The sequence below is a fragment of the Molossus molossus genome, unplaced genomic scaffold (genome assembly GCF_014108415.1).
Source record: "Molossus molossus isolate mMolMol1 unplaced genomic scaffold, mMolMol1.p scaffold_m16_p_17, whole genome shotgun sequence".
NCBI classification, from domain to species: domain Eukaryota; kingdom Metazoa; phylum Chordata; class Mammalia; order Chiroptera; family Molossidae; genus Molossus; species Molossus molossus.
Genome location: NW_023425352.1, coordinates 44,351,282 through 44,495,460, shown reverse-complemented (window position 1 = coordinate 44,495,460; position 144,179 = coordinate 44,351,282). Strand labels below are relative to the sequence as shown.

The following is a 144,179-nucleotide window of genomic DNA, read 5'->3' as shown; positions in this document are numbered from 1 at the left end:
CATAAAAGTAATCAAGTTAAAATGAAGTCATGAGGGCAGGCCTTAATCCAATATGACTAACGTGTTCTTGAAAACAGAGAAAATGTGCAGTCAAAGAGACATGCACAGAGGGAAAATAATGCAAAGACACCTAGAGAGAAGTCGGCTGTGATGTGTCTACCAGCCAAAGAATGCCAATGTCTGTCAAACACCAGAAACCCCAAAAAGAAAGGAAGGATTTCCCCTCAGAGGAACCAGAGAGATTATGGCTCTGTTGTCACCTTAGGACTTCTGCCTCCAGAACCTTGAGACAGTAAAATTTCTACTATTTTGAGTTGCCCAGTTTGTGTCCCTTTGTTGTGGCAGCCCTAGGAAACTAGCAAATGGCCTTTAAAACCCACGATTTGGCAATGGTTTCTCAGGTGATAAGAAAATCACAAGAAACAAAGGAAAAATAAATGAGTTAGGCTTTATCAAAATTTAAAACTTTTATGCATCAAAGACACTCTCAAAAGAATGAAAATTTAGCCCTGGCCAGTTTGGCTCAGCTGTTAGAGCATCGGCCTGTGGTCCAGAGAGACCTGGGTTCGGTTCCCGCTAAGGGCATGTACCTCAGTTGCAGTTTGTCCCCGGCCCTGGTTGGTCATGCGGGTGGCAGCCACTCGATGTGTCCCTTTCACGTCGATGTTTCTCTCTCTCTCTTCCTCTCTCTCCCTCCCACTCTGTCTGAACAAAAAATGGAAAAATGTCCTTGGGTGAGGATAAAAAAAAAAAAAGAATGAAAATTTAAACAAAAGAAAAATAAATAAATTAGACTTTATCAAAATTAAAAACTTTCATGCATCAAAAGACACTCTCAAAAGAGTGAAAATCTAACTCATAGAAAAAGAGAAAATATTGGAAACTACTGTCTCCAATAAGGATCTATTACCTAGAATACATAAAAAGCTCTTATAATTCAACAATAAAAAGACAAACCAATTAAAAATGGATAAAGGACTGAAAAAGACATTTCTCTAGACAATCTATACAAATGGTCAAGAAACATGAAAAGATCCTTATATCACTAGTCATTAGGGAAATGTATATCAAAACCACAATGAGATATCACTTCATACATATTGGAATGACTATAATCTAAAAATAAAACAAAACAAAAATAAATGCTGGTGAGGTTGTATAGAAATTGGAGTTTTTATACATTGCCAGTAGAAATGTAAAATGGTGTAGCAATTGTGGAAAATAGTTTGGTGGTTTTAAATAATTTAAATGTAGAATTACCATATGACTCAGCAAGTACCATCGGATTCCACTCCTAGGTATGTACCAAAAAGAATTGAAAACAAATGAAAATTTGAAGACAAATGAAACAAATGAAAATTTGTACAAAAATGTGCATAGCAGCACTATTGATAATAGTCAAAAGGTGGAAGCAACCCAGCAACTAATGACAAAGTCTGATACACACTACAACATGAATGAACGTTAAAATGTTATGCTAACTGAAATAAGCCAGACACAAAAGGCAACATACTGTATGATTCCATTCATAAGAAATATCCAGAATATCGAAATTCACAGAAACAGAAAGCAGATTGCCGGTTTCCAGGAACTGGAGAGAAAGGAAAATGAGGCTTAATTACTCAATAGGTTTGGGGTTTCTTTTTGGGGTGACAAAAATGTTCTGGTGATAATGATGATTGGTGAACTAGTACAATGAACTAAGTGCCACTGAACTGTGCACTTTAAAATGTTTAAAATGATAATGTTTATGTTATTTTATAACATAAAAAATAGGTGGCAAAATAGTCTGGGCTCATTTTAGGTCATTGCTGCTCCATAAAAAATTTTACATGATGATTCTTCGAAGATGGCAATGGGCAGGACCGGAGGGAGGGTGAGTGTGAGAGAGTGAACTAGTGTGTGAGAGAGTGTGAGAGGATGTGAAGATGGACGACCAAACCCCAGTAGTGCAGAAACGTGGAGCAGAGGTTCCTGTGCTGTGGACTGGAGCAGCCAGCTACCACGGTAAGCGGCCCTTCAGGGTGCTTCTCCCTGCACCCCAGGGAGGCCCCACCATTTTGGAAGATCCCGGGTCTTCCCTGGGAGGAGGCAGTGGGAGTGGCTAGGGCCCAGCAACCTGAGCCCACCAGCGCACCTGGCACCATTGGACCAGTGGACACTCTGTGTCAACATAGACCCGTGCACAGTAGTGGAGCTGCCAAGGTGCTGGTCAGGGAAGCCGCAGACAGCCTGAAGCCCAGCACCATCCCCCATAGTAGCAGCCCTATCAGAGTCCAGATATACCCCCACCAACAGAGGCTGGGGAGCAGACCCATCCCCAGGCAACAGAAGCACAGACCAGCAGCTGAGACCCATCCCCAAAAACTGAAGCAAAAGCTGAGCAGGAGTTGAGCCCCACGGGGAAGCAGCACTCCCCCGTCACCAGCAGTGGGACCTGGGGCTCCACAGAGGCCTGTGCAGTCCAGCAGCCCATAAGAGCAGTGGGAATACAGAGCCCAAGAGAGACTGGTGCATTCCACCTGCCCACCCGTGGGAACTGCAGGGTGCAAGGGCACTGGAGACGCCTGTGTGACCCAGCAGGGACTGTGCAGTCTAGTTACCCTTAGGACCTGCCAGGTGCTGAAGCACCAGAGAGGCCTGTGTGACCCAGCAGCCCATAACATAGGCATAGAGCAGGGTCCTCAAAGGGACTGTGTGATCCAGTTACCCATAGGACCTGCAGGGTGTGGGGACACCAGAGAGGCCTGTGCAACCCAGCTGCACACAAGATAGGCTTATAGGATATGAAAATGGAGGTGGAATGAATGGAAGCCACACAGATGATCTCCCAGGACCAAACAGGAATTACAACTAAAATAAAGACAAATCCTCAGAGAAAAGCAAGAGAAAAGCAGCAGAACAGGACCATATAACCAGGGCACTGGTAGGACCAGCAAAGGCATGAGAGGGTGGTGGGCTGGGAGCCCACAGACAGCAGCAGTCTTAGCTGTGAGCAGCGTCCTTGGGGAATGAAAACCAAGCCCACCCCACAGCACAGAGAACAGGGACAGAGCACTAAAATAGCCACAGCCACCCACCTGGGGGCTATGGCAGAGGGAGGGCAGAGTGGGCTGGAACTCTGTGGGGACAACCAGGATTTGGAGGGCACTCAGACTTTTTGCTTAGTTGCGGCCACAGAGGACAGTGGCCAGTGTGCTCCTTCCCAGAGCAGTGGGGAAAATCAGCAGTCCCCACCCCCCTTGGAAATTCAGCCTTTTCCAGGTGAGGCAAAGAAATGCAAATTAGGCTCATTAACAACCAGCATCTATCCCACCCTCTGGAAATCCTCTTATGCAGAACACCAGGGCTACATTTCAAGGCACTGAGTAACTGAGACTACTAGCCTCCAGGAAAAAGCTACAGGATAACTGAACCTTTCCTGGGCTTGCAAATCTACCCAGGAAAGGAAGACTTGACAGTGGTGTTTAACATGGGCCCACCCAGGCCCATCCAAACCCAGTAGAGGGAGCCACAAACAGCAGAACACCAACACACACAGGGAAAATTTGGCAGGCTCCAAAACCCACTGAGATAGCCAAAATGGTGAAACAAAGAAACAAATCCCAAATGAAAGAATAAGAAAACTCTATCAAAAATGAGCTAAATGAAATGCAGTTAAGCAAATTATCAGAGGTAGAGTTCAGAGCCATGATCTTGAGGAAGCTCAACAGCATGAGTAAGGACATCAGCACCATGAGTAAAGATATAGAAACATTGAAAACCAACCAAGTGGAAATGAAGAATGACAGAGCAGAAATTAAGAACACATTGGAAGGACCAACCAGCAGAGTAGAGGAAGCTGAGGACCAGATCAGTGAATTAGAAGACAAGTAGAAAAAATCAACCAATCAGAAAACCAAAAGGAAAAAACAATGAAAAAAACGGGAAGATAGCTTAAGAGGACTGTGTGACAACTGAAAACATAATAATATTCACATCATAGGAGTCCCCAAAGAGGAAAAAAATGGGGAAGGGTAAGAGAATATATCTGAAGAAATAGTGGCAGAAAACGTTTCTAACTTGGTGAAGGAAGAAGGCATTCAAGTTCAAGAAGCACAGAGAACCCCAAGTAAGAAGAACCCAAACAGGCCCACACCAAGACACATAGTTATTAAAATACCAAAAATTAAAAACAAAGAGAGAATCCTAAAGGCAGCAAGAGATAAGCAACAGGTTACCTACATTGGAAACCCTATAAAGCTCTCAGCTGATTTCTCGACAGAAACACTACGGGCCAGAAGGGTGAGGCATGAAGTAATCAAGGTCATGAAAAACGAGGATCTGAGTCCAAGACTATTCTATCCAGCAAGGCTATCATTCAAAATAGAAGGTCAAATAAAGAGCTTCCCATACAAAAAAAAAAGGATAAGGGAATATATTACCACCAAACCAGCACTGCAAGATATGCCAAAAGGACTGCTATAATTGGTAGAAGAAATAGGAAGAAAAATATAACCACACTAAACAAAAATGGCAATAAATAAGTACATATCAATTATCACCTTAAATGTGAATGGTTTAAATGCTTTGATCAAAAGACACAGAGTAGCTGACTGGATAAGAAAGCATGACTCACATATATGTTGTTTACAAGAGACCCACCTCACAACAAAAGACTCGCAAAGGTTGAAAGTAAAGGCATGGAAAAAAAATCTTTCAAGCAAACAGAAAGCAAAAAATAAAAAAGCTGGAGTAGCAATACTCATATCTGATAAAGTAGATTTCAAAATGAAGACCATAACTAGAGACAAAGAAGGCCATTACATAATATTGAAAGGATCTACCCAACAGGAAGATATAATCTTGGTAAACATATATGTACCCAATATAGGAGCACCAACATATATTATAAATGTATATTAAAAATCTTTTGGAGGACTTCAAAGGAGAAATCAATGGCAATACAATCATAGCAGGGGACTTCAACACCCCACTGACATCACTGGATAGATCATCTAGACAAAAAATTGACAAGGAAACAGAGACCCTAAATGAAACACTAGACCAAATGGATTTAATAGATAGCTCCAGAGAATTACACCCCAAAACTGCAGAATTCACATTCTTCTCAAGTGCACATGGAACATTCTCAAAGATAGACCACATGTTAGGGCACAAACTAAGTCTCTACAAGTTCAAGAAGATTGAAATCATATCAAGCATCTTCTCAGATCAAAATGGCATGAAACTAGAAAACAATTGCAACAAGAACATGCAAAGACATTTGAAAACATGGAGGCTAAATAGCATGTTATTGAACAATGAGTGGGTTACCATGGAGATCAAGGAAGAAATTAAAAACTTCCTGGAAACCAATGAAAATGAACACACAACAACATAAAATTTATGAGATGCAGCTAAAGCAGTTCTGAGAGGGAAGTGCTAGCACTACAGGCCTACTTCAAGAAGCTAGAAAAATTTCTAACAGACTATCTAACCTCACAACTTAAAGAACTAGAAAGCAAACAATAAGAAAACCCCAGAGCAAGTAGAAGGAAGGAAATAGTAAAGATCAGAGCAGAGGTAAATGACATGGAGACCAAAAAAATAATTCAAAGGATCAATAAAACAAAGAGCTGGTTCTTTGAAAAGATAAACAAGATTGATGGACCCTTAGCTAGACTCACCATGAAACAGAGAGAGAATCCAAATACACAAAAGCAGAAATGAAAGAGGAGAAATAATAACTGACACCATAGAAATACAAAGGATCGTTAACAAATATTATAAACAATTATATGGCAACAAATTTGACAATCTAAGTGAAATGGACAAATTTCTAGAAACATGTAGTGTCCCAAAACTGGACCAGAAAGAGATAGAAAACTTGAACAGACCAATAACAACTAAGGAAATTGAAGATGTAATCCAGACTCTCCCAGCAAACAAAAGCCCAGACCGGATGGCTTCACAGGGGAATTTTACTGAACCTTCAAAGCAGAACTAATACCCATTCTCCTCAAACTATTTCAAAAAATTCAAGAAGAAGGAAGACTTCCAAACCCATTTTATAAAACCAGCATAATTCAAATTCCAAAACCAGAAAAAGACACTACAAAGAAAGAAAACTAAGGCCAATATCCCTGATAAACATAGATGCCAATATCCTGAACAAAATACTAGCAAATTGAATCCAGCAATACATCAAAAAAGTTATTCACCATAACCAAGTGGGATTTATCCAGGGATGTAGGGCTGGTACAATATTCGCAAATCAATAAATGTGATACACCACATAAACAAAATGAAAGATAAAAATCATATGATCATATCAGTAGTCACTGAAAAAGCATTTGACAAAATCTAGCACCCATTTCTGATAAAAACGCTCAGCACTCTGGGAATAGAGAGATCATATCTCGACATAATAAAGGCCATATATGAAAGACCTACAGCCAACATCATACTCAATGGGCAAAAAAACTAAAAGCATTTCCCTTAAGAACAGGAACAAGACAAGGATGCCCACTTTCGCCACTCTTATTTAACATAGTACTGGAAGTCTTAGCCACAGCAATCAGACAGGAAGAAAAAATAAAAGGGATCCAAATTGGAAAGGAGGAAATGAAGCTGTCATTATTCACAGATGACATGATACTGTACGTAGAAAACCCCTGCTCTGGCAGGTTTGGCTCAGCAGTTGGAGCATCAGCCTGCGGACCAGAGAGTCCCAGGTTCGGTTCCCACTAAGGGCACGTACCAAAAAGAAAAAGAAAAGAAAAGAAAACCCCCAAAGACTCCATCAAAAATCTACTAGACTTAATAAATGAATTTGGCAAAGTAGCAGGATACAAAATTAACGTCAAGAAATTGACAGCATTCTTATACACCAATAATGAAGTCACAGAAAGAGAAATTAAAAAGACAATCCCATGTACTATCATAGCAAAAATATTAAGATACCTAGGAATAAACTTAACCAAAGAAATAAAGGACCTATTCGCAGAAAACTACAGGTCATTAAAAAAAGAAATAGAGGAAGATATAAAGAAGTGGAAGCACATACCTTGTTCATGGATTGGAAGAATTAACATCATTAAAATGTCCATACTACCCAAAGCAATCTATAGATTCAGTGCAATCCCCACGAAAACACCAATGACATACTTCACAGAACTAGAACAAATACTTCAAAACTTCACATGGAACCAAAAAAAACCTCGAATAGCCACAGCAATCTTGAGAAAGTAGAACAAAGTTGGAGGGATCACATTACCAGATTTTAGGTTATACTACAAAGCCACTGTAATGAAAACAGCCTGGTACTGGCACAAGAACAGGCATATAGACCAGTTGAACAGAACAGAACAGAACAGAGAACCCAGAAATGGACCCAAGGCAATATACTCAATATTTGACAAAGGTGGCAAGAGCATACGGTGGAGTAAGGACAGCCTGTTTAAAAAATGGTGTTGGGAGAATTGGATAGCTACATGCAAAAAAATGAAACTAGACCATCATCTTACACCATACACAAGAATAAACTCAAAATGGAGAAAAGACTTAATTGTGACTCATGAATCCATAAAAACCCTAGAAGAAACTGTAGGCAACAAAATTTCAGACATCATACGCAGCAGAATTTTCACTGATACATCACCTAAGGCAACAGAAACAAAGGAGAAAATGAACACCTGGGACTACATCAAACTCAAAAGCTTCTGCACAGCAAAAGATACAATCATCCAAATGGAAAGGCAACCCACTGTATGGGGGAGAATAATTGCCAAAAATATATCAGATAAGGGGTTAATTTCCAATATATATAGAGTGCTCATCCAACTCAAGAAAAGGAAGACAAAGAACCCAATTAAAAAATGGGCAGAGGAACTAAATAAACACCTCTCCAAACAGGACATACAAATGGCTAAGAGACATATGAAGCAATGTTCATCATCACTAATCATCAGAGAGATCCAAATTAAAACAACAATGAGGTATCACCTCACTCCTGTCAGAATGGCCGCCATCAACAAATCAGCAAACAACAAGTGTTGGTGAGGGTGTGGAGAAAAGGGGACTCTATTACACTGCTGGTGGGAATGCAGACTGGTGCAGCCACTATGGAAAACAATAGGGTGTTACATCAAAAAATTAAAAATTGAACTTCCATTTGACCCAGTGATCCCACTTCTAGGAATACACCCTAAGAACCTTGAAACACCAATCAGAAAGAATATATGTACCCCCATGTTTGTAGCAGCACTATTTACAATAGCTAAGATCTGGAAACAGCCCAAATGTCCATCAGTAGACGAATGGATAAAAAAGCAGTGGAAATGGGGTATAGACTGACAATCCCCAGAAGAGGGGGTGGGGAGGAGAGATAAACCACAGAACTATATGCATGAATGCATGAACAATGGACATGGACAACAAAGCCGGGGACAGGGCGGGGAGGGATGCCAAGGGGGAATCAGTTGGGGAAAAAGGAGAAACATCTGTAACAAAAATAAATAAATTGATTAATTAAAAAAAATTTTAGATGAGCCTGTCAATATTCTTGACATCACATTATTGAACCTGTCAATCTATTAACATAGTGTGAGTCTCTAGGTCTTCTTTCTATCTTTTATTTAGTTTTTGTTTTAATTTTTTCTGTTGAAATGAATTGCTTATTTTTATTAAATTGTTTTATAGATACCATATTTTATAATTTTTTTAGTAAAATTTCATATGCATACAAAAAAGAGTATAAATCATAAATGTATGGCTTGATGCATTAACAGAAAGTGAATAAACTCATGTTAGTAACCAAATCAAGAAATGGAACATACCAGCCCCTCAGCAGAAGTTTCCTTTGTATTCCTTTTAAGTCACTAACTCTGCTTTTTCACTTCTAATTTCAGTGTAGTTCAATTTTTCAATGCTTCCAATGTAATTAGTGCTTTTTGTGTGCAGTTCAAGAAATCTCCCCTTCAAGTTTATTAAACTATTCCCCCATGTCATTATATTTCAAATGCTTCCATAATGACGTCTTTGCATCTTAAGTTATGTAAATGTATTTGCTTAATCTCCAAAACATTTGGAATATTTTCTAGTTTTCTTTTTACTATTGATTTCCAGTTTAATCCCACCAAAGTGTATATTCTGTGTTTTATCAGAGTATATTCTATATGTTTTCAGTTCTGTCGAATTTGTAGAGATTGCTTTGTGGCCTAGCATGTGGTCAACTAAGATTTGTTCTGTGTACACTTGAAAATACATGAATTCTACCACTACTGGGCAGAGTGTTCTGCTTATGTCATTTAGGTCAAATCTATTCACCCTATTACTCGAATTTTCTTTATTGTTAATGATTTTTTTCTTTTTTCTTACTGTCTTAGCAAATTTCAAGCATACAATACAGAGTTGGTAACTATAGTCAAGTCACCATGCTGTGTATTAGATCCTCAGAACTCATCTATCTTATAAAAGCAAGTTTGTATCCTTTGACCAACATCTCTACATTTCCCCTATTCCAGCTCCTGTAAAATTTCATATGCATACAAAAAATTCTTCCATTCTACTCTCTGTTCCATGAGTTTGACTTTTTTAGATTCCACATATAAGTGATACTATACGGTATTTGTCTTATTTTATTTGACATATTACCCTCCAGGTTTATCCATGTTGTCACAAATGGCAGAGTTTTCTTCTTTTTTATGGCCAAATAATATTCCATTGCATATATACACCTCATTTTCTTTATCCATTTACCCACTGAAGACATTGAGGTTGTTTTCATATCTTGTCATTGTGAATAACACTGCAATGAATATGGAAGTGCTGAAATTTTTTCCAGATACTAATTTTGTTTCTTTCGAATATATACCCAGAAGTGGGATTGCTGGATCATATGGTCGTTCTATTTTTAACTTTTTGAGGAACTCTTTTCCATAATGGCTGTACCAATTTACTTTCCCACCAAAAGTGTACGCAGATGAATATTTCCTGCTTGCTTTACCACTGAGTAAAAGAAGCATATAAATTCTCCCACTATCCTTGTGGACTTGGATATTCCTCTTTTTAGGTTTGTAAATTTTGTTTTAAATATTTAAGATATATATATATCCAAATATAATATGCGGATCTTATTTGGACTCTGATTCAAACGTTTATTTTAAGATACCAGAAAAATGTGAACATAAGCTGTGTATTGGATGATATTAAGGAATCATTGTTAAATTTGTTGGGTGTGGTGATATCTACCAGAGATACAGACAGAAGAGTTTATGAGTAAAATTTTTAAACATTTTATAAAATTTGTTCATAGAGTAAATTGAGAATACTGAAGAATCTATTTAAAATTTTTACACTAGATACACTAAAAAAGATATACATGATAAGTAAATTAACCTACTTGGCTTCACATAGAAAGCTGGCCTGGTCTTAGTCAAGCATAGACAAAACCAGCATTTTTATTTTCTATTTCTATACATGAGCCAACAAATATTTTGGGGGAAAATAATCCAGTATATACAGTTGTAGATGGATGGGAATATTTTAAGAGTGAAATCAGAAAAGTTATGTGATGGTTAATTTTTTGTATTAACTGGACTGGGTGAAGAGATGCCCAGATAGCTGGTAAAACATTACTGAGTATGGCCCGGCCAGTGTGGCTCAGTGGTTGAGCATCAACCCATGCACCAAGAGGTTGCCAGTTCGGTTCCCAGTCAGGGCACATACCCAGGTTGTGGGCCCAATCCCCAGTGCGGGGCATGCAGGAGGCAGCCAGTTGATGTTCTCTCTCATTGATGTTCCCATCTCTCTCTCCTTCCCCCTTCTTCTCTCTCTAAAAATCAATAAAGGGGAAAAAAATAAAAAATAAAAAAACATTTCTGAGTATGTCTGTGAAGGTGTTTCTGGAGGAGATTAGCACTTGATTCAGCAGATGCATTAAAGAAGAACCACCCTCACCAGTGTGAGTGGGCATCATCCACTCCCTGTAGCCAGAAAGGAACAAAGAGGGGAAGTCTCTCCCTGGCCGCCCTGGCAGGTTTGGCTCAGCGGTTAGAGTGTGGGCCCGTGGACCAGAGACACCCAGCTTCGGTTCGCTGAGGGCACGTACCTCGGTTGCAGCCGGAGCTGTGCAGGTGGCAGCCACTTGATATGTCTTTCTCTCTTCCTCCCTCTCTCCCTCCCACTTTATCTGAAGATAAATGCAAAAAAAAAAAACTGTCCTCAGGTGAAGACAAAAAAAAAAAGGAGGAAGTCTTGAGCTTGGACATCCCTATTTCCTGCTCCCAGATGTTGGAGCTCCTGGTTCTCAGGCCTTCACACTCTGGGACTTACACCAGCGGTCCTCTGCTTCTCAGTCCTAGTAACTTCGATTGAATGACACCACCAGATGTGCTGGTTCTTTAGCTGATAGACAATAGGTTATGGGGCTTCTCAGCCTCCACAACTGCATGAGCCAATTCCTATAATAAAGCTCTTCTGTACATATCCATATAATACCAAATGGTTCTAGCTCTCTGGAGAACCCTGACTAATGCAAAATGTAAACTGGCTAAATTGCTAAAATGTAAACTGTCATTTGTGCCCAGAAATATAATCCAGCAGTCTTCAACATAGAAATCAACTAACAAGGCTGTGAACAACAAGATGTGAACCGAGAATGCCACGGAGGACATTCAATTAGCATTGTCTTTTGCAGGCTGCTCATGGAGTGGATTTAAGGCAAAATAATACTTTCCCTGGATTCCATGAGTTTAAAACAACCCCCCAAATAAAGCTCTTAGGACATGTATGTAAAGATATTAAAAATACCATTTGCCAATTGCCTGAGCTAACCTCTTTATACACAGGATAATGAGTACTAATATTTCCTGTTTTTGGATGTAGTGACAGTATCAACCCTATTAAGCAAGTACTATGAGACAGGTAGCATACCATGAATTTTACTGATATAACTGTCCTCACAATTAGCCTGTAAGGAAGGCATGATTATATCCATTTGACAGATGTGAAAACTCAATTTCTTTTTTTTTTTTATCCTCACCCAAGGACATTTTTCCATTTTTTTTGTTCAGGTAGAGTGGGAGGGAGAGAGAGGAACAGAGAGAGAGAGAGAGAAACATCGATGTGAAAGGAACACATCGAGTGGCTGCCACCTGCACAACCAACCAGGGCCGGGGACAAACTGCAACCGAGGTATGTGCCCTTAGCGGGAACCGAACCCGGGTCTCTCAGGACCGCAAGCTGACGCTCTAACCGCTGAGCCAAACCGGCCAGGGCTGAAAACTCAATTTCTGAAAGCTTAAATGACCTGCCCATAGCTGTACTGTAAGAGCTGAGTGGCTGAGACTTATTCCTGGCTCTGTCTGGCTCAAACCCCATGTTCGTTCTTGTGTATCACAAAACCATCAACTGCCGTGGACTTTAGCTTAAAATGATCATTTAACTACATTCATATGGGATTGTTCTAGAACACATTACCAATATAATTTTTTCTCCTTTTTTGTCAATTGTTTTATTTGTCATTTAATTAGCTTTTTAAATCATAAAAGTAATGCTTGCTTGCTTTTTTTTAAAAAAAGATCAAATAAAAAAGGTATAGTTAAAAGTAAAACGTCCCCCATCCTCATCCCATACTTTTCCTAGAGATGACCACTAAATTCTTACAGTCCTTTGCAGAAAACTTCTGTCTATATTTGAACATACACACATTTTTTACTTAGATAAATACATATTTTGCATAATGTTCTGCATCTTTCTTTTTTCACTTAACATATCTCACACATCTTTTGACACAAGCAAATATAGTTCTGCATTTTCATTTTAATAGCTACAGATATTGGCATTCCATTATATGAATGTACATCATCCAAGTAATGAATCCCTCCTAGGATGTTTTCTTTCTTTCTTTTTTTATTACAAACAATACTGCAATGATCAGTTCTGTATGGAAATTTTTGCATACTTGTGTGAGTTTATCTGTCAGATTGAATTAGGTGCTTGAAAATCTAGGATTACCCTCTAAGCAAGTCCTAACTTTGGTTATAATAAGTAATGGGGCATACATTTCAGGGCCCCAAGAGACCCGGAAGCCAGTTAAAAAGAGTTATTGTATAGCATCTTTATTCTCTACTCAAAGCAACATGATTCAATATTTACATTTTGCCACATCAGTAATATCAGTCTGCTGCTGGTGGGAAGAATTGTTTAAAATATCTGAGCTGTCTGGATTCACCATGTTTTATCAAAATGATAATAGAGCCCTAGCCGGTTTCGCTCAGTGGTTAGAGCGTCGGCCTGTGGTCCAGAGAGACCCGGGTTCGGTTCCCGCTAAGGGCACGTACCTCGGTTGCAATTTGTCCCCGGCCCTGGTTGGGTCGTGCGGGTGGCAGCCACTCGATGTGTCCCTTTCGCATCGATGTTTCTCTCTCTCTCTCTCTCTCTCTCTCTCTCTCTCTCCCTCCCACTCTATTTGAACAAAAAATGGAAAAATGTCCTCGGGTGAGGATAAAAAAAAAAAAATGATAATAGAGGGTTTTGCCTACAGGTCAGTGACATCTTCAAAGGGACAGTAGGTTCTGTTTTTGTTGTTGTTGTTTGATTACCTTCTTTAATGGAAAAATCATTGGGGTATCCCAAATCCTTCATACTAATTTGCTAAAGTAATATTAAATAGCATGCTTGATCAGTTTCTTTAACAAAGATTTTCCATAAACTCTGCAATTGTCCATGTTTCATTTGTGGCAATAATATGACGGTGTTCTGTCTAAGAAAGGCACATGCTAATCCTATAGGACTTAGTTGTGAACAATATTTATCTCACAATTTGATGTTTCTCTTTTATCTCAAGAGACAAAAAGATTGTTAACTAGATGCAGTGTTTGGGTTTGAATTTCAATACCTTAATTAAAGTTATTAGTGAAGGAAGATTTTACTAAGGGTTTACTAGAATGAGGGTACATTCCTATAAGTAGAAATGCTGACTTAAATGATATGCCTTTTAAATTTTGATAAATATTGTCAAAATGCCCTCTAAAAAGTTGTTTAAGTGTACATTCCTACAAGCTTCATTTCCTGAGTCTCATCCCTTTCTTCACACACATTCTCATCCCGTAAGTTACTAATGTTCTAATTATGGAAAACATAATTTGTAAAATATGATATCTTTTTTTTAAATTGCATCCTTAGATTATGAATGAGTTTTAGTATCACGTAGTTCTTTTACTTATGAATTGCCCATCTAAGAATTTCCTTTAAGCATCTCAGTTTATGATGACTCCACCTCTAGTTCCTAGATGCTGTGGAAACATAATTTATGAGTATATATTACTGCATATAAAAGCTGTAAAGTTCTTGGTTATTCATTATACAGTTATGCGATATATTTATCTTTCAGAACTGTCTTATGTGATGATCAAAAAGGGGATTAGATAGCATGATAGATCGTCTGCAGTGATAACTGTTCCTCCCATCGAGCAGTGACTCCAGCTGGTCTTGTAACTTGCTGTAATCTATAGAATGTGATGGGACCCAGGGTGGGCATGTTCTAAGCCCATTTCTTGATTGGTAATGGCAGCTTCTGCTTTCACTTGTTTATAGGGTGAAACAAGAGTTGAACTATAATGTGAGAAGGAGAGAGATCCACCAACTCCAGCCATTCCAGTGCCCCCACGGAGGTGCCCAGAATGTGGGTGTCGCCACCTTGGGCATCCCAGGGCATGTGAAGCTCCCAGCTGTCTGCAGTCACACGAAGGATCCTAGTCAGCACCATGTGAAAAGGAAGAACCAGCTGAGCCCAGCTAACTCTCAGAATCATGGAAATAAAATAGGCAACTGAACACTGAGATAGGAACTAAACAGTAGCTGGAGAGAAAATCATGTGACCTATAAAACAAAAACCAGTTGTCAAGACAGGGAAGCCCAGTGTCAATGGATGGGGAAGGCCCCAGACCAATGGGGAATACAGAAAACTCTTTTAAGTTAGGGTTCTAAACTTGTGTTTCCATAGAGTTTTCTGCAAGGGTGGAAATGTTCACTTGTGGCTATTGAGCACTTGAAATGTGGCCTGTGCATCTGTGGAGCTGACTTTTAGATTTGATTTAATTTTAATTAATTATATTTAATTTAAATAGCCCCATGTGGCTAGTGACTACCATATTAGACAGTGCACCTACTATATCACATGTCAGACTTCATCCTGATAAAGGAATAAAAATTAATAACTCACCCCAAAATTATGTCTTTTCATCTGCTTCCTCCTCTGAATTCTGAGAGAAACCTCATTACTCAAACCCTGATCTGCTGAAGAGTCCCAGAGAGCTGCTTAGAATGACTATATACTGTGTTAACACCTGCATTTGGAGAACCAAGAATCAGAATAGGTGGGTTTCCCCTTTATGTGGTCTTTGAGTAAATAGAGATGGAGCTTTTAAAAAATCTGTCTCTGCCTTTCATTCTATGTCTATAAATAGTCTCGAGGTTAAAAAAACAATATCACCACCTATAGTACAGGACATTTCTAACAACTTTAATTAGGCTATTGAAATTCATACCCAAACTTATATATAGGTATGCTGTGTTTCCCAAACTTCTTCCAATATAGAAGTGTGTGTGTGTGTGTGTGTGTGTGTGTGATCTCTATTAACCTCTTGCAACAATAGGATAATTTTGGGAATGCTCTTTTAGAAAACTGCAGAAGAATTTGTATTAAACTGGGCTAAATGTCATAATGAAATATTGAACACTCCAACCATGAATACTACATGATAATTTTCCAAAATCAATTCCATTTCTTAATTAGAAAATTAATCATTTGAGATTATTAAACAAATATGAGGTAAGATTAAAATGATCATTTACATTTCCTTATAGGTTAATTTTTAAACATTTAGTAAAAATAGAATAATATTCTTTTCAGAGAAGGCAAAACTGTAGCTGGAATTTAATTTAATTATATGGTAACTAACCCCTAAAATTTTCAAATGCTGTTTTTAACATTCCTACCTCCCGAAGGCAATGTTGATATTCACATGAATAAAACCATCTTCCATACCTACCTGGCAAGGAGCCATGATTTTCCAAGGAGCCAAATAATTACTTCAAGGACATTTTGCTAGAGAGAAATCCTTGCTTTCTTAGGAGAATAGAATTTGTTCTGCTTCACTGTCTGATTTAACACCAATGAAATTGAAAACGTATTATTTCTACTTCCTATGAATCCTCAAAGGATTCTCCTACCCTCTAGAGTTTGTTCCAGGTGGATTGTCAAATTAAGGTAAACCAGCAAATTATTCCAATCACTTAAAGGTTTGTTTAAAATATGATGTGTCTTCTTCCCAAATTCTTATTCATAAAATTTTATTGTTGATAGCAGTTCTCAAAGATCATCTTCCTCTGCAGTTCTCATGGTAGCTACATACTAGAATTGTGGGAGGTGGAAGGGGGTAGTTAAATATATACTGTCCTGACTAATCTCAGCGGGGGCAGGGGGAGCCGGCATAGATATCCATAAAACCACTTGGGAGAGTCTAATGATTATTACTCCATTGAGCTGGTTCATCTTATTCATGTAGCAGACATGGCCTCTGAGAACCAGCGGCTAAGGACAATGACACCATTCGTTTCTTACTTGCGAGGCAGTCTGAAGTAGTGATTTTCCAGCTTTTGCATGAGTCAGAGTGACAAGGGTTGTTTCCAGGGCCACCTCAGGGGTGAAAGGGGCCAGTGAGAGTGGGGGAGACTGATCTCCCACCAGAACACCCTTCTGTTACCTACTTGTATACTGAGGTTCTTCATAGAAGGGTGGGGAAGAGGTTAAAGAACTCTGGGCCAAAGTGTGCTTGAGTATAGCAAGTAGACTGGGGGGCGGGTGCAGAAGGCAGCCAATCGATGTTCTCTCTCATGAATGTTACTATCTCTCTCTCCCTCTCCCTTCCTCTCTCTCTCAAATTAAAAAAATATATAATAATGTGCAAATAACAAAGGCCAGCCATTTGAGCACTTATGAGATTATACCTAAGTGCACTGTGACATTCTTTTGGGTTTACAAAGCTATTGTAATAATCATAACCTGCATGTCTTTTTTCCATACAAACCACTGTAAACCTACTTTCGTCCACCCTGGTATTTTGTTTTAAGAGAGGGCTCCACTGCTAAGGTACGCCAAGTCTGAAAAATCACTCCTCTAAAAATGTGAACATCGCGTGTCCACTTCTGAGATGTTTATTAAAGTATCTGAGGAGCCAGACAAGAGTTCAACTATTAATGAAATGTAAAAGCACTTAAAAGAACAAAGGAGTGTTTATTCTTAAGTCACTTTTTTTCTCAGGTGTTTGATGAGCTCTAAGGAATCTAAGCTCAAATATTTGTGCCCATGGAAAATATGTGGGTGGTAAGAATCTCAAGCCACAAGAGCAAGTTTTTAAAATGTATTTCATTTTTCTGCAACAGACTTAATTTCTATTTTTACATCCTATTTCCCTGGCCCATGGTTATGTCTAATCCAGAGATCCAGGCAATTCCAAGGCATCAGGTAAGGACTCTGGTCCCTGGTCCCCATCGGTCCTTGATGGCATCCTCTGAAATATCCTCTTTCCTGCCTACCCTCGGTTAGGGGTACACAAGGATCATGTGTACTCCAGACCATGAAGTCTCGTAGGTCCAGTTCTTCCAATAGCCTTTCCCATCACTTGGTCTCTCAGGAAAACTTTCTGCAGCCCTCCCAGCATCCTGGGTGTGGAGGGTCATGTGAGGGTGTATCTGGCTCCTCTATGCAGACACCCCTCCACCCTCTCTGCTCTACTGCTCCCCCACTGCGCTGCCTCTCCCAGCTCCACACCAAAAGGGAGGCACAGCTCCTCTCTGCTGCTGATCCCCTCCCAAAGCTTTCTCCAGGACCAGCTGCAGCAGTGGGGACCAAGGACAGGGTCCCTCTCTAGACGACATCAGTGTTTGTGTCCTTTGATTCTTCTTTCTTCCTGATATGGTAGTTGAGAGGGTGGGAAAACTGTCTTGAACTGAGAACATTTTCTTTCCAAACCATTATTCTGTTCTGAAGCCTTCAGGATCCAGGTTCTTGCGACTCAAAGCAAGACAATTGTTTCGCCTTTGATTCCAAAGGCCTGTTCTAAAACTCAGCGTTGAAGAATTGCCTCCCGTGTTCTTCCTTTTCCCTTGTGTTATCTCTGCCACAGCGGAGGTGAGGAGAGTCACAGGAGACAAAGGGGGAAAACATCAGTGAATACATCAGTATTATCTCTTTCTACACATGCATACAGGGGAAATATTGGTCAAGTGCTGATCCATTTCTTGACCTCCCTTCAACATTCGTCACTGCTTCATCCCTTCCTCCTTGTGGCGTGTATTATCTAACCAGGATCAGCTACACAATTTGAGGGACTTGGCACAAAATAAACATGCAAGCCCCCTTGTTGAAAAATCACGACTCATTTCGAGAAGGCTACAGCAGAACACTAAATCAAGCACAGGGCCCGTCTGAACACAGTGGCCCAGAGCAATCATGAAGCAAACAGGTGATACTCATGAAGCTGGCCCTGTTCCTAACCCTGAAAGACTCTCTTTCCTTGATTTTTATTGGAGTGTTGTTTCTGTTGTCAAAAGGACATTCAGGTAGCTTTACATGGTACGAATATTTTTTGAGTGAGAAACAGGCTGTTTGAGAACAGGCAGTCTTCGAGTCCAGAACTTGTACGAAGCTCAAGGCAGGACATTGCAGGAGGGCCTTTCACGTAAAAATGAGGGAGTTGTGGAGCCTAATTTCTGATGATGGGTTATTATAATGGAGGGTTTCCAGGTGGCAGGAAATGGGTGAAAAATAATTATCTGATACGATTTCAGGAAGATGACTTCGTTTTGTTTATGATTATGGGAGGCATTGACAAGAAATAACCTAAGTTTCACTTGTGTTTATGGAATTTGCTAGATTTATTTCTGCTTACGTGGCTTAAATTGCTTTGTCTGCTTGGGGGATTTTCAAGCCTGCTTTTCATTTCATTTTAACAGGATTATCAAAATAACTTAAGAAAATCTAAATGTCTAACAATAGGAATCCATAATGTAAAATGACAATTTCCATGTGATAGACAACTATGCGATTGTTTATAATTATGTGGGGATATTACACATGGGAAAATGTTATCGTGATTGGTTATATTGGAAAAGTTGATGTGCCTGTCCTTACCACTCCTGGTGGTAAAGGAAACAGCCCCCATCACCCTCTTATGGCAGGGAATTGTTTAAACCTTGTTGTACATTTGGCTCCTTTCTCCACAATGATTGGCTCAGAAGTGAGTGACAGATCAAGACTCACCAATCAGTAGACTTGCCAGCAACCTGTTATCTGCATGGGCCTGAAGGAAAATGCGAGATCTAAGTTTGAAGTCTGTGCTGAAAACCTAGAAAGTACGTATGATACAATTAAGAGTGAGAGCTCAGTTAAAAGGTCATAAGAACTGAAGCTAGAGGAGCCACAGTAAGAAGCAGTAAGCTGAAAAGGGAGGGCAGAAATTAAGAATCAATAGAAAAAGCCATTGGAAACAGGCAAAAAGATAGATGGAGGGCAGGCAGCCATAATGACAGCACAGCTCTGCAGTGAGGATTCCAGCTGCTGATGCCCAGGTCTTGGCTGTTGGGACCAAGACCCACACGCTAGCATGTTCCACAAGACACCCACCTTCACTCAGTCCCAGCTCTGAGATCCCCAAGACAATTTCCATGTCATTCTTTGTATATCCTTTCAGTACTCCCTTTACATGGACCGGCCTTAGTGGGTCTTTATCTTGCAACTGTTACAAGAGGATGTAGCCTATGAGCCCAATTTTGTACTTTTAATGTGTGTGTATGGATATAAAGTAGTCACAAACTTACTAACAATATTCTGAAATATACCAAAATTATGTGGCTTCTTTATTTCTCTCTTAATTTATTTGATCGCCAAAAGGATACTTCTCACTGGGTGCCTGGGACAATTAGGCTTGGCAATGTTCCAGTTTTCTTTGGCATAACCGTCTCCATCCAGTTTATACCTTCATTTAAAGTTCACCCCCCCTAGGTTTTTGTTAAAGATACCTGCATGTAGACAAAATAACATATTTATAAGGCTATCCATTGCAGTATTGATTTGCAGTTTGTTACAACAAAATTTTTTCTATGTCTATCAACAAAGAAAGAGTTAAATAAGTTATAAAGCATTCTTCCAGTGAAATATTCTCAAGGAGAGAGAGAGAGAGAGAGAGAGAGAGAGAGAGAGAGAGAGAGAGAGAGATACTATGGCCCTGGTCAGTTTGGCTAAGTGGTTAGAGTGTCAGCCAGTGGTCCAGAGAGACCCAGGTTTGGTTCCCGCTAAGGGCATGTACGCAGTTGCAGTTTGTCCCCGGCCCTGGTTGGGTCATGTGGGTGGCAACCCCTTGATGTGTCCCTTTCACGTCGATATTTCTCTCTCTCTCTCCCTCCCACTCTGTCTGAACAAAAAATGGAAAAAAGTCCTCAGGTGAGGATAAAAAAAAAAAAAAGAGTATACTATGTACTTACTGATACAAAAATCCTAGTGATATATTTTCAATGGGAAAACAAGGTTCAAAAACTATCATGCTACCTTTGACTTAAGAAAAGAAAAAAATATACACAAAGAAATCAATTTTAAAATGGTGTCCTTTGGGAGGAGGGCTAAACCTCTGTATATTGTTTCAACTTGTGGACCATGTGACTATAGTACTATAAAAATGGAGCACATTCTTAAAAACCAAGGACATTAACCACCTATGAGAGTGTTTTAAATAATATCTTTTCCATAACTGTGGGTAAAAATATTGCCCCATCAGATGTATCTTCGTTCTCACTAAACAGTATCTGGTTAGGGGTAGATTAGGTCGTCTCACAGTGGCGGAGTGAGGAGAACTAGGATTTGTGTTGGTGGTCTCTCTTTCTGCCGAGTCATGCTTCCCCTGCTGGCATCTGCAGCTGAAGTTAGTAACTGGTGTCCTTTTCACTATCTGGTCTTTCTTAACGTGCTCAGGCAGAGTAATGCTACCAACTGACTTGGCTTTACCTTGCTGCTGCCATGACTTCCCGGGTCTCTCCCATATCCTTCCCTGGCTTTGCTCTGAGCCTGATCCCACAGCCTCCGCTAGATCGTTCTGACCAGGCCTAGTGACTTCCACCGAACAATCTTCTGATTTGGCCCCCCTCCCCTATCCCATTTCCCACCTCCACTTTCAGACACCCATTGGTCCAATCCATGGCACACAGGAATTAGAAGAGCTCTGGATAGCTACACTTTAGTCCTCCCTATATCTAGCATGGAGGGAACTCCCAGATTCACACTGATGTGGCCAACTCCTCGGTTGGTATGGAAACTTTCAAGGCTGTCTTTGCCAGAGACCCAGCGGTGAGTCTAGGCAAAAGCCCCTACCCTTAGCATCACCCCCCCCCCACACACACACACACACACACACAAATACACAACTTTTCTTACGCACTTGGTTTTGGCCAGAGAGGGGGATAAAGACCCCCTTCCACTACCTTAGCCATTCCTTTTTCCCCTACTATCCAGATAACTGTCTCAGACGACAGTTTGTCTGTTCAGACCTGGTCTGAGAGACAGATGCTTGCCCATAGCTATATTTTCCCCTCAGATCTCAAAATTCTGTCTTTGCTGTCCATCCTATTTGGTCAAGAGAATGCCAACCTTCTTTCTTTGTAATAGCAGATTTTATTTAATGTAGAAATGCACTCGGGAAAATACACCTTTTCCTCTCTCCCCTGAACCACAAGCTCTCAGAACACTTCCCTCCCTTCCCTTCAGTGATGGCATGTCACCTGGGTAATAATACTGAGTTCTACGGCACTTACTGATACATTTTAATTATTACCTCTCTGAGGGGGAGCAAGAACTCTAGTTGATCCATTACCTTAATTTAAACAAAGGGCTCAACCTGTTCTGGTAGCTTAGAGACTGCTGTGATGATTAAAATAGACACTTTGGTGGTTATGTGCCTATTGACTCCAGACCCACTTGGTATAGAGTGATCTTGTGCAAGACATTAAAAAAAGTCTCCTATTTAGTTTTGTGAAAAAATTCTGTGGCAATTCTCCAACAAAGTAATTGGGTTCCTGAAATTGTTTTCCCTTATGTGTCGTTAAAAATTCTGAATTATATGTTCCACATAGGAAAGAAATTCTCCAGGCAACTTTTCAGCAGAGGTAAAAAGAAAATCATTTTTGGTGGTGGAACAAGACTCCCTGTTACCTTTCATTGGTGTAGAAAAAGCCCAGCCAAGTCCATTAATCATTATCAAGGACAATAAGTAATTTAGTCTCCTAAACACGTCCACATTCTCTTTCCACATTGTAATACATTTTTCAAAAACAGCTGTGTCCAAAACCACATTCAATGTTTCCCTACACAACATACCTTCTATAGTTTCAACTTATTTATTTCTAATCTAGTATTCCTAGAAGGCAGGAAAAAATATCCAAATGGTTCTAGTTACATAACAAAACCTGCATGCCAGGAGCTCTGAGAGTCACACATCCAAAAGCAGCCTCCCCAGAGAACATATACACATATGTGCCTAACCAGTGGACACAGACAATAGTGTGGTGAAAGGGGGTAGCGGGAAGGAGGTAGTCGATGGGGGAAAAAGAGGGGACATCTGTAATACTTTCAACAATAAAGATTAAACAAAAAACAAACAAAAAAAAGAGCAGCCCTCCAAATGTGTTGTCCTGTGTCTATTACTCTAACAATGCTTGGGTGGCTTAGCATATCCCCACTAGAGAAGCTTTGTGTATATTAAATGATAGTGATGGCAAAGAATTCTGTAGCACAGGTATGAGGGTCGCCTAAAGCATAGAACTCAAGAAACCCAGTACTCATTTCTTTGACTTGGTACATTTAATCCCAACATAAACATTTTAAGAAAGTGTGAAATCACTTGTAATATTCTCCTCCTGTGACAGTGGACAGAAATGTATTACAAACTCTTAACAATTTTCCTTGACTTCTGCAATAATACATCAGGTCCTGAAGTGGCTGTTTTTATTTATTTATTTCAGTTCAAACTCTTTTTTTTTTTTAAGTTCAAGTTACCATAGTTTGGTACTCAATAAAGGAAAACTTGTTCAAATAAGGTAATCTGTAATAATCAGTATTTCCAGGTGATTGTTTACACTCAAGTAGCATTATCAGTAAATCCTTGGGAAGCCTGTCGCTGGGGTTTATATTTTGTCAAGGCCCAGTTCCTCTGGAGTGGAGATTCCCAGTTCATTTAAAAGTTGGTCTAAGTTCCTGGATGACATAAGGGTAGATTTCCTTATGAGGGCCTGCTTTGTCCTTAACCTCTAGGATGCGAACCGCACTAGCAAAATCATTGAACCGTCTGCATGCCCGCAAAGCGGCGTCAATGATTTTGGGTTCTGGGACCAGATCCGAGCCAACAAGGGTGTTCATCCCTTTATGCAATTCCCAGGCATCAATATCTGGCTTGTTGAAGTATGTCACCCAGCGAGCATCAGACTCCGCATCTGTCTCATGTGAGCCATGGGAGCAGCAGAGAACTGACTGGAGGGCCGCGGCGGGGGCGGGGGCGGGGGCGGGGGCGGGGGCGCGGTGCAGCAGGCCTCGAGGGCTGGCTCGGGCGGGCGGCTGTGGACACCGGGCAGCGGCAGAAAGCGGCACCCAGCCTGCCCGCGATGGCGGAACACCTCAAGTGGCTGTTTTAAAACATAGGTCCAGCCCTGGCCTGTTTGGAGGTTGGAGTGTCAGCCCATGGACCAGAGAGTCCTGGGTTCGGTTCCCGCTAAGGGCACGTACCATGGTTGTGGTTTGTCCCCAGCCCCGGTTGGGGTCGTGTGGGTGGCAACCAGTCCATGTGTCTCTTTCACATCATGTTTCTCTCTCTTCCTCCCCCTCCCCCTGCCACACTATCTGAAGATAAATGCAAAAATGTCCTCCAGTGAGGATAAAAAAGTAAAACGTTGGTCCAAGGTGGGAACTAGACTCATCGGGCGATCACTTCATAAGTTATACAAATGTCTAACCACTATTCTGTACACTTGAAATTAATATAATAGTGAAAGTCAACTATAACTGAAAACATTTAAAAATAAATAAATAAAACAGGGCTGCCAATTCTTTGACACTCAGCCCCTCCCCTTGAATCTTTATTTATTTATTTATATTTTGGTAAGTGCCCCTAGTGGGAACTGAACCTGGGGCCTCTCTGGTTCGCAGGCTGATGCTCCAACCGCTGAGCCAAACCGGCCAGGGCCTTCCCCTTGAAGCTTGACAAGCTTGTGACAGCTTCCATGAATAGAGTATGGCAGAAGGGACTATGTGATTTCCGAGGCTGGGTTATGGAGGGCCACACAGCTTTTGCCTTGTTCTCTGGAGCATACTTCTTAAAGCCTTGAGCCACTATTTAAGAATCTGACTGCCTTAAGTCTACTATGCTAGAAAGGCCTGGGCCAGGCACCCTAGTTGACAGCTGCCAGCCACCCACACCTGCCAAGGAGGCAGATATGTGAATGAAACTGACTTGGACCCTCCACGTCAGACCATTTTCCAGCTGAAGACTATTAAGCAAACAGAACAACCCCCAGACAAACTCTGCCTGGTCCTGACCCACAACATCATGAGATGCTGTTTTAACCACCAACTTTTGCGGGGTTACTATTATAGCAATAGGTAACCAGAACAGTGACCTCCTAAGTTACGTTGTCATTGATCAGTAGGCCACCGCTCAGTGACAATATAAGCAGCATAGTTCTGTCTGATAGACAGGGCTAGAGCCTGACTCCAGCTGTTACGAAGAACTGTGTGTCCTTTCTTCACTATGACATCTTTCCATGTTGGTCATAGAATTTACACACTAGAACATCCACAATAACTAAGTCCATTGGCTTCCAAGGTGTGTTCTTTCGGGCGTTAGGATTCCACAGACGGTGACCGAAAGCTCATCCTGGGAGAGGAAGCAATGAAGGTGGTATTGCCAAGCGGAGCAGGAGTGGCCTTGTTTCAAATCAAATTCGTTCTGCTTTGGGTAACTGTACAAAGCCTGTTGATATTCCACTTAAGATGTATATTTTTCAAAAAATGTTTCATTACTAAAACAAAAGTAACAAAAAAATGTTTCAAAGTAATGACCTTGTCCAAAGTCCTCATTTTAAAATAAAAAGCCATGTTCTGAGAAACAAAGCATCTTGCCCAATGTTATACCTCACTATAGTTCCATGATTTCTAGTGCAGTGATTTTACCATGTTTAAACAATTAACCTGTGTCATGTATTACCAGCAAGCCCTAAGAGAGAGATGAGTTAATTTATGCAATCAATATTTACTGAGCACCTGTTAGGTACCAGTTCCCATACCAGGTGCTGATGATGCGTTGAACATGATGGGCATGGTCATTGCTCTTATCAGGGTTACCACCGGACAGGAAACAATTATCAACCAGTAATTGATGGGATTTCTTTCTTCAAATGGCTTCACTCTGTCTCCATCTTATTCATAACAAGAACTATTAATAGAGAAAACGTCAAAAGACATATCATTCAGCCTCTTGCTGAGGGCAAATGTTAAGTGGTAACAGGGGAAAAGGGGAGGAAGCAGGGAACTATGGAAATCCAGAAACAGACATAATTAGATCTCAATTAAGCACAGTAGAGTCATGTGGATAAGAGCACAAGGCAATATAGACTTTTAAAATTTATAAAATTGCTCAATTGAATTTTCAAGAAGCTTTACTCACTTCTTTGTGTTATTTATTTACTTTTGTTTGAGAATATCTCCTTAATTATTCCAAGAATTTTTCAAGTACCACATGTTTCAGGTAGCATTTGTAGAACATGTTTTATAAAGATCAAACTAAACACAGGGAGGAATGTGAGACAGTTTTCAGAACGAAATGGGCCTCTTGAGAGGGATGTTGACGTGAGTGATTTCTGAATGTCTACAGGTATAGAGATAACAATTCAAAATGTTTCATTTCAGTCAGAAAAATTCCATCTCTTCAGGCAAAACCCATTGTAGAACTTGTGAACCAAATAACTCTTAATGACTGAGTTAATATCATGGTTCATCTTTAAAGGTGCAAATGAGATATTTTAAACTTTCTGTTTTAATTGTAATTTAACTATGTAAAGGTTCTGCTTGACCACTTGAGAAAGGCTAGCTGTAGCAATAATCTCTCCAACTCATTCTCTTCTTTGAAAGATTCCAGTTGGGGCAAAAAATAATCTTAAACTCACCCACAAATCCTTTACTTTTCATGGTCCATAATTTAAACCCAAACGTGTTGTTCTTTATTAACAGAGAAAGCTCATTTATTTGGCATTGACATCATGGAGTAGTATGTTACATACATAATAGTTACGTATATTTCACCTATCTCCCCAAATCAGAGATGAACTCTTTGTGACTGCAGCCTGTGTCTTAGAGCTTTATAGTATCAATCTCCTAACACAGACACCTAACTCCAAGTTAGTACTCAACAAACGTCTGTTGAGAGAACAGACAATAAATCGCACTTTATAGCATTTCACTTACATTGATTAATTTTTATTTGTTTTTCACAACAACCTTATGACTCAAGAAGGTCGACTACAAAAATAAGGCTTAGAATATTTGTCACTTTTACAGCCATAATATTATTGTGCGGTGGGACCAGAACTGGACTTTTGTGACCAAATTCTGTCTTCTTCCCACTCCCATCACAGAAGGAGGAAATAAAAGCTTGCACTTGTTTTGGTGGTTGTTATTCCAGCAAAGCAGTTGTGTGTTTTATAGTGTTAGTTCATTCTCTAGCACCATGCCTTTTTCATGTCCTTCATAATACTTACTACAATTTGTAATTCCCTATATATGTGTTTATTTGTTTGTTGTCTGTCTTGCCTACCAGACTGTGAGTCCCACACGGGCAGGGAACAGGTCAGTTTAATTACCCAGAGCCCAGCACAGTGCCTCATGCGTAGTAGGCATTCAAACAGCATGCGTTGAATGTTTATTGAATGTTATGGAAAATGTTTTATTCTCTCTCCAGTCCTTGAGCTTCAATAGTGTTAGGAACCATGCTGCCTCGGGGGTAGTTGCCACTGAGCTGATGGCAGTAGAACGAGGCACCTAGGGTCCTACCCTTATGTTCTGACCACACTCTCAGAGCCAAATGACTGGCATTTATTCTCAAATATGAGCTTTTGTCTCATTCAGATGTGCTTGCAATAGAATCAGACATTTTCATCCATGACTGATTTCCTACATAGGAAAACTAAAATTTAGAATCCTATTATTTGGTAGGTGCTTCCTTTAATTGTTTTACACTTTTTGTAATTTTGAGAGTAAACCTACACTTGATACAAAATTCAAACAAATATTACTCTTTCCCAAACCTGGTCCCATTTCCAAAGAAAACCTTTTTTCAGTTCCTTAACAAATCTTTTCAGAAAAGTTTTATTCATTGATTCCTGTGTGGGGTGCATATGTAATGTAATTTATTATTTAAACCAAGACACTTTTGAAGGAGAAAGAAGGTACTGTTAATAATTATGCAGGAACAGCAAGCATATACCAGGAATGTCCTCAGCACACCTCCATGGTCACCCCACCTTGAAGTCTTCTTACCCAGGCTCTAGTAGGTACATCCAGGGCTTGACCACCGCTGAGGGTCTAGTTTGGTGAACTGTCCAGCTGCTCAATCTTATGCTTTAGAATTTAGCCTGTGAAACAGCTTTTATTGGTCCCCAGGGAAATAAGAATAGTTAATACTCAATTATGAGATTTTTATAAAGCTATACTGACTCAATTTATTTATTTTAGAGAGAGAGAGATAAAGACAATGATGTGAGAAACATTGATCTGCTGCCTCCTGCACGCCCCCTACTGGGGATTGAGCCTGCAACCCCCCGCATGTGCCCTGACTGGGAATCACACTGGGACCTCTCAGTCCATGGGATGACGATATATAAAAAAATTGTATCATATTCTGAGGTTATGCCCTTCCCACTCTGTTTTGGTAATAAAATGTCATTTCAAGTGTGTGAAGGCTGTTGTTTTCATTTTTTCTTTCTCAATGTCAGTTGCCATTTCAAATGCAATGACAAGGAACAATAACCTACAAAAATAGATCTAACAGAAAGTTTGAAAGAAGCTACTATAAATGTTTAGTGATATCATTGAAGCTCCTTCTTTATTTTAACTTCACTGCTCATAGCATGATGCCTCCTCGCTACCTGACAGCAAGACGCGGGCCGAACCTCCAGGCGTCATGCTCAAGCTCCAGGCAGGAAGGGGAGAGGGCAAAGGCCTTGTATTCACAACGCTTACTTTTTAAAAGTTGGCCCAAAGAAGCCCTTCCCAGTAGATGTCCTTTTACATTTCAATAGGATGAATGAGGTACATAACAATCTATAGGTCAATAACTGACCAATCAAGACAGCTGTAGAGCTTTCGAAAAAAACAAATTTCCGATCACATCATGCCTGTGCTCACACTTCAGTGGTTTCCCCACTGTGCTCAGGGTCAAAACCAAAGTGTACTCAGCCCCTCACCATCTGCCCTCCCTGCTGTATTTCCTGTCCGATCAGCCCCTGTTCTTCCCCTCACTCTTCTGTTGCACACACTCCGGCCCTTGGCTGTTGTGTGAGCACACCCAGCGTGCCTCCTCCTCGAGGCCTCTGTGCACCCGTGTCCTCTGCCTCCAGATACCAGCATGACTCACCCTTCTCCTTGAGCCCATCTTTAACCATGGCTGTAGAGCGAAGTAACAACCATCGCCCACCTCAAACCATTGCTCCCTAACTCATCTTGCTTCATGCTTCTCCTTACAGCATCTGCGGTACTCTACTTGCTTACGTATTTAGTTGCTGCTCGTCTCCTCCCACTAGAGTATAAGCTCCTTGTGGGCAGGAGCTTTGTCTGTTCCGTTCACAGCTGCTTCCTCGGTGCCTAGAACTGTGCCTGGCTCAGGGCGGGTGCTGGATTAACACTGAATGAATGACCACGCTGGTCTAGGGTCTCATGACTCACCCTGAGGCCTGAAGTAGAGGCTCCTAAGATCAAGAGATCGCCCCTCTTTGACTGAGCAAGTCTGACGCCTAGTGGAGTGGAAAAGGCTTCTGAGCAGGTAATAGGCAGTGTTTGCTACAATGTTCTTACTTGGGAAACTGAAATACTGAAAACTCTGTTGGTTCCGCCCAAGTAAAAAAAAATAAAACCCACCCTGGTAGGTGTAGCTCAATGGTTAGAATGTTGGTTCTTGCACCAAAGGGTCTTGGGTTTGATTCCCTGTCAAAGGCACATGCCTGGGGTGCAGGTTTGATCCCTAGGCCAAATTGGGGCACATTTATGAGGCAGCCAATCATGTCTCTCACATCGATGGGATGTTCTCTCTCTCTCCTCCTCCTCCTCCTCCTCCTCCTCCTCTTCCTCCTCCTCCTCTTCCCTCCCTCCCTTCCTTCCAGTCTCTCTAAAACTCAATGGGAAAAAAATTCTCAGGTGAGAATTAACAAAATAATAGTAATAAAAACTTAAAACCCCAAATTAAAGTACTTAGAAAACTCTTTGCCCACCAACATTTTTACCTTCCTTCCTACCTTTTCACCTTTGCCCTGCCCCTTCCACGGGGCTAATGACCTTGGTCCTCTCCCCTTCTGAGTGGGGCAGGCCCTGCCAGGAGCACCATCATTTCTACGCTGTCCGCCTTCTCTGTGTTGACCCCTGACGGCCTCCACTTCCCACGGCTCCCCTGTGGGCGGCTCCTCTATATCCTAAGCTCCTCCATTGTGGAAAATGAAACCTAAAATATAAAACAATGTCCTGTATGTGTTAAATGTAAGTTTCTAAGAAGCATGCCATCGATGAATCCTAATGACTGTATTAGTCATAAAGGGAACATAATATGTTTGTTTTGCATAAAACGTTTAGTAATAAAATAATTGCCAAAGTATTTCAGTAGAACTCATAAAAGATAAATGCTCTACTAATGCTTTGAATCAAGATTTTAGTCCTTGGTCTGCCATCACCATTGGGAATGTAGTTAGATTATAAATAACACATTCTAAATTGGTCTTCTAACTCTCACACATTGTTTGCTGCCTCTAAACTTTATCCCTTAGCCTCTTCCCCCTGAGTTGTTACACATGTATGAGGAGTTCGCCGCTATTATTAGCCTGAAATTGTTTTTTAGCAAAATGATGATCAGATGTCAGGAAAATTAGCAGCATTCTGTGTGATTCTGTGTTGCACAATGTGGGGAGTGGATGTGCTCACAATGTGGAGCACAGTCAGTGGGAGTGTGGGTGGGAGACGGAGAAAGGAGGGCAGGTTCCCGTCCCTGGTGTGCACAGAACACCTGCTCCTTTATACTACCTGGAAAATCAGACTCACGGTAGCACAATAAGCCAACTTCTGAGGTCTATTTGAGTAGTTAATGTTCAAAAGAAATAGTATGCTCTGTAAAAACAGTTTCCTCCTGGCAAGTGGGACTTTATTTTTGAAATTTTGTATAAGATTAAATGATCTCTTATCACCATTTCAAAATAGACCGGAAAGTGTTTTGTACTTATTTGGTCTTAAGATAGTAAGTAAAGGCGATGTTCCTCCCTTCTCCACACCGCTGCTCTGTTCCCTGGGTGTACATATGTATGCTTGGACATATGTGGTGGACAGACATTCATTAAGCCCACAGGACTGAGCCCTGATTATGAGATGGGCACTGTAGGTAAGACATGATAATGTTCAACAGCAACAATATGCCTGCTTTCAGGAAGCTTACATTCTGGTGGGATGTGGCAATAAATAACCATCATACAACAGATGAATGTGCAAAAAAATATCAAAAGTGAATGCTATGTACTGTATTAGAGAATTAAAGCAGGTTGATTTGAGAACTACTTTAGGTTAGGTGTTAGTAAAAGGCGAAAGATTTATCCGATCTGATGAGAAACCAGAGTTAGGTTAGGTGTTAGGAAGCCATCTCTTAAAAGGTCATTTAAGATGAGATCTAAATGACAAGAAATAGCCAGCCAGGAAAAGCTCAGGGGTATCCTTCCTCCGGGAAGAGGAAACACCTAGGTCAAAGACCCTAGCAGAGAGTAAGTGACTTGATGAACAGGAAGGTCAAAGGCTAAAGGAGAAAGGAAGAGGGAGATAATGTTGGTGAGGTGGGCAGTGCCAGGGCTTTATAAGCTGAGATGAGAAACCTGGGTTTTATTCTACTCATTGCCATACAAGATTCACTGTAGGAATATACTTTCATTGTATTTATCCACTTGATTGTAGATGAGCACTGAGTGGTTTCCAGTGCTATAATGAAGGGTTGTATAATGGAAGGGTGTGTGCAGCTCCCTAGCTCCTTTGGATACACATACCCACAACCCCTAATCATGCTATTTAAATATCAACAAAATATATCTAGAGTTCAATAACATGTTTTTCCATTGCAAAACTAATATGTGTTCTTTCTTGAAATTTGGAGGAAAAACTGTAAAGAAGAAAATCATCACCAGCGTCCTACGATCTGGATATGGTGAATATCTTACCTTTGCCTCTGCAAATCCTAGCTCCACCCCCTTCATCCTGCCTCGCCCTGGAAGCCTGATCTTTATGATCTGCGTTGACCAGCCCCCAGCATTCTAGCTTCTGTTAGATCTGGCCAATGGGAGGCACTAGCAAGAGGTGGGTGGCGGGGTGCAGGAGAGAGGTTGGGGCATTTATTCTCCTTGTTCATGTCCTGTTAGATCTGCACAGATTGGCTGTATCTCTCTATAAAAGGCCTCAGTTCCTGTGAGACAGCTCTTTCCATACAGCTACTCTTTGAATTCCAACTGTTCTCTTTAGATCCTGCCCACACCTTTGTAAATAGTCCCTTTATTAAATGTTCCTCAAAATACCTGTCTGTAAATGCCATCCATATCCTAAAAGCCTAACTGATAGACCAGAGATAACATTTTCTGTATTTATTTCTAATATATTTCCAATATATTATTTATATCTAATATATTTCCAGTACTTTGGATCATGCTTTTGACAATTAATATTGCATTTTCCCACATTATTAACTATTATTTGAAAATATTACTTGCATGGTTATATTTATTCCAGTCATGATCAGTGATTATTGAACACTTAAACTATTGCCAGTTTCTTGCTATCATAAATAACTGTGATGAATAATATCCTTACCCGTATTTCTACTTTTCTGTTTAAAATCATCTTTCCTTACTCTGAGGTTCTGAAAATATTTTCCTATATTATTATCTAAAATTGAATAGTTTCATCTTTCATATTTAGATCTACAACTGACTGTAGTGGATGGTTCTTTCCCATGGATACTCCAGCTGTCCCAGCACCATTTAAGTGACCATCCCTTCTCCACTGCTTTGCAATGCCACCTTTTTCATAAATTAAATGTCCATATGTGCATAGATGTATTTCTGGGCTTTAGAGTGTTCCATTGATCTATCTATTCTTATGCCAACGCTATATTGCTTTAATCAATGTAACTTCACAATAAGTCTTTTGTTGCTGTTGTTAATCCTCACCCAAGGATATTTTTCCCATTGATTTTTAGAGAGAGTAGAAGGGAGGGAGGGAGGGGGAGAGAGAGAGAGAGAGAGAGAGAGAGAGAGAGAAACATCAATGTGAGAGAGACACATTAATCTGTTGCCTCCCACATGACCCCAACCAGAGATTGAACCTGCAACCCAGATATGTGCCCTTGACCAGGCATTGAACCCGAAACCCTTTCATCCATGGCCAGATGCTCTAACTGCTGAGCAAAACTTTCCAGGGCCACAATAAGTCTTGACAGCTAGTAGAGTAAGCTGTTTTACTGGTTCTTTTTAAAAATTGTCTTGGCTATCTTTTTTTTTTTTTTTTCCATGTTTTAGAGGAATAGTGGTGCTAGAGGGTTTTCTGTTTTGTTTTTAATTTTATTTTGTAAATAAACGTATGATAATGTTGACTTTTTTTGATGGGTATACTTTTATGAATTTTAACATAATTATAGATTCTTGTAACACCTCCCAAGTCAGGATGTAGAAAGTTCCTTGACCCCCAAACTTTCTTATTCTATCCCTAACCCCTCAAAATCACTGATCTGTTCTCTATTGCTAGTTTTTCCTTTTTAAAAAGGTCATGTAAATGGATTCATACAGTATGTAACCTCTTGAAATTGGCTTCTTTCACTCAGCATAATGTCTTGCTATTCTCCCAAGGTGGTACGCACATCAATCGTTTATTCCTTTTTATTACTGAGTAGAAAGAATTTCACTGTGTGAATGTTCACATATTCACCCTTTGGAGAACACTTGGAGTGCTTCCAGTTTTTAGCGATATGAAGAAACCACTATAAAGGTTTGTGTGTGGGTTTTTGTGCCATCTCTTGGCCTGCCGGGACTGGTGCAACGCAATGAAACTAGAAGCACACACTGCTTGGAGTGAGGGGGAGCTTTGCAAGGTAGCAAATGCTCCAGATTTCTGGATGCAGTCCCATTTATTTGCAGATTGGTACCCCCAGTTCACAAGCAGATTTAAGTAAATTATTTCCTTATGATGGCATTACGGCAAACATACACCTCAGCTTTGTCTCTTGCTTTTTACAGGAAGAGACCTTGAAGAACAAAGCCTTATTCACATGCAAATGAAGCACCCAATACACCTGGGCGGGCCAGGTTTCCCCTGGGCTAGGATTCCGAGAATGCGTTAACACAAGGTTGAGAGTGCTTAACACAAGGTTAAAAAACATCCATCTTCCAACCCCCAAACCCCACATTTTTGTGTGAACATAGATTTTCATTTCAATTAAGTAAATACCTAGGAGGGGGACTACTGGATAATAAGTGTATGTTAAACTTTATATGACACTGCCAAAGAGTTTTCCAGAGTGGTTGTACCATTTTGTATTTTCATCAGCAATGTGTGAGAGTTCCAGTGACGGAGAGCACTTGATGCTTTCTTTTTTGGAAGCCATTCTAATAGTTTGAAGTGGTATCTCACTGTGGTTTTAATTGGCATTTCCCCAGTGATTAATCATGTTGAACATCTTTTTATGCATCTGTTTGCCTTCTATATATTCTCTTTGGTAAAGTGTCTACTCAAGTCTTTTACACCTTTTTCTATGTAGGGAGTCCATTTTCTTATTGTTGAGTTTTAATAATTCTTTATATATACTGAATACAAGTCTTCTTTTGTAGGTTATGTGATTTGAAAATGTTATCCTCATCTATAACTTGTCTCTTCATCCTCTTAACTGTATCCTTCACAGGGCACAGTTTTAATTGGAGAAAGAATTTTGATGCTGATGGTGCTGCCATTGCTGTCTGAAGCAATGGTCATGGCAAAGCCCCCAAGAGTCTCAGGGCACTGTGGTGCCAGGGACGCCTGTGGTAGCGGTTTCAGGGGTCAGTAAAGGTGGGCCTTGTGACCTGAAGTGGTCACCCTAAAGGTCCTGCTCTCCAAGTGCAGCCCAAGCACATGATCAGCAAGTAGTAGCCGAGACCGTGAGTGAATGGATTGGAGCAATACTGTCTGGTTATGGTGTGACAAATCTTAACAGAACTTCCCTTCACAAGGCGAAATTCAGAGGAGGGGAGATCTCTTTTGTTCAGAGTGGTCAATTAAGGTGAGCTCTTTTAGCCCAATGTACATTAAATGGTAGTTTTTCTCTTTTTCTTGTCCTGGATGTTCCTGTTCACTGACTGCAGCAGTTGAATATCCAGTTAGCCTGGTACAATGTAAGAACACTCTTTCTTCCAAAATAATTACCTGGATTCATCTATAAAAAATTTTCCAATGAAATCAAAGACATGCTTTAAATAAGCTGTGTGTGTCCTCTCATTGTTTCCTGTGTCAGATTCCCAGAGAAAGCCCATTATTCCTCCAAATGAGTTTTCTGATCACTTAAACAAATAGAGCATTCTGTTCCTCTCATTGCTTGTCATAATGAATATTTTCAAATTAATGTATCACGCAGTTAATATGTATGGTATTGTTGTTTTCTCATAAGTTTGCTGTCAAACTTTGAAATAAACAAGCTCATGGTAGAAGAATAGATCTATACAGTTTCAAATATTTTCAAAGCTCATTTCTATTCATATCATTGTAATTTCTGAAAGAGTAACAAGAGCATAATAAATGCCGCCTTTCTTGAATATAATTTCTTGAATCTAATAAGAAATACAGGACACTAAAAAGCTAAGCCTCAAAACTGAAATCTTTCACTATCTGTCCAACAAATATTAGCTTCTCTCTCATGTTCAGATGTTGACTTTAATAGACATTGTAATTTTTCATCGCTCTCGATGGTTAAAGTAGTGAAAAGAGCGTGGAAAAGAAATGAGAAAATTCTATATTTCTACAGAGGAAGATGTCTCCTAAGATGAAGTTCAAGATATCTATAAATATAGGTCTATTCCAAGTTAATATGAACATTAGGACACATTTTAGAATAATATAAGTTTAAAAGGGAAATTCGTTTGCAAAAGTATTTTGATAGCATAGCCGAAGTAAAAAAGAATACATCTGTATTTATTAGACAAAAGATATTAAGAGTTAAAGAGATGTGTTTTGTTTTTGTTCTTGTTCTTGTTCTTGTTTTAGAACAAACAGGTGCCAAGTTCAGGATGATCAGTAACATGACTTGGGGTTCTAAACCTCTCATCAGGATCCTGCCCAGAAATTTTCATTCATCAACTTTATTCTCCCAGGTCATTTCTGTTCCCTTACTTCCTCCTCTTCACTTTCTGAACTTTTCTGTACTATTCAGTGGGGGTGCAATAGAGTTTTAGTAATTCAGATTTTCACAATAATTATAGTGAACATGTTCCAGAATATGGGTAAATGAGTGCAAATGCGAGTACTTGGAGCCAAGAAAATTTTAGCTTTAAAAAATTGTATTATCAAAACAAAACAACACAGGAAGGCACCAAATGAACTTTTAACTTGAACAACATAACTTTTTGGTGAACTCACTGAGACAAAGATCATAAAATGTATCCTTAGAAAATGGGTTGTTAACTATAAGGCCATTAATTTTAGGGGAATATTTCCCAAACATGGTGACTTTGAGTATATGTTATTCAGCGTTAAAGTCTTTTTTTTTTTTTTTTTTGCAATAATTAGAACACTGGGTCAATTGTCAGTTTCATGACTGATCAAAATTAAAAACTACTTTTAGGCTTCTGTGATATCAATTAGAGATATCGTGACAAGAAGTTATACTCTAATAATCAGATTTTAAATCCCTAAAGAATCTTGGAAAGGTCCGACCCTATCCACCCTTTCCCTGCTTCCCACCCCATTTGCTTACTGATGAAAACACAGGGAAGCTAGAACACGTGTCCAAGGCCACCAGCAGAGTGGGGGGCAACTTAGAATTAGCCAAGTGCTCGAAGAGCTCACCAGCCTCTTGAGTTTGTTCATGGTGTTCTCTCACCATCTCAACTTTCTAAAACTCGTTGTCATCTTACCCAGTCTTTGAAAGTTTTGGGGAAACATTCACCTCACCCTAGATTGAGTTCTGTGCCCCTTGTCCGCCTTTCCTTTGCAAAACCACACAGTGCGCATGATATTTTCCCGCTTTGTTGTGGTCACTGATTCCCCTCTCTGTCCCTCATTCGATGGCAGAACAGGTATTGTGAGTGTGACTTTCTGCATCCTCAGGATCTATATAATACCCAGAATGCATTAGAAGCTTAATGATCTGTTTCTTTAAAATATTCGATCATTAGAATCCAAGTCTCCCTATTTCCAAGACTACGTTTTTCACTATATATTCTACATTTAGTTAATATGCATATTCATTTATTTTTATTATTTCATTGAACATCTGGATTTTTTTTTATCCTCACTCGAGGACATTTTTCCATTTTTTGTTCAGATAGAGTGGGAGGGAGAGAGAGGAAGAGAGAGAGAGAGAAACATCGACGTGAAAGGGACACATCGAGTTGTTGCCACCACATGACCCAACCAGGGCCAGGGACAAACTGCAACAGAGGCACGTGCCCTTAGCAGGAACCGAACCCGGGTCTCTCTGAACCGCAGGCCAACGCTCCAATCGCTGAGCCAAACTGGCCAGGGTGAACATCTGGATTTTGATGTTGTTTATTTGTTTTGTTTGTCTGTGTAGCATGGACCTCCATGTTTCAGTCAACAACATTGGAAATTGGTCAACTCTCTGGGGAGTTTTATTAAACCCCACCCCTCGCTTTGGGGTGCTCAGAAGACCTGATCACTGTACTTCATGTCCTTGGCTGAAGAGATCATTTCAGGGAAGGGTACAGAACTCACATCAGAAGAATCTGACTAAATCCTAAAACCGCCTCCATATTCTTTTGGACGTTCTCTCTAAGCTAAAACTGATATCATACATTGATGATAGTTTGAACTTGCCTAGGGCCACTACCTGAGGCCTGAACAGGAAGCCAATATTGAGAAAAACAGAGCTGAAGATTTGATAATATCCCTTAAGCTTCTGAATGTAGCCATGCCTAAAATCAGCACAATCAACTAGCATGCCTCTGGCTATCAATAGCAAAACATTCTTTTTGAAGTGAGCATTTCATTTCTTCCTAGAACAAAAAATGTACGGGTAGACTGTTCTGAACTGAGTTATAGACCAAGACAGAGCTCTTGGCCCACACGTCCTGCTAACCACTGCAGGGTCACATCCTCACACAACCACGACCAAAGGCAGAAAAAAATTTTTCAGGTATGTGAGGAAAAATAGTTCATTTATTTAAGCTACTTGGAGTCCGTTTTTTATTTATTTATATATTTTTTGCAACCAATCATATATAATAAGATATCTCATTTAAAATTTTCTTTTTAGCCCTGGCCAGTTTGGCTCAGTGATTAGAGCATCAGCCTGCAGACCAGAGAGTCCCGGGTTCAGTTCCCACTAAGGGCATGTACCTCGGTTGCGGTTTGTCCCCAGCCCGGGGCCGGTTGGGGTCGTGTGGGTGGCAACCACTCAATGTGTCTCTCACTACGATGTTCCTCCCTCTCTCCCTCCTGCTCTATCTGAAGATGAGTGCAAAAATGTCCTCAGGTGAGGATAAAAAAATAAATAATAAAATAAAATTTTCTTTTTATTATACATTTTTAAATATTTAAGAGAAATCTCTTATAAATTAGTGTACTGTTACCAATTAGATAAAAATTATAAAGGTTATTTGTTTTTGGAAAATGTTTTCTGTCCATATTTTTCACTTAGATTCACCCAAACATTCGTGTGTGTTAAGTATTCATGTGCTTACTGAGAAGATGACTGCACTCTTACCTCAAAAAACAGGGCTTTGGTACAACATCAACATAAAACCAAATTTCTTTTTTGGGTTCTTCATCTTTATCTTGCTTTCAGTCTTTGAGATAAAAATATTTTTAGGTCCGGCTGGTGTGTCTCAGTGGTTGAGCATCGACCCATACATCAAGAGGTTAGCGGTTCAATTCCCGGTCAGGGCACATGCCCAGGTTGGGGGCCAAATCCCCAGTGTGAGGGCATGCGGGAGGCAGCCAGTTGATGTTCTCTCTCATCAATGTTTCTATCTCTCTCTCCCTCTCACTTTCTCTCTCTCTAAAATCAATAAAGGAAAAATTTTTTTTTTTAATTTTTAGAATTTAAGATTAATGTGCTCTTTTATTCACCACACATTCTACAAATGCATGTCATTCTACTGCTCACTATTTAAATCTTTTTTTATATATATAGAAAAAGAGCATAGAGCATAAAGTCATAAAAGCTGCACTCTGTTGAATGGCAGAATTGGGACTCAGAAATGTTCTTCACTTCAGGAAAAAAGTAGGCTACTTCAGTAAAAAATGTACTTTTTAGTGCATTTTTAGTCACTTTTAAAGACTGAACCATTTGTAAATTAGATATTCTTTCCAATTTTTTCTAAATGATGTTGCTTTATTTTTTTCAAAGGCCAGGACAGATGGCTGTTTTATTTTCCAATTTAATTATAGCTGTACATATGAGAAGCAAGCTTGTTACTGCCTTTTGCATAACTTTTCTCCAAATTTTGAAGACAATGTCATAAGCACTAAATTTTCTCAGCTTTGATAATAGGTTCAGAAAATAGATAACAGCAGGGCATCTGGGCTAATTTGGAATGAGTACAGAAAAATGAGCCTGTACCCAAAGCACAAATATTTGAGATATCAAACTCTTCTACATATAATTATATTTTAATGAATAAAAACATAATCTGGTCAGAGAACCAAGGTGAATGCTAATCTTAATTGCAGTTTTTAGCTCTCTCTGAAATCATTAAAAAAAAAAAAAGTAACCTATGGTACATTTTAAACCATATGTTAAAAATAATTAAAATTGACGTAAAGCAAATAATGAATGCTTAAAATGTGGAGATGGGCCCTGGCCAGTTTGGCTCAGCGGTTAGAGCGTCCGCCTGCGGTCTGGAGAGACCTGGGTTCGGTTCCCGCTAAGGGCATGTACCTCGGTTGCAGTTTGTCCCCGGCCCTGGTTGGTCATGCGGGTGGCAGCCACTCGATGTGTCCCTTTCACATCGATGTTTCTCTCTTTTTCTCTTCCTCTCTCTCCCTCCCACTCTGTCTGTACAAAAAATGGAAAAATGTCCTCGAATGAGGATAAAAAATAAAAAAAAAAGTGAAGATGGTAAAAATATTTAGACAAACTAGGAAAAGTTGGGGTGAATTAAACTTGAATTTGATCATGCCTCTAGAGTTTCTCAACCGTGGCACTATTGGCACTGATCCAGATGCTTCTTTGATGGGGATGGAGCTTGTACCATGGGATGTAGGAGTTTTAGTAGTTTCTGGGTCTCTTCCAAGTAGCATCCCTCTCCATTGTGACAACCAAAAATGTCTCCAGGCATTGACAAAAGTCCACTGGGGTAAAAATATTACCCCCAATTGAGAACCACTACTATAGATCCTAGTACCAATTTAAAAGAAATTCAGAGAACAGAGAACAGGAAATGCAATAAAAAAAAACCCAACACTGTGGGAAATTCTAAAAATGACTTGGTTTTTTGCTACAAATAAGTAGCAAGCAAGAAAAAAAAAAAGATTAAAAGAGATTTAAGAGGCACATCAACCAATTGCAATGTATGGACATATTTGACTTGATTCATAGAAACGAAGTGTAAAAAGTATCGTGCAACAATAAGAAAACTATGAATACACTGACTAGGTATTTGATGATAGTTAGGAATTATTGGAATTATTGGCGGTTCAATTCCTGGTCAGGGCACATGCCCAGGTTGCGGGACCAATCCTCAGTGCGGGGCATGCAGGAGGTGGCCAATCGATGTTCTCTCTCATCGATGTTTCTACCTCTCTCTCTCTCTCTCTCTCTCCCTTCCTCTCTCTCTCTAATATCAATAAAGAAAAAAAAATGTAAGCAAACAAACAAACATATGAGATATATCTGCAGCAGGAACACAATTCGAGAAAGGAGCCCTTACATGTTAGAAATTTCATTCTTGTTAGAAGCCCTATCAGGCCAGGAATCATGTCTGGTTTATTCACAACTATATGCCCAGACCATTACCTAGGAGTGGCTTGTGGGAACTTTAGTTCCCATCTGAATCTTTTAGCTGCTACCAAGACACTCTAAATTCAAAAATTTAAAAATTAATAATAATAAATATCAGTCAGGATACCTGCAGGAGAGAAAAATCCAACTCAGAAGATTCAAGAGACTCTAACAAAGGGTGTCTTCTCTGAGCTGTGAGCAGAGTAAAGGGAGGCACCTCAGAGCTAGTGACGGAGATCCATGGGAGCCCTTATGCTTAAAGGGGCAAAGAGAGAAATGATCTTACTGAAGGCCAATGGCACTGGGAGCCTTGGAGTAGAAGCTGAACCTGGGAAATAATACAACCACTGCTCAAAGCAGGAGAGAATGAGGAAGAAACTCTGACCCCTTTGGCCCCCTGTCCTCCAGCTACTGCTGGTGACTCCCACTGGTTAAACCAACCAGAAGCCAGCAGGAAAGGAGCCTGGGAGATGAGGTCACAAGGCTCAGCCTCCATGGTGGGGAGCAGGGCAAAGACAGTGACTGGGTGATGGGGGTGGGCAAATAGAGCAGTCAGGAACCTTTTCTCTCCCCCATAACATTGGCAAAAGAATATTTAAAATGATCAGGCTAATGATATCACCAATTAAATAATAAAAGAACAAAATAAGGTAAATCATTCAATGGAGGTTTAGAACACTTGGGTGACCAGTCGGAAGAAAAAACAATCGTCATTTTAGCTTCTACTTAAAGATTCCGTGTATGTGAACAGGGTCTACATATTTCTAGTAAGTTTTAAGATTTCATTTTGTGATGATCAGTCAATTCAGATTTATTCTCTTTCCCGGGGTGGCAGTCTTATGTGGTGTCATTGCCTCTGGGAGGGGTCTCTGACAGCAGCACCATCTGCCTTCAGTGGCATCCTCTGAGATGGCTACTCTCTTGCTTGTCCTTCAGTTGCATGTCCACACAGGTTGCTGGGAGTGTCCCTTCAGGCCCATCAGCAAGATCCCTTCAAGTCCAGCACTCTCTCTGCACCTACAGTGCCACCTCAAGGTGCCATGGGACCTGCATGCTGCTCCTAAGCTGTGCTGAGTTCAAGGACCTTTCCCTTGGGCCCCCTGCTCTGTTCCTGCAGAGAGACAAGGGAAACTGTCAGCCCTTCTCCAGTGCACCTACTGACCCAGACGCCTCACAGGTAAAGATTCCTTTCTGGGGCCTTCCTGCTTTTCCAATCTCTATCCAGGAGTGAGGCCCAGGCCCTCATGATTTCAGATCCCCAATTTGTCCTGGGTTCCTGTCAATACCCCTTTCCCAGGGACACACAGTTTCTAAACTCTCTTAATTCCTCCTCACACTTTTCACCACCCTTAACCAGTTGACTCTTATCAGGCTTGGGAGTGGTTCTGGGAAAGTCTAAGGGAGTTTACAGTACATCTCTCCAAATCTTGTCTTTGATAGAGATCAGAGTTTTCACATTTCTCCTTCTTCTTCTTCTTTTTAAAGTTATTTTTATTAACTTATTTTTGTTACGAATGTTTCTCCTTCTTCCCCCATTGACACCCTCCTCCCAATCTCTCCCCTCCCCACCCCGTCCCCAGCTTTGTTGTCTATATCCCTTGGTTACGCATACATGCATGCATATAAGTTCTGTGGTTTATCTCTTAATAACAATAAACATATAGTTCTAAACCCTATCAGACAAAGCCTTTCCTATTGTATCACATTGTATTGTATTGATTCCATTCTTATCTATTCTATTCCATTTCATTGCAGTTGGAAAGGTAAGTAAACTCTCAAGTCAAACAGATCTGGCTTAAGTCCTAGCCAGGTTGGCCACTTATTAGCTATGTGAATTAGGCAAGTTACTTAACTTGTGAGTCTTTTTCCTTTCCTCTTCTGTATTTGCTTGCCTCCGGGTCGTGAGGATTAAATAAGATAGAACATATAAAGCACTAAGCATCATGACTGCAAACAAGGATACCAAGTAAATATTAGCTGCTGCTGCTGCTGCTGTTATTATATGCAAAGTCTCTAATTCATACTTTATATCATAGGGCTACTGAAAAGATCAAGTTATTATGTAAGCAAACAGGCTCCAATTCCATTTTCAAGTGGGGAGAGTATTTAGAAAGGATAGAAAATATTTAGAAAAGCAGCTTGCTTTTCTAAGCATTCCATTTATTTAGCATAGTAACAATTTGAGTAGGTACATAAGCTATAAAATCAAAGCCATTAGGAAAACATATACTACAATTCAGTAATGTAGGTAAGAAAGGAATTGATCCCAATTAAGTTAAATAATAAACATAATAAACTTAACATTAAGAATAATGGGCCAGTAGCATTTTAAAAAAATGTATGTTAAGATAATTATTATGCTTATTTTTAATCTGCTGTTATTTCACAATTCTCGTTTTAATATTCATGTGTAATTTAGAAAAATTGCTAAATTAAATGGTAAATTCTGAAAATACATAAAGAGAATAACCTTTCTCAAATACATAGTTGGGCAAAAGCAGGTTTACAGTTGTTCATATGGGAAAGAATACAATAATTAATAAATAATAATACAAGAATAAATTCTATTTTATGTACTCACAATTGTAAACATACTTTTGCTCCACCCTGCATAGTAACCATGGAAGAGCTTACCCCTTTATCAGAATCACAGCTTCTCTTCAACATGCCTAAGATTCAAAGATTCAATCCTCACTTGACATTTCAGATCTGTATTCATTTTTTTCATCCTTACCCAAGGATATTTTGCATTTATCTTCAGATAGAGTGAGAGGGAGGGAAGAGGGAGAGAGAGAGAGAAACATCGACGTGAGAGAGACACATCGAGTGGCTGCCACCCACACAACCCTAACCGGGGCCGGGGACAAACTGCAACCGAGGTATGTGCCCTTAGCAGGAACTGAACCCGGGACTCTCTGGTCCGCAGGCCGATGTTCCACCCACTGAGCCAAACCAGCCAGGGCCAGATCTGTATTCTTTACGATAAATTATGAGATAATATAACTTTGCTAATATTGTTTCCTCTGCTTAAAAAAAAAATAATCAAAGAATTTGATTCATAATTTATTGTATTCTAGCCTAAATTAATGAGACACATGTGTACCAAACATTAAGACACAAAAATCCAAATCAGACAACAAAATAATTTAAAAATTAAAGACATTAATGTCCCCTTTTATACTTTTAGTCAAGCATCTTGAAAATAAGTTTCCCCTAATCAATAGTGTAATAATGAGAGGAATGTTTGTACAGTGAAGTCAAATATGATTAATTTTAGAATAAATCAATTTTTACAAAATGTATCAGAAGTAGAACTAATAAAATTACAGCAATATTATCATATTAGTTCACAATAATTAAAGAGAAAATGAGCATATCAGATTTAAAGGATGAAAACATGATTTATATCTCTAAGGATTAATAACTTACAAGAGAATTACTCATTTCTTTAAACAGTTTTGGTTTATTAAAAAATGGAAGTGTAAATGACTTGCACTCATTTCATATTGACCTATTTTAGAAAAAAGAAAGCTGATCATTAGGAAAGCAAATGAGAGCCAAGAGAAATAATCTATCCCAATTGATCATTAATTAATTTTGACTGGCTATTCTTGCTAGACATTTATATGAAATAATTAATTTCAAAAGTACTTCAAAAATTTAGCCAACTACTTGACATAAGTTATTCTAATGATACATGAATGACATCTTGTTCACGTTCTGGTATATATAACTTTATTCATACAATCATAAATATGATGATCATAATAATTTGTGGTCTCATTTTTTAAATTGATTACTATGGCATCAGACTGACAGTTTACCTAGTGTTGTATAACCTTTAGATATCAATCTTGTTAATTTGAGGTTTGAAATGTAGCCACAGAAATAAATAATAATGATCCTGAGAAACTATTTTATTCAACATATAGAATTTTGTGAAGTATATAGGAGTATTGAGCCTGGGGGTGGTTGAATTTTAAGTCTTTAGTTGGTGAAATTCTATGTGTGTTTACACTTCTACAGGTAACCTTTCTCTAATAAAACCTGAAAATAAATTATCTTGGCTTTAGAGAGAAAGATGTGACTATTGTTTAAGAGTTCTGTCTTAAAGTTAGATTTTGCTTTATTTTTGAAGAGAAAAATTGCTGCTACTGTAAGAAAGAAAAAAAAATGACTTTCTTAGTAGACGAATAAGTCTATTTGTTCTGTGGTGGATGCTGCTGTAGTCAAGGAAGCATTTTTATTAAAAGATATTGCAACTCTCATGACCACTGAGCTCCTGGCTGATTAATGGATCTTATAGGAACTGTGGCAATTGGATGCAGAAGGCAGGAAAACAAGCATCTTTTCTATCTCACTCTCTCTTTTCTTTCCATTTAACTGTCCACAGGTCCAACAGCACTTATTGCTTTAGTCTCACAGCAGGAGAGACCAATCATAGCAACAGCCTTTCATATATTGCTGTTATCCTTGAGAGATAAACATAAGAAGATAGCCCTTGGAAAAATCATGTATTGCTGCCTGGGTGAAACCTTTGCCAATACTATAAGCAGTCTTTTTTTTTTTTTTAATCCTCACCCAAGGATATTTTTCCATTTATCTTCAGATAGAGTGGAAGAGAGAGAGAGAGAGCAACATCTATCGGTTGCCTCCCCTCAGGGATCGAACTCACAACCTGGGTGTGTGCCCTGACTGGAAATGGAACCTCACACTCTTCTGTGCATGGGATGATGTTCCAACCAACTGAGACTCACCAACCAGGGCAGCAGTCATTTTTAAATGATGGAAAATATTGTGGTAGCCCACCATTAACAACCAATTCACATCTTCAGTAAATGTTGTCATCCAAAAGGCCACATTGGAAAACCATTTTGTAAAATTTTATTTTACCACATACAGGAATTGTACCCTAGAATGACATATAGTATATATCAATGTTTATATGAATACATAATAAGTGAAAGCTAGCAATTTATCATGTCACTAAAGATCTTCAGGAAGAGATTGCCAATATGCCCCAGTAGCATATTAAGGGTACTTAATAAGTGATAAATTATTTTGTTATTTTTATACTATTTTATAATGATTACATTGTTTCTTCCCTCTTCTATAAAACTATGGAATAGAACTAGATAGATACTCTCTAAGGCTTGTTCTAATTTCTAAGATTCTATGATTGAATCTTCTTCCCTTGTAAAGTCCTGTAAAATATTTTGCCAATAGTCATAAAAATTCTGACCTAATTAAGCCATAAAAGCTTGACATCAACTTAGATATATCTATATCTATATATATCTATATATATCTATAAATATATATATTTTTTTATCCTCACCCAAGGACATTTTTTTGCATTTATCTTCAGATAGAGCAGGAGAAAGAGAGAGAAAGAAACATCCATGTGAGAGAGACACACCGAGTGGCTGCCACACACACAACACCAACCAGGGCTGAGGACCAACCACAACCAAGGCACATGCCCTTAGCGGAACCAAACCCGGGATTCTCTGGTCCGCAGGCTGATGCTCTAACTGCTGAGCCAAACCAGCCAAGGTTCAACTTAGATCTTTTGTTGCTGACTTGTTACACAACAGCTTTTATTCTGTACCTTAGAAACACACAGTATAGCATCTACCTTGTACATTTGGTGATAATTACCAAACCATTTTCATATTCAAAATACATGTGGTAATTTGAGTTTGTATTTCTGAGCATAGCAATATTTTAAAAGAATATTTTGGTTAGACAGTTTTCAAATATGAAGAAAGTATATGATACAACATTCATCCAAGTATTTAGAGCTACACATCAAGGAAGATATATTGAACCTGCAGGTAAAATATCAGATTTTATTTATACTATGCTAGGGAGAAAGATTGGCATTGTTGTGCCAAAATTCACAAAGCAAAGAAATAGAACTCCAAAAGATGAAGACACCATCAGGAGATAAAAAGTAAAGATATACATCTGATGACTACATTTACTAGCATGCACAAATATCCTTTTAAGGAGTCAGAGTGACATTATTTGAGTTACAAGTGACCAAAAGTTTCTTGTTGACACTGTACACTATTTTACAATTTATCTACCTATTTCAACTGAAGAATTTAGTGCATGTTTTATAAATGAATGATTTCCTTTCTGTAAGTAACAGAGAAATCATTTGAAGAAATAAAATTATATTCATGGCAGAGTTATTAGGTAGAAAGAAATTAGAACAGCGATCAGCAAAAAGTAAGCTTTTACTTAGCATTAACTATTATTTAACACCTAATGTGAGCACAACTAATCAGCAAAGCTTATACAGCTCACTTGTAATGAACTCCAAAACTTTACATTTCCAAGTGCAAAACCAGAAAAGACAGAGATAAGTAATCTAGTTCAGGTGTCTTATAAATAAGGAAAGGAGCTAAGCGTTTCATGTGTAAGTATTAATCACACATCATCATCATTACTGTGATAGCACCAGTCAACACGCACATTATAGAGTTAGCATGGAGCCCTGCCCAAACCGCCTGGACATTAATAGCACAGCAAATGGCAAGCCAAAGACAACAATTCTATAACCCAGAGTTCCTTCTCACAAACAGCTCAGTGGTCAGTTTCTGGTCTTTGTAAAGCAATGCAGAATGTCTAAATAGGCTCACACACTCTAGAAAGGGGTCACAGAATGTTCTCCTGTCTTTGGGTTTTCAAAAAATAATAGCAATTGCATTTTTACAAGACTATGATTTATTCTTTCTGATTTGGTGATCTCAACGGAAGACATGGGTCAACTCCTGGGAAATTGGAATTTGGGGGTGAAAGACAGATGGAGTTGGAAAGCGAAGCAGTTTAAATAAGCTTGACTCTGAAATTTGTGGTAAGCAAATATTCATCTTGACATCACATTAAATAAAAATATAATATTTTCTACAGCCAAACTAAACTTTTTTCTTCTAAAATTATCTTTGGTTTTATTTTTGTTAGTCACAACTCTTTGACTTACAATAAAATTCCAGAAGCATTAAAGACTCGTTAAAGGAATTCATGGTCATAAAATGAGGTGTGCATAGTTTTTTAGATACGTTAGTTGGAACTAGTACTACTTAGTGCTGAAATTATCAAGTCCTTCATTCCACTGTTATCTGATTTAAATTTTGAGTTTTCGTAACTTCTCTAATTTTTTTTTCTTGGGATTGACATTCTATAAATGTGACTAAACCAATTCAATCTTGTTAATGATACTACTGGCATATTTTTGCACATGCTTTACATTTTTCAAACACGTTTGTAAATACTGGATACCAAAAACAAGCTATGAAGTAGTCAGGGCAAGAATTATTAGTACTATATCCTGGGTAAAGAAAATTAGGTTTAGCCCTGGCCAGTTTGGCTCAGCGGTTAGAGCGTCAGCCTGCGGTCCACAGAGACCAGGGTTTGGTTCCCGCTAAGGGCATGTACCTCAGTTGCAGTTTGTCCCGGCCCTGGTTGGTCGTGCAGGTGGCAGCCACTCGATGTGTCCCTTTCACATCAATGTTTCTCTCTCTCTCTTCCTCTCTCTCCCTCCCATTATCAAGTCACTTGGCACATAGCTATTAGGTGACAAGGCTAAGATTGCAATTTAAATCCTGTCTCTCAGTTTAGTACTTGTATCAGTCAGGATGAACTAGGTAATGCTGTGGTGACAAACAATCCCAGATCCAGAGGCTCACAGCAACCAAGATATTCTTTCTTTCTTTCTTTCTTTCTTTCTTTCTTTCTTTCTTTCTTTCTTTCTTTCTTTCTTTCTTTCTTCCTTCCTTCCTTCCTTCCTTCCTTCCTTCCTTCCTTCCTTCCTTCCTTCCTTCCTTCCTCCTTCCTTCCTTCCTCCCTCCCTCCCTCCCTCCCTCCCTCCCTCCCTCCCTCCCTCCCTCCTTCCCTTCCCTTCCCTTCCCTTCCCTTCCCTTCCCTTCCCTTCCCTTCCCTTCCCTTCCCTTCCCTTCCCTTCCCTTCCCGGGCATGTGCCCTGACCAGGAATCAAACTGGTAACCTCTTGGTGCATGAGTTGATGCTCAACCACTGAGCCACACTGGCCGGGCAAAGATACATTTCTTGCTCTTGATATATGTCCATCATAGGATGTGTGGGGGCTCTCTTTTGTTCTCTCTGTCCAAAACCCAGGATATTGTACCACCCACTCTGAAATGTTAACTGTCACTAGCACAGAGGGAAAGAAAATTATAGTAAATTACACACTTGCTCTTAAAGCTGATCCACAGACACTTCTCATGATCCATCAGCTAAAGCACACTTAGTCATGACTAACTGCAAATGGGAAAACTGAGACAGTGAACCAAACCAGAAATATGTGGTGAATGTCACTTGTTACAATAGTCAGTCCTTCTAGGTACTAATTATTCAATCTATTCTCCTTCCTATGGGCAATATGTACTCACCCCTCCCTGAGGAAGAAAAAACCAAAGTGTCATTTAGTAAGGACATCAAGCTCAAAGAGCAGGAGCTATGAGTGATATACATTAGGGAGAAATGTGCTTCATGTCTGGGTGTGCTCCCCAAACATCCAATATACACTGGTGGGACATGATCGGGTAACCTCAATAACTATTCCCACTTAGAAAGGACAAGAATGGGAGGCATAGCAATGCGGGTCTGTAGCAAGTGTGAAAGCCCAGTAGGCAGATACTGTAAGGATCCTGTATCCCAAGGGGAGAGAAATGTTTCCTGGTTAGACCTGCAAGGGGCTTTCCAGTCCATTTATTCTCCATAGCTCTTTGTTCTACCCTCTGAAAAATCCTGTCTTTTCCATTTTTCTCTTTGGACACATTAAAATTGAGCATCAGGGAATATGAGCTTGTTGAGACACCGAGCAGCTCTTTCAGGGGGCTACGTTTGCAGGAGAAAAACAACGGTAATATAGGGAGTTCCCCTTAAAAGCAAAATTATTATTCACACTTACTTGTCTACATAGAATACCTCCAAAAACCTATAGATAGTTTATTATCAATATTAAGAGAATTTAGCAAGGTATCTGGATGTAAAACCAATAGACACAAATCAGTTTTATTTTTATATACTAGCAACAAACAGAAGACATATTTTTAAAGAATTATTTAAAATAGCAAGGCGAAACATCTGTAACAAAAATAAATTAATTAAAAAATAAATAAGGAAATTAAAAAATAAAATAAAATAGCAAGAAGAGAAATAAGGAATCCAAAAGTACAGGGTGAGGCAAAAGTAGGTGAGAGTATGCTAAACACAGATTATTTTTGTATTATTATTTATTATTGTATTATTTTTCATAAGAATGACTACAAACTTACTTTTGCCCCACCTTGTATATGGAGCAAAAGATATGCAATATCTATGTGAAAAAAACTGTAAAACTTTATTGAAGGACATTAAAGAAGATATAAATTTGCAACATGTGATGTTCATGGATAGGAATGCCAATATCCTAAATATATTATTTCCTTCCAAATTCAATGCATTTCCAATAAAAATTCCAACAGGCGTCTTTTCTGTTTCTTCAGAACTTGAGAAGCTGATGCAAAATTTTATGTGGGAGATGGAGAAAACGTAGGTGAATATCTAAAGAGAACATTTATAGAGCCAAAGCAAAAAGAGAAGAATTTGTCCTTACCTTAACTGATGGCATTAATACACCTAAAGAAAAAAATGACCTAGAGAAGCTGAGTGTGTCCAGGAAGCTAGAGGTGCATCTGAGAGACTGTGAGGGGTGACGGGAACTGAGGAAAGAGAATCAGAGAGAAATTTGAGGAAGTGAATATCCAAGAGTGACTTTCCGGTAGACATGAATGCATCCAGGTATTATAGGTGATGCTACTGATATCTTAGTCAGCAACTTAAAAAAATAGTTTTGCAAAACACCTAAAAGAATTTTAAATAACTTTTTATTCCTTATGTATATTTAAGGTAACATCTGTTATGTTTTAGCACGCATTTAAACAGTTACACAGTTCTCAGCTGGTGCGGCTCAGTGGATTGAGCATCATCCCATGGACTGAGAGCTCCAGGTTCGATTCCGGTCAGGGCACATGCCTGGGTTGCAGGCTTGATCCCCAGTGGGAGGTGTGCAGATTGATGTTTCTCTTCACATCAATGTTTCTCTCTCTCTCTCTCTCCCTTCCCCTCTCTAAAATATTAATAAAAAATATTTCAAAATAGTTACACAGGATATAATTAATTGCTGGTGTATTGAAAATAATTACATTTAAAAATTTAGAGCATTATATTTATTAAATGTATCCAATGAAATCCAAAATGTTCAAGATTTGACACAGACACCATCATTCATTTAAAAATATGTATAAACAACATCATCTGAAAGTTGGAAATTTTACATTGTTCCTTTTCCTACTTGAATTGGTTTCCTCCACAGAATATTATGCTCATATAAAATATTTTTGTGCACCCTGGCCGGTTTGGCTCAGCTGTTAGAGCGTCAGCCTGTGGTCCACAGAGACCCGGGTTCAGTTCCCGCTAAGGGCATGTACCGTGGCTGCAGTTTTTCCCCGGCCCTGGTTGGATCATGTGGGTGGCGACCACTCGATGTGTCCCTTCCACATCGATGTTTCTCTCTCTCTCTCTTCCACTCTCTCCTTCCCGCTCTATCTGAATAAAAAATGGAAAAATGTCCTCGAGTGAGGATAAATATATATATATTATATATATAATATATATATGTTATATATATATTTTTGTGCTTGAGAGGTCTTTATTGTTCATCCTATCACATTTCTCTGCAAGGAACATATGCGTGCAAATTGGAATTTTATACGTTTTTTATATTTCATGTGGCTATAAGATTTAATTCAAGAGTTTTCTTTTGGACTATGTTATTAAAATAGTAGTATACAATTGATAAGAACAAAATAAGTATATAAAAATTATAATGGATCCCAGCCCATGTGGCTCAGTGGTTAAGCATTGACCCGTGCACCAAGAGGTTGCCGGTTCGATTCCCGGTCAGGGTACATGCCCAGGTTGTGGGCCAAGTCCCCAATGGGAGGAATGCAGGAGGCTGCCAATCATTGTTCTCTCTCACCGATGTTTCTGTCTCTCCCTCTCCCTTCCTCTTTCTAAAATCAATTAAAAATATTTTAAAAAATTATAATGGACCAATATTATATATCAAATGTAAATTTTTCCTGGAAATGAATCTCGTAATGAGACAGATGAATCCTGTTACCCCTTCAATTATTTTTGTATACATGGTGAATATTAAATAACGCTAAAATGAGACAGGTTTCAACATCAAGTCCACATCTGGTTTTCATTTTTATAAATGCAAGCACTGAGCCCCTGGTTCATCACTTACAGCAACATCAACACCAATAAATTTAATTTTCCCTTAGAGCCCCAGATGGTTTTATACCCTGGGGCAATGCAGTAGGAATGGGTAAATGTGATGCCTTTCTTGGTCCAATGGGAAAAGGAAATAGTTAAAAGGAAACTAATGTGAAGCCTAGAGAGTAGGCAAGTTGTTAAGTAGATCAATTTTAGGATAGGGACCATAATAAGTTGAAGATCTTGACATTGATTCCTTTTAGAATTGCCCAAGCCTATATAAACCTTGAAAACCTTTGTGTGCCACAGTTTGAGGATCGTTTATTCAAGTCATGTTACTAATTCCTCTGGCTGATTTGCTTACTCAGTAAAGAGCTCTCTGATTTTAATGTCATTCAAATAGTCTTATGCCTGTGAGTAATATGCAGGTCACATTAACAGTAATAACTCAAATTGCACTTAATTTTGTCCCCACCTGCTGACAAAACCTCTTATCCTTTACAAATTCCACCTACCCCATCCCTAGCCCAAGCTCCCAAGCAGTGGCTCTGAGTGTTCATAGAATCCACATGGTCAAATGTCATCTTTCACTGGGCACAGATATCATTGCATTACAGCTTTGCTTTCCACACTTTCACATAGTAAAATTTTTTGGAAACCAATCACATATAAGTCAAACTTTGTAAGACAAAACATGTATTATTATGTTGCCAAGTGAGGATCTTTTAAAATACCTTTGTTCAACTTGTACAAGAATATTTTAAATATTTTAGAATTATTTATTATTATGAAATGTTTCAGGTATACAAAAGAATACATGTGTATATATATATATATATATATATATATATATATATATGTTATCAGGTAAATAGTAAAATGAATATTAATGAACCCATCATCCAACTTAATAAAACATTACCAGTAGCTTTATATCTTCATGCTCTGTCTCCACTCCATTCCCTGCCTTTCTCTCAGAGATAGTCACTAGTCTGAGTTTTGTTTTTATTATTATTATTATTATTATTTTTAGTCCTCACCCGAGGACATTTTTTGATATTTTGTTCAGATAGAGTGGGAGGGAGAGAGAGAGAGAAACATCGACGTGAAAGGGACACATCGAGTGGTTGCCACCCACACGACCAACCAGGGCCGGGGACAATCTGCAACCGAGGTACATGCCCTTAGCGGGAACCGAACCCGGGTCTCTCCAGACCGCAGGCCGACGCTCTAACCGCTGAGCCAAACTGGCCAGGGCTGAGTTTTGTTTTTAACACTGTCTCCCTTTTTAAATATAAACTTTTATCACATGTATGTATTCCTAAACAACATATTGTTTAGTTTCTCTTATTATTCAGCTTTATAAAATTATATATTCTATGCACTCCTCTGCAATTTGCTTTCTTCATTTATTATTTCTAAGATGTAGTCATTATGTAACATATTATTGGTGGTTTATTTGTTATTACTGATATAGAATATTCTACTGGGTAAATCATCGTAATTTTTTATCAATTCTCCTCAAATGAACATTTGGATTATTTTAATATTTTTGCTATTACAAGCAATGTTGCTGGTACACACTTGCAAGAATATCCCTAGGATATATATACCTAAGAGTAAAATTGCTGAGTATACACATTTTCAACTTTACAAGGTAGTTCTAATTATTTTTAAGTGATTAAACAAATTGACATCCCTCTCCTCTACCAGTGTGTAATATCCTTTTGACTTGTATCATCACCAACCTTTCGTATTATCAAACTTCTTAATGTTTACCAATCTAGTGATTATAACATATCTCCTTGGTGGTCTTAATATGCAAATTTCAAATTTCACATTTTCTTTGCCATTTGGGTTCACTCCTACAATATGCTTATTATTACCTTTGACCATTTTCTAGATGGATTTTTGTTGACTTGTAGGAGTTCTTTGTATACAATCTAAGTATTAATTGTTTTTTAGTGGTAGGTGATAGATCTTGAATATATCCTTTTTCACATAAGCTTGTCTCATTCAGTTCTGTGTTCTGTGGGTCCAGTATATTTGCCCATAGGTATTGATGTTTTCTGTCTTCAGTAACAATGCCTCTTGTTTATGTGGGATAACCAGTTTACAAAGCAATCTCACAAATCTTATCTCATTTGAGTCTCCCAACAACTTTTAAAAAACAAGCTGGGTATTATTATACTTGTTTTATAGATAAGGAGAATGAGTGGCTCGCCCAAGGTCATAGGGCTAATAAGTCCTCATACGTACTCTGTATTCCATATCTTTTTTATGATTATATGATGTTTCAGCTCTTTCTGGATTGTGGCCTATTTACTCTGCTTAGCATCTTTACTTCAATTCCTTCTCTCTTTTTTTTTGGATATAATTCTAAATACAGTTCTTATCTATGAAGTTCATTTTTTAACTTTATTTTAACTTTTATTAATTAATTTTTTGTAGATGTTCCTTCTTTTACCCCCATTGATACCCTCCACCTCTCTCCTGCCCCCCCCTTCACTGTACTGTACTGTTGTCTGTGCCCATTGGTTATACATATATGCAGATAAGTCATTTGGTTTATCTCTTCCTGCCCTCCCACCCCCTTCCCTCTGAGGTTTGTCAGTCTGTTCCCTACTTCCATCTCTCTGGATCTATTTTGTTCATCAGCTTAGGTTCTTCATTATATTCTATAAATAAGTGAGATCATGGGATACTTGTATTTCTCTGATTGGCTTGTTTCGCTTAGCATAATACTCTCCAGGTCCCTCCATGTCATCTCAAAGGGTAAGAGATCTTTCTTTCTTATGGCTGCATAGTATTCCATTGTGTAAATATACCACAGCTTTTTTATCCACTCATCTACTGATGGACACTTGAGCTGTTTCCAGATCTTAGTTTTTGTAAATAGTGCTGCTATGAACATAGTGGTGTATATATTCTTTCTGATTGGTGTTTCCGGCTTCTTAGGATATATTCCTAGAAATGGGATCACTGGGTCAAATGGAAGTTCAATTTTTAATTTTTTGAGGAAACACCATATTGTTTTCCATAGTGGCTGCACCGGTCTGCATTCCCACCAGTAGTGTACTCGATTCCCCTTTTCTCCACATCCTCACCAGCACTTGTTTGATGATTTGTTGATGGCGGCCATTCTGGCAGGTGTGAGGTGATACTTCACAGTCGTTTTAATTTGCATCTCTTTGATGATTAGAGATGTTGAGAATTTTTTTTTCTCATATGTCTCTTGGCCATTTGTATGTCCTATTTGGAGAAGTATCTATTCAGGTCTTCTGCCCATTTTTTAATTAGATTGTTTGTCTTCCTTTTGTATGAAGTTCATTTTAAACTCATTAGGTACAAGATAACAGATGAGTAAAGGAAGCACCTAGAGAATTTTTAAATTGAATATATATTTTTTTATTTAAGAGAGTCTAGGAGGATATTAGAGATCATAACAGTTACCTATTCTTGGGGAAATCACATTTAAAAAAATAATGGGTCTATTATTAAAAAAGCTGATTTCAGGTTCAGCATTTTATTTTATTTTGGCTAGAGAGTTAAAAAGAGAAATATAGGAAAAAGAAAAAATACACTTTAAAATTTATTAGTATTATCTAAATTGGCTATCCTACCTATGTCAAATACTGATTTTCTATTTTCTTAATTATTAAATATTATCTATTTATTATATTAGCTATAAATAATACATATGTTATAAGTAGTATTAAATGTTGAATTTATAATAGAAAGAATATTGGTAGGACAGTAATTTCATCACTCAACCTCCAGCTGAGGCTCCTACACCTGAGCAGTTGGGTGGGCAGTCACCTACTGTGGGAGTCCAAGGATGGTAGGATGTTGTCTCTCAAAGAAGAGATGCCCAAATGTTCTCTCTCAAAAATTTGACATGGTCAAAGATAATACTGTACTTATTGCTTTCTGGGAGTTGTTTCATTTATTCTTTCATTCTCAAACTTATTAAACTACTGCATGTGAAATTTATAACCTTTTGGTAGTTTCCTTGGATCAATTTATTTTTATTTACATTTCATACACCAAAGAAAACTGATGAAACTAGCAGTAGCAAGAAAGGACCTAGGGATAAATAAGGAAACAGCATTCCTAATCTGAAGTATTTTAATCACCATATAATAGTTATATCTTAAGTACTTCCTGGGTACATCCCTTGATGAATAATAAAGAGATAGGACCACATCATATCTTCTCCAAAGAGAAAGGTCTTTAATAACAACTGTCTATTCTACAGATAATTACTAAATATGACCATTCCTGGATCTCTTTGAGTATTATAAATAAATGATCTCCAGTAATATACCTAGAATTTACTCATCAAATATGCCTACATCAATGTCCAATTTAAAATTGGTTGGTTTGCCTGGTTCCATGAAATGATGGTTTAATTAAGTATTTTGATCTAAACCTGAGAGCTGTGTGTGTTATATGAGAAATAATATACATCTGATGATGAGCTTCCTGTGTATACTTCTTTTATGAGTCAGGTACTATACTGGTCTCACGCAGCTCACTTTGAGTAGGGGATAATTATACCACAAAGTGGTAAGCCTAAGAGGTGTGCATTGGGGGAAGAGTACCTAATGACTTTGGAATTCAGATCTGTATTTGGAGAAAATGAGGTGAACTCTGTGTTGGTGATTTTGAGTTTAACATATTTTATAGCTGTGTGTAAGGATATGGGTAATTTCTAACGACCCATACATTTCTAATGTAAGGAGAGGGTCATGCCTAGCCTGGGCAGTTTTTAGTATCACCTAGTCCAAAAGGCCTTAAAGAGGCAAATTACCCACTTGAGAGAAAAGTCACTCATGTTTTTAAAAATATATCTTTAAACCAGCTGCTTGTTAAAGGGCCTTGTAGATATTGTGAGCATATAATTTAATAGCCACTTTGGCACAAGTGGATATTAAATCGGTAGAACATCAAGATTGTTGGGACATTGAAACAACATATCCAAACAGGGACTATTTCAGGCAATTAAAAAGTAAGGCCGCGCTATTTAGGAAAGGAAAAGCACCCAAGGCCTTCTATGAGGTGAGGGTGGGAGGGTTGATTTGGTAGATTCTTCACTCAGGACAAAAAATGACAAGCCTAAGAGGCTTCCTGTTGCCTTTTAAGGCGAAGTCAGGATAGGCTAGAGACAATGAATTTTATGGATCTAAAAAGGGCCTGAAATCTTTGGCACTTCAATTTTTTTTTAAGATTCTATATTTTCCCATTATGATTAACGACAGAATTCTTCCATTAAAAAGCGTCTTTGCGTTGGTCTTGAGGGACAGCGAGAAGTGGAGCTCTGGGAAAATGCCCCACCTGGCCGTCACCTTGGATGTTGGTGGGGAAGAGTAAGGAGAGAGGTCTTCTGCAAGAAAGAACATTCTTTCCTGGGTGAGGTGAATCTGGAATGACAAAGAAACATTGGGGCAAAGGATCAGACCCCGTGAAATGCCCTACAGTAAGGCCTTGATCTGGTGACTGTGAGACAGGGAGTGCGAAGAGCAGAATCGCTTGGTTCTTTGGGAACGAGACCATGGTTTCCGAGGGACACCGCGTTTCCCCGAGCTGTCTGTAGGAGCTCAGCAACCGAAGTCTGAAGGCAGCCGCCGAGTGCTTTGGAAGGCCACCGGTGGGATGGACGCAGGTACACGGAGGCTCCCGGTGCAAAGGGCGTGCCCGAAAACCAGCAGCCTAAACCCTGAGGTGGGTCAGGTGCGCTCGGTGGCGGACACCTTCCCTACAGCCCCGCCCACTGCTTTCTCAGGCCCGCCCACACCCCAATCAGTGCCTTAAATGAGCCAGCCGCGCCGCACACCCCAGCCCGCAGGTAGAACCCTGGTCTCTGCAGACTTCCGGCGGGAGGTAAGGGGCGCGGAGCGCGTCCACTGCGCGTGCGCGCGCCGGCTCCGCGGTCCCTGCGCCCCCTCCCCCTGCTGTCGGGACTTGGTACGGCCGGACGGTTGGCGTCCCCCGCGGCTTCAGCCCGGGGCGCGCTTTTCAAATCGAATCTGCGGCGGAGCGGCGGCGCCCCGGCTGTGGCGCTGGAGATGGAGGGGCTGACGCAGAGGGGTCCCGAGCTCGGCCCGGCGGGGCTTCCGGCTCAGCAGGTGAGTGAGGAGGGGGCCCGGCTTCAGGCTCTCACGCCGTCGTTCCGTCCGGTCGTCGGGAAGGCCGCCGCCCCGCGTCTCGTATTCGGCCGTGGCCAGAAACAAAGGGAAGGGTAAGAGGATGTACTTTGGGGGGTCTAATAGAACTTGGGAATCTGGACACACTCCCGCCCCCGACTTCTTGGGGAGGAAACTGGCCCAGAATGGGAACCCGATTTCCGAGCCTCGCCGCGCGTTCCCGGGTGCACCTGTCCGCTGCCCCCAACCCCCAAGTTGTAGGCACTTGTCTTTTTGCAAGTGCAGGTGAAGCAGGGGAGCCCCGGTTTTCCGAGAAGGCTACCCACGGCCAGTAGAGGACAGTTTGTTTCTTTCCTGGATTTGATGGAAAGCAGTTACTGGAGCAGTGTCTGCCCACAACATAAACTCGGGCCCGGGTGGAGAAGCAGCCTGCATCCTCTGAACTTTCTTGATTAGAGAGTCGATTCTTTTGGAATTGGATAGAAGTTTGTTTTCTACTCACTCGGGTAAATGAGTTGGAAACCTTTTTACGTAATACAGGCCAATATTATTTCTTGGCAAAATCAGGAAAATGGTATCCTTTCCACCCTTAATCATAACTTAAGGGTCTTAAAAGAAAACTCTGATGTATTTAATATGTATTTAATAAAGGTGGATCTTCACTTCCATTGTAATTTCCACCTTCTTTTACCTATTTCTGAAGTAGGTCACACTATATTAAATTGCAAGTTTTGTAGGTCAAAATTGGTAGAATATTAACAGTTTTGTGTGGTCCGACATGTTATCTTTGTGTAGAAACATGGCAAAATCTTTGCTTAGAAACCTGTTATCTTTTCTAGAATCTTAAAAACCTCAGCAGATACAAAATTGTTAGGAAGTCTTCAATAGTACTGTGAAAAAATAAAGCAAAACATTGAGAATCATTATGCAAAAAAGTCCAAAGGCTTTGTAATTTATGCTTTTATGACAGTATTTTCAAATATTTCAAACATTTTGATGTAGTATCCTTTTCTGTTCTATTCTGTTGTGGTTTTTGTCCTGATTGTTAACAAAAATCTTGATTTTTTGGTGAATTGACAATTTATGGAGATTCTTGCACTTATCCTATATGTGTTGGTGTAGCCGTGTGCAGCAGTAATTGAGCTGTGTGCAGCAGTAATATTTAGGAATGATACACAATAGACAAGAGGATAAGGTCATGAAAGAAGCTTAGCTACATGAAATGAAAATAAATATTTAAATATACATAAGAACTAGATTATTTACATGTGGAAAGGTACAATACTTAATAATTTCTTAGGCAATGAGAAATTAAAATAACTGAGTTGTAGAATTCTATCTGTTGAGATCATCGAGAAATCTTGCAAAACAGTAATAGGTTTCAACCTGACAGAAGTATCGAGGGTCAATAAGAAAATTTTATACTTGACTAGCACTGAATTTTTATTTGATGTACTTCCTTTGATATTAATGAACTTGCTATCTGATAGGGAGGGATAGGAGCAAAGATTTTGGTCCACTAGTAAAACACCTCTACTCAAACCTTGGAGTCATCTGTGACTGCTCACAGCATGTAACAGCGGTTTTCAGCCCTTTTCATCTTATGGTAGATGTAAAGGAATTACTAAAATTCTGCAGCTCACCCAAAAATATATTTTTTGCTGATCTGACAAAAAAAAGTAATAGGTGTGATTTTGGTTCATTCACACCAGATGGCTGTTGTGTTGCTATTGTTATTTTTTAATTTCACAGTCTAAGGGAAAACAGGTTCATTGCCCCTGACTAAATAGTCAGGTATTGTATGTTTTAAAAATTCTTGCTGCACACCAGTTGAAAATCGCTGGCATAGAATATTGACTTATTGAGTCAGATTAAGGTATAAACCAAGTCTGCTTGTTGTGAAGTCTTGAATAAGTTGTCTTTTGTAAGTCTCAGTTTCCATAGTTGTAGAATGGGTACTATGGCAGTCCCAGAAAGCTGTTGGAATTTGAGAACCTCTCTTTAAGATTCCTAGCATAATACCTCACACTCAGGAGGTGTATGAGAGATGACTCTTTTTATTATTATCTTTTGTCCTATTTAACCAGTTGGAGCAGTCACGTAACTTTTCTTATAAATGTTTAAGCTTTTAAAATCTTAGTAAAAATAAAATTTGAGAACTAATACAGTCATTGCCGAAAAGTGAATATATACAGAAACACGAATTTAAGAATTTCTCTGATCCATTCTCTAGAATGATCACTACAGTTTCCAGATTTTATTCTGTATATAAACAATTCTTAAAATACATATAATTTCTTTTAGAAGACTATATATTCTTCTGCAGTCTTTTTCATCTTTGTCTCCTAGCTAACATGGTTTAACTATATCCATTAGGTTGCTGATAGTTTCTGTCTAGATTAGTACAGTTGTCTTACTAGCAGCTCAGCTTTTTTTTAAAAATTTTTATTCAGTACTTAATTCCAACACTAAGGCCATTTCTTTGCACTTCCTTTGTGCCATTCTAGCTCGTAAATCCTAGCAAGTTGCTGTTTTCTACATAATCTAGATTTTCACTTTTAAGTCATCTCCCTATTTCATTTTTAGCCTTGCCTTGTCCATTTATTTTTATCAGCCTGACTTTATTTATTTATTTTTTTATCCTCACCCGAGGACATTTTTTGTTCAGGTAGAGTGGGAGAGAGAGAGAGAGAAACATCGATGTGAAAGGGACACATCGAGTGGCTGCCACCCGCACAACCGACCAGGGCCGGGATAAACTGCAACCAAGGTACATGCCCTTAGCGGGAACCGAACCCGGGTCTCTCGGGACCGCAGGCTGATGCTCTAACCGCTGAGCCAAACCGGCCAGGGCTATCAGCCTGACTTTAAACACCTAGAAGAGCAAGACAGTTTCATTGGCTTCTATTTGACTTGATTACAAGCAAGCCCTTATTCAGAACATTGAAGACCCCCCTCTTACCCCCCAATTCTCTTTTCTTCCTGGATACTTGTATTCAGACACTTCTAAGAGGGATGGATACAGGGAAACATGCCTCTATTATGGGTCCTAATTAGCCTTGATTCTGTCATTATGGTGGAGGAAGCAACCGTGTTGTTTTTAGCTTCCTGCTCTCCTTCTTTGAGGTCAGTAAGCAAGCATCACCACTGAATGCTCAGTGGGTGCCCTCATGACATGATCATTGTTTTCACTGTGGATATCACTAGACATCAACTCTTATCCCAGGAGCACTTTACATCCCTTTATCAACTAAAGGCAGGTCCCTCAACTCCATAAAGCCTCTCGTCTAAATTCGTATTGCTTGACCAGAGAGGTCTAAACATGTACGTACTGAAAGAAGTTGCGTGGAGAACAAACTGGCCAAATACAGTGGCCCTCCCAGATCCACATCTAGTCATCCTAGAGCAGGGGAGGCAGAGCCACAGTTTACTAAGTATGTTAATTTGGCTTGGTTTGGGATCAGCAAATTATTTCTGTAAAAGGGCAGATAGTAAATGTTTTGTGGGCCAGATGGTCTGTTGAAATTACTCAACTCTGCCGTTATAGCTTGAAAGCCATAGACCCAACAGATGAGTGGGTGTGACTGAACTCCAGTACAACTTTACAGAAACAAGCAGCAGACTGGCTATAGTTTGCTGACCCCTGCTCTAAAGGATAGAATCTAATATTAATATTTGCTAGATATATTTCAGTTCCTTAATGAATATTTAATCTTACAAATAAGAATTAAAAAAACAACAACCCTGACTTTACTTGTTTTCCACCACTATTTCCCAAGACTCTATAATTTTATAAAGTCTTTATCAATAAACAATGAAGAGAAGACAGGATTCATTTACAAGATGGAAACCCTGGAAGCCTGAACCGGTTCTTTAATGTGGCTGTGGCCATCTACTGGTACCTTTAGGTTGTTGCAATTTTTCAAATCGTTCTGGAATTTCAAGTAGTCCAGCAGTCGTCCTCTATTCTGGTTGTATATTGAGTTACCAGGGGAACTTGGGGGTGGGGGTGATGCTCAGGCTCCACCTTCAGAGATCCTAATTGTTTTGGGGTAGGTCATAAGCTTAAATACTTTTTTATAAGGTTTTCCTCTGTGTCTAAGGTAATTCTAACGTGCAGCCAGCTTTAAGAACCTCTGTGCTAGTTCAGCTGGCTGCCTCACTGTAGCATTTAAAAAGCAAAATTGGATTTAATGCCACCAGATGGTATTTGTTTATATTTGAGTTGTGGGCTAAAGATATTCATCCCAGCTTCAAGTTGTTCCCTATGTGTACTCCCCAATACTAACCAGCCTGCCAGAGTTTATTTCTGTAGACATATGGGTCACATGGATAGTCCTTATAATTAATTACTGATTTCATTAAAGAAGAATTTACTTTGGGGCTGACAAGTCAGAAAAAGAAGAAATGGAGTTGTTGAAGTTCAGTTATGTGTAAAGAAGGAAAACCAGCAAATGACTGTATTTATGTTTGAGGAATACTACAAGAGAAGATTTTTATGTGGTGATTACATGATGTAATTACAGAAGGTAATATAAACAGATCTGTTTTCTTCATGGAATTAGTATATTTGACTGATTTGAATAGCCATCTACTTCAGTATCTCTTTGGGTAACCTTCGTAGACTATTGCTCTCCCACCTTTTAGCTTTTCTTTTTGAAAAGATTGAACTTTTGTTATTAGATTCCATTCATTTTTTAAAATATTTTGCTTTTGATCCAATTAAAAGGTAAATTATAGTTCATTGATAATCCAAGATGGTCAATTTAATTTAAAAATAGACATACCGGAATATTATTACGTTTGTAGTATAGTAAAGTATCTGATGATTTATAATTTTTAAAAAGCCACTGTAAATTCGATCAGAACCATACATTTCAGTTTACAGAATTTTAATGTTACATATGAAATTAGTATATAGAGTCAGGTCATTACAAGATCATTGTATGGAATAAAAGACATTCAGAACTAAAATATTTATTAGTTTTATGGTGACTCTTAAAACTAAAATATATCCAAAACTATGTTCTAAATCTCTATTCCAGGTAGCTAAAACTTAATAAACCATTTTCTAAGCACAGTGCTTTCATTCTTTTGCTTCCGAGATTTTATTTACATTGCTTACCATGACAAGTAGCCTGTTATCTCCCTGATGCTAAACCTTAATTTCTTTATTCAGCATCTGCTATTTTAGAAAAAGTTTTTCCTGGTTACTTCAGTGTCATCAACCACATGGTGCCATCCCACAATATAATTTATGTAAGATGTACATGTGCAATATTGTTCACATTGGTTGTTATAGTATTTTGTTAGTTTCCTGAGGCCACCATAATAAATTAGCAGAATTGAGTGACTTAACACAACAGACGTTTATTTTCTCATAGTTCCAGAGGCCTGAATTCTGAAATCGGGGTATCTGCACGGCCATGCCTCTGCTGAAAGCCCTGGGAGAGTCCTTCCTCGCCTTTTCCAGCTTCCAGGGGTCGCTGGCAATCCTTGGTGATCCTTGGCTTAGTCTCATTACTCCAGGCTCTACCTCCATCTTCACATAGAATTATCTTTGTATGTCTTTCTGTGTCTGCACGTGGCCTTCCTATAAAGGCACTAGTCATTGAATTTAGGGCCCACACTAATTCATTATGATCTCATCTTAACTAATTACATCTGTAAAACTCTATAGCCAAATAAGGTCACATTCTGAGGTTCTGGGAGGACACGGATATTTGGGAGACACTATTCAACCTTGTTCAGTTATGGTAAGGGTATTTAATGTTTGGAGACACTATTAAACCTTGTTCAGTTATGGGAAGGATATTTAATGTTTCTCACCTTTGTTTCTATTCTCTTTATCCAGTAGATTATAAAGACTTCCTAATAAAGCAATAAAATAAGGTTTTGCAATGAGCTTTTTAAAATAGCTGTATTTTTGCCCTGGCTGGAAAGTTCAGTTGGTTAGAGCATCATCCCGATAAGCCAAGGTTGCAGGCTCAATTCCCAGTCAGGACACATATAAGAATCAACCAATGAATGCATAAATAAGTGATACAACAAATCGACATTTCTTTCTCTCTCTCTTCCCTGCCTCCCTCTATCTCTAAAATCAATAAACCAATAAAAATAAAATAGCTATATTTTTATACTATCATACATTGAAACTTTGTTTCTTTCCCAATATGATATAAAATTATAATGATATCTAGTACAGTTTCCTTCTATTAGGGATAAAAAGACATGTTATAATTTGGATTTTTGCTATCTTTTAAAAATGCTTTTCTGTCTTTTTTTTTAAGGACTGCAGCATTCAAGAAAAAATAGATTTAGAAATTCGAATGCGACAAGGAATATGGAAACTCCTTTCTCTGAGCACTCAGAAAGACCAGATTTTACTTGCAGTAAAGAATCTCATGGTGTGCAATGCTCGAATATTGGCTTATACATTGGAGCTACAGAAATTAGAAGAACATATTGCAAATCAAAGTGGAAGATGGTTAGTATCATAATTTGTGTATCACTCCTAAACATTTGAATTAAAAACATGATAAAAACATGTCAAATCACCAAAGCCTTTAAAAAATAAGTGCAGTGGCCCTGGCTGGGTGGCTCAATTGGTTGGAGCATCGTCCTGTACACCAAAAGGATGCAGGTTTGATCTTTGGTTGGGATGCGTACAGTAGGCAACCGATAGTTTCTCTCTCACATTGACATTTCTCTCTCCCCTCCTCACTCTAAAATCAATTTAAGAAAACATATCCTCAGGTGAGGATTAAAAAAAGTAAGCACACTGAAGTAGCCTATGAATTTTTAACATTCTGACAGTAGAGTTTAGAGTAATCTTACAGTTAAGACATCAGTTTTCACTGGGCAGTTTTGTTGTGTTTGGTACTTACAGATTGTAAAATTAAGTGTTAAAAAGCAAGAACTGACAGAATATTTTAAGAAGGATCAAGACTGATAGGTGAGTATAAAGAAATGTAAATTAAGGAAAGAAAAAACTAATTGCTTAAAAATATGCTAAGAAAGAAGGTACTAGGTAAGAGAAATGGAAACTTAGGTACGTATATAAATTGAAATGAGTGGACAGCAAAATTAAAAAGATATAAAACCTTATAAATGGAAGGAAACTTAAAAATCTATTAGCACATCCTCTTCATTTGATGAATGTAAGTCTTAGAGGCAAGTAACTTACTCAAGGACATGTAACTAGCTAGTGACAAGCTAATGAGAGTTTACTTAGGATTTGCTGAGTAACTTCTATTTCTTGTCTCCCTGTCACTCCATGCTGCCCTTTTGGATCAGGCCTAGGATTTGTGTATGAAATTTATATCACATCCTATTTGCAATGCGAAGTCTTATTTACACCTAAGAATTGACTCAATTTAGTGGCTAGATGTTGATTCCTTTTTTAGTATAAACAGTCTTTCATCACCCATTGTTGATCAGTCTTAAAGCTCCAACACTGGTAAAAATGTTTTTTAGACATCAGTGACCTTTGGGCTGTTCATAGTGCCATTAAATTCTTGAAAAGTAAGGTAAAATCACAGGTCAGAGAAAGAGGTTTATGTAGAAATAAATTATTGATGAGATTGTCATACAATAAAGCCTTGTCTATAAAGTAGCTAATGTTTGTTATTTCCTTGGGATAGCTATTTAATCTCTTTGTGCCTCAGTTTCTTCATTACAGTTGGCATGGTATTGTTTACATTTGAAAATTAGGATTATGTGTGTGTGTGTGTGTATAAAACCTATTATAATATCTTTTACATAACTAATACACAACAAATGTCAAATAATTATTATTATATATCCTTGGCATTATAAAATGAAATTATTTCACTATCATAATCTAGGAAAATTTTCAAATGGACATACATTATTTTAAGTCAGTGCTTCTCAAACTAGGTCACATGTATCACTGAGAGTACAGGATTATGTGTCAGGAGATATGCAAAGCCGTAGAATAAATATGGCATCTTCTTATACTATGCATTTTTAAGATAAAGCATGAGAAGTTTAGAATTGTGGCATAATTTGGGGTTATTCTACTCAAGGGGATATATTTTCCTTCTCCCAGTCTTTATAGGGATTTTATCAAAGGGGCCTATTTCAGTGGAAAAGTTTAAGAAGCACTGGTTTAAGTATAGTGTGGTACTAAAATTATTCTATCTCTCAGTTATATGGAATATTCCTCTAGGAATCATATCTGTCCTCCATATTTATGTTCTTTAAATATTTACAGTAGTCTATAGGGGATATAGTCCAAAATCCCCAGTGGATTCCTGAAACTGGATAGTATCATACCCTATTCAACGTCAACTCCGCTGGAAATGTGGCAGCATCTTCTTCATTAGCAGACACAGCCTCATCAGTAATTTATATATCTTTTAGTCCCAAGCTGTTCCTGAATCTAAATAACCATCCCTTATTTGCAGTAAATGGCTTTGTGTCACTCATTTCAGGGGATCCCTTGTTAAAATCCTCGTATAGGTTCAATGCTATCTGGCATAAAATGTTGCTGTCAGTTGAAACACGTTTTCTGTTCATTGCTTCTGCACACAAATTTAATGCCTTGTCCATCTTAACTAAGTGCTTACCATGTACTGTACTGTGGCTATAACTTTTGCAGTTTGAGGTGCAACAGCAAAACTGGCACAGATTTCTTTTTCCCTCTTCACAATTTCATGTATAGATTTTTGTTGTTTTTTTAATCCTTACCTGAGGACATTTTTTCCATTGATATTTAGAGAGAATGGAAAAGAGGGAAGAGGGAGAGAGAGGAGAGAGAGAGAAAGAGAAACATCGATGTGAGAGAGACACATTGATTGGTTGCCTCCCGCATGTGCCCCAACCGGGGCCAGGGATTGAACCTGCATCCTGGGTATGTGCCCATGGCCGGGAATCAAACCTGAGACCCTTTGGTGTGAGGGCTGATGCTCTAACCACTGAGCACCACTGGCCAGGGTGGGATAGATTTGTTCTTACTGCAGATCTTGGTAACTTCAGCATACGATTTTTTAAATTATTATTATTGAATTAAGAACTTTCACCTTTTCACTAAAAGGAAGCATTTTATGGCTTCTCTTTGGCATATCCAGATTGCCAGATCCACTGCTCTTATGCTTTGGGACCATTAAGTAAAGGTTACTTGAACACAAGCACTGTGATACCATGACAGTCGATCTGATAACCGAGATGGCTCTTAAATGACTAATGGACAGTGTGGATATGCTGGACAGGGGATGATTGAGATCCCAGGTGGGACAGAGCTGGATGGTGTCAGATTTTATCACTCTTCAGAAATGCATGCAGTTTAAAACTTATGAATTGTTTATTCTGGAATTTTTTATTTAATATTTTTGGACTGCAGTTGACCACAGATAACCAAAACCACGGAAAGGGAAACCATGGATAAGGGGAAATTACTGTAAAATGAATTGTGAATTGGCCATTTTCTTAATTTGGCTGTATGACTTTTCTGAAGTTGTCAATTTATAAAAATGTTAAAAAAGTTGAATCCCTGTTTGATTTACATAACAAAAAGAAAAATATCGTGAAATCTCTACTGAAGGATGTGTATGACTTTCAGTTCCTTTACTGATTATATTTGATAGATAAAAATAGCTTTGATGCTATACACATTTATATTTTTCATCATTCATATAAAAAGTCTCCCTTAATTATTGAATTATTTCTTTCTTTTTATAGAAAATCTGAGTATTCTATTTTAATTCTTTTGTTTATACCTTCATTTTGTTATGTGCAGGTATAACTTGAGTTTACTATCCAAATATTATTGGAAAGTATAGTTCATATCTTCTTATTACATAAAAGTGATCTAAAGATTAGAGTCTAATGATAGGGGTTTTTTTTTGTTCCTTAAAGAAAATTATGTAAATTATGCCATTTGATTAGTAAGTCTAATATTTACCAAATAGCTAGTACTTGTAGAACACTTACTAAGTACTGTGCTAGTATATCCAAATTAAAAAAACAGAGTTTGTCAAAATATGAGAATATATGAATATTCAATGGTCAAATATTTTTCCTTTAAAGACTTAACAGTCTGGCCCTGGCTTGTTTGGCTCAGCAGTTAGAGTGTCGGCTCACAGACTAAGAGTCATGGGTTCAATTCCGGTCAGGGGATTCAGTTCGGTTGTGGTTTGGTCCCTGGCCTTGGTCAGGGTTGTGTGGAAGGCAGCCAATTGATGTGTCTCTCTCACATCGATGTTTCTCTCTCTCTCTCTCTCCCACTCTTTCTGAAGATAAATGGAAAAATATTTTGGCTGAGGATTAAAAAAAAAAAGACTTAGCAGTCTGTACCTTAAGTTGGTTTTACTAGTCTTTAAAGTAGAAAAATGCTGTTTTTACATTGCTACCAGAGTTAAAATAGCATTTTAATGAGTCTACTAACACTAGTCTACTTCTTTAAAATTGTATGATAAAGTATAAAAAAAAAAATCAATACAGAATACATCTAGACTTTTTCAAAGAAGAACCAAATCAGTATGAAATGGTATAATTGAAGAAGGTCTAATGGGAGAACTGGATCTGAATCTCCTAGATCATGGAGGGTGGATAGAGTCTGGTTAGGTGAGCAGGAGAAATCAGCATTCCAAGAAAGGAAATAATAAAACAAAAGCTGAGGGTGGAAGATGAGCATGAATTATTCAAGACCATTGAAGAGATATGTTTGGTTGAGGTTGAAGATCAAGCCAAAGTAAAAAGGGATGGAAGAATTACAGGGTTCAAGAAAATTTAGAATGCTAGGAAGTTGATTGGTACTGACAACCTTTCTAGGTGACAGATATTGTGCTAAGATGTTCACAAATATGCATTACAAACTGAGAGGCGTAAACTTCTTTATTAAATACTCAGACACTGGGACTTAGAAATATTAGGTAAGTTACTGTGTGCCAGGATGTGAGTCCAGGTGACTTTAAAGCCTTAGTGCCCCTCACCTGCCAGAAAAAAGCCCATGTACTTTGCACTACCCTAGGCTGCCCTCGTGAGTTATTACAGAACTTTGTATTTGTTTCACTGTTTATTCTTTTTTTCTTTTTTGATTTTAGAGAGACAGGAGGGAGAGGGAGAGAGAAACATCAATGAGAGAACATCGATTGGCTACCTCCTGTGTGCCCCCCCAATGGGTATTGGGCCCACATCCTGGGCATGTGCCCTGACTGGGAATCAGACTGGCGACCTTTTGGTGGATGGGTTGACACTCAACCACTGAGCCACACCGGCCAAGCACTGTTTATTCTTTATTATTTTATTTTATATAAGAAAGAGACTTCATAAAATGGATGTTTGGGAAATACCTTGCAGCAGAGTATTGAAAAGTATGGTGAAACAAAATAATTGAAATAACCAGTTTTTAGGAAAACCTTTTTAAGAATAGGCACACAGAGAAGTAATCAAATAGTAACTTTTCTTATTTATTATTTTCTTAATCCTCACCTGAGGATATTTTCCCACTGATTTTTAGATAGAGTGAAAGGGAGGGAGGGAGAGAAAGAGAAACATCAATGTGAGAGAGGCACATTGATTGGTTGCCTCCCACACAAGCCTGCAACTCAGGTTTGTTTCCTTGACCAGGAGTCATACCCCACGACCTTTCAGTCTTTGGGCTGATGCTCTAACCGCTGAGCCAAACTGGCCATGGCTCACATATTAACTTTTGATGAGAGAATTCAGTAGATCGAGACTAGTGCATGAGTGTTGGGTTTTTCTAATAGATCTTCACTCAGAGTCTCTCAATTCATTAAAGCAAATATTTTTAGTTCATTTTACAACCTTTAAAAATCAGGGTTCTAGGAAAGAATTAAGCCTTAATGCTCAAGTCATGTGTTATATACAGTGACTTAACTTCTGTGTGCCTAGAATAGTACTAGTGTTGTACCATCCTTGGGAAAATTGAGAAAAGAATCATTCTTTTGTTTAGATGAGGAATCCTACCCCTCCCCCACTGAAAAATCAGTTATACTGTCATATCATTTGTTCTTTTTTTTTTTTTTTCAGAACCACACATCTGAGAATATTAGTAACTGGTCATTACCATGATGTTCTAATTGTATAACAAAAGTTTTGTTCTCATAAATTGTGTGTAGTTATGAAACAGTTTCTGGTATACTACATATTTTTTATGCCTAAATATGCAAAAGATACCCAGGTTTGTGTACTATTCACAATACAGTCAGGGTGAGTCAAAAAGAGGGATAAGGAAAGCTTTCTAGGTTGAGGAAACAGTAGATCATTAGGGTGAGTGGTGGAACACAGTTTACTGCCTCAGTTTAGGTGACAGGATTATTTAGTTATGGCAATCTGTCAATTTGCTAGTCTTTTGACTGGTAAACTAGACTATCCCTGTCTTTTCCCTGCTGGTATTTCTACTCACAAGACTGCTTGTATCAGTTCTCCTCTTTAAAATACAGCTAATGGTTTCCATTTACTACAATTCCTTAGATAGGCATAGCATTTCATTCCAGAATCTTTGTGGTCTGATATCAAACCACTTGCATAGTCTCATCTCAAATTTCTAGTTTACAAATTTATTTCTGCCAAATGCTAGATCTCTGTCCCCAAAACAGTCCTTGAATTTTCTATACACGCCCTGTCTTTCATTTCCACTTAACAAGACCTCTCTTGCTTTGTGTTATCAATTTCCCTGGTACTTCTATTCAGAAAACGACCATTTCTTATTTCTCCTTTGGTGGAATGGATAATATTTACATATTAACCTTGTACTTGTATCTCCACCTTTGTTTTAGTCTTTGATATGCAATTAAATATGTATAATGTTTTCTATCCATCTTTTTGTTGTACTTTTCAAAATTATCTTGTTTGAAGGAAGCCCATGAGCTAGCTAGTAGATTCCTCACCATGAGTACAGTTTTCTTCACATTTTTGCATGTTTGAAGTACTTTTATTTACTTTTGATACTTAAAGGGCAGCTTGTATAGATACAAAATCCTTGGAAAACACTTTCATCCCTTGAGTTTCTTGAAAATTTTGTTCCATTGTCTTGTTACCAACACATGTAATGTCTAATTATTTTTCCTTTGTAAATGACTTAGTTTTTCTTTTTTTATTCAATGATGAAAATAGATTTCTTTATCTTAAAGTCTGACCATTTTACTGGGACTATCTAAGGCTGAATATTTTGGTTCACTTAGGACACTTTCCATTTAGGTAGTTTAATTCTTTTATTTTCAGAGTTTTCCTGGAGTTAAAGCCTCCAGAATACTCGGCCAGTGTGGCTCAGTGGTTGAGCTTCAACCCATGTACCAAGAGGTCACCGGTTCGATTCCTGGTCAGGGCACATGCCCAGGTTGTGGGCCAAATCCCCAGTGCGGGGTATGCAGAAGGTGGCCACTTGGTGTTCTCTCTCATCGATGTTACTATCTCTTTCCCTCTTCCTTCCTCTCTAAAATCAATAAAGATTAAAAAAAAATTTTTTTAAAGCCTTCAAAATAAATTAATTTCATCTCATTATTTTGTTTTTCTTATTTAAGGACTCAAATTGTACAAAAGTTGGATTTTCTTTGCCCATATTTTATGTCTATTACTTTCTCTCTAATGGTTTTAAACTTTATTTATTTATTTATTTCTCATTCACTATATGCCTTAGTGTACTTTCAGATTTATCTCTTCATCCTTAGGCACTTTATATTTTCATATCAGAAACGATTTTTTTCCAATTGCTTTCCTTTGTTTTTTCTTTTTATATATTTACTTGTCAGTACTTTGCTAGTCTGATGTTTTAAATTTCTTTCATATCTGCAATAGTTTATTTAACTTATTTTGGAGTATCATGTTACAGTTTTTGTTACCTTTTTTTTGAAGAGTGGTTGGTGGGGGTATTTCTTTTAGCTGAAACATTTTGATTCTTTCTACTTTCATTGTATTTGGGTGCTTTTTTGGGGGGGTCCCTAATAAAATATGTCCCATGCAGGATTTTAGGGGGGTATTGAACGGTTTACTTTGTTTCTTAGTTCAATAGTATTTTCAATTTTTGGAACTGTGAAGAGCAACTTCTTTAATAAGTTATGGCTTTTGTAATGTTGATTGGTTGTATGTTTGGTTGTTTTTCTGATTCTTTGGTAGTACTTTGTATCTTGGAGTTTTTTTGCTCCAATTACTTCTCCTTTTTTTTTTCTTTGTCATGGCCAAACCTGTAAAGGATACCTCTCCCATTGTGTGTCCTCTTCACAAGACTAACAACTTCTGAACCAGAATCTTTTGGAGTCCCTTCCTTTAACTCCACAGGAACTAGTGCTATTCTGTTCACCAGGTCTTCTGTCCATTCATTTTTCTTCTAGGGGAGATCACATGTTGATACTATGTTTTGCAATGTGTACCTGACTCTACTTGGGTAAAGCCTCCAGGAGCTGGCTTTGATGGTTGCAGTTGTTAATATTCCCACTTATATGTAATTAAAGTTTGTAATAGTCTCTGTTTTCTAGTTATGCTATACATGTCATTTATATTTACTTGCTTTTCTTATTGATCTGAAAGCTTTTGTAGGATGCCTGAAAAGATTCCAATTTAGGTGGCTACCATTATCTTATAGGAACTGGAAGTCATACTCTCATCACTTTAACAAATGTTTTAGTTCTTTCACATAAGCTCCAAGTGAAATACTGTGGCCAAAAATATAAATACTTACAAAGTAATCCTTGTATCTGTGCAACATTTTTAAGAGTGATGTAAAATACAGCCCTAGCTGGGTGACTCTGTTGGAGCATCCTCCCTTACACCAAAAGGTTGCAGGTTCAATTTCCAGTCAGGGTACATACCTAGGTTCCAGGCTGGATACCTGGTCTGGGGAAGTAGGAGAGGAACCAATCCATGTTTCTCTCTCATTGATGTTTCTCTCTCTCTCTCTCTCTCCCTCCCTCTCCCCTTTCTCTAAATCAATAAACATATCCTTGGAAGAGGATTACAAAAGTGATATAGAATACATATCAAATTTATTTCATTCAATATCTATAAGTAGATAGATATTTCCCCCATTTTACAGGTGAAGATGCTGACACTAAGAGGTTAGCAGCAACTCATTGATGTAACTAGTTATTGATGGGTAAGATTCAACCCTGAGACTTTATAGTCTGCATCTACTAAATTTACAGCCTACTCCATCAAAATGACCATATCTTATTTAAGTTCATTCAGTATTTACAAAAACATTGTTGAGTGCCTTAGAATGTATTGTATATATCAGGCACTGGTGATTCAGCAGTGAACAAAATAGACAAAAGAAGCCCTATGCTTACAGAGCTTATTACATTTTAGCATGGCCCCAACCCACCAATCTATCTTTGTTTTAATGTCTGAAGTACTTTGGCTTCGTAAAAATAATTATAGTCAAAGTCACTTATAGGACCTAATTGTGTGTATCATTTAACATTATTGTGATTTTAATAATGCCACAATAACTAGTTTCTTATACTGTACTTGCGTATATCTTAATAAAAAAAAAAGTGTAGGTTGCAAGTGAAAATTGTATACTGCTGGTAGTTCTGCAGTAAAACATGATATATAATTACAGACATTACTGATTTGTTTTTTAAACTTTATATCATTTCATTTTTGTTGAAAAGCATTTATGGGAAGGTTTGAAATAGAAAACTCATCTTCTCGATTTAAGATATTTTAAAGCTATTAATTTTGTACTACATAGGTTTAGAATGGTTTAAAATTCCATGTTAAACATTTCTGAGTATTACAGTTTTCATTGATTTGCATTGGAGGTGAGGGGTTTTATAACCTGCTTTCAAATAGTAGAATCCTATTTAGAATTATTTTAGTACTTCATTAAGAAAATATAAAATGCTTTCATCATTGTGTTATTTCTCATCATAGCTTGTTAATTTTGGCAAAGCAATGGTATTTTACATGCCCACATGGAACAATATAAAATATTACTCAATTTTAATACAATTTTTGAGTAACAAAGTGGATAATTGGCACCCTCTATTGGTCATTTTATTTACCTACAGACCGTAATACAATCAAGTTAAAAGTTTGTCTTTTATACTTTTATCTTTTAAATTAACATAACAAGTCTCAGCAAAATAATACTCTAAACTGGGTTTCTAAGAATAAGGTACAGTATTATTTAGCTGTGCTTTTGTTTGAATAATTTTGTGGTTATTTGCTTTTTCCTCAGGCTGGCTAATTATAGCATTTAGAATTGGCATTAACATTGCAGATTTTCCAAACAAGTATTTATTTAACTGTGGCAAACTATTAGCTACAGTAGCACGTTATTAAACAGATAATGTTTAATAATTTTATTGTCAATTTGGATTAATTAGAAAATATTACATTTTAGCACCCCAAATAACAGTTTGAGGAGTTATTTGAATTGAAAATAATTCAAGTTTCAGAAAACTGATGCTAAATTACTTCAGTTCCTTTCTAATTTTTTTTAACGACAGACTTAATTATTCTGTAAGATTATATAGTTAATTGGATTTATATTGTAGTTCGATAATATTTGTACATAATAAGTTTGTTGACTGGTCTTGGTAATGCCTATGCAAGTAATTTATAATTACAGGGAAGAAAGCTATACTTCGCCAGGTGGTTGAATAGTTGGGAAGGGAAGATTTTTTTTGGTAAATATTCAACAAGTTTGCTTTTGGTGGTTCTAATATTTCAGAATATTACTTGCCTGCCAAAGCCTCAAGTTTAATCCAATTTAATAATAGCCAATGGATCTCAACTTGAGCATAATCTATGACCTATTCCATAACACTCAAGTTACATATCGTATTAGAGCTTCCTTATATTTTTCATTGAAATAAGTATTTTAAGAATTTATATTATGTATTGCTCATATAGAAGGTGTTTTCAGAAATATTATTTACAAATGTCAACCAACTATATTTATATTGTATTTCTTGTTTCGATTTGAGGAAATTGAGATTTGTGTTTGATTTCTAGTGGGCCTGTCGGTATATTATTTTCACCAAAATATAGTAGACTATTCAATTGAATTTTTCACTCTATGATGAAGTAATAAACAAGTTAATGTTCTTCAACATGACAAACTAAACAAGTATAAAATGTAGAATTTGACTCTTTATTAAATGTGTGATTCAGTTAAATGTTATTATGAAATAGTCAGTGACTACTTCTATTTTTCACTGAGTTGTCTATTTTAACATAAATACTGGTGTGACCATAAAGTAATTAGATAGGATTCTGAGAATGCATGTCTTTAAGTCTACTACATTACCCTAGTTATGCGAGTCAGTAAACACCATGTAAATGTCCCATATAAGCTTATCAACTTAAGTACATTAGTAAATTATTTTAACTTATTTGAAATATATTTCACGTATAATAGTTATGTGCTTAATCAAGTAAGAGAGTAAAGAAAAAAAGTTGGCTGATATATTTTATTTTCAGATTTGGGCACGTGATAATGAATATATGCAATCTTTTTATCAAGGCTCCTGAATGAAATGCAATGAGACAGTGTCATACTCTTCTAAAAATTAGTTAGATACACTTCAAGCTCCCACCCAATCTTTCTTTTAAAGCCCTCTTAGAAAATCAAACCGGCTCTGGCTGGGTGCTCAGTAGGTTAAAGCGTCATCCTGGTACACCAAGGTTGGAGGTTCGATATCCAGTCAGGACACATACAAGAATCAACCACTGAATGCATAAATAAGTGGAACAACAAATCGATGTTTCTTTCCCTCCCTCTTTCCTTCCCTCCTCTCTCTTTCTCTTAAATCAATAAATAAAAAAACAAAAAACAAAAAAAAGAAAATCAAATATTATTCAAATGAAAAGTTTCTCTTATACATATTTGAAGTACCTAATTAAATTAGCCAGCAGTTTCTTTAAATTAGCTAATCAATTTAAATAAAGACCAAAAAAGTACAAAGAATACTGTTGGAAATATTGCCCTAGAAATGGAATGCTAATCTCTAAATGCAGGATATTAGGAAATGGGATATTGGAGAAATATTTAAGGATTGCCCTAGCCAGTATGGCTCAGCAGTTAGAGCGTTGGCCTGTGGTCCAGAGAGACCCTGGTTCGGTTCCCAATAAGGGCATGTACCTCAGTTGCAGTTTGTTCCCAGCCCTGGCTGGGTCGTGTGGGTGGCAGCCAGCCATTTGATGTGTCCCTTTCACGTCGATGTTTCTCTCTCTCTCTCTCTCCTTCCTGCTCTAGCTGATCAAAAAATGGAAAAATGTCCTTGGGTGAGGATAAAAAAAAAAAGGATAGGATTGATTTGATCTGGTAGGAGATAACTATTTTAAAAGATTTTGTTTTAAATGATAATAGTAAAGTCAGACCTGGAAGTGTTTTATATCCCAAGAATTTCCTTTGAGACTTTTTTCTATTGTCATGATAATATTTCCCTCTCCACATTTTATTCTCTCTACAGAGCCATCCCTTCCTTTCCACTTAGATAATATATTATGTATGTGCTCTATGTATATGATTTAGTATATGCCTAGTTTTTTGGAATTTCAAGGAAATGAAATATCTTACTGAATATAAATATAGAACAGAGTAATTTAAAAAATTGTTATATTTTATAAGGCCAAGGTACTCCTGAGCAGCAAGTTCATGATCGAAACATTCATTAACTTTGTCAGGCATCTATAATCCGGTAAGCTAGAAATATAATTTATGCAATGGTGATCCAAGTTATTATACTTCCTAGGACCTGGACAAATATTGTACATATTGTTTATAAATGTTTTGTTATAAATCACAAAAGGCTTTCATTGTAGAGTAAGCCAGCAGATAGTCAGGGAAGGTAAAGCTTATATGAAAAATCAAAGAGAATAGCTCTATAAAAGCCAGCTAGCTATTGACTAAACATCTTAAAATTTGAGTCGAGTAATTCATATTAACTGGAAGTCATAATTATTCATGGGTACATGTTTGCTTTTAATATTTAGACATTTGTGAAAGATTGTTCAAACAGTTGCTTATTAGAAAATATCTTTTTTTCATTAAGTTTTTTTTCTTTTGACAGTGATGTGAATTTTGAAAGTAAGGAACGAACAGCATGTAAAGGAAAGCTTGCCCTATCAGGTATGCTTTAGATAGATCATTTTTTATATTGCTGAATAAATTCTATAAAGTATCTTTCTAGAGTTAATGGGTTTTTTTAATTTCCTGTGTCCATTCTCTTCATTTTATTTTGCATGCCTCTATCAGAATATTTGTTCTAAAACTTTTCACCATTATGCTCTAGAATTTTACAAATTGCTTCATATATATTACATGTATTATGTAGTTTTCTTCTCAGTTCAGCTTTGTGGAATATGTAGGGTGGTTCTCTTTTTCTATAGACTCAAAAGTTAAATGACTTCCTGTAAGTGGTTGAGCTGAGCTGCAGATTCAAGTCTTTTGACTCTCCATTCCTTTTCTGCTCAGAATTTTCAGTGTTTTTAATGTTTATCTAGGCTAGGAGTTCCGTGAGGGTTGGAGCTAGGTTTGTTTTGTTCACTACTATATACCCAGACGCTAACACAGTTTTTGCACATAGTAATTGCTCAGTGAACATTGGGTGGATGGATAACTGTTCTTTATTGCCCATAAAATAAAGACCAAACTTTTCACCCTCAAGAGTTTTTTATTCTGATCCAACTATTTTTCTAGCCTTATTTTCTACTATTCTTATATATAAGCTATCTGCTTTAGCAAGACATTTCTCTCCCTGTACTGCCTGCACAGCCCATGCTTCTGACACACAGTTAGCTCTTGAAATTAACTATATTGTCTTCAAGATCTGTTTGCTTATCTATATAGTCTTCCCTATTTTTCTAGTTAGAAATGTTTCCCCTTTTCTGAATTCCTAATGCAGTTAGGAGACCGTTTACCACTAGATGGCACTTACGGTGTGTTGTCTCAGTTTCTCCAAAGTGTTAAGGAAGCTAGAGACAATGGCTTGGAGATGCCACAGACTGAAGTGAATACATGGCTGACTCGTATATACGCCACTAGTTAGATAATACACCTTGAACAAATACTAGAAACAATAGACCTCTATCAGTCCTTAAGTAATAACTGGGCTGTTTCATTGGCAAAAAGCCTTGTTTTCTTAGTTCCAGGGACCCTGCTGCTGTGTTTCAGGTTTTCTCACCCAAGGAATTTCTTTAGAAATGTTCTTATAGATAAATAAAAATTCTCATATAGGAAGGATAGACCTGAATTTTACATACAATGTAATTGTCCTAAATCAGAGGAATTGCCCTCAGCAAAAAAATTGTCAGAAAAATAATTGAACTGTATAAAAATCTGTTGCTTGTTTATAGTTATTTATGTTCATGTCTTTATCTTTCCAATTATAAGACTGGAATAAAACATGTTTTATACCTCCTGTATCATTTTGATGTCAAACATAGTGCTTTTACATAGTAGTTGTTCACTATATTTAAAAGATTTTAATGTGATAGACAAAATATTACAGATCTTTAAAAGGGATTTTTCTAAAACTATTTAAACATATTTTATTTCTTATTTCTAATGTAGTGCTACTCAGAACACAAATGAGTTATATTAAATTACAATTGAAGACTCAAATGACATGATAGAGTTAACATTTGTTGTCATTTAATAGTAGTTTATTGACTGCAGCAATTAATGAAATTAGCATTAACTGTATACTTAAAAGAGTGCTTAAGTAAAATCATATAAAGAGAAAAAAACTATTTTTCTTACCACAAACACTCAAGTATAGAAATTAAACTTACTTCTTTGTGTTCCTGTTTTCCAAAGATAATTTTAAATTAAGGAACCAAAAGTATCAAAAAATGGGATGCATATGTAATTACTTTTCTTCCTTGCTTAGACTTAATTGTATCTCAGCTGTATATTTGCAAAAAAAGAAAAACAAAATTAAAAACAAATTCACCTTTTCTTTTTTTATAATATTTCTGAGATTATGTTGATTGCCAGGAAATACCTGGGTTTTTCATTTCCAGCTTCACTACTCACTGGGCAGATCTTTGTAAAAGTAAAAATAATTGAGGTTTATTCTGATTATTACTGCTAAACATCAAATAATTGCATTGTGGTAACGTTGTCTGAGCTTACTCACTGCCTACTAATATAGTGACTAAAGCCAAATCAGTTCACAGAGTGCCTCAGTTTTTACATTTGAAAAGTATGATAAATAGACTTCTAGGGCCTGATAGCATCAAGTTAGCCATCCTATTATGACTCTTTCATTTTACCATTAAACTGTCAATGAAGACATGAAAAAAGACAAAGGTAAGAGCAGTGTAACTAAAACTGAGTCAACCATTTGCAAGAATCAGAAATGAATTTCTACTATTTGAACCTGAATTAGAAACAGTTGGTGGCTTATACATTTTTTTTGTCATCTGACAATATGTGACCTGAGAAATAGATAAGTGTCCACCTTCTCCTCTTGAGGATCTAACATAACCAGTCATGGGAAAGGGCAAGACTTACGCCACTAGCTGTGGTATATAGCAAAAGAAGTCAGGGTCCATGTTCCTCCCAAGATAGTATAAATAGTTAATACCACCCTAATAGAACAAGAACAGCTGTGAATAAGAACAGTTGTAAAATGAAATGAGTCAGCAATTGTGGTCAAAAAGAAGAAGGCTCTTTGACAGGGCATCAGCCAAGTCAAAATTATAAAACAATAAAGGCAGGCCCATTAAAATCAAGAACAAAAGAACAATGTCTATTGTATCAATATAATTTAACACAGTTTTAGAAATCCTAGCTAAAATGGTAAGAATGAAATGTGAAACTACTGAAAAGAAATAGACATATTCAATACTTTTTTGAAGATAATAGATTGCAGACCTGGAAAATCTAAGGAAATTTACTGAAATATTATTTGAATTAATAAGGAATTCAGTAAAAATGGCTGGATTCAAGATAAATATACAAAAAGTGGTATAGCATAAAAAGATCTTTACAATAAAACACAACAAAACATAAAACACATTGACTGCCCTCAAAAATCACCTTACTAAAAATGTGAGGGTAACTATATGGTGCTACTCTGTGTAAAGACAGAATATTATAACATTATCAGTTCCCAAATTAATTTGGACAAAAGAAAAACATTTTGGAGGGGGAATTTTGACAAAACATTCTAAAATTTACATGAAGAAATTAGCAAGTAAGAGGTTGCTGGAAGGATATATTTGTAACAGTCAAGTATATTATAAAGGTTCAACGATTATAGTAGTATGGCACTGATAGTAGGGTAGTCATTAATAAATGATTGAAGTAGATCCATAAAGTATATAGCCAAGAAATAAACACTTAGAGTGACATATATCATAAAGATGGCAACATTAAATCAGGAAAGAAAAGAATACTTATTAGATATAAATGGAGTTGCAACAATTATTTTTATAAGAGGAATAATTATTTTTATCTCACATACTCATATTCTTACATAGAGTAAATAACTTTTAAAAGTACATACCATAAATAATATGCTTAAAAAGAGAGAGAGAGAGAGAGAGATGGGCTATGGATACAAACAGATTCACTGAGCTGGCCAATAAAATGTATTAACAGCTTTCTTGTTAATCAAGAAAACACAAATCTAAGCAATTAAATCCTGTCACTTGACTATTGGTAAACATTTTAAAAATTATTATTTGATGAAATGTATGTAAAGTGTTTAGCTTGGCACATAGATAATACTTTTATGAAAACTGCTAGGGCAGCAATGGGAAGGGCACTCATACATACCTACCTGGTTGAGTAGGTTAGGGATGGAGCAGTAAATATAAAGCTTTTATAGAAAGGAAGTTAGAAACAGGCATTGAGAACCTATGCCCTGGCCAGTTTAGCTCAGCAATTAGAGCACTGGCCAGCGGACCAAATAGTCGCAGGTTTGAATCCTGGCCCTGGTTGGTCTTGTGCAGGAGGAGCACAAGCTAAATGTAGCCAACCAGCTTATTTCATAAAGATTTGTCATTATTTGAAAGTTACATAATTAATATGTATGAAAAATATGCATGTAAACTTCCTAAATGTAATAGGGAAGTGTTTCAAACAAGTTTTTCACAGAGACTTGAGATATTTATGTAGTTTTGTACTCTGAGTAACTAAAACTTCATTTTACCATTGAGATCTCTACTGTGTTATGTTCACACATCTTAATCTATTTGGTGGCACCTTGATCCTCTAACTTTAAAAATACATAAGGAGTATAGGAATGTCAGAAAAAAGGTTATTACTGTTAATCTTATAATTGAAAGTAAAGGGAAGTAGGGGTAAACTAGGAAGGAACATTTTTTTCTACATCACAGTTCTAGATTAACGTCTGGAATAAAGAGCATTAACACAATTACTTTAGAGTTTGAAGAATGTGTGAATGAGAGAAAGTATGTTTAGATCACTTTTAGAACATAAGACTTTTTCCTTGGACTGAAAGAAGTAATGCATTCATCTCTTGAGCTTTTTTTCTTAAAGGAAATGCTGCAGTTTTTAACATGAATATACAAAGATCTGCAACAAAGATCTGCAAATTACCTTGTAGGCAAGTTAAATGTTAATGGGAAGAGTTTGTCAAGAACTGGGTCTCCCCCAAAAAACCAATGATCTTAGACAAGTTATTTATTTCCTCATCTTTAAGGTTTGCATAGTAGATGAAAGTTCTGAAGTCTCTTCTGCCTCTACTATTCTATACATTTTGAAGTGCATCTAACTACTAGTGCTGCTACCACTTACCCCAGATAGAAATTCAATACTAGGTTCTCCGTAATTCATTTATTTCAGAAAACATAAATCTCAAAATGAAAATGTTATAGCATAAGCTTATTACAGACCTTACTTAATCAATGAATTTCTTGAGTTATAGTTTATGGTGTGTTTTTTTTTAGTAAATTATGTAAATATAACGTTTTATATGTCTAGTCTAAGCTATTTCTTAAATAAAATATTACCTGTGTTAGAATATTTAAATAATACATTTTAATGGCTTTAATGGTCAGAATCCATTATGGAATTCACAGCTTCATTCACTCTAAGAAATGAAGTTTACCAAAATTATTAAATTATTACCTGTCATTTCTTTTTCCCCTCTATAGATATTCGAATACCACTAATGTGGAAAGACTCTGATCACTTCAGCAATAAAGAACGTATGTATAATTTCATTTTGTAAGTAAACTATTTCTTTTAGTGTATAGAAAAATTTGTGTTATTGGGAGAAAAAGCTGCTTCCACACTGAAATAAATTGATGACATTTGACAGAATAAGCAACATTTTGCTGAACTGTGTGTTTTTGGACTTTTAGTATAAATATGCTGTAATTACTCGATACAAAGTAAAATAATGCATATCTAATATGCTTTTAGTTGTTGAGAGGAACCTGTGCAAGGCCAGTCTGTAACTGTAACGGGTGTAAGGGAAAGGAAGTGTGCAACCAAAGAAAGTGTTGAAGGAGTGAAGGTAAAGGCAGCATTTCTTCCATTTGACCAGGATTTGAGAGATCTTTTCTGCCTTGTTTTGTTTCTTCAGATTATTTAACAGGATGTAAGAGAGAAAGATTTTTAGCTTGATCTGATTTTTTCCCCCACTTCAGCATTTTATGGCTTTATATAGTCTTCACAAATTCATGTAATGCTGAGGTCATGGAAATTAACCTCAGATGATTTCTAGCTGTTAGAGGCAAAGCAGAAAAGATATGATAATCCTTTATCTTTCTTGTCTATTGTGATAGCTTTGTTACTCATATTTTAAAAACTGAATCACATTGAACATAATTAGTTTTATAGGAAGAATCCAAATTCAGGTTAGTATAATTATTATTCAATTAGGAAATATAATTTACTTTATGAAAAAATACATGTGGGAATTAAGTACATATTTCTGATTACTATAGAAAATAAGTTTTTCTCAATAATGAGGATTTAGCCCTTTAATCACCTAATACTTTTTTAAAACATCAGCAAATTAAAAGGCCCAACAGCTATTTTTGTGTGTGTGTATTCACATGTCTACTCTTTATTGTTTTTGTGGTTTCCTCCCTTGCTGTTAGTTTGGTGGAAAATGTTTTGCTGTTGTTAATGTGCCTGCTCTTAACTTCTTATAATAGAAAATGTTTTTTCTTAAATAGACTTGGAAACCAAAATGACAAAGGTAATAATATATATATATAATAATACAGTTGCTGTTAATTAAAGCTTAAAGGTTTTTTTAGGGATTAAATTTATGAGTTTGGTGATTATTTTAGGCTGCTAAGGGGCCTATATTTTTAACTTTATTTTTCATATTCCATAGTTTAATTGTTTTAGTTGGGTAAAGTATTAATTTATACTGTCAGAACAATACTATAAAAAAGTTAAGGATTACATTGTACAGAAATGAGAATCTATTAAATATTTAAGCTAATTTTTTCCCATTTTCAAGTAGATTTTAACATAATGTAGGCATGATCTGTCATGTGGATCATGACTTTAAATGTGTTTTCTTCCTCTAGGATCACAGCGCTATGCCATTTTTTGTTTATTCAAAATGGGAGCTGAAGTTTTTGATACTGACATGGTAATTGTCGATAAAACAATCACAGATATATGTTTTGAAAATGTGACCATATTGTAAGTACTTTTTTTTTATCTTTAGAGAATGAAAATTCTCTAAAATTCTGCCTTTTTTTAAGGGAGGGCATAATTATTGGGTCTTTGAGTTATTTTTGAAGCATTAGATCTTTAAGTGTTCAAATTTATTTTAAAAATTACTTCATTCAAAAGAAGCCCATATCTTTGTTTGAAAATTTCCAATTTAAAATAAAATGGAAATCATGTAATATTAGTAAATATTTGGACTCATTGGATATTATAAATTTTTATTAATTTTTACAAATGTTTGTAGTTTAATTATCAACTAAGCTATGAATACAAGGGAATTGCAAAACAGTATTTTATGTAAAGTGAATTTAGGCATAAAACAGGTTCTTATGTCTCATATAGGAGATTTAGTTATAGAAATACTAAAATAGTATCACAACTTTATAAGATGGTCCTGAAATATGTACCATAGGAAAAGCACTTTAGTAAAATTTGAGATGTTCTTTTTCTTATGGTGGACTTCTTTCATGTACTCCAAAACAATAAAAAATTGGGTGATCCTCGGGGCTCTTTTTATTGCTTCTGCTCTTTTACAGGCTCATTTTATTGTGGTCATAATGCAGCACCAGGAAGAACTCCTTAGGTAGCCATAGAAATCATTTTTAACCAACATAAGTCTTTTCTAGCCTCTTTCTAAGGGTCTATTGGCCTAAATCAGCGTGTGATTTGCATTTCTTTCAGGGTTTCAAAGACCTTATCTTAATATCTGAATATTAGTAGCTATTTAACTCTTAAAATAAAGTCAACATGGTTTTTGTCATTGTCAGCTGTGGAGCTTGCAGTTGAGATTTGAGAGTACAAGTTTTTGAACTCACATAACATTAAAAAAACTATTGCAAACCATGTTTTGTGGCTTCTGTCCAGTGTCCCATAAGTAATTGTATAGCACAGAAAAATGAAATTCATTGTTCTGAGTTATTAGCAGCAGGGCAGGCCTTTTTACAAGCTCTGTTGAATCAAAGTAATTTATTTTGGATCCCCCAAATATCACCAAATCCTTACATAACTGAGACTAAAAATAATTTTTCTTAGTTACCTAAATACATTTATTTCCATGATCAACTATTGCTAGTGCATTTTTTTTTTCTTTCTGTCAAGGTCATCCTGTTAATGGGCTCTTTCTTCACATCACTTTGCTATTGTTCATTTTACCACAAAGACAAAAATTATAATTTTTTTCAGGGAAAGAGCAATACAAGTTACTTTGGAAGACAACACATGATTTGTAATTTTTTAAAAATTCTGTAAATATTTTTAATTGTTCTAAAAATAACAGCAGTCAAATGTTCTAAATGTTGTTTAAAAATGTGCTTTTTGTTATGGTTGTTTTTAATGTGTTCAATATTTATGAATCTCTGGTTTTCCTCTAAATATTGACATTTGTTAGTCATTACCAGGAATACTGTATGTTTAAAGGTTGCCAAATAATAATCTTTAAAAATATCTGGAAATTATTCCTTGGATTTATGTAAACTTTGAATTGGCCATTTAAATCTTAAAAAGGCTGCATTTTTTAAATCTCTGAGGCTGACAGATCATCTACAGACAGGATGTACTGATGGACCTCTTTTTGCAGTGTTAAGTATATTTTATTGTTAGTAACACCACCACAGCCTTTTGTGGGAAAGGTAGTTCACTGTGTCTGACAGAGGGCAAAGCCGATCTTAGTGTTTGCTAAAACTGCAGAATTTCTGCATATTGGTTTAATAAATATTTATCGAGTACCTTTTATGCTAGGTTAACAATACAAAGATTAAGACAGCACTTGTCCTCAAGGAGTATATCCCTTTATATCATTTTTTGTTTGTTTGTTTTTCTCTATATAACCAAGTATTGAAATGTTATTTTAGAGTTATTAGGCACAAAGGTGGGATGAGTTTCAGAGGGAGGGAGCAGCATGTGGTGAATAGACTGTACATGACTCTGAAAAAGAAATGAAAACTAAAGGTTTTAGCAGAAGAAACCTTTATTTCTCCTTTTTTGTTTTCTTTTTGTTTTCAGATCCTTTTTCTTCTGGAGGAATAGTAATTTCAGGAAATTACATGTATAATATAGATACCTTAAAAATAGCTGTTTTAAAGGAATAATAAGGAGAAATAGCATTGGCAACAAAATGACCAGAACATTTTATTCTTTTTCTTTAAGTAATGTGCCTGGATGTACTGGTTAAATTGAGTTAAAATTGACCTACTTTAGAAGCTGGTAGCTCTGGAAGTTGCAGTGACTTTCTCAGGTCATTTAGATACTAAATAAACACTGGGAGATTCTGTCTCATTAACATATATTAACATAAGCCTATTTCAAATGCTGATTTTAAATGAATGAAAACATCAAAGGGTGTTAAGATTTTATTTTCTACTGAGTTGAATTTCTAACATTATTAATACCCTTGTTTTTAGTAATGAAGCAAGGCCAGACTTTCAGATAAAGGTGGAACTATATAGTTGCTGTACAGAAGAATCTTCTATAATCAACACACCAAAAAAATTAGCTAAGAAACTGAAGACATCTATAAGTAAAGCTACAGGGAAGAAAATAAGTTCAGTGCTTCAAGAAGATCATGAAACGTGTTTGTCCTTTGGTTCTGCTATTTCGTAAGTTTCTAGTACAATATTTATTGTGACATATATAATTATATATTTGTGACATTTTAAAGTATTGTATGTGGAGTATATTGTTTACATTTTAAATGGAAAAATGTCCTGAAGCAGAAACAAAAGTTGGCTGTCTGACATTTACCCAGCTGAGGTAGCCTTTACCTTACTTTGAAAGTAGGAATTTGGGTGACTGTGTACTTAGTGATTTGGAATTCCAGTATCTGTCAGAAAGATGAAATGTTTTTTTTTTCTTCTTTCTTTGTTAATATGTTTAATTGACTTTTAGAGAGTGAGGAAGGGAGAAGGAGGGAGAGAGAAACATCATCCTGTTTCCTGCACTCCTCTTCCTAGGGGATCGAGCCCACAACTTGGGCCTGTGCCTTGACTGGGAATCAAACTGGCAACCTTTTGGTGCCCCAACCAACTGAGCCAGCTGGTCAGAGCTGAAACATTTTTCTTAAAAAAGGACTATCTATATGTCAAAGTATTTGTTACATGGCAGTCTGCTAATTGGATTTCTATGTTATGCTTTATTCTTGTAGATTTTTAAAAATGTTTTATCTTTAATACAAAACCACATTACCATGATCACACTTAACAAAATAAAAAGTATGTCCTTAATATCATCTAATACCTAGTCTGTATTCAAATTGCTCCAATTATGTTCAAAGTCCTTTTATGGTTTGTTTGTGCAAATCAAGATCCAAACAAGGTTTACAGTGTTGCATTACAATGAGTCTTTTAAATTTCTTTTAATCTGCCCTGGCTAGTTTGGCTCAGCAATTGGAACATCGGCCTGTGGACCAGAGAGTCCCGGGTTCGGTTTCTGCTAGGCCCTAGTGGCTAGAGGCACGTACCAAAAATAATGAATGAATGAATGAATGAATGAATGAATGAATGGATTTTCTTTTAATCCTTAACAATTTCCTGTCTACTTTTTTTTCTTCACCCATACAACCCAACCAGGGCCGGGGACAAACTGCAACTGAGGTATGTGCCCTTAGCGGGAACTGAACCTGGGTCTCTCTGGACTGCAGGCCAACTCTCTAACCACTGAGCCAAACCGGCCAGGGCTTCTTAATATTATTTATTGAAGAAACCAGACCTTATAGAATTTCCCATATTTTGAATTTAGTTAATTGCATATTTGTGGGGTTTTTTAAACTTCTTTTTTATATCTTCTGCATTTCCTATAACTAGTAGGTAGTAGATCTAGAGAACTGATTTAAGTTCTTATTTTCTTTTAGGGCAATAATGCTTCATATTGATTATATCTACTTCCTACTATCTCCCATTAGGAAGCGTTGTCCCACTTTTAGTCATGTTAAAATTGATCAGTGGGTTCAGATGTTGCCAACCTGATTTATCTATTATAAAGTTTCCAATCAATCTTTTAACTAATGGTTTTAGCAGCCATTACTGATCATTCATTATTTCTTTAAGGATTATAACTTGGTGACTTTCTAAATTTGTCTGCTTTTTTTTTAAACCTGGAATTCTTTCAAAGAACTTTTCTTCATGAACTCTCTGGATATAAATGCAAAAAACGGATGAAGGAAAGGCAGGAAAAAAATACTTCCTTCTTTTATTTACCCAATTTAAGAATAATAAGTTGATATCCTAGCAACCATGGAGGTGATCAATGTTATCTTTTATTTGAACTCTTGAATTTTTATATATTTGTGTCTCAATCTATTATAGGCACTATTCTCTTTGAAGCCAAATTGTCCCATATTTGATCTATGGGAATCTTTTAAGCTGACTCCTGTGTCGGTTTGACACAACCTAATCTCTGATAGCTTCTTTGCTTTATGACACAAGATGTTTCACATTCATCTTGTATTTTTCTACCCAGACTTGGAATTATCATTTCTTCAAGGAGCCCTGGTTTCCTTCAGATACTTTCTTTAAACATTATGTTTATTGCTTCACAAATCATTTTATGTTTATGTTTCTTGGGAAAACTGTTGATCAGGCTACATTCCTAGAATTTTTTTACATGTCTTAGTAGAGTTGGCTCTTCAGTGTGCCAATAATGTTACTATAATTACAAAAACAATATTTTAGGTATAGATCCTAGAAATATCAATCATCAGAATATAATTACATAAATTTTTATGTCAGAAATATTTCATGTGGAAAATGCCTTGGGACTTTATCTAGCATTGTGGCTTTCAGTCTATTTTGATTGAGACCCATGGTAAGAAATACATTTTAAATTATGACTGAGTATACAGCTATATAAGCAGATTTCATGAAGCAGTACTTAGCCCTTGCTATTTATAATTGTCAGACTTCTTAATTCTAGTTACTTTCGGTTTTTAAAAAATGCTGTTTATGAATTATTAAATTGATTTTTATGATCCATGAATAGATCCCATCTGCAAAAAAAACAAAAAAACAAAAAACAGTTATGGAAGATATAAGTCTTTCCTATTATAAATGTCATTAAAAAGGAGGAAAGAGGTCCTTAAATTATCTTCCTTTAGAATTAAGGCCATTTTTAAAGTTTTCTGGGTTAAGATTATGTCAAGTATTTGCTAAAAGTTGCTTTAATTCAAACATCTGTAATCCTTCTGTAAAATGGGAATAATGATAATAATGTAATTAATTGTATCTAACTCCATAGGATCATTATGAGATTCCAAAAGATAATTCATGAATTTGGTGTATACTAAGCATTTAATAAATGTTGTTCTTACCATTATTGTTACTATTTTTACTGACCCAAGACCAGTGCTTTTTCTGAAAAAAGGTTTTTTCAAATTCATACTGAAGCATTACAGTTTAGAAGCCTGACACAGGATTATAAAATGTAGATGGATATTTTAAAATTTTAAATCATTGTTCATAATTTCAAAGAAGATAATCGAAGTGATGTGAAAACTTGTATTTAAGCTACATTCCTTTTCAAGGCCTAGAATAATTTTTGAGAATAAAATTATTTGGTATTAAGTTCTTTTTAGTAGGGATTGACATACTTGTTTTGAGGTGTTTCTTCTATTTAGATTTGTCATCTACTTGGTCTATACCTGAATCCAAACAATAATTTTCTTTATGAAACAATTCCCATGAAACTTGCATGCCATTCATTTATTTATACCATTAAAGTTTGTCAAAAGATAGAATAAAACATTTTACAACATTTCACCAAATCATATTCTCCTAATACCAGTATCCTATTGCATGCTGGTGTGAATCCAGAGTATACTCAATAGCCCAGGACTACTCTTACTGGATATTTCCTCAACTGACCACTTTAGCACCCTAAGAGTCTGAGAATAGCATTAATAATTAGAATGCATAGGGGGTCAATTTTATTTATTTAACAGATCACTGCAAAGATTCCTAATATAGCTTTTAATTTTTAGCCAAAATGGGCACAAAAGATCAATTTGGGCAGTATATATCTTCTCTAATAATATGGCATGTTACCAAATATAGTTGTTCTTCCCAACAAAAGAGTGCATTTGTTTAAGACTACCATTTAAAGTAGTGATTTATTTTTTCATAACATTTTTGGATCCCCCCCCCCCCCAAACACACACACACACACACTCAATCTTATAACAGTTGTCCTATTTGACTTAAAAATGTAGCTGATTAAACTTTTGGGAACTCAGTATTAGGGTTGGCTAAAAGGAATGAGTATAATGTTTTAGTAAGAAAATGTTATCCTGACAAGAATGTTTTAAAAGTGAGATCATTGTTGGTTTTGGAAGCATTGCCATTGTAATTAGTCATGGTTTAAAAATGAAGTAACTTGAAATATCATCAGAGAGTATTGTTTGATCTAAAAGAAGACAGTGAACGTTTTTGGTAATTTTTAGCTTACTCCCTCATTTCATTTATTCATTTTATTTGTGGAATTTTGCTTACTGAAATTCCTTTAGCTAGATTTTCCCAGTGCCTCGATTAGCTGAATTTAACTACTTTATGCTCTTTAAGAAGTATTTAGTACATTATTTTTCATTGTGCAAATAAATATACATCATTTTAAACAATCATCCTGTGAAAACTGGTACAATTGAGAATGATTATTTCCTTGACAAGAAGGAATATTAACTTAAATAAAAGTCACTATACTACATTTTGAATTAGATTGAAGTTACAAAACAAGTATACTAATACTTGTCCAGGATAAATGGGTTATTTATATTTTGAGAAATAAGGGTGTTAATGATTTGGTAGTGTGAAAGATGATATTGTGTTCAAATGTAACTAAGGAATTACTCAGCTATTGAACATAATTTTTTCATATATTTAAAGATCTTAGAGCCCAGTCGGTGTGGCTCAGTGGTTGAGCGTCAACCCATGCGCTAGGAGGTTGCTGGTTCGATTCCCAGTCAGGGCACATGCCCAGGTTGTGGTCCAAATCCCCAGTGGGGGGCATGCAGGAGGTGGCCAATCGATGTTGTCTCTCATCGATGTTTCTATCTCTCTCTTCCTCTCCCTTTCTCTCTTTCTCAAATGAATGAATGAATGAATAAATAAATAAATAAAGATCTTAGAAATGATTGTTCAGTAGTCATATCTTGTGGTACATTGGATTCAAAGGTTAGTAAATCATGCTCCCTGCGTTCAAAATTCTTGCAGTGAGAAATGGTCAGTGTTTCCTGTTTTAACAAAAAAAAAGTACCTTAATTTTAAACAATTTCTAAGTATAGTATAGTAGGCTTCTCTTTTTATATACCACTTGCTAGCTACAGGCAAGTTAATTACATTCTTGAACTTGAATTTCTTTATCTGAAAATATCTGCCCTGCCTACCTCAAGTAGTTATTGTAAACCTTTAAAAAGTTAAATTGTACATAGGTAGATGGTATATCATCATGCTTTGCATGTCTCTGATTTTTAGGGGAAATTTTCATTCTGCTACCACTTTACCACATTTCTTATTTCATTAAAAAAGTAATATAAAATTGAGAAATAGAACCTAGAAAAGACTTATTCATAGTTAAACCACTCTAAATCAAATACTTTTTATAATTTTGAACTGATCTTTTTCTTCCAGGTTTTTAAATACCTAGTTTTAAGGGAGCTTTAGATACTCATGATTATACTATACATTCAACCTTTTTTTAGAGTTATCGCAGTCTTCACAAAGTCATTTTAATGACCACATTATCTATCAATTGGCTCTATCATAGTTTATTTAACCATTCTTAGAGGAGGTTATTGATAACTTTCTTCATATTGTTATTTTCACATTATTCATTGGAAATAAATGTAGATGTCTTACATGTTTACCTTAAAGCAGTTGAGGAAAAGATGTCTTAGTCACAGCTATTTCTTAAGGCCTAGGAAGAACATATCAACACTTATTTTAATCATCACACAATTTTAGCGTGTTCTGCCACAGAGGTTGCTTCCTGAACACGCCATGTCTCCAGTGCACTCAGTGCAGATGCGCAGCCCGTCACAGAGATGCTTCCTGTGCGCACTATTCGTAGTGTTTCATATTCCACTATGCATTGGAATGATGCTGTTCCCGAAGTGAAGAATACTCAAGAAATGTGTTTAGTGGTCAGTGAGAATAAATTACAGTGTTACTCCTAAAAATAAAATCAGAAAGTTTCTTCTCTTTTTCTCTTTCTCCCTGCCTCCCACCATTTCAACTATTTTTTTTGGTGGACTTAAAATACATATAGACTATCCATCTAATATCTTGACCTCTCAGCTTCATGACCCTCTTGCCTCCAGTGATCTTGTCCTCTTGCTCTTTTCGACCATCCACTCCAGGATTGTACCCTCGGTCTTGACATTACTAGTAACTGCACACCCTCTAAAATCTTGATAGGAGGTATTCCACTCTGTCTGCCGCTTCCCATGTTCCCAGCTTGCTCTCTTCAGGCCTCTGACTCCACCTGAGCTTAGACTTCATAACTTACCATTTTATTCTTCCCTAGCATTTTCCTCCTTTTGTCCTAATTGCCACTAAAAAACTCGAACCTTGGTTAAATTTTACTTTTACCTCCTCTGCCCCTGTACTCATGAGGAATAGATGAGGAAGCTGGAGAAAGAGTTGTACTGACTGGTCACACTTTAGACATGTGATCACTAAGTTCAAGTGAGTTTCCAGTGTAGCCTTCCACTCTACCTGTCTAGGACAAACATTTTGCATCATGTTACTCTCTCTTCTGAAACCCCCAACACCTATTCTCTGCACTCCTTATTCAAAGCTTATGACTGTTTCTTGTATCACTGACACTTGCAGCAATCAGAAGAGAAACGTGTATATCCTCCATCTACAGAATCTGCCAGCATTTGGGTCTTCTTTGCTACTTTTCTTTGTGAATTGCCTTTGCCTCATCTAAGGCCACCTACTTGTACACTAGATCCCATTTTCTCAACTCCTCAAAAGTAGGCTCCCGCACACATAAGGCCCTCCCCCACATCAATTGTTTTCTGCACAATTTCTCCAAATATAAACATTGTAGTTAATAACTATTCCATTTTTCAAGTTGCTCAGACCAAAAGCCTTGGAGTTGTCCTTGACTATGTTCTTTTACATTCATTTGATGTGTACATTGGATTGACCTTAAGAATATATCAAGAATCTTACCACTTCTCACCATTCCAACAGCTACCACCCTTTTCCCGGCCTGCATCAGCTCTTGGTCAATTGCAATAGCTTTCTAGTTGGCATCTTCATTTTCACTCTCTTGGCCTCTGGTCTGTTCTCCATATGCCAGCCAGAGGGATCAAATATACAAGTCAGATCATTGCACATAGCTTAAAACCTACCATTTCCTTCCCATTTCACTCAGAATAAAATCCATTGTTCTCATCCTGCCCTACACAGCACTGTGATGTGCAGTATCTGCCTCCCACTTTTGGACATCTCCCTCTCCCTCTGCCCCCCCTTCTCTCTCCTTCTCCCCTTCCCTCACTCTCCCCTCTCCCTCCCACTCCCTCCCTGGCCTCACTCCCTCCCCTTCCCTCACTTTTACTATACTGCAGCCACAGGAACCTCTTGTCACTCAACCTAGCATCACTCGCTTGCAGCAGTTATCCACTTATTGTCAATAACCTCTTTCTAAAATTACCATTCTGCACTAAAATGCTAACGGAGTCTATTTCCCATTATTTTAAGTGGGAAAAATGATAATGTAGTTCCATAAAACCTATATATCAATGACAAATTATCATGTTGAAGTAATGCTTAAAATATTACACCCTCATCGCCAAACAGCTAATATGATTGTTAATAGGCAATCTGTGTGTAGTAATGTTTGCTTTTATTGTAATTGCTATTCTCCATTGCTTTGATTCTTTCTCTACAGTTTTAATACTTCCTCAACTCTTTTGAGGAGGGGTTACTCATTGTCTACACTAGGGAAAATAAGAGCTAATTAAAAAAGGCACTGTAGATACTTGTTCAGGATAGTGAATAACAGCAGAGAATGGCCATACTGAATGTGAGACTAGTTCTCCTTAGCTCTAGCTACAGTGGAGATTTGTTGACATTTAGTGAACTCTTCCAAAATTGTACATTTGAGTCTGACATAATACCAGTTGTACTCAGACTGTAACTTGAAACTTGACTCATGCATTGTTTTGTTTTAAAAAAAAAAAAGGTTTTGGAGACAGAAATAAAGTTTTCTATATAAACACTGATGAAAAACATTAGGTATTGAGAGATATCTCTGGTCTGTGATGGTTGTATATTAAAACCCAGATAAATTAAATCATCATGCTGGAGGCCTTATACAGCGATGTATGTCAGCTATTTTATAATATAATTGGAAAAAAACAAAAAACGAGGTGTTCTCAAAGTGAGTAACGTTCTGTGGGGATGGCAGTATTTACTAATGAAGTGCATGCATCGCATACTTACTACATGTATACATACTTTTTCTTTGTAATGGAGAGTTTATTAACGATGTAGTAAGAGACAAAGAAGGTTTATGGAACTATAACCTGTCACAATTTATAAAGATTCCCATCAGACTTCTTTTTTTTTCTCTAAAGTTCTTGTATATTTCTGTCTGTCCATTCGCCTATCTTTTCTTTTAAATGTTTCTTAATGTTTTCAATGTTAAGATTTGTACTATTTTGGAAAATTAAAAAAACATGAAAAGTCTCAAAATAAAATTAAGATTATTAGCATAGAAAATATAATTATTGAACAAAAATTCACTTTTTATCACTAGTGTCAGGATCCGAAATTTATCAACAAAAATTTTAGATGCTTTGGCAATAATGCTATTTTAACAAAACTAGCATAATGAAAAAATGGGGTTAGTAATTAAATTTCCTATTTCACGATACTATACATAAAAATTCCAAATCTTTGCCCTGGCCAGTGTGGCTCAGCAATTAGAGCATCAGCCTGTGGACCAGAGAGTCCCAGGTTCAGTTCCCGCTAAGGGCACGTACCTCGTTTGTCCCCAGACCCTATTGGGGTTGTGTGGGTGGCAACCAGTCGATGTGTCTCTCTCACATCAATGTTTCTCTCTCTCTCTCTTCCTCCCCCTCTCTCTTCTGCTCTATCTGAAGATAAATGCAAAAATGTCCCTGGGTGAGGATAAAAAAAAATTCTAAATCTTTAAAGTTGGTAAACCAGAAGAAAGATTTATTTCTGCCTCCAGGAAATAAATATGAATCAGATTTCCTCTCTGCCCTTCTTATGAACCTTCATGAACCTTCTCCAGTGACTTCCCATTACACTGGGAATTAAATCCACCCTTCTCCCAAGTCTTAGGTGATCTAACCCTGCCCGATTTGCCAGCCCTGTGTTGTACCATGTTTCCCACTTGCTCACTGTGCCTCAGCCACACTCATGTTCTTTCAGTCTCTCTGCACACGCTCTTCTCTCTGCCTAGAATGTTTTCCTGCATTACTTGCTTGTCTCCATCTTTTTATTTGTAAATGTTAGCTCTTTGGATAGTCCTTTCCTGATTCTCCTACCTAGCATAGGTCCTCAGTATTAGTAGTCTCATACCTTTTGTTTTCTTTCATAAAAAGAGTTGCATTCTAGCTTTCAAATGTCTATATTTGATTTATTCCTCTACTTTTTCCATCTCCCCTGCATCAAAATATGATACTGAGTCTTGTTTACCATTAATACCCATCACCTTGAACAACACTTGACACATATTAGGTGTTCAGTTAATATTTTTAAATTAATGGAGATCCTTCAAAAGAAACATTAAACATTAAAAGTTAAACCGAATAATTTTCAGATTTTCTTAAGCTAAAATAGCATAAAGAGGTAAAGAAATTGATTAATCATTTATATTAACTTTAAATTGTCATTCATAACATCTAAATGGTTTTGGGTGGGTTTTTTTGGTAAAATATATATAACATAAAATTTGCCATTTTAATTTTTTTTTTTTAAGTATATAGTTCAGTGGCATTAAGTACACAGTGTTGTGCAACCATTACCACCACTCACCTCCAGAACTGTATCTTCCTAAACTGAAACTCGACAATTAAACAATAACACCCTGTTTTCCCCTTCACTCAGCCCCTGGAAATCTCCATTCTACCTTCTGTCCCTATGAATTTGACTTTTCTAGGTACCTCATATAAGTGGAATCATACAATATTTGTCCTTTGTAACCGTCTTAATTCACTTGACATAATGTCTTTGCAGTTAGTCCATGTGGTAGCATGTGTCAGAATTTTTTTCCTTTTTAAGGCTGATTAATTTTCCATTGTGTGTATAAACTTTTTGTTTAACTTTTCACCCTTGAATGTACACTTGGGCTTCTTCCACTATTTGGCTATTATGCATAATGCTGCTATTATCATGGGTTTGCATATACCTGAGTCCTTACTATCAGTTCTTTTGGGTATATACCCAGAAGGAGAATTACGCATTTATATGGTAATTCTGTCTAATATTTTGAGAGACCATTATACTGTTTTCAGTAGTGGTTACACCATTTTATATTACCATCAGCAATGTACAAAGGTTCCAGTTTGTCCACATCCTGGCCAAAATTTGTTACTTTTTATTTCTTTGTTGTTTTTGTTTTAGTAATATCCATCCTGATGGCTTTGAAATGGTATCTCATTGTGATTTTGATTTGCATTTTCCTAATCACTAATGATCTCAAACATCTTTTCTTGTTTTTATTGGCCATTTGTGTATCTCTTTTTAGAGAAATATCCATTCTAGTCCTTTGCCCATTTTTAAATCAGGTTTATTTTTTTGTTATTGAACACCTAAATGTTTATGCAATAGAAAATATACTAGAGTACTTAAAACATGTCTCCTTCCTTACTATTAGTGGTGCAAAGTATAATTTGCTAGCTCATACTACACTGACCTTGGAAAATGCTGAGGACAATTTCAAGACCCATAATCTGTCTATTAATGGAAATGGTAAGTACAGTCTGTATTTTACTTATTACATATGTTATGTTGATATATATGTGGTGACAATAATAACTTGTAATTTTAATATGTTCCCCTGAAGTGGATACTGTCTTAAATAATGTAGGCATGAGTGATTCTGTGGGATTTTCAAATATGTCCATCCCATTTCCCCCCAAATGAACAGTTTATTTGCCTTTCTCCATGCTATTTGCCAGAGATTTGTTTGTGAGGCTAGCTTAGTGAGAACAGAAAGATTTTATAAATTCTGAATCCTTGTCTTTGACTTGAAATTGATGACTTTACCACCTTCTAGTTGGCAATAAAAGACCTGTCTTATTTTTAAATTTGAAATCGAGGAAGCCAACCCTTCTGTTGGTAGCATAGAATATAAGTAAAGGTAGGGCCAAATTAATCTTAACCCTTTCTGTCTGGATGATATTGGTAATTATAGTTTATGTAAAATAAATACACAGCAATATATGGAAATAATTATTGTAGTTTACATATTCTATATTATTGTGAGAGGTGTAATAAAATGTTATGATTGTGGATTTTTCTAGTTCTCTTAGTTATGTCTGGTTTTGCTCTATATATTTGAGCTTTTGCTATTTGATTCATAATTTTTTAATTTTTTTTTTTTTTTAAGAAAGAGAGAAAATCATCAATGTGAGAGAGAAACATCAATTGGCTGCCTCCTGCACACCCCCAACTGGGGATGGAGCCCGCGGCCTGGGCATTTGCCTTGACAGGGAATTGAACCGGAACCCCTCAGTCCATGGTACGATCCTCAATTCACTGAGCAACACCAGCTGGGCACTCTGGGAAAAAATTTTAAACTATAGTTAATTCAGCATTTTCAGTAGGAATATTGGTCTGAACAGTCTAGCCTTTCATCACCCAAAACCTGAAGTCTGCAATAGTATTAGAATTATCAATTTAATCAGAAAATTTGACAAATGAAGTTTGTTGTCATCCCATTTGTGTCAGTTCTCCAGAATTATCAGTATCACTACTATATGTTGAGTGCCTATTATGTGCCAGACACTTCTATGATATATTATTCATCCTTCAAAAAGAAAGGAATTCTACAGCATGTGACAACATGAATGAACCTTGAGGACGTTATGCTAACTGAAATATCCAGTCACAGAAGAACAGATACTGTTTGATTCCACTTAAGTGTGGTATCTAAAATAGTCAAACTCATAGAAGCAGAGGGTAGTAGCATGACAGTTACTAGGGGCTGGGGGAGGTGAATGGGGAGTTGCTATTCTAAAGGTATAAAGTTTCAGTTATACAAAATGAGTAAGTTCTAGCCCTTGCTGGTTTGGCTTAGCAGTTAGAGCATCGGCCTGCGGTCAGGAGAGACCCGGGTTCGGTTCCTGCTAAGGGCATGTACCTCAGTTGCAGTTTTTCCCTGGCCTTGGTTGGGTCGTGCGGGTGGCAGCCACTCAATGTGTCCCTTTCATGTCGATGTTTCTCTCTCTCCCCCTCTCTATCTGAACAAAAAAAAAGGAAAAATGTCCTCTGGTGAGGATTAAAAAAATAAATAAATAAAAATAAAACAAAATGAGTAAGTTCTAGAGATCTGCGCAACATAGTGCTTACTGTTAACAATATTGTATTTGTACATTAAATATCTAAGGGTAGATCTCTGTTACGTGTTCTTACCACAATACACTAGAAATAAATAATTAAGCAAACAAGCGCTTTTAAAGCAATTTTTATCCTTAGTCACTGTGAAATGTTGTTATAAGGAAACATTACAATAAAGTGGTTAATAGTGTGGCTGGCAGCCTTGGAGTCATATTCTAGTTCTACCACTGGCTAGCTCTGTGACCTTTGCAAGTTCCTCATTTTGTTATCATTTATAGTTTACAAATGAGTCAAGTACAGTTTAGAGACCATAATATACTCGATGATACAGCTAGCAAGTGGTTCAGCTAGACTTTAAATAATCTAGGGCGAGTGGTGCTCTCTCTGCTGTGCTTTCTGGTCAGGCATGATTCCTGTTAAAGCAACCGAAGACTCAAAATACTGTCGATGTGTGAATAATGGACTTGATGTTGAAAGGCCCCATTCTTTCAACCAAATCATCTGAAAAGTTGTGGAAAGGAATAAATTTCACAGAGGAAGCATCACTTTAGCAGTAATTTCCCAGTTGTCTTTAGTGTTCTATAAGATGTTACTAGATTCTCCTGTAATAAAATGCTCATGGCCAAATAAGCTTGGGAACTGTGTGGTTATAACTCTTAGAGAAACACAGTACAAATTAACATATTAAAGACTGTGAGAAGACCTGAACTTAAAACTGTAGCACCCCAAACTGTTGACTTTGGAACTTGTGGATTCCACTGGAAAATAATTTAAGAAATAATAACCTATATGCCCAGTGCTTTATGTAATAGATATAGTTCTAGAACTGTGTTTAAATTAAAAACTTATAATTAAATCTTATAATTAAAATGAAAACCTTTATACAGAAAAAAATCTATCTTTTAACTTTTTTATTAATATAAGCATGTTAATGTAGTGGGGTTTTTATAAATAATGTTATGTTAACATCTACCAAAACTATAAAATCAAAAGGAAATACAAGATTTTTCAAATTTATAACTCAAATTTATTCTTGCTAGTTGAAGGGAAAAGCCAAAATGATTATCTAGAGGTTTATATTTGTCATCAAGAAATTTTTATACTTTTTATAAAACAGTGAAACCACATTGTGAAAATTGACTTACATAGAACTGAGATGTTATCTGGATTCTTTCTCTTGCCTCTGTATTGTTTTTCTTGTTGCTGTCGTTTTTAAACTCCATTTTGTTCCCCATTTGAAACTACAGATGAATTAGATAAAATCTTTTAGTAATGAAAAGTCAAACTGCTTTCACTTCCTGTTTAATTTTATTGTGTCCTAATACCTCCCTTGGCTAGAAAAGAAAAATTAAGTATTTTTATTAAACGTGCTGCATAAGGACTGAGAGACAGCATTGAGAAATGGAAAGGGTATGCTTTGGAGAGTGAGACTACCCTGGATATGAGGTTATGAGAAGCATCTCTTATGTGCCATGATAGATGTCATATACACATTATCTTATTTGATTTTCACAACCCTCCTACTTAAGATAGGTAGTATTTTTTTTAATGAGAAATTGGTACTTAGATAGATAAAATGACTAGTCGAGATGGCGTATTTCTTGTCTGAAGAAGAAAGAAACTGCATTAATACCTCTGCCTATTTTCTGCCTATTTTAGGAAAGAAGATTCTTATTCATTTATTTTTTTATGTCTGTATTTTGGGATCATTTCTTGTATTTATGCATTTATTTCTCCCAGGTCAAACCCCCTTTTTTTGAAAGATAGCATCTTTAACGACGTATTAATAAACTACATTTTATGCCACAGTGCTCTTCAGCTGTAAAGAAACCCGGAGTAGAGGTTAACAGCTGATTGCAGGCTATGTGGCAAGGAATTCTACATCCAGTATCCCCTTTTAGGGACTGCAATCATGGTGTGCCATGAAATCTGAACTTATTTTACCAGAGAAACACATTGTTACATGTGGTATTTAAGGTCTAGTACATTACTGATTGAACAAACTTAATGAACTGGCCTGAAAAACTAATCATAATTTATGATTCTATTTTTTTTTTTTTTTTTTTTAGGAAGTGCGTCCTAACTTAAAACAACTAGCTTACAGATATTTAGAACTTTAGTTATTAACAAATCTTCGATTACTATATGAAGAAATTTGTTTTCAAACTTTAAATTCATAAATCACAAAGTTGATTTCAGATGTGTTACCCAGACATACTTCTACAGAATTTTAATTTTATTTTCTGCCTATTTTAGGAAAGAAGATTCTCATTCATTTATTTTTTTATGTCTGCATTTTGGAATCATTTCTTGTATTTATGCATTTATTTCTCCTAGGTCAAACCCCTTTTTCCTGAAAGATAGCATCTTTAATGAGGTATTAATAAAAAAGATTTGAATAGTTCCAGACAGTTTGTTGTGTTCTATTTTATAATAGAATGTTGAGCATGTAAGTTCATAAACACTTTTTTGTTTTATTTTGTACTCATCATTATAGGATTGTCTATTTCATTTAACAGATGTACAAAACTTTGGCTACATTGCATCTATATATTAAATAATTGTATTTTTACCAAAAATGTTTTATTTTCCGGAGTTATAAGACATTTTGGGCAATAATAATATAAGTCAGTGGCTAGCCATTTTATAGGTACTACCAACAGGGATCAGTAAAAGCTTAAAAATCAATTTTATGTGGTCAAATCGCCATATGCTAGATTTTTATTTGTACCCTGATAAACAGAATAAATTATGCAACGTTCTCCTTTCATATAGATTTGAAGGCTATATACCCACCTGCACACATACTGTAGTATCTTAGTGTTTTTTGAAAGAACTTTTTTAAACCTTTGCAAACTTATGGAAAAGTTACAAGCTGAATGTCAAGATCTTCCCCGCCCCCTCATATATATATATATATGAGAGCAAGATGCTTACATGGTGTTTCATTACCCCCAAATATGTTAATATGTATTTTCTACTAAGAGGACATCCAGCTACATCACTGCAACCATCCAAGTCAGGAAGTTAATAATACATTGCAATACTGTTTAATTCTCAGACTCCATTCAGGTGTTGCTCATTGTCCCAGTAATGTTCCTTATGACACAAGAATCCAATACAGAACCACAAATTACCTTTAATTATCGTGCTTCCTTACTTTCTCTCAGTCTGGACCAGTTCTTTAGTCTTTCCTTGGCTTTTATAACACTTTACATATCATAGACAGTTATTTTATAGAAGGCCCTTCAGTTTGGGTTTGTCTGATGTTTTCTTGGGATAAGTTTCTGGATATACATCCTTGGCAGAAATATCACAGAACTGAGGTTATCTTCAATGCATCCATTAGGTGACATATAATTTTGACTCATCCTGTTACTGATGATGTTCACTTTAATCATTTGATTAAAGTGGTGTCTACTAAGCTTTTCTACTATAAAGTTACTCTTTTGTTTTCCCTTTTGTAATAAGTACATATTTTGTGTGTGAGAGGGGTAGTACATTGAAACGATATATGGTATTTCCTATTGGATTTTCAATTTATTTATTGATGCGTTTATAGCAATATAGACTCAGGTTTGTTCAGTGCATCATAATCTGTTAATATCACTGTTTTGAGGTTCAAATTGTCTCCAATTTGACCAATAGGAGCACATTCAAGATGGCTTCTTTGTGTTTTTGACAGGTCTTCATCATTATTAAGAACTTCCTTGCTTTATGGCATAACAAGATATTTCAGGCTCATCATGTACTTTCCCTGCCCCAGCCCTGGAATCAGCCATTTCTCCAAGGAATGCTGGTTCTTTTTAATGGAAATATTATTTAGATGACATAATCTGTGCTCTAGGTATATTCATTGCTATTAGAGTATCACTATTAGAGTGTTGCTTTTCCTAGCCCTCCTCAGTAGACAGAGCTACATACCTGCATATATATTTTATCATGTGTTTCTTAATCCCTATATGTTGAAAACCATTTCACACCAGTACATCCAGTTCTAATCCAACACTACAGAGTTCATTTCATATATTTGTAAGTGCTTTTTCTGAGAAATGAAAAACGTATTTTCTCTCATCTTTAATGTTTTTTCTTCTGTAATCAGTCTCCCTGAAAGCAGCCATTTTCTCATCTTCTCTATATGGATTATTTCTTCTTCTTGCTGGGGCTCTGTCTCCTCATTCTGGGCAGCCCCTTGCCCATGCAGACACTCCTCTTCATGCACAGGTTTAACTCCCTGTGCCTGGTTGCCCTCACCCTCATCCCATGTGGACACCCTCCTCAGCCTGCCTGTGCTCTGACACATGCCCAGCTGTCCCTCTGCTTGGGTGCCCTTCCTGGTGGCCTTGACACACTGTTCTGGTCATTGAATGTGTGGATGGCTTCAGTGCTGCTCTCAGACTCCCATGGCTGGGCCATGTCCCAGATGTGCACACTGGTCTTACTCTGCTTGCGTTCTGATACCTCACATGAGGCAGCCACCCCACATAGACACCCTTCTCACTCAGCTTGGGCCTAACCCCTTCGCCAGGCAGTGCCCTGGGCAGAGATCTCCTTTGGCTCTAGGCTATGTTTCATGTGATCTGTTTTCCTCATCCCATTCAGACTCTGATACCTTGTGCCAAGCAGCTTGCTTACCCACCCTCCCTGTCCTCTAGCACCCAGCTGTGGCATACCACAGCATCAGCCCCAGCCCCAGCACAGATGCCCAGCTTGGTGAACTTCACCTAATGGCTTACAACTGATTTGTTCAGATAGGGTAGGGGAAGAAGGAGAGGAAAGGCAAAAGGATTTTTAAATTATTATCTTAAAGTTGTGCTCTAACATGTTTTATTCAGAGGATCACTTTGCTAATTATAATGAAAGAGCAAAAGTAGAATTTGACATACAAAAATCACTTTATTAGAATTTTTTATATTAAATGAGTTTACTTACATGCCCTGAACTACCTCCACTGATTAATTACTTTAAGATCAAACAAGAGGTCAGGAGACTAAAAATTCGATGTCTATTCCAGGTGATGGCATATGTTCAACTTGATATCATCTCCTATTTGATTTTGTCATTAAATATGGTACTGTATTTGAGTAGGATGAACCTTTACATATGTTCCTATGTAAAGCAAAAAAAAAAAAATTGTAAAAAGAAAAGAATGTGTAATGACCTTAAACATATATTTGTAACTTGATTTTTCTCTCTCTCGTTTAAATAGAGGAGTCTTCATTTTGGCTTCCCTTATTTGGCAACATGTGCTGCCGATTAGTCGCCCAGCCAGCTTGTATGGCTGAGGATGCATTTGCAGGATTTCTTAATCAGCAGGTTAGAGCACTTTAAATATCCTACAATAATTATAGCTCCAATTTTGATCTTAATCCTGATATTAAGTAGTGTTTTTTAGAGTCTTCTTTTAAAAACAACAGTGTTCTCAGTGTTAGATATAGACTGGGGGATTGGGAGGGAGACTTGGGGTGAGAAGGGAGAAAGGAGAGGGGTCTAATGCAATTTGGGTGTCTTAGGAGCTACCTCTCCAGGTTCGTCTGTTGCATAAGTTGCAGTAACAGGGTAATCGGCAACAGAGGCCTCCTTGTGGAAACTGATGAAGACTGCTCAGCATCTTCCTGCTCAAGGCCTTTCTGGCAGACAGCTTTTGGCCCAGTGCAGGCCTCTGAGCTTCCAAAGCTGCCTCTGTGCCACCTACTCCTGATTTATTTATAGCCATAGTTATTTATATTCAGTAAATAATTAACTATGGGCTCCAATGAATCAATACCATTTTCTAAAAGATTCCATTAAGAGGAAAGGAAATTTGCATTCTTACAGGGTAGTCAACATTTTTCAGTGTTCTAAGAACAGTAAGGGAAAATTATATTTTGAATACTGAGTTATTTCTATAATTTTCCTGAGTCAATGAATTGCTGTGGAATTCTGAGTACTTATTTTTAATAGACTAGCTTTTTAGAAACTGCATCAATTTTTGATTTTAGGTGTGTAAATGTTATGTGGTAATCATTACCTCTATTTTGCCTATTTAATGCTTATGAGAATTCCAGACCTTTATTCTCTAATATTAACTTACTCTTTGGTTTTGGGCTATTGACTCATTATATAGTAAATTAATGGGTAACTATCACATTAAAAATTTTCAAAAAGCTAATTTAACTTTGATAATTTTATTTGTTGAATTTAGAGTTAAGATAATAAATGATGGTTTAATGTTGATTGTTTCTTGGTTTTTTTTTTTTTTTTTAAGCAAATGTTAGACAGTCTGATTAGTTGGAGAAGGTTGTATTGTGTTTTGAGAGGAGGTAAACTCTATTGTTTTTACACTCCAGAAGAAATTGAAGCTAAAGTGGAACCAGCTTTGGTAGTTTCCATTAACAAGGTAAATAAAATGCTGTTTTGAAATAAAAATATAACATTTAATGAAATTTGTCTATTTTTATATAATTTACATTGTTGCCATCTTATAAAGAAATAGGAAGTACTGCTAAAAATAGGTTGGTTCATAAAGAGAATTAATCTTTTTTTTCTTTCCATTATAGAGCTAATTCAGTAAAGGAAATGCTCTACATTTCCTAAGAAAACGTAGTAATTGGAAATCTATACCAGTAAATAGGTTTTAAAGCAGAGAATATAACTTCACATTAACAGGATACTTAAATTTTCCATGAATTTAATTAAGAGATTATATAAACATAAATTGTTAGCTCATGTTACAGTGATATTCTTTCTAGTTAATATTTAAATGAATCCATAAAAAGACGTTTCTGAGGATACTTTCTGATTTCCTATGGGATTGATGGGCAATTGTCTAACCGTCTGTCAGAATAGGGAAGCCTGACAGTTGATTTTAGAATACTTGAGTGCTTACACTGCATTGAAAAATCTTACTACACCACCTAGAGAATCTATCAAATAAACACACACACACACACACACAGAGGTTGGATACAAAGCAGATGATTAAACTTTAGTTAATGAAATTTTCACTCATAAATTTATAGGAAAACTTTTCACAGTAAGCCAGATTTACTTTCTTTTATCCCAGGATCTTAAATTTATCTTCATCTATCACCGCAGTTTAGTGTTTATTGGAGGTTCTGCATGCCCCTCCCCCTTTAACATTCCTACTATAGAATACTTGAATGGCATTTCTAGAGCAGAATATCAGTTTTTCTTCGTAAAGACTACATTTAATTGTTTCTAGTTGTAATTTCCTTGCCTTTGGAGTTGTTGAATTGACGTATATGATAAATTGTGAGCCATTCCATCTATTAATTCTGCTTGTTCTACTTGTCTTTAAATATATATTTTTTAAAAATGTAAAGTGGTATGTCTTAAAAAAACATGTAAAGATTAGTTTGCTAATCTATAAGGAACTGAGTCTGTTTCTGTCCTGCTTTTAAAAATTGCATTTTTTTTTAAAATAAATCCTCACCTGAGGACATTTTTGCACTTATCTTCAGATAGAGAGGGAGGAAGAGAGAGAGAAAGAGAGAAACATCAATGTGAAAGGGACACTTCGAGTGGTTGCCACCCACAGGACCCCAACCAGTGCTGGGGACAAACTGCAACTGAAGTACGTTCCCTTAGCGGGAACCGAACCTGTGACTCTCTGGTCTGCGAGCCGATGCTCTAACTGCTGAGCCAAACCAGCCAGGGCAAAAATTGTATTTTTTACTTAAAGGAAATCCTTTAGTGAGACCTTTTGTTATATAGTTAAATTCACTTAATTTATCTGTTTTGTGTATTAGAAAGATTGATATTGCTCTTAAATAATATACCTCAATATGATAACATGGTGAATTTATTTTGGTTTAGAAAATCAGGTTTATGAAAGTACAATCTTATTATTGGAAAAGTGATATTTTTTATTATTTGCCAACTTTTTATTTTGTTTTGTTTAAGCAGCATTCACTTTATTAGTCTTTTGAAAATTTTATTTTATTTTATTTTTTATTTTTTTAGAGAGAGAGGAAGGGAGAGGGAGAGAGAAATAGAAACATCCATGAGAGGGAGAGAAACATGATTGACTGCCTCCTGCATGCCCCTCGCCAGGATCGAGCCCACAACCTGGGCATGTGCCCTGACTGGGAATCAAACCAGTGACCTCTTGGTACACAGGTTGATGCTCAACCACTGAGCCACACCAGCCAGGCTGAAAATTTCAAGTATACAGAAAAGTTGAAAGAGTAAAATAAGGGTACACTGTGTATACCCTTCACTTAGATTCTTTATCTGTTAACATTTTGCTACATTTGCTTTCTCTCTAATAGTTTAAATTTTTTTCTGAACCATTTCAGTATAAGTTGCAAAAAGCATAACATTTTTTCCCTAGAATGTTTTTTTAATGTGTTTCTCCTAAAAGTAAGCATATTTCCTTACTAATCATAATATTATTAGCACACTTAAGAAACTTATTGTTGCCCTGGCCGGTTTGGCTCAGCGGTTAGAGCGTCGGCCTGCGGTCCAGAGAGACCTGGGTTCGGTTCCCGCTAAGGGCACGTACCTTGGTTGCAGTTTGTCCCCGGCCCTGGTTGGTCGTGTGGGTGGCAGCCACTCGATGTGTTCCTTTCATATCGATGTTTCTCTCTCTCTCTCTGTTCCTCTCTCTCCCTCCCACTCTACCTGAACAAAAAAATAGAAAAATGTCCTCAGGTGAGGATAAAAAAAAAAAAAAAGAAAGAAACTTATTGTTGACAAAATAATATTATCTAATATTCAGAGTAAATTGCCCTACTTGTCCCCAAAATATTGTTTCTAATTTTTATTGTTTTATCCTAGACCCCATCAAGGATCATAAATTGCATCTGGTCACCATGTCTTTTGTTTATTTCCTTTGCATCTACATTGTGCCCTTGCTGCCTTTTTTTTTTCCCTCTTTGGTCTTTCATTACATTGACATTTTTGAAAAGTTCAAGCCAATTCCCTAGTTTGTATTTGACTAATTATTTACTAGATTTAGGTTAAATTTTTTTAAAATATGTTTTATTGATTTGAGAGAGAGAGAGAGAGAGAAAAACATCGATGAGAAAGAAACATCATTTGGCTGCCTCTTGCACACCCCACCTGAGGATCAATCCAACAACCCTGGCATGTGCCCTGACCAGGTATCCAACCAGCGATCTCTCAGTCCATGGGACGACACTCAACCAACTGAGCCACACCGGCCAGGGCTAGGTTAAATATTTTTGGCAAGAGTCCTACATAGATAATTTTAATCTAACCTGTTTGTTAGGTAGCTAGGGAGTAAATATGAATTTTATGAATTTTTGTCTTACATGTTGTACAGTGGACTATGGATAATCATAAACCAAATTAAAATGTAGTTCAAACAAGTATTGTTAAAGTCATTTGTTTTATTTGGAAACAGTCTTCATGGTACTCATTTTACTTTATCACAGCTCTTTAAGGTAGGCAGAGCAGGTTGAAGACAGCCCTATTGTGCGGTTACGTTATTTCTATTTTTCAAGTGAAGAAATAGACTCAGAGATGATATCGAACTGGTCTAGCTAGTAAGGAAGATTTTATGGCTCACTCTTAATGGGTAGAAAAAATGTAGGTAAAAATTCTTGGACTGTGTTTCTATTTTCTCATAGATATACTGCTGGACTAGATTTAGAAAGCATAATTACACTTTTTACTATCTCCATACCCACTCTGAATCAGTTTTTAAAGTAAAAGTAGCTCTGAAATGAGGTTCTGAGCCTGAAGCTGCAATCCACCTCTAGACACAATGGCTTAGGACAGTTATAAGGGAACTCCTCTGTATATCTGTATTTTCTTGTCTGATGACAAGGGTGTAATTCCTGAAAAGTGGATAACAGTGTTTACATGGCCTGGTTGAATTGACCTGTTTTCAATTGACTCATTTTTCTTCGTGGTAATAAATGCTGTTTACCTAACAACTAATAGGATTCTGTAGTCAATCAACTCCATTGTTAAAATAACTGAAATCAGCATGCTTAGAAATCCCATTGGTGGTTCCACAATTGACCATCACAAATTCACAGGAAAATGACGAATCTAGTTATTTGCGTAGACTTGCCTTAGTCTTGGGAACAGCATGGGTTATATTTGACCCTGAGAACTAGTGACAGAGATTGCTTACATTGTTCATGACTTCTGTCTAAAGTACAATATGGAATTTAAGATTAAACTGTGAGAAAAGAGTTAAGGTTGGGAAGGTTAATATAATTTACTTGCTAATTAGAGATTAAACAGATGGGAGAGTCTTCCATTCTCTAGCTTTGCAATATTGTCATCTTAATTTTCTCCCATGCTGATACCTGCCCTTTCTCCATAGAAATTCTTCTCTTTGCAGTTCCCACTTCTACCTCAGGTTTTCTTGAAACCTTCTATTCACCTGAAAATTTTACTTAACAGTAAATTCCACTGGTCTCCTTATTTAAAAGTGTCAAATATCATTTTGGTCAAGAAATTTATTTGTTAACTTATGAAAACATGACATAATTATACCTCCTATTAAAATAATTTGTACTTGTTTTTTTCAAATTATAAAATTCAAATTTATGGAAAAGTTGAAAAAAAATACTATAATGGTCACTTTTATACCAGTTAGAGTTGGCTTAAAATAAAATTCACCTATTTTAAAAGTGTAGTTTGATAATTTTGACAAATATACAGTTGTGTAAACATTACTACATTCATTACATTACAGTGTTTTTGTTTTTAATCTTTTTTGGTGAGAAGTTCTACTGAGCAAACTTCAATTATACAGTAGTGTTATCAGCAATACAATAGTGTTGTCAACAGTAGTTGCCATGTTTTAGATTAGAGCCTTAGACCTTATTCATCTTATAGCTGAATGTTTATAAAGCCTCTTTACTTTTTCTTGCTGACCTATTTGAAATGCATATTTACACAGTACCATTATCACAGCTAGGCAAATATACAATGATTTTCTTGTATCATCTAATATCCAGTTCATACTCAAATTTTCTTATTGTCCCCACAGTGTTCTTTTAGCTTTTGCTTTCCATCTAGGAATATTTAAGTATTGTGTGCATCCTTTGTTCCTCTGAACCCCAAATTAGGTCCAGAGGTTTAAACATTTTTTTTTTTTCATCCTCACCCGAGGACATTTTTTGTTCAGATAGAGTGGGAGGGAGAGAGGGGGGGAGAGAGAGAGAGAAACCTCGACGTGAAAGGGACACATTGAGTGGCTGCCACCCGCATGACCAACCAGGGCCGGGGACAAACTGCAACCGTGCCCTTAGCGGGAACCGAACTCGAGTCTCTCTGGACCGCAGGCTGACGTTCCAGCCGCTGAGCCAAACTGGCCAGGGCTTAAATAGATTCTTTTAAAATATTTTCTACAAGAATATTTCATGAATAATGACAAATACTTTATAGAACATCCTGTTCAGAGACACATGATATCAGGTTGTCTTATTATTGACAATGCTGGGTTAAGGTAGTGACCACTTGCTTTCTTCAGTATATAGGTAAGCTTTCCTCTTTACAATTAGCAAGTAGTGCAAGAGGTGATACTTTGTGATTGCCCTTGACTGAATCAGTTATTACCTTGCAGATTGCATACGTTTTCCTCATATTGTCCTTCCTTGTACATATATTAACTGGCATTCTTTTGTATTCTTTTTGAGGATTTTTCTCATCAAGTAGGAGTGAATTAAAGTCCCTCCTGAAAAGACAGGACAAATGTTTAATGTTTAAATTGCCAGTTTTCAGAGTAATTCATTGGTATTGTATTGATATTTGCAGTATGTATTGGAGTGATGTTACCCCTCCAGAAGTAGCAAATGAATGGTATGTCTCTTGCCGCCCCCCCAATATTACAAAAACTTATAGATTTTTATGTTCAATGTTTTTAATTCCTTGATTTTTATTTATTTATTTTTTCAATCCCCAGTGGAGGATATTTTTCTATTTATCTTCAGATAGAGTGGGAGGGAGAGAAAGGGAGAGAGAGAGAAACATCGACATGAGAGGGACACATCGAGTGGTTGCCTCCCACACTACTCTGACCAAGGCCGGGTACAAACTGCAACTGAGGTACGTGCCCTTGGCTGGAATTGAACCCAGAACTCATTGGTTCATGGGCCAGTGCTCTACTGCTGAGCCAAACCAGCCAGGGCGATTACTTGGTTTTTAAATATAAGATTGATGTTTTAATTGTTTTGCTTACTTTGGAAATGTTTAAGGGACACATGCTATTAGTGTATTCTTAAATAAACAGAAGCTTTGATAAATGTCAACTTGGTATTTCTGATATGTAGAGCAGGTAAGCACCAAATAAAACTTTTAAGAATAATGTTTTTTCAGTTTTTAGTATATTTCCAATGCTGAGTCTCTAAGATCTTTTTATGCTTAATAATGTTAAATATAAAATACACATCAGAGTTCCTTTTTCCTTTCTTTTGGTTGTCTTTTATCTCTCGTCATTTAAAAAATAATAATTTTGCTTAATGCTACTTTAAAAATTATGTGAAAACATACATTTTGCATTTGCTAAGGTATATTAATAATAGTTCTATTATTTTGATCACAGGATTTGTTCTCTATAATTCTTGTCCTTCTAAGTGGCATTTCCTGTAAGGCTAAGTCAGTTCACTAATTTTCATAGGGAGCCATCTGTGGAAATAGTCACATTAAGGAAAGAAAAGCCTAAAAGCTGTTCCCCTTTTCTTTTCAATCTAAATTTCAAAGGATGATTTACTTCAAAGTGATTGCTTCAACTTCAAAAACTTCCCTGTAAATGTTGTTGAGTAAGACATTCTCAACAAAGGGTGCTTAACTGGAGCCACTGCATCTCCTGTACATTGTAGACAGCATTTTATTAACCAGAGTGTTACCCATTGCCAGTGGGTAGGGAGTGGAAGGGAAAAGAAGTATGGGTCTTTGAGATCAAGAGTCTTTTCTTGATGTAAATATTATGCATCACTTCATTTTAATGAATAATATCATCGGTACTAAATAAGTCAGTAACACTACTTGGGGTGATAGACCTTTGTTAAATTGTCTTCAAATTGCTTTTAACCATTATTTTTATCATGGACCCCAGCAAGCAAAATTATTGTGAAGCAAATGGGATTTTCTTCTGATTATGTTAGTCCTCTTAATGTCTGAACCCTATCAACTACTCATATTGACCTTTATTAAATACAGCAAAAAGCAAAAAAAAAAAAGATTTTTTCAACGGCCTTTTTCCTTTTGTAGTTTACGTCTGATTTCACTAACATAAATGGAAAATAATTGTCTCACACTAGTACTAATTATACCTCATGCTTGGTTTAATTTATGGTTATACTTTACACATTTCAAACATTCCTTGTCATACATTGTGAATGTATGCTTTATTTGTTATTGGAGTATATATAAGGTCTAAATCTTGATTTTAGCCAACAACATTTTGTCTTCATCCCTGATCAGTAAGACTTTAGAACAAACACCTTTCAAAGAACTTACTTATCTTTAGAATATGTCTGTGAGGAAGATGTGAGTAAAATAATACTATTTTTGCATTATAGATAAGAAAGCAAACACTTAGTTTTTAGTACTTGTATTTTATTTTTAAATTGTTTTTTAAATTTTGTGATAATATACAAAGAGGATAACATTAATTGAACTCATTTATACCTTCACACATTACCCCACAACAGAATTATTTTGAAGGAAATCCTAAAGACCATATCATTTTATTTGTAAATATTACAACTGTCATACTTCTGAAAAATGTAGTTATATATAGTCAATATGTCATAAAAAATCCAGACAGTGTTCAAATTTTCCAGTCTTGTAATTTTATTTTTAACAATTATTTGAATTAGGATCCAAATAAGGGCCATACATTGCAGTTGATAGTTGATTAGGTATCTTGACTCTCTTAATCTGTTGGATTTCATTCTCGCTCTCTCTCTCTCTCTCTCCTCTCTCTCCCTCTCTCTCCCTCTCCCTCTCTCTCTCTCTCTCTCTCTCTCTCTCTCTCTCTCACACACACACACACACACACACGCACACAATTTGTTTGTTGAAGAAATTGGGTCATTTATCCTACAGTTTTCCATAGTCTATATTTTGCTTATTGTTTCTTTTTTATTTTTTTAAATGAATTATTTTTGTTACAAATGTTTCTCCTTTTTCCCCCAGACAGCCTCCTCTCTACTCCACCCCTACCTTGCAAGCATTGTTCTCTATGTCCATTTGTATCGTTAAGTAGTCTTTTTTCTTGTTAGAATCAGATTTCGGTTGGTTAGTAAGAATATGTCTCAGGAAATATTATTTGGTTTTATCTGGAGACATATAATATGTCTGGACCCTCCACTCATATTAACATCTACTGCTAAACATTACTTAGATCTTTATTTCATTAGGGATTGCCAACTAGTGATATTTTAAATTTCTTTCTTCATTGATTAGCAGAGATACTTCTACTTTATCAGCTATTTGATTGAGGTACAATTTTTATAGGAAAGGCAAGATAATGGCTTGATTTTTTTTGTTTTGTTTTGTATTTATATCCTAGTTACCAAAACAATGAAGTGGTTCCTAGCATCCTTCAAAGGTGACTAATGAGTTAGTTTTTAAATGTCATTATGAATTCATGGATTTAAAGACATTTCATGCATCAGTCCATTACCATTGTTATATTTACTGATATTCAGATTGTCCCATCTTTGGCTACTGGAAGCCTCTTCAAGCTGGTCCATTGGATAAAACTCTTTGACTTGTGATAGGACAAGGTATTCCAGGATCATCCTGTACATTTCCTGACCCAGGCTGGGAATTGGCCATTTCTCTAAAGAACTTGATTCTTTTTAGTGGGAAAGGGTATTTAGAGACGATAATCTCGGTACATAGTAGATTTTTTTAAAAGTCATGTAAGCAAAAGTAAGGTCAGAGACAAATCTTAAGTCTGCCCTGATCTAGTAATTTTCCATTACCACCAAAATGGAGAGATTGAAGTACATTTTTAGTTCAAAATAATGAATAACCTAGAAGAAACTTTCCTTTGACTTAAGAGTTAATTATATCTTGTTACAAAATTGGTTTTTGAGATTATATTTTTGTTGACTTCAGTGGGTTGTAGAAGGATACAGTTCAGTATGTGCTGGTTGACAGAAGTCGAGTCAGCAAGGTTAAAGTTTCACAGTGAATAATTTCCAGTCTATCCACAAAATCAGTAAAAGTTGACTGTACTGCCTCCCAAATCAACTAGAAGTTTTGGGATTATCAAAAGCAAGACAGGAAACTGACCTTGGATAGAACACTTACCTCAGAACATAAGTTTCCTCATCTATAAATTAAAGAGTTGAATTAGACATTATCTCTGGGATCTGAGTCTATTGTAAAACTTTTTGTAATTATCTGAGTTGTTCTTTGTCTTTCTCATGCTTTTATTCATTAAATATTTTTCAATCACTTAGTGGGTACCAGGCAATATTTTAGGTGGTGGGAACAGTGGAGGCAAAATACCCAACTTCTTTCCTTTCATACCCTGCTAAGAGGAGATACTCCCATTATCTCTACACTGTGTGAGCCCCTAATGATAACAGTCCTAAAATTTCACCTTCTGTTTTCTAATCTATTCCTTGTTTGAGAAAAGAAGTCCTGAACACCACCCTGGCCGGTCTTGCTCAGCGGTTAGAGCATCAGCCTGCGGTCCAGAGAGACCCGGGTTAGGTTCCCGCCAAGGGCACATACCTCGGTTGCAATTTGTCCCTGGCTCTGGTTGGGTTGTGCGGGTGGCAACCACTCGATGTGTCCCTTACACGTCGATGTTTCTCTCTCTCTCTTCCTCTCTTTCCCTCCCACTCTATCTGAACAAAAAATGGAAAAGTGTCCTTGGGTGAGGATTAAAAAAAAAAAAAAAAAGTCCTGAACACTGTTGTAGATAATTTGCCCATACTGAAAAATAGCTTGCATGAACTTTCTGACATCAGAAACTTAAATCACTTTTTCTTTGACATACAGCTTTTTGTTTTAAAATTTTTTCATTAGTTAAATTAATTTGGGTGATAAAATATAGAAGTTAATTCAAATGATCTATCCTGTGTTTCATTTGCACTTTTAAAAATCCTCTCGCTTTAAAAAAAATTAGCGGTATTGTTACCAGGGTTAATGGAGATATTATTGTGTTATATTCTCTTAGGATATAAGTGATTCAGTTTGTCAAATTTGCTATATAGCTATTTTCATTTGAAAAGATACATTAGTATTATTTTAAAATGTACATATTCATCTATTAAAAATCACTTTTATTTAAAAGTTGAATCTGGCCCTGGCCAGTTTGGCTCAGCAGTTAGAGCGTCAGCCTGTGGTCCGGAGAGACCTGGGTTTGGTTCCCACTAAGGGCACGTACCTCGGTTGCAGTTTGTCCCCAGCCCTGGTTGGTCGTGCGGGTGGCAGCCACTCGATGTGTCCCTTTCACATCGATGTTTCTCTTTCTGTCTCTCTCTCGCTCTCGCTCTCCTTCTCTCTCTCTCTCTCTCTCCCTCCCTCCCTCCCACTCTGTCTGAACAAAAAATGGAAAAATGTCCTCGGGTGAGGATAAAAAAAAAAAGTTGAATCTGTTTCAATCCTATATACAAAAGGTAGTCAGAAATTTGTATTAAAAATGGATTTAGATGGAGGGAAGCACAATTTCAGTAACAAGAATACTTTATATTTTATTGTTTGGGTTTTTATTTCCAAATACTAGCAGGAATAAAGTGTTCCCCATTACTCTTCACTGAGTCAGCATTCAGTTAATCTGATAGAGAAGCATCTCAAAGAGTCTTCAAGAGCTAAGTCATTCTCTTCCAGTGATGATAAGCTTTATACTTAAAGAGATTGATTGCATGTGTTTTCAGGCCCCAAGGATACCATTTGGGACAGCATTTTTTAATATTTATAAATAATTACTTAAAAGAGTTAATTCACAAAGTTTATTACCAATGTGTAGGAGTGTTAAAAGGCCGCCTGATTATGATAAGATGCTGGCCATTAGTCCATTACAAATTCTCTGAACTCACATTTCTACGTGTGTGTGTGTGTGTGTGTGTGTGTGTGTTAATCCTCACCTGAAGATATTTTTCCATTGATTTTTAGATAGAGTAGAAGGGAGGGAGGGGGAGAGAGAGAAACATTGATATTATAGAGACACATCGATTGGTTGCCTCCCGCACAGCCCCTCAAGTCCAGGGATTGAACCTACAACCCAGGTATGTGCCTTTGACCAGGATTGAACCCATGGTCCTTCGGTCCTCGGGCTGATGCTCTAACCACTGAGGCAAACCAGCCATGGCCATTCCTACATTTTAAAAATGATATTTTGTGTACTCCAAAGTTTCAAAGTTGTGTTGCTACTTAATACAGCATACATATTTCCTCATGTGATTTTTGAATGAGAAGTCCTTCAGAAAAGAACTTCTGAGGTAGGATTTGATGTTTACCTGCATGTATATACCCATTTTTCAGGGAATGGATAGTTTTTTTCCCCTAACTCTTTGCTACTTCAGTAATGTCCACATAGACATTATTATATGAGTATGTTGGTTTTGGTGTATGACTGACTGTACAGTCTCTCTTCACTCTATACTCAAACAAATGAAGACTTTCTTCCATTCTTAACTAGCTTTTGTAACTGCCAGCCAAATATTCTTCTGCACACATTCTGGTAGGCTTAACCATACTCCTCTAGAACTGCTCTACCCAGTACAGTAACCATTAGCCGTCAGTGGCTGTTAGGTTCTGAAAATGTGACTGGTCCAAATTGAGATGTTCTGTAAGATAGACTAGAATTTGGAGACTTAGTATGAAAAAAGAATGTAAAATAGTTCAGGAAATTTTTTATCCGTTATATGTTAATATTCTGGATATGTTGAGTTATATAATATACACTGTTTTAAAATAATGTAATAATTATTACATTATTGTTTTCACCAGTATTATTTTACCTTCTTAAATGTGATTATTAGAAAACCTTACATTACGTATGTGGCTCACATATTTCTAATAGACATGCTCTAGAATACTGGAATATCAATCATTATTCAGGCAGCCAAATCCCTATCTTTGCATAATAGATAGTTCTATTCCAGACTTTCCCCCCTAAGATTCCTAACTTAATGTAGTTGCGAGTTTGCCATATGGCATGGCAGTGCCTGTGTATGACTTGGGAATATACTTGTCTCTTCTACATGTGGACACAATAAGCATCACCACATGTCATACTTAGAACCACTCAGAAAAACGGTTTAGACTACCAACATGAGTGAAACCATTGCCAATCTAGAGGCTTGCATTCAACATTTGCAAAAATAATTTTTATCATTTTGAGTCTGATATTACTTTATGGATCTTTGGCGATGAGGTTTGTAAATGAGTATTACATATGAAATAAGTGTTAATGAGGACAACCTAACTGTTTTGCTGCAGTAAACACTAAGTTATGGTTTTATTGCTTTGACTGATAACACTGTATATTATGCATGAGTGCTAGAATAAGAAACATACTTTACCAGTTCTATTTTATTACTGTTGAAAATATAGTTAACATAATTCACATTACAGTTATAACATGCTGTACTTGTTTCACTGCAAATTTTAAGATGTAAATAAAAGACAAACTCCTACTTAAGCTAAGAGATCAAAACAGGTTTTGTTTTAATCTCATATAATTTAACATAAGTGCTATATGTAGCATACTTTGAAACATTACTCAGTATTTTTCATATAGAGCATTTTTATCAGCCTCTAAATTTGAGTTTGAATAATGAAAATTCTCAAATTTACATATTTAAAATTTTAAATGATCAGCAATAAGAGTATAATTGCATCTGGTATAAATATGGTAGTTAAGCAATAAAACATTTATTTGATCATTACAAAAATATTCTCTTGTAAATACAACACCAATTTTGTCCTAATTTTTAGGAGACCAGAATCCGAGCAATGGATAAGAATGCCAAGAAAAGAATCCATAATTTTTCTGTGATCAACCCAGGTGCTGGCCAGGCTGTAACTCATAGTTTTGCAGCGGACAGTAGAGAAGATCTCCAGAATTGGATGGAAGCTTTCTGGCAGCATTTCTTTGATCTTAGTAAGTTGATGTTTGGATTTTCTTGTAGTATATTCATGTACAGTTGGCCCTCGTTTATCGTGGTTAATCAGTTCCAGACTCCACTGCGATAAATGAATTTCCACAAAGTAGGATTCTTTGCAGTGGTCCCTCGCCACTTCACACTTGGACTTTTTTTTTTTTAAAAAAACCGCAATAGAGTGAGTGAAGCGGCGGAAGTCAAAGCGCGAAGTGGGGAGGGACGACGACTGTATCCTCAACGGATACACCGTAATCTAAACATTAAAATTATACATATTATAACCTTATAGTTTATATCATGAAATGTTTATGCTCCTGAATAAAATAGTAGTATATCACCAATGCAATGATGTTTTTTTCTCTTAACCTTTCCCCATTGCCTGACTGACTATAGTATAGTATACCTTTGAATTTCTAGTATCCCTGCCTCTTACTCTTTTTAAGAAGTCTAAGACATTTTAATTGTTAAAATATTCAAAAGTTAACTTGATGAATGCAGACTATGATTTTAAGTAGTTTCTTACAATAATGAAGTCACATTATGCATTGAAGACAGTCTATGATATTTTTTTCATGTTAAGATAATTTCATGTTTTAGAAAGTGAGAACTAGATTTTCATTGAAGAGATACTTCTGTGCAATACATATTCTGTTTTAATTTATTGGGGTGACATCAACAGGAATATATTGAAAATGTAGACTATTGATAATGGCTATTTCTAATCAAATTAGATTCAACCACTATTTTATGTCTTTAGAATGCTTTTCTATAGAATTACAAAATAGAGCCATTTGCAAACAATAATAGTTACATCTGCAACTCCAAGGAATAATCTAGAGACATTTTAGGATTTCTTACAGGCTGTTTTGAGGAACTCTATAAAAGAGTTAATATCTGCAGTCTTTAGATTAAGTTCTATAAACTTACGCTGATCCATGGCCTGGTCAAGTATTATAGCAATGTTTGGGGGGGGGGGGACAAAAAAGGGAACTAAATTTGATTACCTTCCACATACCATATGGTTTCATTTATTTCTCATAACATCCTAGTGATGTAGAAATTATTTCCCTCTGCTCTAAAGATGTGAAAATTGAGTCCGGAAGAGTTTTCTAGTTTGCTACAGGGAACCCGGAGGAAGACTCACTCCATGGCCTCCTTGGATTCCTTAGGACTTGTTTTTCCTTAAGTATTATCCCTAAGCATTCAGTAGTTGTTTAAAATTTGTTCCGTGCTTATCAGCATACACTACATTTTTTTCTTTTAAAATTTCAGCTGCTCATAAGTGTGTTGCCTAAAAGACAACAACTTCCTTTTGTTTGCTAATCACAGCTAAAATTTTAACTGCTTCCCTAAATGCTATGATTTAGAGACTCTGTCTTACAAAAAAGACTACATTATTTTTAGAAGTGTGTCTAGTATTTTACAATTTTCATGTATATAAAAATAGGAAAGGGTAAAAGGAAGTAAAATGCCAGGATATTATATGGTCTGGATATCAACTTCTACTAGATAATCTCATGTTTTCATTCTCCAGATTGTGTAAAATAATGTGTCTTGTTAAAAGGGGGAGTTTAGAGGGATAAGAATCTCATGGTGTTTTTTTTACTGTCAAAGTAATAAGAAAGTGATGACAATAAGGTTCTTGGGTCTGGTTTTCTTTCTTTTTTTTAATCCTTACCTGAGGATATTTTTTCCATTTATTTTCAAATAGAAAAGGAGGGAGGAAGGGGGGAGAGAGACATCAACATGAGAGAGACACATCTATTGGTTGCCTCCCACAAGACCCAGACCAGGACCTGGGACGAACCACAACCAAAGTGCATGCCCTTGATCAGAATCGAACGCATGACTCTTTGGTCTGCGGGCTGATGCTCTAACAGCTGAGACAAACCGGCCAGGGCTGGTTATTTCTTTAGTACTTGAGGTTTGGGGTATAAAATCTGCCAATGTATCTGATTTTTAAAGTATAAATTCTATTACATTTGTACTTTAGAATTCGTTATGTATAGAGATATGAAGCAAAGATGGAAGTGTTTGTACTATCCTAAAGCTTTAAAATTTTTACCTACCTAGTGACAGTGTAGCCTCTCATGATCGTGGGTGAAATAATGATGTGTAGAACAAAGTAGAGGATAGATATCGAAGGCAGAATAAAGTAAGAGTAATTTCACATTTAGAGCACATTTCAATTATTTGACTCCATTTCAGAGTAGAAATCAGAAGAGTGAGATGATTAGAAATCATGAGACAACATTAATGGAACTAGTTCTGTTGAGCCTGGAAAAGAACTCCCTGAGGACTAGGGGTTGGGAGGCAAAGGGGATGTAATAGTTCATTTTAAATTCTTTTCCTATGTAATTATTTTAATCGTTTTTAAAATTATAGTTTACATTCAGTATTATTTTGTATTAGTTTCAGATGTATAGCATAGTGGTCAGACAGCATGTACTTCACACAGTGCTCCCCCTGAGCTTCCCAGCACCCACCTGGTACAGGCATAGCCATTATGTGTAATCGCTAACTTTTAATGTCTGAGAGCTAACAAACATGTCAATGAGGAATACCACTTGTCTTGGATGATCAAAAATGGTAGAGCTAGAAATGGTGGATCAAAAATAATTTTTTTTAAGTATTTAATAATATAAATATTGAGTTACATAAGCAGCGTAGTATATCAGATTATTTTGACTGGGAATATAACAAATATTGTGGGCCACATACAGATTTTATGTAACTGAAACATTCATTTAATATTTTATACAGGTCTTTATTTTTATGTTAGTGTATTGGCAGCATGTATAACTATGCATACTAATTTATTCACTGGTAAAATGTTTCAGTTGTAATGTCTTGAGCAGTGAACATACCACCTCAGACTTCAGTAACACGTAGGATAATGTGGCTTTATATTCCAATTTTCAGCATGATTAGTATTCTGCTACCAGTTTAACCATCAAAAGCTTTCATCTATCAATATAGAGAAAATACTGCACTTTATAATTTGTGTAAGATTTGACAGAGAAATGTTTGCTAGTTTAAAGTGTTTCATTATTTTTCCATTAGATATGGCCTATTTTTTTCTGCCCTCAAGAAGAAAAAGCTGGCTTTTATATATTTATCTAAAAAAGGAAGTGGAGGGGAGGAATAAGTTATCAGATTTCAGATCCTACTAGATTTAAATTCTGCAGGGCAACCTTTGAAGCCTCAAACTCAGGATTTTATTCCCTTTATGAGTTGCTATATGGGTTATTTTGAAATTTTTATGAAATTCTGTATTTAGCATTATAATAAAACATACTGAAAGGTTTTTATGTTGCTTAACTATTTAAGGTGATGGATTTAAAATGTATGCATACATTACTAGATTGCTATGACAGACTTAAAACAACAAAAATGAATAGCTAATTTGACTAAACATGAAATGTCTTTAATTTTTAAGCCATGGAAAATAACTAAGTTGGATATTGAAGATGGAGATTGAAAATATAATAAAAGGAAAAGAAATACAGATCATAAATCAGTCTAAAAAGGCACATGTGTATTGCATTTACTTTTCTACTGATGTAAGAATTTAAGAATGGTGAACCTCAATAACTTAAATTTTTATAATATGATTATATAGACACATAGTTTCTCACACAGTTGTTACACAGCATGCAGGTGCACAATAAATACAGAAAACTTAAGTTTTTTAATATTCACTCAGAAGAAATAAAGTTAAATTTATTTTAAGATGAAAATAGTAAAACATAATTAAAAGAAAAGTTAATGTCCACACTTTTAAAGTTTAACTTAATAATTAAAAGAACTTATTCAAGAATATTAGTTTATTATGAATGCCTAATAGCTTTATTTAAAGTGTCCTTCCTAAAATAATTGAGATTCTGTTAGAATTTTGGGTCTTCTGTCTTTATAGTAATAGGCTTTTTTATATATCTTTTACTTAAATAAAAATTTATTGTTTTGCTAGAGTTGCGTGATTTTTTAAAAAGCATGATAATCATCTTGAAGAGGTCATTGTTAAATAATCAATTTTTATTTAAAAGTTGAAATCATTTTTGTAAACCACTACTTTTTACTTTTTTTTTTTCCTACTTCTTCCTCCTAGGTAACTATATTTCATTTGTTGTGGTTTTTTTTTTTTTAATCTTTCAACTGTCTTAAATATTGGACATTTTTATTTAATATTTAAACAAAGAAATTATACAAACTCATGCCATAAATAGAAATTTTAGTTGTTGACCATTTAGTGAAGTAGTATAATATTAATAGCCCAGAGATCTTAGCTTAACATCTGTGCATAGAACTTTATTTTTTAAATAGATTACATTTATGCCTAGACTTGGTCTTTAAAATTATGGGTAGTACTATATTTTTTGTGGCCTTTTTAAGGTAATGCTTTATAAATTCACTTACTTTTCAAATAAAAAATGTGTTGGTATCTATTGAAAATGAATTATACTACTTCACATTTATGTTTTAAACTAGCCTGCCTTTTTCCGGCTTTCTTAGGCCAATGGAAGCACTGCTGTGAAGAACTTATGAAAATTGAGATTATGTCACCACGGAAACCACCTTTGTTCTTGACAAAAGAGGCGACCTCAGTCTACCATGATATGAGTAAGTGGGGTTTGTCTTTTCTAAGCTGCAGGGTAACAAAAACAACATTGTCCATACTCAAGCAGCTTATTCTATTGATATTAAAATGCTAAAATTTTCAGGGTACAGTGAAAATGAATGAAAAAAGAGTATCATTATAGACTAAGGAACTCATGTTTAATAGATGAATTAATACAAAATTAATGAATACACATTTTTTGTAGTTTGAATGCTTAACAAACAAAAATGTTAAGGTTTCAAAATAAGGGTGCACTAAAATAAATATTAGCTGAGTAGCTAATAAAAATTCTGAAAATATGAAGTTCCAGATTATAAAATATAATCAGTAATTTTTTTGTATTACATTTGTTTTAAAGTAGTGTTGATAAATGAATAGTAATGGAAGCTTTCATCTCACGCCAAAAAAAAAAAAGTGGTGAAGTTTAATTCTTTGGAAAATTTAAAATATTTAGACTCATTAATATTTTATTTTTTCATACTTTGAATAGTATTTATCTTTGTAGGATTGCCTCAATGAACACAGTGTTGTGAACAAGCACAAGTCAAGACTAAATTCTTGTCTGTTTTGCTCGGTGTCCCTGCCTCACATATACTTTAAAATGTTAAATTAAAAATGATGCATTTGAATTTGCACATTTGAAAATACCAGTGACTCATTTAATAGACATTTATCTCTGTTCTCTTGTTTTTACCAAGGAAAATTTCACCCAACATTCTTGTCACCAATATGGTATCAGGGCTTCACTCTGTTTCTTTGGGTTTTGGGTTTTGGATTTTTACCTTATTAAAGAGACTGCTGATCTGCAGGAAAGAATCCATTGTGTTTGTCCCAGTCTACATGTCAGACTTATGAAAATGGAATCCACTCTTACCTAGAAGTCAAAATAGATTTTAAATCCAGGAAAGTAATTGAAAAAATTGCTGATGTAACACTGTACCTTTATAAGCTGGATTTTACTTGTTTACTTAGGAATACATATATTTATGCATATACATATACATGTGTGTACACACGTATGTGTGTGCAGTGCATAGTGCATGATCTCCTTACTTTTGGTTCTATTGATATGGTTACTTTTACAAGTAAATGATTTTTAAAAAACCACTTGCTCTCTTAGTCTGTTTCTGATGACTATTATAGATAGCATATTGGTTTGGAAAATAACTTACTCAGGTAAAGTGTTTATTGTTTTGAGTTTTTTTCCATGTATTTTTTTTTCTTAAAATTGTTACAGGCATTGATTCCCCTATAAAACTTGAAAGTTTAACTGATATAATACAAAAAAAAATTGAAGAGACAAATGGACAGTTTCTTATTGGTCAGCGTGAAGAATCCACACCACCTCCGTGGACCACACTCTTTGATGATAAGCATGAAGTGGCCCTCCAGAAAAAGACGTTATCTTCCGCAAGCACACAGTTACAGGATGGAAAACGGAAAAAGAGGCGCGCTCCCCTTCCTCCTCCTGATAAAGCTCCATTCAGCTTAGAAATGCAGAGCAGCACTGATCAGTTGGTTAAGGACGACAGGGAAAAAACAAGTGTATCTCAGACCTCTTCTTTGGATACCAAATTATCAACCCTAATGCATGACTTACAGAAACCAGTAGCTGCTCCTCGAAAACTTCCTCCTGCCAGGAAAAGTAGTTTAACCAATGGTCAAAATACAGACACTAAAACCAATATTGAAGCCAAGCCAGTGCCAGCTCCAAGGCAGAAATCTATCAAAGACATTTTGGACCCTAGATCATGGTCGCAGGCACAAGTATAGAAAACCCTTAATGTATAAAACATTAACAAAATGTGTAACTGTGAGGCTTGATTCAGAAGCGCTGTAGATGTAGTAATATGAAATTAGGTAAATAAGATAGTGATTAAATCAATAATAAGCTACTGGGTATAAAAATGTTGTATAGTGAGAAATGAATTTCTCTTTTACTTCTGATTTTGAGAATATAAATGATTTCCCCACAGAATTTAATAGGCACTCTCTAGACAATATCCTAATTGTTGGAAGGGTTAATTTATTCCTAAATTAGTACCAGGCAGTGAACAAGAACTCGGCAGAAGAAAGCTTTAAAATTTCTTTGAGGAGAGACTGTCTGGTAATTTAAAATGGTTAAATATGAGCCATATTCTCACTGTGGGAATTTTAATACTAATGGAATTTTTCAAAAGTTTTATTCAAACCACAAATTATAGAATCCGCCCAAGAAAATTTTTTCTTAGCATTCTGGAATTCTCATCTAATGGTTCACTGGCTCTCATCTATTGTTTAACTCACTAGTTAACTCACTGACCTTTTAAATTCCTGGGATAAATTTTGGGATATTAAATTCTTCATCTTTAAAGGAAATTTATAATATGCTATCCAAAGTTTTCTCCTTGATGAGCCCTGAAATCCTGCAGACATTAACTCTAATAGTGAAGCACATGTTTACTAGTTTAGAGGAAAGGTAGATGAAATGTTCTTTACTTTCATTTTTCCATGCATGGTGATAATTTCCATTATGACACTGGAATTTAGGGAAGTGAGTAGCTGATTAACACCTTAAAATTCATTTAATACCTATTTTTTTTTTTTTTTTGGTACATGCCCCTAGTGGGAATCGAACCCAGGACTCTCTGGTCTGCATACTGATGCTCCAACTGCTGAGCCAAACCTGCAGGGCTTAATACCTATTTAAAAGCAGGTGATTGCCCTGGCCGATTTGGCTCAGCGGTTAGAGTGTCGGCCTGCGGTCCAGAGAGACCCGGGTTTGGTTCCCACTAGGGGCATTTGCCTCGGTTGCGGTTTGTCCCCGGGCCCCCATTGGGGTTGTGTAGAAGGCAGCCACTCAATGTGTCTCTCTCATGTTGATGTTTCTCTTTCTTCCTCTCTCTCCCTCTCTCTCCTTCTCTCTCCCTCCCATTCTATCTGAACAGAAATGGAAAATGTGCTCAGGTGAGGATAAAAAAATAAGTAAATAAAAAAATAAAAGCAGGTGGTTGATTCAGAAATATCAGAAAACTGGGCCATGATAACTTTCAGAATTAATCCCCTTTTTAAAATTTTTAATTTGATTTTCTTTTTTCTAGTAAGGGTTGATGTCTGCTATTGATATAATTCATTAAAAGTAATATTCTTACAATAATGACATCAGAATCATTTCCATAGTAGGTGATTTCCATGGTGACCCAAACAAAATTATGAAATCAAGTGAGGAATAAAGAGCAAGAGATTGAGTACCTTACAGGAACCAAAAAAAAAACAAAATCATTTTTTATAATACTTCCTGTAAACAAGAGCTGAACAGAATCCAATCAGAATTTCCAAATAAAACCGTTTGCATAAGGTGTCAACAACAGCACTAAAAATCTCAAATCACAGTGAACCCTAAATGTCATTGCAAGAAATAAGAATTAAATTACTGCCCTGCGTATAATCTCTAGAGATCTTTCTAAAGCCTGTAAGAACTCTGTTTGGATCAAAACTACATTGTTACACAGTAAAATGAACACTTGACAAAAATAACATTAATTTAAATGGAGCCTTTTGTTATTTTTAGATAACAAAGTCTTTTTTCATTTATATAGAATGATGTAACTGCCAGGTTACTTTTCTGTTTGCTCAGGACTCTAGTAAGAATTGGGACTCAGGGGAACAATGATACAAAAGGTCTCTTGGGACTGATGACATCGGGATAGACATAGTATTTGATGAGAAGGAAACCCTATATGCTTGTCTGATAGAATTTGGAGACAATCACATGTATAAAACCTAAGAAGGTAGGATTAATTTGTTTTTCCAACCAGAAGGCTCCTGTAAATTTTTGTTGTGATTGCCAGTTGAATAAATGACACATTAAAAATCTAAAAGTTATTACTATCTGAATTTTTATTTTTTTAAACCTCACTGCTGTTTTTGACAGCATTTGTGACTGTCGTTGCCACTAAATTATTGAGCTAGAAGATGCTGTAGGCAAAACTGTTTCTGGAACTGGCATCTAAGAATTCTTTTTTTTTTTTAGTTGAATTATAACAAACCGGTGTTAAAACTTTCAAATTATATTCTTGTCATTTCTCCTGATGCATATATCAAGAAGGGTTAAGTTGTACAGAAAAGATTTATCATAGAGAAATTACCTAGCAGTTGTCCCTCAGTGAGGCACCTGAGACAAGGCTGAAGCCCTTCTTCCTAGAATCATTTAGGCGAAACCTGACCAAGGACTACCTCCTCCCCAGAATTATTCAGGCCGTTTCTAGGGACCCATTTTACTATGTGTTACAAAGCTTTTGAAATTGGGCTGAAGTCTTCAGCTGTACTTCCTTTGACATTGTTCTCATTAAATGTTAGTTCAGTTTCCCCCAAAGGTATAATACAAAACTGAGTATCTTTCCTCCCTCCCTCCCTCCCTTCCTCCCTTCTTTCCTCCTTTCTTCCGCAGTTAAAAAAAAAAATCTGAAAATACTGAGTTAAACACTTTGTTAAGGAGTTCGTCAAAAGAAGTATTTGTTTTCTCATTTCCTAAACCGGAAGTTTACGACAGAAAAAAATATGCCATGTAATAAAAGACATTTCAGCTTTTTATGAGATGGCTTTTCACATTCCTTGCTTGTCTTTTTAATTTGTTTCTTGGTATATGAAGGCTATAAACTTGAAACAGAGTTAGCTGTCAGATTTTAATAATATTATAATTGGAAAAACATAATAAAATAGATATTTTATGATATGATAATTCTGATGATCTGAAGATAATATTTTAGAAAATTACATTTACATTTCAAGCTCTGGGATATAAATTACTTACAACAGCATTAAGATAGTATTATTTTTAGTTGCTACAGAGTGGGAACTTGTATACAAAGAACAAAGAAGACATTTTGTTATTATAAATGCATACTGACTAAGGTGAAACAGTCTTTCAAAATATCAGGCATGCCACCTCTTGGTGGGTTTTATTAACTCCTCAACTATCTGCAGTGCCCCCTGACTTCTTTTAAATGGATGTGCGTATATGTCAAAAACTAAATCCATTTATTATAAATGCCTTATCTTTATACCCTTTAGGATCCTGCAAAATGTATTTTACCTGGCACTATTTATTAAAAACAGAAGCTCCCTTCTTCAGGGATAATTCACGTATGATCGGTGAAACAGTGGAACATTTCTTTAGGCTTATGTTCAGCACCTCAAGCCACCTACCAAGAAGTTAATCAATTCTGTACAAAATGAAATTATAGGGCAGTTTGGTATAATTTATGTTAAATGCCATTTGAATGTAATCACCTGTGTTACCATGAATGAGAAACAACCTTACCAGATAAAGGGCTGTACCATGAATAAGAAGAGAAGTGTGTTGGCAAGAAAAATAGCTATTCCTGTGGGTCAGAATTTATCAAAACTCATTGGTTTTTTTTTTAAAGAGTCAATTATTGAACAGTAATTACACGGATGACCATTTATATTCTCATAGTTGTCAGTGTTCTACTCATCTTAAACTATATATATATATATAATGGAGTTGTAGACTTATACTTAACATTTCAGAGACAGTACAATTTTTAAGTGTTTACATGTTTATGTGCAACTGCATCATTGCTAATAATAGTTGTATGAAAATAGTTTATACTGGATCATACATAGTCTTAGTTACTAGAAAAGATGTTACCTTTGAGTTTTTAAAGGACAAGATGTTTTTTTAAATATAGTAAGGTGTGTTATTTTCTGTGACTTGCTTGTATAATTGGCATTGTTTGTATTTCTTATTTTTTAATTAAATGTGGTTCAGGCTTCTGGATTAAAAAGTATTATATCACAGATTATATGTTTTTTAAAGTACCAAAGATTGTTTTGTTGTTGTTTTTAAATTCTCACCTAAGGATATTTTTTCATCTATCTTCAGAGGAGGGAGAGGGGGAGAGAGAGAGAAACATCAATATGATAAAGCCACGTCAGTTGGTTGCCTCCAGCATGACCCCGACTAGGGTCAGGAACCAAACCACAACCGAGGTATGTGCCCTTGACTGGAATTGACCCTGCAACTCTTCGGTCCACAGGCTGACACTCAGCCGCTGAGCCAAACCAGCCAGGGCAACACATACACTGTTTCTACAGCATGGCATATAGCACATAACAAAGGTATAAAGAGAGGAATGAGAGGATATAGCTGACACACACACATACACACACACACGTACGTGTATATATATATTTGTTGTTAATCCTCAACTGAGGATGTTTTTTCATTGTTTTTTTTAGATTGAGTGGAAGGAAGTGAGGGAGGGAGAAAGAGAGAGAAAGGGAAACATCGATGTGAGAGAGATACATTGGTTGCCTCCTGCATGACCCTGACCAGGAATCAAACCTGCAACCCAGGTATGTGCCCTTGACCGGGAATCGACCCCGTGACCATTTGGTCCAAAGGCCAATGCTCTAACCAGTGAGTCAAACCAGCCAGGGGTGTGTGTGTGTGTGTGTGTGTGTGTGTGTGTGTGTGTGTAAACTCATAGCTCCTGCTCCATTTTTCTTTTTTGCTTGATGTGAACATAATGGACAAAGAATGCATAAGAATTTAAGAGAGATCTAAAATGTGTTCAAATACTTATTGTCCCAATATTAGAACCCTATATTAAGCACTACTGGAGTTTATAAAATTGAAAAGAACACTTATTTTTGAGAAATTCACATTCTAGTTTGTGGAATCAAACAGATACTAAAATATTGTGATTTACTGCTTGACCTTAGCCTCCCATATATCCAGCAAATGTATTTGTATACAGACATTTAAAACAATCTCTACCCACCATCTGTGAATGTAAGACATTCGTTGAAAAGGTTGAATAATACATAAAACAACAGTGGGCAATATAAAAGTAGTCTAACAATTAAGCATCTATGAGAGATTAGGGAAGGATTGAGAGCCTTTAAAAAGCAATTTTTCAACAAGTGCCAAAGGCCTTGTATCTTTTTACTACTAAAATAAGCGGTGCAAAATTATATATAATGAATCTCTCAAAATGATGTGAGAACAAGTCATAAAAGGAAAATCTTTCAAATCTAGGAGATAGAAGTGAATTAATCCAGTAGGTTTCTGGAAGAGTTTAATTTTACAACATTCAAATTTAAGGGAGATTAGTAGCCATGGAAGTTGTGGAAAGGAATGGACTGGGAAGGGCAGTGAGTCTAACATTAAGGAAAGAACCAACAAAATATGTTGGTAAAATGAACAGGTTGACCTGGCTGAAGTAAAAGCGATAGTGGAAAGACAGACTAGGTTGGATCACATGCAGGAGGACATCGAATGCCAAGTCATGAAAAGACAAGTCGGACTATGGAGGAACAGTTAACATCAGGTCTAGAGTTGGGAGAGTTAGTGGAAAGAGCACTCAACTCGTGAGTTCGGGAAAATGGATTCTAGTCCCTGGTTTACCATTGGCTAGCCATGTTACCTTGGGCAGGCTATTTATTCACCTGTTCAACTTCCTTCTCAGTAAAACCCCTAGAATGGCTGTTGGTGTTTGTCTCAAACTAATGTAGGGAGCCATGGGCTCCTGAGTGGATGCCCTTAGAGATGGCAGCCAGTGGGGGTGATGCCAAGTGAGTGAACCTCTGACTCGCTCCTAGTTCAGCTAGAACAACTTACCTGTTTTATATCACAACCTCATCAGATAAGTAGTATAACAATCACCACTTTGCAGATGAGCAGCTTGAGGCACCAAACAAGTTACTTGCCCATGGTCTCATGGTGAGTGAGGCAGGGTTTGAACTTAATCATGATCCAAGGTGAGTGTTAAACCAGCCTCTAGTAAATGTGAAAAAGCAAAAAAAGCATTGAAAGCACACTAGCCTCCAAACTTTTTTGCTAGTGATGTGATCACTTGGTATATCCCTTTGTATTAAAGCCCAAAATGAACATCTATTCCATTCACTTTAGATCCAGCGTATTTGGTGCCTGTCCTAGGAAGGAGGCATTTGGAGGGAAGGGTAGGGTGTACGTAAAGCTGATTCTAATACCTGCTGTGGAAAGCATTATTATAGAAAAGAAGAGGAAACAAGAAATTCCATCTAAAGATATCTGGGAGAACTGGAAGACGTTGTATTTGAACTAGGCCTTGAGTATGAGTTGTTTTTTGTTAATTACATTTCTTTCAGTAGAAAGCAACAGAAGCTAACAGTAAGGAGAAAAAAAAACATTAAGTGGGGGAATTTATTGAAAGGCTATGGGAATCACCCAGAGATATAAAAGAAGCTAAGGAAAGACGAGACAATACAAGTCAGGGTTCTCAGCAACATAAAGATGGAAAAAACAAAGTCTTCCTTTTAGAGTAGCGATTATATCATCATATTAAAACTGCTTCAGATTGGGGTTACAAAACAAATTGCGGAATTTAGTTTCTAGAACTGGCTCTGAAGCAGGGGTGATTTGTGTCCACTATGGGACATTGTTGACTGTCACTACTGGGAGCTCAGGGTGCTACTTGAATCTGGTAGGAAGAGACCAGGGATGCTGCTCAGCATAAAGTGATGTGGGACTGGGCTGTGCAGAGACAGGAGAGTGTGTTCTGTGCAGAGGGAACGAAAGGGACAAAGGGACGGGAGGATCATGGTGGTTTCACGTATTTCCACAGATTCGTTGACAGCCCTCTTAATTCCCCTCCCCTTGAACATGGACTCAGTGGTTCACTTCCAGCATATCGAAGTGATGCCATGTGACTCGTGAGGCTAGGTCACAAAAGGGACAGCTTATCCCTAAGCACTCCCTCTGGGATCACTCGCTTTGGGAAAAGTCAGCAACTCTGTCCAAACAGTCCTGGGAGAGACCCATGCAGGGAGGGACTGAGACCTCTGAGCAACAATGAGCACAGAAGCTGCCTCCAAAGCAGACCCTCGAGCCCCAGCCACCTCAGGAATCCCAAGCCAGAGGCCTTCTAAATTCTTGACCCACAGAAACTGATAATAAGATCATGTGTATTGCCCAGCTGGTGTGGCTCAGTGGTTGAGCGTCAACCCATGCACCAAGTGGTCGCCAGTTCGATTCCCGGTCAGGGCACATGGAATGTGGGCCCAGTCCCCAGTAGGAGGCATGCAGGAGGCGGCCAATCTATGTTCTCTCTCATCGATGTTTCTATCTCTCTCCCCACCTCCCTTCCTCTCTCTCTAAAATCAATAAAGGAAAAAAAAATTTTTTTAAAGATAATGTGTATTGCTTTAACCAGTAAGTTGTGGGGTAATTTGTTTCCATCGAAATAGATAACTTTTCAAAGCATGGAGATACGCGGTATATCGAGGGCTTGAAATCGGCTAGTTGCATTTGGTTGGGGACTGGTATTGACTAGGCAGGTGGCGTCCGATCATGGAAAGCTCCCAATGCCCGGGCTTAAATGTCTGCCTTTCATTCAGTCGCTGAGAAATCTGCAGTATGGGCTCAGTACCTCCCGATCACGTCTGACTTAATCTGTTAGAGTGAGAAGTAAGGACATAAGTAGTTACAATTAGTATTGGGGAACATGCTCGTCATTAAATTGTCTCTGGAACAAGGGGAAAAGTGGCCTAGAAATGCCACAACTACACAATAAGTGTATGGAGGGCAGGGGCAATTATTTTAGTCATGTTTTGTCAACATAAAGAGACAGAGGATCAAGCCTCCCCCGGCTTTATAAAAAATGTTTCAGTAGAAAGAAAACTTCTCAAATGGGGCCAGGCCACTACCATGATACCACTGACTTGATTTTTCGTACTGGCCAGCCTGTTTGCAGGGAGAGGACGATCCATTCAACTGCTTCTACCTGTGCCATCTTGGCATGACTGAGCTTATCGTATCCTCGTTCCAGTAGGCAAGAGGGGAGGAAAAGCCTGAAGAGGTGTGACACAGAGGGGTGAACAGATTGAAGGGAGGAAACATTCAGGGCCCAGAGCAAACCTCATTTACATGGGTCCCCACCAAAGGCTTTCAATGCTGTTCATTCATGATTCCTGCTCCACTCTGGGAAATTCAACTGTACATGTTTTGTTGTTGTTCAGAATTTGGGGGGTTGGGGGAGCTTGTAATTTGTGATACCCAAAGTGTTTCCTAAACAGTCAATTATGGGAGCAAAACTGCCATCATTCCCAAATCAGTCACTCAGAGTTTCTCTGGGAAATTAGAGGAGGGTGCCTGTTACACTTCAACACTTTCACTGTATCACACAGCAAAGCATTCCAAGAAATTAAATTCAATAAAAATTTGCAGATATGATTCCACTTTAGATTGATTTCAATCCAAATCAATTACTACCAAAAAAAAAAAAAATGCTTGGAGTGGAGAAGCGGGTGTTGAACTAAATGTACCATAAGTCTTATCAACACCAGTGAAAATAATCTGTTGTTTAATTTTCTGCCGTGAACTTCCTGGGAAGCAGGCGATAACTTGTACTGTTAATGTGATATTGGGGAAAGAAAACACACATTCAGCCCACACGTTGCCAGGTCCCCACCATATGTAGGGCTATGCTGGCTGCCTGGCACATGAGGAGGACCATGAAGGCTATTCTCTGTCCTCCCAAAGGTTAGAGATGTGTTGGGTGGGCTCATGGTGTTTAGTTCCAGCCTCAGCATATGATCAGCAGCGGCAATGAAATGGCAATTGTACAATGCCATGCTGTCGTGTTGTCCCAGCAGCAGAACCCTGTTTCCAAACAAAATCTTATGTCGGCCCTTTAATACATAAAACAGATGAAAGTGGCTGTGCTGCGGAGTGGGGAGGGCGTGGGGAGGACGTGGGGAGCCCTCCACCTCTCCTCCCTGCTTCCTCCGCCCTCCCACTCCCCAGGGCTCCCAGACCTTTCCCTGCAGGACCCTAGCGTTTCCCAGAAGGGTTTGCAAAGCACTGGTCTAACACACTGTTTGAAATCCTGCCAGACATTCAGCTTGGAAGCTGATGAGCTTTAGACTTTTTTTTTTTTTTTTTTAATAATCTTGATCTCTTATATTTTTTATTGACTTTTTGAGAGAGAGAAAAAAAAAAATCTATGTGAATGAAACATCGACTGGTTGCCTCCCGTATGCACCCCGACTGGGGACTGAACCTGAAATCTGGGGATGTGCCCTGGCTGGGAATCAAACCTGAGACCTTTCTGTGTCCAGGACGATGCTCCGACCAACTAAGACACATCGGCCAAGGCTAGACCAACTCTTTTTCCATTTTTCAATTAATTGGCATTCTAAAATCATACATTTCGACTGCTCAGGACTGGATTACTCAGTTGACAAAACTAAGCAATACTCAGTCCAACAACACATATACATATACACAGGCATATACCCACACAATCACACACATGCATTGGAATGAGAGAGACCAGATTTTTTCATGAGACAAAAAACGATATTAATTCCAGCACGTGTAACAGTTACACTTTATGGGTTGGTGTATTATTTTTGAATTATATAGGGCACCCAAACCTTTAGTGTGTGGAGTCTCCTAAAGGCTTAATTCTATACCAGTCAGCCCTGGAATGATTCCTTGGACCATGACTCGAGAAAAGAACAGACCTCACCCCACAAGTCTCCAGAGGGCTGATCGCCACGTGTCACTGCGCCAGGGAGAGAGAAAACGTGCACAGACATGAGCTGTGCTCTCTGCCCGTCAGTGTGTGTCCCCTTCGAATGGAAAGAAGTTTGCATCATCCATCCTGTTTCTGGTACATTGCTCACTCATCGGTCCTTCTTTCGCAAAACTTTCCAGAGATCTAGAAAGGAACTTTTTTGGAACGTCACAATATCTGAATGCATGAAGTAGAAACTTGAGCTGAGTTATAAAATATTTCCCTCATGTAAAACAAAATAAGTAGAAAATAAATGCGTATGTTAAGAACAGGTGAAAGATCCCCTAAGGAGGGAGTCGGGCTTGGAGTAGAGGACGTGAAGGTGTGATGGCCCAGCTCCCTGCACCCCCCCCCCCCAATGCTGAGCCCCAGCCCCTGTAAAAGGGTAAAAGTAGACCCATCTGCAGCGGGTCACTGCAAGGATTCACTAGAAACTATATATGAGGCTCCCTGTAAAGTTCCAAGAAAACAGCAGTCCAATCAGTGTTAGCTACCGAGGCCCTTAGTGTCGCAGGCCCTGACGTGGTTTTAAGCACAAGAAACATCTTTATTTAGGAGACAACCCGGCTTGGGTGGCTGCAAAGTGAGGAGCCGGCGGTCGCGTGGAACTGTACCGTGCATTCGGAGGGTAGGTTTACCTGGACTCTTCCTAAGGGACCAAACCAAGAACTCCTCCTTTGATACCGCACCGCAAAGTCAGGCGGTGTCTGTCAGCTCCGAGCAACTGGTGATGAAATGCCCCTGCCTCAGGGGCACTGCCGTGTGCCAGTCAACTGAGAGGGGCTGCCAATCAAAGGGGTCTTATTTGTGATGTTATATATACAAGGAGTGGCGAGTTACGTTTTCATAAGGTGAAGGGAGAGTTGTCTGAAGCTGGCTCCGAAATCAGAAATGTGGGTGGTAAACAGATTAGAACAGGGAGGCAAAAGCAATGGGGAAGAATTTAGCCAGATTTCCAGCAAGTTAGGAATAGGGATGGAGGTGTGTGCCCTGGACTGATCATTGACCAATTAATGAGTAGTCTACCTGTTAAATTTGAGAGACATTTGACCAATGTGTTTCAGGCAAGAGAAATATCTGCTACAAGCTATACTTTTATTCTCTCTTCAGTAATTAACAAGGCTTGTTTGTTTTCTCTAGTCATCTTAAGTAATTTTAAAACATAAATAGAATATTAGCATCTTGGGTGTATTTGGTTGTTGAGAAATCTTTCTCTAGAGAATGTCTAACTTCTCAATTGCTGTATCTATTTTATGTTCCTTGGGCTGGGAAGGAACCTCCAAGGCGTCCTACCCCACCCACCCACCAGAGGCGGGGGCTGCTTCCCCAGTCCATGATAGCCAGGAATCTCCAGCCTCCGTCTAATGTAATTTTTGCTTGGATGTTCTTTAATTTTTTATTTTCAGGTTGTTTGTTTTTAGAACACTCAGTCTGATTTCTTGTAACTTCAAGTTCTAAGAAAGGTCTTCTAACATGTTGAGACAGTTCATCTTTCCCGAAACCTGCAACCTTTTCCACCGAGTGCCCTTTGTGATTCTGTTGGGTGGTGACTTTGTTGTTTCCTCCTCACCCGTGTGGGACCAAAGGTACATTTTTGAAAATAATAGTGATCGACTGCATAATCCCAGAATGGATGCTGCCAGCAACCTCCAAATTCCTCTTCACGTGGCATCTCAAATACTTCATGAGAACAGTTGTGCAAAATGTTAAATACAATGTGGCATTTCTCTGGCAAAATATAAGCTTCATGAGGGAAAAGACATGTGTTTTCTTTTTGTATTCTTAGCACCTAATACAGGACCCAACACATAATAATGGCCTTGGAAGAATACTTGACACACTGAACGAACATTTTGTAGAGTTGTCGCTGTTTATTATTTCCACTCAGCATGCACCAAGAACTTTCTTTTAAAGATGTCTGCAATTTAGACAGTCACTTCATTGTTCATCAGTACATGATTTTGGTAAGCATATCTCCTGTGAAGAGAAATATTATAACAAACTATTATGGCATTCAACACTGTTATTTCAGTTGCTCAACTAATCCACCCACTGATAGAGTGAACTTCGAATGAAATGCTTTGAAGAATAAAGTCAAATAAATCTTGATAAAAAAAATCAAAGGCTAAGGAAAGCTTGTTTGACAGAAGGCATGAAAAAAAAAATGCTACAATGAATATTGTTGGGGGAGAAACACTCATTCTGCAGCAGACTAAATGAAGAGTAATAGTTTAAGAGCATCAAGATTCCTGTGTGATCAAAAGGCAGAAACTGCTTCTTTCTGCGATGTCTTTTGATATTCCAGAACTCACGATACCCTGTCTACATGAGCACTGACGCTGTGGTAACTCAGAGTATTTGAACACCTTATCTCATCCAACCTCAAATTTCCTGTGAGGTAGGTAAGCGTTGAGAGCTCTTGGTACTGTTTTCAAGATGAGGCCAGTGAGTTAGAGAGGCTGTCTACACACTCCATATTTCACAGAAGCCTCAGGAGGAAGTGAGGGTAAGAATCAGCGTTAATTCCCAGTTGTAGAAATCAGTGTAAGAGCTTGAAAGAATGTTGTCAATACCCTGGTCCAACGTGAGCTTTCCTGATAAGACTTATTTGTGGTGACTTGATTCATTTCTCCAACCACACATATTTTATGTAACATTTTTAGTAATAAAAGTAATGCAAGGTATTGTAATATATATATAAATATATATACATACACATTACATGATACAGAGGGTATTAAATTTTTAAAAAGATGATAATTATTTCCTCCTCCCACATCCCGGTGCCACTTTTGAAGATTCCAATTACCCAGAGGTAATAACTGTTAATAAATTTTCATGTGTATTCCCAAATATTTTATGCATTTAAAATTGTGTGGTGTATACATGTACAAATACACACATACAATTAATTATATGTTCTACTTCATAGCTACACTTGAAAGTCTAAAAGTCATTCAAACTCAACATGATCATCTATTCTCTCCCAATCCTGATCATCTCCATTTTCTTTGTCTGGTAAATACCAACTCCATCCTTCCCGTTGCTCAGGTCAAAAATATTGAACTCATTTTTGGCTTCTCTATGTCTTCTCCACTCTATGGCCAATTCATCAGTAAATCTTTTGGGTAAGTGTTCAAAATATATCCAGAATCCAACCAGTTATCAGCATCTCTGTTGCTTCCACCCTAATTCAAGCCTCCACCATGTCTTGCCTGAATTATTATAATAGTCATCTAACTGGTCTCCCTACTTCTATTTAGCTTCCTACTGTCTATACTCAATATAGCAGATAGAGGGATCCTGTGGAAACACCAGTCATATTGTATCTCTTCCATACTCAAAACCATCCAAAGACTCCCCATTCATTCAGGGTAAAAGCTAGAGTTCTTGCAATGACCTACAAGACTCTCTGTGATCTGCTGACCCCTTACCTCTCTGACTTTCTCTCCTACTATTCATTGGACCCCCCTCATTCTTTCTGGTTCAGCCATATTGGCCTTTTTGCTGTCCTAAACATGCCAGACATGTTCCTGACTCTGGGCCTCTGCACTTGCTGTTCCTTTGCCTGGAATGTTCTTGCCCCAGTTATCCACACTCTCTTTAGTTCTTAATTTAAATGTAACTTTCTCAGTGAGTCCTTCACTAGCCATCCTACTTAAAATTGCAACTCAATCCCCAAGTCCATGCTTTCTAAACCCTTCCCAGCTTTAGTTATCTCGTAAGAATTCATTTTTGCTTATGTCTTACTAGTTGTCTTTCTGAAGTAGATTGTTTCCAGAGATGAGTACATTAGCTTCTTTCCCACATGCCCTTTTCTAATGTGACTTTGCCACTCTCCACCAAGAAATGGAGTCTGTTCTCTTGCACTCGAGGCTGGGCTCCTGCCTTCGATGTTGCAGTTCCTCTTGGAGCCAACAGCCACGTAAGAAAACCAGCTGCACTGAGACCACCAAGCTGTAAGGAAGCCCAAGCTAGCCGAGTGGAGAAAGGCCACATATGAGGGAGCACCAAGGCTCTAGACATGTAAGTAAGACTTTCTGGAACTTTCCAGCCATCATAGTCAGCCGCTGAATAAAGTCAGTGAACGACTCAGGTGACACTGTATGGAAGAGAGTTGTCAAGCCGGGACCTGAATTCCTGACTTACAGAATTGTGAGGAAACAGAGATTGTTGTTTGAAGACACGACATCTTGGGGGTAGTTTATTAAGCGGCAATAGATACGTGCAACATTCTCATCCTAGAATGTAACTCCATGAGGACAAGGATCTTCACTGGTGTCGTTGGACGCCCACAGTGCCTACAGTAGTGCTTGGCCGAAGTAGGTGCTCAGTGAACGACTGTTGAGTGAACAAAGGAATAAACGAAAAGAACCTTGCTAGTGGATCTGCCTGTCTTTGATACTGTGGAAAACCAGGACATGGACCCTAACTCCGGCGGGGAGGAGAGGAGTCAGTGGCCGCGATGCTGCCCGCAGGGCCGACTTCCCAGCTGCTAGCGCAGAGGATGCTCAGCTCTGCATCTCAGGAAACCCACTTTCACAGACATTGTCTTCAAACTTTGTATTTGAGGGATTTAATCAACCTTCTAATAAACCAAGTAATCTTTTTAGGTGAAGTTTGTCATATGATAGTAATACAGACACATGATAGAATTTTTAAACAGCGTAGAAAGTTGTGTGATGGAAAGTGAGTTACATTTTAATCCCTCTGTTAACAATTCCTTTGGTAGTAGTCTAGAAGATGTCTATGCACAGTGGAGCCTTAAAATTCCTCCTTTTTTTTTCACTCTGCATAGTATATGAAAAGTATAGTATAATATCAGAAGCAACATTTAGTCCCTATTTACAGATTACTTACTACAGCCACCATACAATGATCCATTTAGTCCTCACAACAACCCAGTAAAGTAGGAATTGTTGTTATTCCCATTTTATAAATGGGGAAATTAAGGCTTGAGTAAGTGACATAACTTTTTCAAAGTTGAGCATAGGAAATGAGAGCTTCAGATTCTGAATCCTGAGCTATGTTTAACTTCCTTTATTTCCTCTGCCACAGAGATTGAATTAATTACCTTTAACTGCTGCATTGTTGTATTTCATTGTAACCACGCTAGCAGTTCTAAAACTACTTTCTGTGCACTTTCTTTTCTTTTCTTTTTTATTATTATTTTTATTAACATTTATTTTTGTTACAGATGTTTCTCCTTTTCCCCCGCACTGATTACCCCCTCCCCCTCCCTCACCGCTCTGTCCCCAACTTTGTTGTCCATGTCCATTGTTCATGGATACATGCATATGAGTTCTGTGGTTTATCTCTCCCGCACTACCCCCTCTTCTGGGAATTGTCAGTCAGTACCCCACTTCCACGATTCTGGGACTATCCCATTCCTCAGACTGTTATGTTCATTATATTCCACAAATGAGTGAGATCATATGATACCTGTCTTTCTCTGTTGGCTTGTTTCACTTAGGATAATACTTTCCAGGTCCCTCCATGTCGTCTCAAAGAATAAGAGATCTTTCTTTCTTACAGCTGCATTGTACTCCATTGTGTATATGTACCAAAGCTTTTTTATCCATGCGTCTACTAATGGACATTTGGGCTGTTTCCAGATCTTAGCTATTGTAAAAAGTGCTGCTACGAACATGGGGGTACATATATTCTTTCTGTTGGTGTTTCAGGGTTCTTAGGGTATATTCCTAGAAGTGGGATCACTGGGTCAAATGGAAGTTCAATTTTTAATTTTTTGAAGTAACACCATATTGTATTCCATAGTGGTTGCACCAGTCTGCATTCCCACCAACAGTGTAGTAGAGTCCCCTTTTCTCCACACCCTCGCCAACACTTGTTGTTTTCTGATTTGTTGATGGCGGCCATTCTGACAGGTGTGAGGTGATACCTCATTGTTGTTTTAATTTGCATCTCTCTGATGATTAGTGATATTGAGCATTGCTTCATATGTCTCTTAGCCATTTGTATGTCCTGTTTGGAGAGGTGTCTATTTAGTTCCTTTGCCAATTTTTTAATTGGGTTCTTTGTCTTCCTTTTGTTCAGTTGTATGAACACTATATATATTGGAAATGAACCCCTCATCTGATATATCATTGGTAATTATGCTCTCCCATACAGTGGGTTGCCTTTCCATTTTGATGATTGTATCTTTCGCTGTGCAGAAGCTTTTGAGTTTGATGTAGTCCCATGTGTTCATTTTCTCCTTTGTTTCTGTTGCCTTAGGTGACGTATCAGTGAAAATTCTGTTGCATATGATGTCTGAAATTTTGTAGCCTACATTTTCTTTTAGGATTTTTATGGATTAATGAGTCACATTTAAGTCTTTTATCCATTTGGAGTTTCTTCTTGTGTATGGTGTAAGTTGATGGTCTAGTTTCATTTTTTTGCATGTAGCTGTCCAATTTTCCCAGCACCATTTATTAAAGAGGATGTCTTTACTCCACTGTATGCGCTTTCCACCTTTGTCAAATATTAATTGAGCATATTGCCTTGGGTCCATTTCTGTGTTCTCTGTTCTGTTCCACTGGTCTATATGCCTGTTCTTTTGCCAGTACCAGGCTGTTTTGATTACAGTGGCTTTGTAGTATAACCTGAAATCCGGTAATGCGATTCCTTCAACTTTGTTCTTCTTTTTCAAGATTGCTGTGGCTATTCGAGGTCTTTTTGGTTCCATGTGAACTTTTAAAGTATTTGTTCTAGTTCTGTGAAGTATGTCATTGGTATTTTGATGGGAATCGCATTGAATCTATAGATTGTTTTGGGTAGTATGGACATTTTAATGATGTTAATTCTTCCAATCCATGAACAAGGTATGTGCTTCCACTTTTTTATATCTTCCTCTATCTTTTTTTAATGACCTGTAGTTTTCTGCGAATAGGTCCTTTATTTCTTTGGTTAAGTTTATTCCTAGATATCTTAATTTTATTGCTGCGATGATAAATGGGATTTTTTTTTTTTTTTTTTTAGTTTCTCTTTGTGTGACGTCATCATTAGTATATAAGAGTGGCATTGATTTCTTGACGTTAATTTTGTATCCTGCTTCTTTGCCAAATTCATTTATTAAGTCTAGTATATTTTTGATGGAGTCTTTAGGGTTTTCTATGTATAATATCATGTCATCTGCAAATAATGATGGTTTCACTTCCTCCTTTCAAATATGGATCCCTTTTAGTTTTTCTTCCTGTCTGATTGCTGTGGCTAAGACTTCCAGTGCTATGTTAAATAAGAATGGTGAAAGTGGGCATCCTTGTCTTGTTCCTGTTCGTAAGGGAAATGCTTTTAATTTTTGCCCATTGGTTATGATGGTGTCTGTAGGTCTTTCATATAAGGCCTTTATTATGTCGAGATATGACCCCTCTATTCCCAGATTGCTGAGCATTTTTATCAGAAATGGGTGCTGGATTTTGTCAAATGATTTTTCAGCGTCTACTGATCATATGATATTTATCTTTCATTTTGTTTATGTGGTGTATCACATTTATTGATTTGCAAATATTGTACCAGCCTTGTATCCCTGGGATGAATCCCACTTGGTCATGGTGAATAATTTTTTTGATGTATTTCTGGATTTGATTTGCTAGTATTTTGTTCAGGATTTTGGCATCTATGTTCATCAGGGATATTGGTCTGTAGTTTTCTTTCTTTGTAGTGTCTTCTTCTGATTTTGGAATTAGAATTATGCTGGTTTTATAAAATGAGTTTGGAAGTCTTCCTTCTTCTTGAATTTTTTGAAACACTTTGAGGAGAATGAGTATTAGTTCTTCTTTGAATGTTCGGTAAAATTCCCCTGTGAAACCATCTGGACCTGGGCTTTTGTTTGCTGGAAGAGTCTTGATTACATCTCCAATTTCTTTTGTTGTTATTGGTCTGTTCAAGTTTTCTATATCTTCCCGGTTCAATTTTGGGAGACTATGTGTTTCTAGAAATTTGTCCATTTCATTTAGATTGTTGAATTTGTTGCCGTATAATTGTTCATAATATTTGTTAACAATCCTTTGTATTTCTGTGGTGTCAGTTATTATTTTTCCTCTTTCATTTCTGATTTCGTGTATTTGGGTTCTCTCTCTCAGTTTCTTGGTGAGTCTAGCTAAGGGTCCATCAATCTTGTTTAACTTTTCAAAGAACCAGCTCTTTGTTTCATTGATCCTTTGAATCGTTTTTTTTGTTTTGTTTTGTTTTGTTTTTTGTCTCTATGTCATTTATTTCTGCTCTGATCTTTTCTATTTCCTTCCTTCTACTTACTCTGGGTTTTTGTTTTTTGTTTTTCTTTCTAGTTCTTTAAGTTGTGAGGTAAAATAGTTTATTAGAAATTTTTCTTGCTTCTTAAGGTAGGCCTGTAGTGCTATGAACTTCCCTCAGAACTGCTTTCGCTGCATCCCATAGAGTTTGTGTTGTTGTGTGTTCATTTTCACTGGTTTCAAGGAAGTTTTTAATTTCTTCCTTGATCTCCATAGTAATCCATTCATTGTTCAATAACATGCTATTTAGCCTCATGTTTTCAAATGTCGTTGCATATTTTTGTTGCAATTGATTTCTAGTTTTATGCCATTATGATCTGAGAAGATGCTTGAGATGATTTCAATCTTCTTGAACTTGTAGAGACTTAGCTTGTGCCCTAACATGTGGTCTATCTTTGAGAATGTCCCATGTGCACTTGAGAAGAATGTGAATTCTGCAGTTTTGGGGTGTAATTCTCTGTAGATATTTATTAAATCCATTTAATCTAGTTCATTTAGAGTCTGTGTTTCCTTGTTAATTTTTTGTTTAGATGATCTATCCAGTGATGTCAGTGGGGTGTTGAAGTCCCCTGCTACGATTGTATTGCTGTTGATTTCTCCTTTGAAGTCCTCCAGAAGATTTTTAATATATTTTGGTGCTCCTATATTGGGTGCATATATGTTTACCAAGATTATATCTTCCTGTTGGATAGATCCTTTCAATATTATGTAGTGGCCTTCTTTGTCTCTAGTTATGGTCTTCATTTTGAAATCTGTTTTATCAGATATAAGTATTGCTACCCCAGCTTTTTTTTGCTTTTCGTTTACTTGAAAGATTTTTTTTTTCATCCCTTCACTTTCAACCTATGTGAGTCTTTTGTTGTGAGGTGGGTCTCTTGTAAACAACATATATGTGAGTCATGCTTTCTTCTCCAGTCAGCTACTCTGTGTCTTTTGATGGGAGCATGCAAACCATTCACATTTAAAATGATAATTGATATGTACTTATTTTTGCCATTTTTGTTTATGGTGGTTATATTGTTCTTCCTATTTCTTCTACTAATTACAGCAGTCCTTTTAGCATATCTTGCAGTGCTGGTTTGGTGGTAATATATCCCCTTAGCCTTTTATTTATTTTTTATTTTTTGGTCTGAAAAGCTCTTTATTTGACCTTCTATTTTGAATGGTAGCCTTGCTGGATAGAGTAGTTTTGGATTCAAATCCTTGTTTTTCATGACCTTGATTACTTCATGCCATTCCCTTCTGGGCTGTAGTGCTTCTGTTGAGAAGTAACCGGAGGCCTTATGGGATTTCCTTTGTAGGTAACCTATTGATTATCTCTTGCTGCCTTTAGGATTCTCTCTTTGTCTTTAATTTTTGGCATTTTAATTACTATGTGTCTTGGTGTGGGCCTGTTTGGATTCTTCTTACTTTGGGCTCTCTGTGCTTCTTGAACTTGAATGCCTTCTTCCTTCATCCAGTTAAGAAAGTTTTCTGTCACTGTGTCTTCAAATATATTCTCTAACCCTTGCCCATTTTTCCTCTTTGGGGACTCCTATGATGCAAATGTTATTACGTTTCCAGTTGTCTCACAATTCTCTTAAGCTGTCTTCCTGTTTTTAAATTGTTTTTTCCTTTTGGTTTTCTGATTGGTTTTTTTTTCTACCCTGTCTTCTAATTCACTGATCCAGTCCTCAGCTTCCTCTCCTCTACTGGTTAGTCCTTCCAATGTGTTCTTAATTTCTGCTATGTCATTCTTCATTTCCACTTGGTTGGTTTTCAATGTTTATATATCTTTACTCATGGTGCTGATGTCCTTACTCATGCTGTTGAGCTTCCTCAAGATCATGACTCTGAACTCTACCTCTGATAATTTGCTTAACTGCATTCCATTTAGCTCATTTTTGATAGAGTTTTCTTATTCTTTCATTTGGGATTTGTTTCTTTGTTTCACCATTTTGGCTATCTCAGTGGGTTTTGGAGCCTGCCAAATTTTCCTTGTGGGTGTTGGTGTTCTGCTGTTTGTGGCTCCTTCTACTGGGTTTGGATGAGCCTGGGTGGGCCCACGTTAAACACCACTGCCATGTCTTACTTTCCTGGGTAGATTTGGAAGCCCAGGAATGGTTCAGTTATCCTGTAGCTTTTTCCTGGAGGCTAGTAGTCTCAGTTTCTCAGTGCCTTGGAATGTAGCCCTGGTGTTCTGCATAAGAGGATTTCCAGAGGGTGGGATAGATGCTGGTTATTAATGAGCCTCACTTTGCATTTCTTTGCCTCACCTGGGAAAGGCTGAATTTCGGGTGGGTGGGTGGGGGACTGCTGCTTTTCCCCACACCTCAGGGAAGGAGCACACTGTCCACCGTCCTTTGTGGCTGCAACTCAGTAAAAACTCTGAGTGCCCTCCAAATACCGGGTGTCCCCACAGAGTTTCAGCCCAGTCTGCCCTCTGTCTGCCATAGCCCCCAGGTGAGTGGCTGTGGCTATTTTAGCACTCTGTCCTGCCTCTCTGTGCTGTGGAGTGGGCTTAATCTTTATTCTCCAGGGGTGCTGCTCACATCTAAGACTGCTGCTGTCCATGGGCTCCCAGCCTGCCACCCTCTCACGCCTTCGCAGATCCTACCA

The 144,179-nt window shown here is 37.0% G+C and overlaps 1 protein-coding gene and 1 pseudogene across 1 annotated transcript; one reads left to right on the top strand and one right to left on the bottom strand.

Moving 5' to 3' along the window:
- Positions 1-23,099: 23,099 nt before the first annotated feature.
- LOC118632742 lies at positions 23,100-28,740 on the bottom strand (annotated as a pseudogene).
- A 29,134-nt stretch (positions 28,741-57,874) lies between these two features.
- On the top strand, positions 57,875-123,535 carry RTKN2 (rhotekin 2). Its single transcript, XM_036265935.1, has 12 exons — positions 57,875-57,934; positions 64,243-64,439; positions 76,957-77,015; positions 82,016-82,069; positions 83,411-83,528; positions 85,958-86,152; positions 96,399-96,493; positions 103,293-103,399; positions 104,331-104,462; positions 116,978-117,143; positions 121,657-121,764; positions 123,000-123,535. Exons 1-12 carry the CDS (start codon positions 57,875-57,877, stop codon positions 123,533-123,535), a joined length of 1,827 nt encoding a protein of 608 aa, XP_036121828.1.
- Positions 123,536-144,179: the final 20,644 nt, after the last annotated feature.

Coding starts and splice junctions, on each gene's coding strand:
- RTKN2 (XM_036265935.1), top strand. CDS start 57,875: ATGGAGGGGCTGACGCAGAGGGGTCCCGAGCTCGGCCCGGCGGGGCTT. Junction 57,935..64,242: donor CGGGGCTTCCGGCTCAGCAG/GTGAGTGAGGAG, acceptor TTTTTTTTTAAG/GACTGCAGCATTCAAGAAAA. Junction 77,016..82,015: donor AGGAAAGCTTGCCCTATCAG/GTATGCTTTAGA, acceptor TCCCCTCTATAG/ATATTCGAATACCACTAATG.